The sequence below is a fragment of the Bos javanicus genome, chromosome 8 (genome assembly GCF_032452875.1).
Source record: "Bos javanicus breed banteng chromosome 8, ARS-OSU_banteng_1.0, whole genome shotgun sequence".
NCBI lineage: Eukaryota > Metazoa > Chordata > Mammalia > Artiodactyla > Bovidae > Bos > Bos javanicus.
In genome coordinates, this window is record NC_083875.1 from 3,985,296 (window position 1) to 4,129,474 (window position 144,179).

Here is a 144,179-nt window from a genome sequence, read left to right on the forward strand (position 1 = left end):
CAAATGAGTCAGTTCTTCACATCAGGTGGTCAAAGTTTTGGAGTTTCAGCTTCAGCGTCAGTCCTTCCAATGAACACTCAGGACTGATTTCCCTTAGGATGGACAGGTTGGATCTCCTTTCAGTCCAAAGGACTCTCAAGAGTCTCCTCCAACACCACAATTCAAAAGCATCAATTCTTCAGTGCTCAGTTTTCTTTATGGTCAACTCTCACATCCATACCAAGTTTATTGGTTTGTAGTTTTTTTTTTTTTTTTCCCTGTTTGAGTTTCTTGTGGTGTATTCATCTGGCTTTGGTATCATGGTAATGCTGGCTTCATAAAAGGAATTTGGACAAATTCTCTCTTCCATATTCTGGAACATTTTAAGAAAGATTGGTATTAATGTTTCTTTCAGTGTTAAGTAGAACTCATCAGTGAAGCTGTTGGTCTTGGGCTTTAGTGTTGTGATGTTTTTGATTACTGATTCAGTCTCCTTGTTTGTTGCTTGTCTATTCATACTTTTTCTTAATTAATTCAGTGATAGTAGATTCCATGCTTATATAAAGTTATCCTTTTTTTTCTAGTTTGCTTCATTTTTTGGTATATAATTGAGCATAATAATCTTTTTGATCCTTTTTATTTCTGTGTCATGTATTATAATGACTTCTCTTTCATTTTTTATTTTAATTATTTCAGTCTTCTCTTTTTTCCTAAATTAATTAATCTAGCTGTCTATCAGTTTTATCTTTTGGATAAACAACTTTTTATTTTGCTGATTTTTTGTTTGCTTTATTTTTCTGTATTCCTTTCTGCTCTAATCTTTATTGTTTTTTTCTTTCTGCTAACTTTGTTGTCCTTTTTATATTTCCTTGAGGTTTAAAATTAGTTTGTTTACTTGAGGTCTTATTTTTATTGAGATATAATCAATATAACCTTGTACTGGGTATGAAACATAGTGGTTTGATATATGTATATATTATGAAATGACCTTTCTTCTTTTTCAGATGTATGCATTTATCACTGTTAACTTTTGTTTTAACAATGTTTTGACTGCATTCCATAAATTTTGGAATTTTCTGTTTATATTTTTATCTGAAGTTATTTTTAAAATTCACTTTTGATTTCCTCTGACTCAGTGGTTGTTCAAGAGAATGTTGTTAAGTTTTCATGTATTTTATAATTTTCTGGTTTTCTTACTGTTAGTGGTTTCTAGTTTCCTTCACTGTGATTAGAAAGGATGCTTACAATGATGTTGATCTTCTTACATTTATTAAAATTTGTTTTGTGACTTAACATGTGATCTTTCTTGGAGATTGTTATGACCATGATTTAGATGAATGCATTTTTCTGTTGTTGTTGGAGAGTTCTACATATGTCTGTTAGGTCTGTTTGGTTGACGATGCTGTTCAGATCAGCTATTTCCTTATTGATTGTCTGGATTTTTGTCTCCATTATTCAGTGTAGGGTATGAACGTCTCCTTTAGTATTGCATTGATGTTAATTTCTCTTTGAGTATTTTACATGCCAAGTGACCATCCCTGGAGTATATACTCTTGATTAGAATACAACACATGTTAACAAATCACAGACATTAGCAAAGCTTTGAAGTTATGATTTTCTATGCTGTGGGTCTGGACTATTTCTCTTAGAATTCCCTCACTAGCCTACTCTTTATGAAATGAGAGAGGACTTAGAAAACTGGACATTTCCTTTATAATGTCAATTTCCAATTTTAGAAGGAAGGTCAGTATTCTTTGTTAACCTCCATTTAATTTGCTTATTATATAATAAAGGAGATACATTTATGTGCATAAACTATTAAAGGCCATTTTGAAGTATATAATTATCACAGTGGGGCTTGATAATACTGCCAAACAATGGATGATTCAGGCTGAAAAGTCACAAGATGTTAAGGAATCTAAAGGTTGTGAACTAAAACATTAAATTAATCAGATAGATAAATGTTGGAAGTTGAAAATTACAACTATAGTAAGAATAATTTAATAGTCAATATAATTTTGTATGCTCTATGCAATGAATACGATTCTGAGAGATTCAAATCATTTATTCTTTTATTTAAGTAAGTATTGTTCCAAGCCAACCAGCCAAAGGCCATTGAAAACCTAGCCATAGTCAAATAAGTTATTTATTTGAATTCCTGAAATGAAAGAAAACACATTCCAGAGGGGACCTTGGAAATGCTTTAGTAACAAGAGTGGAAAGAAACTCTTTAATATATATATATATAATTTGGGTTTGTGATTCTAAGGAAGTGGAGGAAAGTAAGAACCATTTCTGGATGCAGGCTGTCAAGTAGCCAACACATTTAGCCATTGGCTATCTCATAGTAATTGTTCCAGAGGTGAAAGGAAAGAAATTGGGTTGAGATGTCATAGGTAAAAGTATGTCAATAACTCCAAAGAAGTTATTTATTCTGCAACCATGATGTGACTCTTGGAGAAGCATTGTTTTTACAGTGATGTCAATATCACAATGTAAATGTCTCATTTTGTTAAAAATGCAACAATCTGCTTACCAACATAGATGACTTTTACTTTTAAATATATATTTAAATACTCCTTTCTGAGTATTCAGGATGGTTAATCATTTACTGAGTCTAAAGTTCTTTATTAGAATCCTATTATATAACAAGATCTGGATATGATATACAGCTTACCCCTCGAAGTGTGTTTAGGCCCCTTAAGTGTGTTCAGGTAAAGAGAAAGACATTGGTAGCAGTAATTGTAGTATATTGATGATGAGATCATTATTGTTGCAAACTGACCAAGGACAATTTGGTGGTTCAGAAAGTATCAAGTGCCTTTGGTGAATACTGTTAGCTGACAGCCAATAGATGTTTCTCAGGGCTAACTAATCCATGTTAGGTGGAAGGCCAATGGAAGATGTTGGGAGAGTTTGTAATTTCCTCGGTTCTGCCTTGCCACAGCAAAAATTTAAAGTGGCGGATGGACCAATGTTACAACTCAGTTTTACTTGGCAAGCAAAGGAAAATACATCCTCAAGGCGTGAGGGCTGCTGCTGCTGCTAAGTCCTTCAGTCATGTCTGACTCTGTGCGACCCCATAGACGGCAGCCCACCAGGCTCCCCCGTCCCTGGGATTCTCCAGGCAAGAACACTGGAGTGGGTTGCCATTTCCTTCTCCAATGCAGGAAAGTGAAAAGTGAAAGTGAAGTCGCTCAGTCGTGTCCGACTCTTAGCAACCCCATGGACTGCAGCCTACCAGGCTCCTCTGTCCATGGGATTCTCCAGGCAAGAGTACTGGAGTGAGGTGCCAGGGCAGGCCAACCCAAAAGACACAAAGAGAAGAGAGGAGAGACTCAATTTTGGCTCCTCCTTTTATTTGTTGTTTCTCCTCCCCCTGAACCCGCCCTGTGTAAAAAAATGGGAGGCTGTTTGCTTCACCTGAGGCACTGCCTCCAGTCCTCAACCTTCTTTTATTTTATTTTTGCAGGCTTTTCCCTTCTCTCTCTTTTGCTGCTGCTGCTGCTAAATCATGTCAGTCGTGTCTGACTCTGTGCGACCCCATAGATGGCAGCCCACCAGGCTCTGCCATCCCTGGGATTCTCCAGGCAATAACACTGGAGTGGGTTGCCATTTCCTTCTCCAATGCATGAAAGTGAAAAGTGAAGTCACTCAGTCATGTCTGACTCTTTGCAACCCTAGGGACTGCAGCATACCAGGCTCCTCTGTCCATAGGATTTTCCAGGCAAGAGTACTAGAGTGGGTTGCCGTTGCCTTCTCCTCTTTGTCTTTCAGCCACCACCATTATGGACTCCTTTTTCCTATCCTAATTACCTAAAAAATGTAAGTCTAAAGTCAAGTTTTTTCAAATGTACAAATGTTTCTAGGAATTGAAGAAAATGCTTACCATTTCTTATTCTTATAGAATTACCATATACTTACTCTGTACCTCCGGTAATTTATATTTGCTGGTGAAGGCGCTATAATTAGCACTTTGCATCAGATTTGATATAGAGTTTGAAGAATGGATATGCAGACAGAAGAACCAGTTTGGTTTGTGATTGATTCAAGTTACTGGTGCTTTGTGGAAAGGAGGGCTAAGGGGCCAACAGGACTCCTGACAGACTATTGCTATGGGGTCACCGGTGGGTTCAGATGCTGCATTTTTTTTTTTTTTTGCATAAAACTTGAAATACCTCTATGATTATTTCCTGCTGCATAAATCTTGAACATTCATTTTACCATAAAAACATATTTCTGATATCTTTTTCTGCTAATTACCAAACTTAATATTATTGACAAAGTTTAAATGACAGATTGTTGCTGCTGATTGCCTTGATTCTTGAAAGAAACACAGATGACACTGTAGGCAGCACTAATTCCTGATTCTGTGCTCTTACGTGCCACTAGTTAACTATTCTTGGGATCTAGATTAAACCAAACGTGTGCAAATATATATAACATGGTTTATCGTGAAGTATTTTCATGTAAATCACAGCAAAGGATACATATAAAGGGTATATCTTAGTATGATTTTGGACTTTGTACTTCCAAGACCTGTACTAGTTTCAAATTTAATTCAGAATAAACTAGTTGTCCTGAAAGAAGAAGTTGATGGATTGTACTTACCAAAAGTCTAACAGCAAAATAGACATACACATAAAATAGACCCTATAATTTAGGTTTCTCCTTACCTGTCTTAAATATATTTCTAAGTTTTCAAAGAGATGCTGACCCCAGTTTCAAGATACCAGAAAAATCCTCAACACTACTCCAGTCTCTAAGACCTCTTATTCTGTTGTCCACTGGATTTTCCATCCTTCCTTCCTTTGATGGTTCCTTCAATACAGTTTAAATGAGGACCAATTGTGTTATACACAGTATGTTAGCTTAGGTATAAAATGAATATAATGCCATCCTAGCTTCAAGGAACTCAGTCTCCTGTGAGAAGAAAATCCTGTATGGTCAGTTCTAACAGAAAAACATAAACAGATACGGTGAGACTCCTGAGATGTAACTCATTTTTGATGAATTGTCTTAATGTCATGATGGTTTTGTTTTAAGATACAGTTTTGCACATGCTGTATAGGTATTCTTGGAATAATTTATAGCACAAGGTGCATCAAAATTTTATTAAATAAATTAAGTCTACCTACTTTTCCTGTTCTTCGTGGAGTGGGGTGGTTATCATAACTTGTAGTTAAGTTGAGAACTGCCAGATGTACAGTATGTGTACAACCACTTTCTCACCTGTTCTCAATGTGAGCGGTTAATCATACTTCTCTCACTGAACTTGAATACAGTTCTCTTGGCAGTTTGTACCTATCAACTGCTGTTAGAAATTAAAATGTAAATCATTTGTAATCATTGGTAGAGCTGATATGATCTCATGACTATGTAACATGATAAAAATACTTAAAAAAGCAGTTCTTGGTGTTGTTCAATTTTATATATACATTTTATATATATAATGCAGTATAATATATATGTTATATTGTATTTGCATAGCCTGACATAAAATTTGCCTGTGTCAGTGTGTTAGGGAGTTTACAAAACTCATACCCCCTGATTCCTTTGAAAAAGCAAACCAAATGTGTTCCTTCCTAAAGGAGCTACATGGAAACATTTCTTATGCAATCTTTTAAATCAAAACCTTCCAAAGATGGTTTCCTTGAGTTTCTTTTGCTTTTGAGAGTTTCTGCTAACCTGTCGTGCATGACATACTTTCAAAGTGTTTGTGAAGTTGGGCTTTGAGGGGCTGTAGCTTCCACCTATTTAATCTCCCTTCAGGCTGCCTTTGCAGACAGCTGTGCTTCATCCTCCTTTCTTTTGTCCAGAGGATACTAAGTGGTACCCTGCTGTCAAGCTGCTTTCAGAGCAAATTAGGTGCCTGGGTTCCTGTGTAGTGTCCCAGTTACAGGGAAGGAGAGTGCTGACCATGCAGTGTTCACCTTGATGTGTGCAAGTCAATTTCCACTGGAAAATAGTTGTTCCCAGGAAAGACACTTGTGACCAATGGCTTGCATTGAATTTCCTTTCAAAATTGAAAAACAGAATTTTTTTGTAAGTGCCTAATTTTTTTATGTCTGTGCATTTGAGAGATTACCAGCTCCAGGCAAGAAGTTTGTGCAGTATTTTGGATTAATTTGACTGTGAATTGAAGCCTATATTTTACACGTGAGTCCTTCAATGTTTTCATGTTGTCCTTTTTGTACAGATACTCTTGTTTCTGTGCTCATGAGAGAAATTAGGAAATGTGTTTCTGCTCCTGAAGAAATTATCAATCAGTCAGTGATGACCTTCTCTTTTGGCTGTTTTTGTTTGTTTTCCTTTCATGGAGGAACAGAAGCTAACGTTCATGTAGCATGTGTGTGGACCTGTGCTGGGGACTTGTACCTATTCTTTCATTTTATTCTCTTGTGAGTCCCTGGAACATAATGAGTTCTGCCACATATTATGTGTCTTCATTTTCCAGATTTAAAAAAACAGGGAAAGAAAATCAGGTAACAGGTGTCAGATAGAGGGAAGTAACCAAGCCATAATTCTAGCAGCATGGTTCATCACCTTGGCTCTCTGTGTGCTGGCAATGTCCCCCTCACCTGCACCTGCAGAAATAGTGGCACGGGGACACCTCCTGACTCACCTGCCACCTGGTGATGCTGACAGGACAAGACAGCTTGGCCTTCCTCAACATCTGACTTCATGTTGTCTTCTCCCTCCTGCTGAATTTGGCTTTGTTCCTTGCTTTAGGTTGTCAACCTCCTCCACCCCTTATCTCAGCCTCTTCATATGAAAACTATCTTTTCTCTGAGTCAAATCTTCCCATATCAGCCCAACTACTGGACCTCACATGTGCCCAGATCCTCTGCTCTTCTTGTCTGAGCCACCCAACAAGCAGTTTGTGTAAAATCCATCTCTCCTTAAACATGCATCCCTCAGTTAAGGATTTTGCTATTTATGATATGTGGTTTTGAACTCAAAAGCATATCTCCTTTTCAGTGCAATAAATTACCCTTCTACTTTGTTACTCAGTATTTTGTGTGTGCGTGGTGTGTGTGTGTGTGTGTGTGTGTTTTGCCTCTTCATTTATACAGAAAGATTTTGTGAGCAAACTCTGTATCTTCCATGTCTGTTTTAGCCCCATAGAGTTTTACTCAACTTTAGCTCCACAAAACTTGTCCAAAAGTATTTGATTGAGCCAAATGCAGTATTCAGTGACCGGAGGGCCAGTCTCTTTCACAAGACACTAGATTGCCCTACTTGTTATGCCATGAAGATTGACATTAAACTTTGCAAGCATGTACATGAGCAGTTCAAACTAATTCCCAATATAACTCGAGCCTGATGACATTTGGTACTAATGCACTTTCCAGAAATTGATGGAAAATGTCAATTCTTTCCTCTGGCAGTTTTGCCAGTTTCAGCTAAAGTGAAAGTAGATGTTGCTGGGCAAACAAACCAGTTTTTTCTGGAAAAAACAAATGAGTTAATGAGCAAGGTGGTTTGCCTCCAAAATACATGCACCCTGGAAAGGATGTAGGGTACTACTGAAATTGGACTGAGCTTTGAAATATTATTACTAATTGATTAACAGATTGAGTTAATTTTTACCAATTTATAATTGATATAACTTCCCTGAGTGTCAGGAAAACTAGGTTTGTTTAAGGAAATATTCCTCAGTTAATTAATCCATCAAACAAATATCTTTAAGTGTAAGGACTTAAAAATTTTTCACAACCTAAAAGCTAAGGGTTATGTTTTATTCAGTGGGAATTTTTAGGATTTCAAGTCTGAGAGACAGCATCTTAAGTAATCCTGAGAGAATTGCTCCAAGGAGGTGAGGGTAGGAGCCAGGTTATACAGAAGTTTTGCAATGAAGGGCAGGTAGTCTGAACATCAAAAGATTATTGCTAATTAAAGGAAACCAGATATTCTAATTTAAGGAATTTGTTTCTTTTTTATGTATTGGAAGATGCAAGAGTCTGGGCTCACTGAAATAATTTCTTTGATATGCATCTCAGCTATCTGGGGCCAGTATCCAGTTTTCACATCCTGAGTTTCCTCAGGGCTCACCATAGGGAGTGGCTACAGTCGAATGACTGCTAGATGGTGGATATTTTTTATTTCCTGAGTTCCCTCAGGCTCACCAGCTCACCATCGGAAGCAGCTGCAATTGCTGTTGACTGTTACATCCTTTTTTTTTTTTTTTTTTTTTACAAATAGTGCAGGAAATGTTTCATTTCTCAGGTGCTTATTATGTGACAATCAGTTCCTATGCTGGGTCAGGGACAGGATTTGGCAATTTAATTAATAACTTGTCCCTGTTCATAAAAATATTAAAATATCATAGAGAGGGATAGTACACAGTTATTGGTGATTATTACCATAACAGGAGTGTTTACAAACTACACTGATGGCATAAAGCAAAAACTCTAAGTTTGATCTCAGAGTTGATAAAGATGGTTAAAGAATCTTGAGTTGAAGTTTGAAGGGTATATGGGGTTCACCAGGCAGGTGCAGACATGGGAAAATCAGCTAGTTTTAATACCAAAGTCTAATGTCCACAATATAGACTGTCCAAATACATAGCATATGAAGTGGAGGTGGGAAGGGGGTAGATCTTATAAGACCTAGAGGTCTGGAATGAATAGTTTAAACACCTTAGGTAAACATCTAAAGGTTTTATGCTGAAGAGTACAGGAATCCCCTCATCATTTAATCGACTCTCTCCCAGGGACATTGAGCCTGGGGGTCTCAGAGTACAGATCAGGGCAGTGAAACAGGAAGAAGCCTTCATCAGTGTCACATAGCCCAGTGGTCCTCAATCATTTTGGCATCAGGGACTGGTTTCATGGAAAGCAATTTTTCCACCAAGAGGGGTAGGATGATTCAGGGATGATTCAAGCACATTACATCTATTGTGCATTTTATTTCTATCCTTATTACATCAGCTCCATGTGAGATCATTGGGCATTAGGTCCCACAGATGGGGACTCCTGGCTTGATATAACCAGTTATAGGAAATGGATGCGAGATTAGATTGGTCAACACTGAGTGACCTCAAAGAATTCTAATGTCAGCCTCTCACTTTAAAAAATCTGAAACTTCAGTATTTATGCCAAATGTAAGAACTTGGGTAATTAAAGTATGGCTCATGAAAAGAGATGTAGTGTGTACCAGGATGTCATGTTATGACCTTTCAGTGGAAACTACCTTCTAGTGATGTGATTATGAAAAAATGACATTTTAAAATGTATTCACAGAAACCTTTATGTCTGTATTCAGTTCTGATCAGAGCCCTAGGACACTGATTAAGCTGATCTCCATTCCACACTGCCTGGAAGGATGCAGGCTTGCATTTAGATGTGAGCAAAATAAGCATTAACTGATAAACTCAGCTCCAGTTACCAGTGGAGAGGAATCCCTACAAGGAGAGAGTCAATCTAACTTAATTCAATTCTATATGTGAGAGCAATTCTACAGTGAGAGCAAGAAGCTGACTGTGAACTTGCCGCCCAGTCAGCCCCCCAGGCAACCCCTCCATCCAGCACTTGTTCTGGATGGAGTGTCAATCTATTCCTAGTTCTCAGCTCCTGTTTTGCAACTACCTTTTATAATATAAAAATGATTGCTAGTCACAGAAATAAAACCTTTTTAAGACAAGCGTCTGTTGATGAGCACTTGGATTGGTGCCATGTCTTGGCTGCTGTAAGTAGTACTGCTATGAACCTTGGGGTGAATGTATCTTTTCAAAGTAAACTGTTCATATTTCCTGGATATACACCCAAGGGTGGGATTGCTGGATCATATGGTAGCTCTATTTTTAGTTTTTAATGGAACCTCTTTACTGTTCTCCATAGTGGCTGTACCAATTTACCTTCCCACAAACTGTTGGAGTGTTCCCTTTTCTCCATCTCTCCAACGAGGTTTATTTTTAGGCTTTTTGACGATGGCCGTTCTGACTCCTATCATAGTTTTGGTTTGTATTTCTCTAGTATTTAATAATGTGTAGCATCTTTCATGTGTTTATTGGCCATCTCTATGTCTTCCTTGGAGAAACGTCCATTTCATTTTCCATCCATTATTTGGTTGGATTTTTTTTTAATAATTGAGCTTCATGATTTGTTTTTATATTTTGGAAATTAACCTCTCTTTTGTTGCATATTTTTTATTTTATTGGAGGATAATTGCCTTACAATATTGTGGTAGTTTCTGCCACACATCAACATGAAGCAGTTACAAGTATATGTATGTTCCCCTCTCTCTTGAGCTTTCCTCCCATTCTTTACAAAATCATCCAGAGTACCAATCCTAAACTCTTCTAAGTGCATTGCCTTGCTTTCCTCAGTATAGGCTCTGGTCTAGTGCTTATGCCTTACACCTGTCTTTTGCCTTCTGATCACAAACTGGGGCTTCCTATGAGACCGTGTGTGGTGTGACTTGCCTATCATTTCTACGGCCTGAGAGTATAATAAACTTTTGACTTCCTGAGTCTGTCCCCTGTCTCCTATAAGGGCCTCACTGACCATCACATAAAAACATATAAAATAGCATAGTTACTTTAGCTTTACCTTATTGGTAATTATTTTGACTCAGTTTTTTTTTTTTCCACATTTTTTTTCATTTTTTTAAATTTTATTTTATTTTTAAACTTTACATAATTGTATTAGTTTTGCCAAATATCAAAATGAATCCACCACAGGTATACATGTGTTCCCCATCCTGAACCCTCCTCCCTCCTCCCTCCTCCCTCCCCCTACCATCCCTTTGGGTCGTCCCAGTGCTCTAGCCCCAAGCATCCAGTATCGTGCATCGAACCTGGACTGGCTCAGTTTCTTAAACTCCTCTCTATGTCTCTAACTCTGTCACTGTTCATGTCAATAATCACATCTTGGTTCAATCAGGAGGGCCCCTTCTATTAATGGCCTAGATTACAGCTTATTTTTTGTGGTTTTGACTTCTACTCAAGATTTTACTGTAGGTCTGTTTATGTTGTGTGGGGCTGTCCTCAAATTAGGTTGAATTAACTGGTTCAGTTCATGAACTGCTTATTGCCAAATTCAGACTTAAATTGAGGAAAGTAGGGGAAACCACTAGACCATTCAGGTATGACCAAAATCAAATCCATTATGACTATACAGTGGAAGTGACAAATAGAGTCAAGGAATTAGATCAGATAGATACAGTGCCTGAAGAGCTATGGATGGAGGTTTGTGGCATTGTACAGGAGGCAGGGATCAAGATCATCCCCAAGAAAAAGAAACAAACAAAAAAAGGCAAAATGGTTGTGAGGAGGCTTTACAAATAGCTGTGAAAAGAAGAGAAGTGAAAGGCAAAGGATAAAAGGAAAGATATACCTGTTTGAATGCCGAGTTCTAAAGAAGAGCAAGGAGAGATAAGAAAGCCTTCCTCAGTGATCAATGCAAAGAAATAAAGAAAAACAATAGAATGGTAAAGACCAGTGACATCTTCAAGAAAATCAGAGATAACAAGGGAAATTTTCATGCAAAGATGGGGACAATAAAGGACAGAAATGGTATGGACCTGATAGAAGGGGAAGATATTAAGAAGAGGTGGCAAGAATACACAGAAGAACTATACAAAAAAGATCTTCAAGACCCAGATAATCATGATGGTGTGATCACTCACCTAGAGTCAGACATCCTGGAATGCAAAGTCAAGTGGGCCTTAGGAAGCATCACTATGAACAAAGCTAGTGGAGGTGATGGAATTCCAGTTGATCTATTTCAAATCCTAAAAGATGATGCAGTGAAAGTGTTGCACTCAATATGCCAGCAAATTTGGAAAACTCAGCAGTGGCCACAGGACTGGAAAAAGTCAGTTTTCATTCCAATAGTAAAGAAAGGCAATGCCAAAGAATGCTCAAACTACCACACAGTTGCACTAATCTCACACACTAGCTAAGTAATGCTCAAAATTCTCCAAGCCAGGCTTCAACTGTACATGAATAATGAACTTCCAGAAATTCAAGTTGGATTTATAAAAGGCAGAGGAACCAGAGACCAAATTGTCAACATCAGTTGGATCATTGAAAAAGCCAGAGAGTTCCAGAAAAGTATCTATTTCTACTTTAGTGACTATACCAAAGCCTTTGACTGTGTGGATCACAGCAGGCTGTGGGAAATTCTTCAAGAGAAGGGATGGGAATACCAGACCATCTGACCTGCCTCCTGAGAAATCTGTATACAGGTCAAGAAGCAACAGTGAGAACTGGACATGGAATAGCAGACTGGTTCCAAATATGGAATGAAGTACGTCAAGGCTGTATATTGACACCCTGCTTATTTAACTTATATGCAGAGTACATTATGAGAAACGCTGGACTGGATGAAGCACAAGCTGGAATTAAGATTGCCTGGATAAATATCAATAACCTCAGATATTCAGATGACACCACCTTTATGGCAGAAAGCAAAGAGGAACTGAAGAGCGTCTTGATGAAAGTGAAAGTGCAGAGTGAAAAAGCTGTCTTAAAACTCAGCTTTCAAAAAGCAAAGATCATGGCATCTTGTCCAATCACTTCATGGCAAATAGATGGGGAAACAGTGGAAACAGTGACAGACTTTATTTCTGGGGGCTCCAAAATCACTGCAGATGGTGACTACAGCCATGAAATTAAAAGACGCTTGCTCCTTGGAAGATAAGTTATGACCAACCTAGCCACTTTATTTAAAAGCAGATACATTACTTTGCCAACAAAGGTCTATCTAGTCAAAGCTATGGTTTTTCCAGTAGTCATGTATAGATGTGAGAGTTGAACTATAAAGAAAGCTGAGTGCTGAAGAACTGATGCTTTTAAACTGTGGTGTTGGAGAAGACTCTTGAGAGTCCCTTGGATTGCAAGGAGATCCAACCTGTCCATCCTAAAGGAAATCAGTCATTAATATTCATTGGAAGGACTGATTCTGAAGCTGAAACTCCAATACTTTGGACACCTGATGTGAAGAACTGACTCATTTGATAACATCCTGATTCTGGGAAAGTTTGAAGGCAGGAGGAGAAGGGGACAACAGAGGATGAGAAGGTTGGATGGCATCACTGACTCAATGGACATGAGTTTGAGTTAGCTCTGGGCGTTGGTGATGGACAGGGAGGACTGGTGTGCTGCAGTGCATGGGGTTGCAAAGAGTCAGACACAACTGAGCAACTGACGTGATCTGAGCTGAACAGAGACCTTTGTGGCTTATGGAATTAAATTACTCTGTTGACCAATAGATGACCAGATATTTCTTCAGCAAAGATAGGCTTATTTCAGATCAGCAGAGAATTGCAATTAGAGGTCTGAACCCATAGTGATACAGGTGAAAGTCTCCCCACATCAAGGGAAGGAAGACTTTCCTAGGTTGAAAAATGGACACTTGAAAGGGCATAGTAAACAGAGTCAATGGCTTTGAGTCTCTCTCCTTCTTGTTGGGCTGGACTATGTCACAGGGCATGAGAACCGCCCCCGCCCCCCCGCTGCTGGTCTCACAACTTATTTAATTGAGGTTTCTATTTATTTCCTTTACAACCCCTAAAAAATGCCAAGTTTCCTGGGTTGGATGTAGGCCCAATAATTTTTGGCTTTGAGATTTGGAATAATTTTATGTATAAATTTGGAATATTAGTTTTCTCATATGTATTGGCTTTATATTGCTATTTTAATGATTTATTGTAAATATAGTGGCTTTTATTATTTTATGGTTCAGGAGATCAAAAGTCCTAAAATCGAGGTGTCAAGAGGACTGCATTCAGGGGAGAATCTGTTTCCTTGCTTTTTCAGCTTCCAGAACTGCCAGTGTCCCCAGATTGCATCCCTTCTCCCATCACCCCAGCCTCTGTGTCCATCATGACTTCTCCTCCGTGGCTGTCACTGTCCTGCCTCCCTCTTTTAAGGACATTGAGATTATACTGGGACCGAGCAGTATCCATCACTTAATCACAAATGTGAAAGCCCCTTTTGTTTTGCAAAAAAACAGTCACAATTTCTAGGAATTGGGGTTTGAATTTCTTTGTTGGGGGGTTAGGAGGGCATTTCCCATCTTCCAGACAAGCTTCTAGAACTGGGAAAAAAATACCTTCCCGGCTTGTTTTCATAGTTGTCATTAGGCACAAATGATAAATACTGAGAAAGCTTAATATAGTCAATAAAGGCATCATTTACTAGAAATAACCCATCTTACTGGTCCTACTTCATGTATTTCTTTTTATGATATAAAGTGTTTTTCTCTTTACACTTGGAGTATTACATGAATTGATTTCACTGCTGTGATTCACAAGGTTTTTTATAGTATAACATGTTTTATCACAGAACTATGTTTTTTTTTTTTAATTTCCAGAAATCTCTATGAAGAATGTATTGATAAAGGATATGCATATTCCAAAATATGCAGATTTGCTTTAAAACAGCAAATACAGCAACCTAATCCAGGAAAGCAGAAAAAAAGAAAAATTGCCATTTGTCTTTTTTTTTTTTTTTTTTTGCCAGACATACTAGCTGTTAACTGGCTTCACACTATAATTGTCTTTGTTTTTCATAACTGCATTAGCAACCCCATACCTTGAGAATATGTGGACAAGTTTGAAGTGACATAAATTCTGATTTCAAGAGCAGCATGCTTGTCTGTTTGATATACAGACACATATATCTAAGTGCCTGGTGGAGAGACACAGATCCATCTGTGTAGATGGCATTGTGATTGTTTGCAGCTGTTTATGCTTAAGTTCAAAGACACACATGAGAGGAGTGTGATATTTTCATTGATTGGTTTCCTAGTACTATGTAGATAGTACTATGAAACAATGGTATCCACAATAGATAGACATAAAATTATTATATTTCTATGGATTGGCCAAAAAGTTTATTCAGGTTTTTCCATAACATCTTACAGAAAAACCCACACATATTTTTGACCCATCCAACATTCTTGTATACTAAAAATTGTCAGAGATGTTGACTGAAAAAAAAACAAAAACAAAAACAAAAAAACACACAAGCTAATAGTTGAGAATACTTTATCTGATGGATGAAACTGAAGATATAAGCCCAGGAAGCAGACCTTCAGATGGCTCCAAGGGACAGAACCCAAGAGGTGAAGGAGGAGCCAGGATCTATAGGAATTTTTGCAGATCATTGAAATGTCAAAGGCTTATTAAAGAAATCCAGATGTCTCAAGTTAAGGAATTTAATACTTCTAGCTCACTGAAATCATTCCTTTGATACATACCTCAGTCATTGGTCTTCCCTGGTGGCTCAGATGGTAAAGAATTTGCCTGCAATGCAGGAGACCCAGGTTTGATCCCTGAGCTGGGAAGATCCTCTGGAGAAGGGAATGGCAACTCATTTCAGTTTTCTTAGTGGGAGAATCCCATGGACAGACAGAGGAGCCTGGCAGGCTACAGTCCATGGGGTTGCAAAGAGTCGGACACGACTGAGGGACTAACACTCTTTTCAGCCATCTGGGGCTAAAATCCTGTGTATTCTCATCTTGAGTCTCTTCAGGGTGTACCATCAGGGAGGCTGTGGCAGGTGACTGAAGGCAGGCGCCCTGCTTCCACCCTGAATCCCCTCATGGCTCACCACTGTGACCACTGCAGTATGATGACTCGACCACTGCAGCATCCTTTCTTTACTAGTATGGCAGGCAATATTCTTTCAGAGAGACTGACAGAGAGAGTCAGTTTTGATTTTTAGTTTTTAAAATTAATTTGTTCTGCACATATAACTACATTCATGTACATTTCAATAAATTATACAATATAAATATATTTATACACATATAAATATAATATATACATTTTATATATATATATATATAATACAAAGAGTAATACTTGTACTGGTGTATAGTCCAATGAGTTTTAACACATTCATAGATTTGTTGTACTCGCACCATAGAACATAGAACAAGTCATCTCATCCAAAACTCTCACCCGCTAGCCTTCTGATTACCCTTACCCAATCTGACACCAGCTGGTCTATTCTTTCACCATTGTCTTCACTCCCTCCTAGTGGTAATTCAAAATGTAAACCAATCTGGGTGTCTTTTTGTTGTTGTTGTTGTTGTTGTTGTTGTTGTTTTTTATCAAGATGAATGTGAACTTAAATCTCCAACAATCCTACTCCTAAGTATTTACTCTGGAAAGATAAAAACTAAAGTTCACACAAAATGATTATAGTGATCAGTTCAGTTCAGTTCAATTGCTCAGTCGTGTCCGACTATTTGCAACCCCATGAATCGCAGCACGCCAGGCCTCCCTGTCCATCACCAACTCCCAGAGTTCACTCAGACTCACGTCCATTGAGTCAGTGATGTCATCCAGCCATCTCATCCTCTGTCGTCCCCTTCTCCTCCTGCCCGCAATCTCTCCCAGCATCAGAGTCTTTTCCAGTGAGTCAACTCTTTGCATGAGGTGGCCAAAGTACTGGAGTTTCAGCTTTACCATCATTCCCTCCAAAGAAATCCCAGGGCTGATCTCCTTCAGAATGGACTGGTTGGATCTCCTTGCAGTCCAAGGGACTCTCAAGAGTCTTCTCCAACACCACAGTTCAAAAGCATCAATTCTTCGGCACTCAGCCTTCTTCACAGTCCAACACTCACATCCATACATGACCACTGGAAAAAACATAGCCTTGACTAGATGGACCTTTGTTGGCAAAGAAATGTCTCTGCTTTTCAATATGTTATCCAGGTTGGTCATAACTTTTTTTTCCAAGGAGTAAGCGTCTTTTAATTTCATGGCTGCAGTCACCATCTGCAGTGATTTTGGAGCCCAGAAAAATAAAGTCTGACACTGTTTCCCCATCTATTTCCCATGAAGTGATGGGATCAGATGCCATGATCTTCGTTTTCTGAATATTGAGCTTTAAGCCAACTTTTTCACTTTCCTCTTTCACTTTCATCAAGAGGATTTTTAGTTCCTCTTCACTTTCTGCCATAAGGGTGGTGTCATCTGCATATCTGAGGTTATTGATATTTCTCCCGGCAATCCTGATTCCAGCTTGTGCTTCTTCCAGCCCAGTGTTTCTCATGATGTACTCTGCATACAAGTTAAATAAGCAAGGTGACAATATGCAGCCTTGACAGCTTCCTTTTCCTATTTGGAACCAGTCTGTTGTTCCATGTCCAGTTCTAACTGTTGCTTCCTGACCTGCATATAGGTTTCTCAAGAGGCAGGTCAGGTGTTCTAGTATTGCCATCTCTTTCGAATTTTCCACAGTTATTGTGATACACACAGTCAAAGGCTTTGGCATAGTCAATAAAGCAGAAATACATGTTTTTCTGGAACTCTCTTGCTTTTTCGATGATCCGCGGGACTTTTTGCGCTCTGCTCCCAGGAATGTCAGGCAGCCACCCCGGTGGGCAGAAGCCCAGGTGCTGTTCCTGTCCCACGCTCCCTCCTTCTGCCTTTACTTCTCAGCTGCCAAGATCTTGGAAGCTTTGAAGCTCAGCAAAGAAGGGAAATCCATTGAGAACAGTCTGTAAAGGTATTCCAGGACTGCCAACCTGCCGGCAGCCTTTGCAGAAACTCTGTGCACCCTTCTGTTGATCACTCTGAGGAAGTAACAGTCTTCAGACAGGGGGCAGCAGCCGGGAGGAACAACCCCACGTCCAAGGAGCTGTGGCTGTGTGGGCACTGGAGGGCCTAGAGGAGCTAGTCCTCGTTCAAGGTCGGGAGGGGCGGCAGTGAGGAGATATCCCTCATCCAAGGTAAGGAGCAGCAGCTGTGCTTTGCTGGAACAGCCGTGAAGAGATACCCCATGTCCAAGGTAAGAGAAACCCAAGTAAGACAGTAGGTGTTCCCAGAGGGCATAAGAGGGCAGACACACTGAAACCATAATCACAGAACACTAGTCAATCTAATCACACTAGGACCACATCCTTGTCTAACTCAATGAAATTAAGCCATGCCCTGTGGGGTCACCCAAGACAGGCGGGCATGGTGGAGAGGTCTGACACAATGTGGACCACTGGAGAAGGGATTATAGTGATAGTATACATAATTGTCCCAAACTGGAAAAAAGAAAAAACAAAAACAAAAACATGCATTTTGCAATAGGAAAGCAAAGACATACTCTGGTATGTCCATAACATGGAAGACAACTCAGAAACAGAAAGGGGTCAAGTGGGGTTTAAAAGTGTTGTGTTTCCTAACTTGATAAGGACAGGGTTCTCAATGTGTTTTGGGGCATTCCAAGATTTTCAACTAATCTTTTGCAACACCATGAACTGTATCCCACAAGCCTCCTCTGTCTATGAGATTTTCTAGGCAAGAATATTGGAGTAGGTAGCCATTTCGTTCTCCAGAGGATCTCTCTACAAAGTAAAATTGCTTTCTGTCATAATATAAAGGCATTTACCATTTTCGTTGTGTTGATACTTATACTGATGTTGCAAAAATGGCAGTGTCTTGGCGCACATCAATGTGATAGAAATGAACTATACCAGTAGATGTTGTATTTTTGACAACTGAGCACACACATTAAAGAAAAGAAAAAATAAGCCTGTTTTCCTTGTAAATGTCTTTAATTCTAGCATCCCTGAGCCTCTCAGTGCTCCAGCTATAGGACCCAGAGAATACTCTGATATCCTTCTGAAATTCTGAGAACCCAGTGACCAAGGCTGAAGGCAGCAGGGCTGTTAAAGTTCCTGGGTCAACAAGTCTCCTCTGGCAGGAAACCATGGCTGAAGGGCTTACAGGCGCACACAGCCCAGTAGTTTGGACTTTCTTAGAAAAGAACTTCAAGCTCAGGAGTTTCCACCAACTGTCTTTTCCTTCCTCTCTCTTACCTCCGGGCCAGACCTGCCTCGTGCTCTGACCTACGTGACTCACGTCATAGTTTCTTTCACACCCATTTCCCCCAGTTAATTTCTTGCAAGTCCTATTTCATCTTGATGCCCTTGTCTCTGTGGACCTTAAACAACCATTGATGAAGCAGTAATAGCTACTCATTTAATCAAATCTTGACCACTGAGTACACATTGGTTTAACATTGTGTATGAAAAGAGTGGAAGTGTATATCAAGAACTTCTACAACACACAGCTGGCATAATGGTTGTCTCAGTGAGAAAGTTTTTGAGACCACTTGAGTTAAGAGTTAACTAGTCATTTATTTTTTGGAACAATATTATTGCTTTAGGAATTACCAATGAATGAAGACGGTTGTCTGTTTGCTTTGCTGTCCAGGTGATTTGCCAGACATTTTCTCAGAATAAATGAAGGAAGCTTATTAAGTCAAGAGAAACTGGCAGTGTTTACTGGCAATTATGAAATTCAAGATTATAACTGAAAATTAGATTTTTTTAAAAAAAAACTTGTGTTTACTACAGTGGGCTTCAGAGTTTTTCAATTTCTAAAGAATGTCTTTTTTACCATTGGTAGCTTGATAGGGATTGCATTGAATCTATAGATTGCTTTGGGTAGTATATTCATTTTCACTATATTGATTTTTCTGATCCATGAACATGGTATATTTCTCCGTCTACTAGTGTCCTCTTTGATTTCTTTCATCAGTGTTTTATAGTTTTCTATATATAGGTCTTTAATTTCATTAGGTAGATATATTCCTAAGTATTTTATTCTTTTCGTTGCAATGGTGAATGGAATTGTTTCCTTAATTTCTCTTACTATTTTCTCATTATTAGTGTATAGGAATGCAAGGGATTGCTGTGTGTTGATTTTATACCCTGCAACTTTACTATATTCATTGATTAGCTGTAGTAATTTTCTGGTGGAGTTTTTAGGGTTTTCTATGTAGAGGATCTACCCCATGCACGGCCGAGAGGAGCTATCCCACGTCCAAGATCAGGGGCAGAAGCTGGGAGGATCCCATGCCCGAAGGGCTGCGGCCAAGAGGAGTTACCCCACGTCCGAGGTCAGGGAGAGCAGCCGAGAGTGCCAGACTGCAACGGCACAGGAATGGCTGAGAGGAGATACCCAGCATCTGAGGTCAGGGGCGGTGGCCGGGAGGAGCTACCCCACGCCCTTAAGCCCAAGGCCAGGGGCAGCAGCCAGGAGGACCAACTCCACACCATGGCTGCGCTGGCACAGGAGGGCCTAGAAGAGCTATCCCACGTTGAAGGTCAGGAAGGGCGGTGGTGAGGAGATAGCCCTCGTCCAAGGTAAGGAGCATCGGCTACGCTTTGCTGGAGCAGCCGTGAAGAGATACCCCATGCCCAAGGTAAGAGAAACCCAAGTATGACGATAGGTGTTGCAAAAGGGTCAGAGGGCAGACACACTGAAACCATACTCAACAGAACACTAGTCAATCTAATCACACTAGGACCACAGCCTTGTCTAACTCAATGAAACTAAGCCATGTCCCTGGGGCAACCCAAGATGGGCGGGTCATGGTGGAGAGATCTTATAGAACGTGGTCCACTGGAGAAGTGAATGGCAAACCACTTCAGTATTCTTGCCTTGAGAACCCCATGAACAGTATGAAATGGCAAAATGATAGGATACTGAAAGAGAAACTCCCCAGGTCAGTAGGTGCCCAATATGCTACTGGAGATCAGTGGAGAAATAACTCCAGAAAGAATGAAGGGATGGAGCCAAAGCAAAAAGAATACCCAGCTGTGGATGTGACTGGTGATAGAAGCAAGGTCTGATGCTGTAAAGAGCACTATTGCTCTTTACAGGAACCTGGAATGTCAGGTCCATGAATCAAGGCAAATTGGAAGTGGTCAAACAAGAGATGGCAAAAGTGAATGTCAACATTCAAGGAATCAGTGAACTGAAATGGACTGGAATGGGTGAATTTAACTCAGATGACCATTATATCTACTGCTGCGGACAGGAATCCCTCAGAAGAAATGGAGTAGCCATCATGGTCAACAAAAGAGTCCAAAATGCAGTATTTGGATGCAATCTCAAAAACGACAGAATGAACTCTGTTCGTTTCCAAGGCAAACCATTCAATATCTCAGTAATCCAAGTCCATGTCCCAACCAGTAATGCTGAAGAAGCTGAAGTTGAACAGTTCTATGAAGACCTACAAGACCTTTTAGAACTAAAACCCAAAAAAGATGTCCTTTTCATTATAGGGGACTGGAACGCAAAAGTAGGAAGTCAAGAAACACCTGGAGTAACAGGCAAATTTGACCTTGGAATAAGGAATGAAGCAGGGCAAAGACTAATAGAGTTTTGCCAAGAAAATGCACTGGTCATAACAAGCACCCTCTTCCAACAACACAAGAGACTCTATACATGGACATCACCAGATGGTCAACACCGAAATCAGATTGATTATATTATTTGCAGCCAAAGATGGAGAAGCTCTATACAGTCAGCAAAAACAAGACCAGGAGCTGACTGTGGCTCAGACCATGAACTCCTTATTGCCAAATTCAGACTTAAATTGAAGAAAGTAGGGAAAACCACTAGACCATTCAGGTATGACCTAAATCAAATCCCTTATGATTATACAGTGGAAGTGAGAAATAGATTTAAGGGCCTAGATCTGATAGATAGAGTGCCTGATGAACTATGGAATGAGGTTCATGACATTGTACAGGAGACAGGGATCAAGACCATCCCCATGGAAAAGAAATACAAAAAAGCAAAATGGCTATCTGGGGAGGCCTTACAAATAGCCGTGAAAAGAAGAGAAGCAAAAAGCAAAGGAGAAAAAGAAAGATATAAACATCTGAATGCAGAGTTCCAAAGAATAGCAAGGAAATAAGAAAGCCTTCTTCAGCGATCAATGCAAAAAAAATAGAGGAAAACAACAGAATGGGAAAGACTAGAGATCTCTTCAAGAAAATCAGAGATATCAAAGGAACATTTCATGCAAAGATGGGCTCGATAAAAGGACAGAAATGGTATGGACCTAACAGAAGCAGAAGATATTAAGAAGATGGCAAGAATACACAGAAGAACTATACAAAAAAGATCTTCAAGACCAGATAATCACAATGGTGTGATCACTCACCTAGAGCCAGATATCCTGGAATGTGAAGTCAAGTGGGCTTTAGAAAGCATCACTACGAACAAAGCTAGTGGAGGTGATAGAATTCCAGTTGAGCTTTTCCAAATCCTGAAGATGATGCTGTGAAAGTGCTGCACTCAATATGCCAGCAAATTTGGAAAACTCAGCAGTGGCCACAGGACTGGAAAAGGTCAGTTTTCATTCCAATCCTAAAGAAAGACAATGCCAAAGAATGCTCAAACTACCGCATAATTGCACTCATCTCACACACTAGTAAAGTAATGCTTAAAATTCTCCAAGCCAGGCTTCAGCAATATGTGAACAGTGAACTTCCTGATGTTCAAGCTGGTTTTAGAAAAGACAGAGAAACCAGAGATCAAATTGCCAACATCCGCTGGATCATGGAAAGAGCAAGAGAGCTCCAGAAAAACATCTATATCTGCTTTATTGACTATGCCAAAGCCTTTGACTGTGTGGATCACAATAAACTGTGGGAAATTCTGAAAGAGATGGCAATACCAGACTACCAGATCTGCCTCTTGAGAAATTTGTATGCAGATCAGGAAGCAACAGTTAGAACTGGACATGGAACAACAGACTGGTTCCAAATAGGAAAAGGAGTATGTCAAGTCTGTATATTGTCACTCTGTTTATTTAACTTATATGCAGAGTATATCATGAGAAACCCTGGACTGGAAGAAACACAAGCTGAAATCAAGATTGCCGGGAGAAATATCAATAACCTAAGATATGCAGATGACAGCACCCTTATGGCAGAAAGTGAAGAGGAACTCAAAAGCCTCTTGATGAAAGTGAAAGTGGGGAGTGAAAAAGTTGGCTTAAACCTCAACATTCAGAAAACTAAGATCATGGCATCTGGTCCCACCACTTCTTGGGAAATAGATGGGGAACAGTGGAAACAGTGTCAGACTTTCTTTTTCTGGACTCAAAAATCACTGCAGATGGTGACTGCAGCCATGAAATTAAAAGACGCTTACTCCTTGGAAGGAAAGTTATGACCAACCTAGATAGCATATTGAAAAGCAGAGACATTACTTTGTCAACAAAGTTTCGTCTAGTCAAGGCTATGGTTTTTCCTGTGGTCGTGTATGGATGTGAGAGTTGGACTGTGAAGAAGGCTGAGTGCCGAAGAATTGATGCTTTTGAACTGTGGTGTTGGAGAAGACTCTTGAGAGTCCCTTGGACTGCAAGGAGATCCAACCAGTCCATTCTGAAGGAGATCAGCCCTGGGATTTCTTTGGAAGGAATGATGCTAAAGCTGAATGTCCGGTACTTTGGCTACCTCATGCGAAGAATTAACTCATTGGAATTGACTCTGATGCTGGGAGGGATTGGGGCCGAGAGGAGAAGGCGACAACAGAGAATAAGATGGCTGGATGGCATCACTGACTCGATGGACATGAATTTGAGTGAACTCTGGGAGTTGGTGATGGACAGGGAGGTCTGACGTGCTGTGATTCATGGGGTGGCAAAGAGTGGGACACGACTGAGTGACTGATCTGATCCAGTCTGATCTGATGTAGAGGATCATTTCATCTGCACACAGTGAGAGTTTTACTTCTTCTTTTCCAATCTGGATTCCTTTTATTTTTTTTTTCTGCTCTGACTGCTGTGGTCAAAACTTCCAAAACTATGTTAATAGTAGTGGTGAGAGTGGGCACCCTTTTCTTGTTCCTGACTTTAGGGGAAGTGCTTTCAATTTTTCACCATTGAGGATAACGTTTGCTGTGAGTTTGTCATACATAGCTTTTATTATGTTGAGATATGTTTCTTCTATTCCTGCTGTCTGGAGAGTTTTTATATAAATGAATGTTGAATTTTGTCAAAGGCTTTTTCTGCTTCTATTGATATAATCATATGGCTTTTATTTTTCGTTGTTAATATGGTGTATTACATTAATTGATTTGCGGATATTGAAGAATCCTTGCATCCCTGTGATAAAGCTCATTTAGTCATGGTGTATGATCTTTTTAATGTGTTATTGGATTCTGATTGCTAGAATTTTGTTAAGGATTTTTGCATCTCTGTTCATCAGTGATATTGGCCTGTAGTTTTCTTTTTTTGTGACATCTTTGTCAGGTTTTGATATTAGGGTGATGGTGGCCTCATAGAATGAGTTTGGAAGTTTACCTTCCTCTTCAATTTTCTGGAAGAGTTTGAGTAGGATAGGTGTCAGCTCTTCTCTAAACTTTTGGTAGAATTCAGCTGTGAAGCCGTCTGGACCTGGGTCTTTATTTGCTGGAAGATTTTTGACTACAGTTTCAATTTCCGTGCTTGTGATGGGTCTGTTAAGATTTTCTATTTCTTCCTGGTCCAGTTTTGGAAAGTTGTACTTTTCTAAGAATTTGTCCATTTCTTCCACGTTGTCCATTTTTTTGGCATATAATTGTTGATAGTAGTCTCTTATGATCCTTTGTATTTCTGTGTTGTCTGTTGTGATCTCTCCATTTTCATTTCTAATTTTATTGATTTGATTTTTCTCCCTTTGTTTCTTGATGAGTCTGGCTAATTGTTTGTCAATTTTATTTATCCTTATAAAGAACCAGCTTTTGGCTTTGGTGATTTTTGCTATGGTCTCCTTTGTTTCTTTTGCATTTATTTATGCCCTAATTTTTAAGATTTATTTCCTTCTACTAACCCTGGGGTTCTTCATTTCTTCCTTTACACAGAGCTAGAACAAATAATTTCACAATTTGTATGGAAATACAAATAACCTCGAATAGCCAAAGCAATCTTGAGAAAGAAGAATGGAACTGGAGGAATAAATCTGCCTCACTTCAGGCTCTACTACAAAGCCACAGTCATCAAGACAGTATGGTACTGGCACAAAGACAGAAATATAGATCAATTGAACAAAACAGAAAGCCCAGAGATAAACCCACGCATATATGGACACCTTATCTTTGACAAAGGAGGCAAGAATATACAATGGTGAAAAGACAATCTCTTTAACAAGTGGTGCTGGAAAAAATGGTCAACCATGTGTAAAAGAATGAAACTAGAACACTTTCTAACACCATACACCAAAATAAACTCAAAATGGCTTAAAGATCTAAACATAAGACCAGAAACTATAAAACTCCTAGAAGAGAACACAGGAAAAACACTCTCTGACATACATCACAGCAGGATCCTCTATGACCCACCTCCCAGAATATCGGAAATAAAAGCAAAAATAAGCAAATGAGACCTAATTAAAATTAAAAGCTTCTGTACAACAAAAGAAACTATAAGCAAGGTGAAAAGACAGCCTTCAGAATGGGAGAAAATAATAGCAAATGAAGCAACTGACAAACAACTAATCTCAAAAATGTACAAGCAACTCCTACAGCTCAATTCCAGAAAAATAAATGACCCAATCAAAAAATGGGCCAAAGAACTAAATAGACATTTCTGCAAAGAAGACATACAGATCGCTGACAAACACATGAAAAGATGCTCAGCATCACTCATTATCAGAGAAATGCAAATCAAAACCACAATGAGGTACCATTTCACTCCAGTCAGAATGGCTGCCATCCAAAAGTCTACAAGCAATAAATGCTGGAGAGGATGTGGAGCAAAGGGAACCCTCTTACACTCTTGGTGGGGATGCAAAGTAGTACAGCCACTATGGAGAACAGTGTGGGGATTCCTTAAAAAACTGGAAATAGAACTGCCATATGACCCAGCAATCCCACTGCTGGGCATACACACCGAGGAAACCAGAATTGAAAGAGACATGTGTACCCCAATGTTCATCGCAGCACTGCTTATAATAGTCAGGACATGGAAGCAACCTAGATGTCCATCAGCAGGTGAATGGATAAGAAAGCTGTGGTACATATACACAATGGAGTATTACTCAGCCATTAAAAAGAATACATTTGAATCAGTTCTCATAAGATGGATGAAACTGGAGCCTATTATACAGAGTGAAGTAAGCCAGAAAGAAAAACACCAATACAGTATACTAACGCATATATATGGAATTTAGAAAGATGGTAACAACAACCCTGTATGCGAGACAGCAAAAGAGACACAGATGTATAGAACAGTCTTTTGGACTCTGTGGGGGGGCAGGGAATGATTTGGGAGAATGGCATTAAAACATGTATAGTATTAAAAATTAAAAAATGTCTTTTTTAAAAGTCATTATCAATTCTTTAAAAATCTCTGATTATCTGAGAATAGTTGTCTGCAGAGGGGCATGCAGAAATTGGAGGTTCTGTTAGAAAGTTTTATATCTTCACTATTGTTGTGGTTACACTATTGTGTGTGTGTATGCATGTATGTGTAAAGAGCTACAGATTAAAGAGTGAATTTTGCTCTACATAAATTATGCCTCAATAAACCTGACTCAAAAGTCCAGTTAGTATATTTCAATACATATACTCCCCTGTTGCTAAGACTCTCCTCACCAGCACCCTGAATTTGGATTCATTTTCCTCCAATCTTCAAAACTTCCTCCTTCTCCTTTATCAAGCTGACTACTGAAGTGTTTCTCAGGCAGCATAATTTACTCTGCTACAGAAGGCAACTTGAGCTTATGGCAGTCTTTATCAATGATGCCTCACACATTCCCCATTCATCAATATCAGCAAATATTGAACAACTCTTGAAAGTAATGTGATGTCATATAAAACAAGAAGCAAATAGCAACCCACAATGTTGTGGCTTTCATATGACGGCATGAAGGTGGGTAACAAGGTAATGACCTTGCACAGTGACACCCTTGAAGGTAAACCTGTGACAAGGTGCTGCGGGAATCTAGAAAAGAAGGTGAGATGAAGAATCCACTTCTGGTGTGGCAAGAAAGGTGAGCACTGTATGTCTTAGAGAACACATGCTTCAGGTCACTAAGACACATCATGGTCCCCATGTCTGTGTTAAACACACTCTTGTGTGACTGGGGCAAACTGGAAAGACAAGTTGCCTTCTTTTCCCCCTAATCTGAAGACTATTCCACAGACAACTTCCATTACAAACCATGTCATTTGTCTTCTCTATACCACTGCTAGTTTTTAATAAGCTATCGCTATTTTTCATTAATATAAACACTTAAGAGACCAGAAAATCTCTTCAAGTAAATATATTTTGCTCATCAATACCCACAAACTTGTATCCACTTATTTCAACTTCTTTTTCCTTATGTTTTTACCATTTGGAGATTCCTCATCATGTCACATGTTTCCATCAGAATGAATTGGTTTTGGTTGGAAAATGAGGGCCATCAAATGATATTTTGAACAATTTTGCTATCGCTTCATTTTCTCAAACTCACTCAAATTATACTTTTTAGTTTTCTTTAGAGAATTATGTCATTTTATTTCTTCACCTACCATTTATGGATCTTGTGCTGTGTACCAGACCAAGGTAAAGATCAAGCAATATAGTTCCTGTCTTCAAAGAATTCACAATTTAGTTGGGCAAACATGTTTTCACATCTTAATAAAATGATGTTTAAGTTGTAGTATTTTCTAATGTTCTGTGTGCACACAGGCTGAAGTGGTACAGGCAACTTTAAGGACTCCAGGGGGACTACAGAAAACTACATTTGACTATGTTAAAAAGTGTATAGGTGATTTACTAAACAAGGTAGATCTGTATTATAGACAGAAGCTGCATAAAAGCCTGAAAAGAGGAGACAGACAGAGTGCTACATGCCAGGGTATGACAGACCTTGTATCCCATTTTAAGGAATTTGATCTTTATTTTTAAGCCTCCAAACCTTAATTTTAAACATGAGAATAGCACAAACTACTTCGTATTTTAAAACATGTTTCTTGCATCACTGTAATGAATGGTTCCAGTAAAGTAACACTTTACTTGAAAGGTAAAAAAAAAAATAAAAATAAAAAAAATTCCAGTAATTTAATTTTGGCTTTACTTCAGTCAGTAATAGTGATAATTTAGAAATGAGGTATTAGAGAGAAATCAAAGGTGAAATAGTCTAAAACATGTGCTTATTCTATTTTGAGAGTTGGGAGGAGGCATTGACTGTGAATATCAAATTTGGAAATTTCATTTATGGGATAAATAGCCAAAACAGGGGACACAGGGAGAGATTATTTTATTTAAAAAATAGATATAAATTTTAAAACAGTTTTAGACTCACAGGAAAATAGAAGGAAAGTTACAGAAATGTCCCATATATTACTTCCCACCTCCACAGTCTCCCAAAAAATGATTCTTCTGTTGACAATTAATGAACCTACATTGACAATATCATATTTATGCAAAATCCAGTTTACCATAGGGTTCACTCTTGGTGGTGTACAGTATGGGATCGGACAGATTTATAATGACATGTATCCACCATAAATTATCACACACATTATCACACACACTGCTCTAAACATTCTCTCTGCTATACCATTTTGCATTCCTACCAGGGGTAAATGAGGGTTCCTGTTGCTCTACATCCTCACCAGGTGTTGTAATTGTTGCAAATTTTGGCCTTTCTGGTGGGTGTGTAGCAGTATCTCATTGTTGTTTCATTTCCTTGGTGACATGATGTGTGTTTTATCATTTGCTTATCTGACATCTGCATATCTTCTTTGGCGAGGTATTGGCTCTGGACTTCTATGCATTACCAAAATAGATTTTTTTTTTTCTGGTAACAGAGAAGCAATGAATTAATAAATATATTATTTAAAAAAAATTGAAACTAGGGAAATAAAATTGCTATATAAAGCTTTATGGGTTTTGTTAATGTAAGTGAAGATTTAAAACTAAAAATTTTAGTGTCTTTTTGAAAGGCGGTATTAACAAATAGAAATCTGTGTCTTTTTTGGTTGCTCCATCAGTAGCCAAAATTTATGTTGATATATTTACCCTGGAACTAAGCACTTACATCTAGGATATCAGCATAATTATCTGACAATAAGGCTTTATAAGTGTTAAAATATACTCTGGAGTTGAACAGTCAAAAAAAAAAGTAGGTTGTTTTTTTTTTCTTCTCTCCTAATTGTTGGATTATTGGAGTTCTTTTTATATTGTGGATATGGTTCTTTATAAGATATATCTTTTGCAAATATTTTCTCCCACTCTGTATCTCTTTTCATTCTTTTGATAATGTCTTTCTCAGATAAGAAAATATTAATTTTAATGAACTCCAGATTATCAATTCTTTCTTTCATGCATCATGCTGTTGGTGTTTATTCAAAATGTGATAGCCAAAGTCTAGGACTTCCCTCATGGCTCAGAAGATAAAGAATCTGTATGAAATGTATGAGACGCAGGTTTTATGTCTGAGTTGGGAAGCTCCCCTGGAGAAGGTAATGGCTACCCACTCCAGTAGTCTTGCCTGGAGAATCCCATGCACAGAGGAGCCTGATGGACTACAGTTCATGAGGTTACAAAGACGGACACAATTGAGCAATTGACACTTTCACATTCACTTTTCAAACCCAAGACCATTTAGTTTTTCTCCTATGTTATCTTTCAAGTGTTTTTTTGTTTGTTTGTTTGTTTTCTTTTGTTTGCTTATTTTACAATTAGTCTTGTGATTCATGTTGAGTTCATATTTGTAATAGATATAAGGCCTTCGTAAATTTTCATTATTCAATGCTGTTTGTATTTTTATTATTGTACTTGTTAAAGAGCTGTTAAATTTTATTAGGTGTTTAAATAGTGTCATGAGTTTGGAATTCAAGCCAGAGGCTTGTGTTATATGTAAACTTTTATGAATTATGAGCCTGTAGCTAAAGGCCTGGGATAGGTTGGCAATATGAAAGGAAAATTTATATAGCTGAAGAGAGGAGAGGAGAGGACTTGGGTGAAAGAATAATGGTGTTGGTAAAGGAAGAGGGGTAAGACAAGTGAAAAGGAAAGGTAATAGAAATAATGCTGAGTAGGAACGAGTACTTAAAAAGGTTAAGTAGACAGAGACTCAATGTGAAGTGTTTCTGGAATTCAGAGAAGTAAAATGCATCAAGAGTGTTAAAGATGCCTTTGCATCAGAAACTAGACTTTTAACAACAAAGTTTTGAGTGGATTGGTTATATAAAACTTTTGGAATGGATGAAGACTGAATAAATTAAACCTAAAAGCTTACAATTTTCTTGGTCTCTCCATGAGTTTAAACTGAAAACAAAAAACAAAAAACATACTTCTTGACAAGTAGACCTCCAAGTTGATGTATTACATTTCAGTGTGTCATCAGTCTTCAAAGGCATTAATTTGTTAAAGGCAGAACATCTGGAATTACTTATTTTTAGAAATCCCCAAATAAATCATTCAGTGAATATTTCAAGAAGTCTTAAAAATTCCTTTTCCAGGAAGAATCTGTAGTAGCTCAGACTCAGGCATTTTAAGAAACAAGAAGAGACATGAATTAGCTTTGGTCAAAACAGCAACTGGTATTTCAGTAGTAACAGAAGGTCACTGCCTCTTTTCCTTTTCCAAGAAGTTTGAAAGTAAAGCAATAATAAACTGATTGTCCTAAGAATCCAGTAACTATCACTAAATGTGTAGATAACTGGGGTAAAATAACCATTAGTGAATTAAAATTTGCTATACTTTCACTTTTCTGAGATGATTCATAGTCCTTGGCCATTATCTTCGGCTCTCAAAGAATTTTTGGCAGAGACTGCTGTTTTCTCTCACCTTTCAGTAATTTTGCAGATGATTTACTAGAGAATTCTCACTGATTTTGTTATTCTGGTATAATTTCTTTCTTCAAAAATACAAATTATTAGAGTTGGTAGTTGAATCCATAACATCTTCACTAATATTGAAACCTATTGATTCAGTGGGTAAAGAATCTGCCTGCAATGCAGGATGCATAGATTCAATTCCTGCACCAAGAAGATCCCCTGGAGGAGGAAATCAAAACCCACTCTAGTATTCATGTCTGGGCAATCCCATGGACAGAGGAGACTGGTGGGCTCCAGTTCATAGTGTGGCAAAGAGTCAGATATGACCAAAGTGACTGAGCATACATGCACAACATCATATAAGATGGAATTAGATTTCTCTTATTCACAGATGAGAGTAATAACATAGCCTGCTTGATCCTGAAAACAAAGGACTATATTTTGTAGTCTCATGTACATGTATAGTTAAAATTGGACATGAAACAACAGACTGGTTCCAAATAGGGAAAGAAGTACATCAAGGCTATATATTGTCACTCTGATTATTTAACTTATATGCAGAGTACATCATGGGAAATGCCAATGTGGATGAAGCACAAGCTGGAATCAAGATTGCCAGGAGAAATATCAATAACCTCAGATATGCAGATAACATCACCCTTATGGCAGAAAGCAAAGAAGAACTAAAGAGCCTCTTGATGCAAGAGAAATAGGAGAGTGAAAAAGTTGGTTTAAAATTCAACATTCAGAAAACTAAGATCATGGCATCTGGTCCCATCACTTCATGGAAAATAGATGGGGAAACAGTGGAAATAGTGACAGACCTTTTTTGGCGCTCCAAAATCACTGCAGATGGAGACTGCAGCCATGAAATTAAAAGACACTTGCTACTTGGAAGAAAAGTTATGACCAACCTAGACAGTTTATTTAAAAGCAGAGACATTACTTTGCCAACAAAGATCCATCTAGTTAAAACTATGGTTTTTCTAGCAGTCACATATGGATGTGAGAGTTGGACTGTGAAGAAGGCTGAGCGCCAAAGAATTGATGCTTTTGAACTGTGGTGTTGGAGAAGAATCTTGAGAGTTCCTTGAACTGCAAGGAGACCCAACCTGTCCATCCTAAAGGAAATCAGTCGTGAATATTCATTGGAAGGACTGATGCTGAAGCTGACTCCAGTACTTTGTCCACCTGATGCAAAGAACTGACTCGCTTGGAAACCCTAATGCTAGGAAAGATTGAAGGCAGGAAGAGAAGGGGAAGACAGAGGATGAGATGTTTGGATGGCATCACCAACTCAATGGACATGAGTTTGAGTAAGCTCTGGGAGTTGGTGATGGACAGGGAGGCCTGGCATGCTGCAGTCCATGGGGTCACAGAGTCAGACATGAGAGCGACTTAACTGAACTGTACAACTAATGACAAAATAGTATCAAATTATTCGGTAACTTGTAGAATGTTATATGACTGGATAAGTGATTTTCAGACATTTTAGCTTATTGAAGAAGTAATAAGAATATTTGTTTTCCTGTTTTGTTGATCAAATAATTTGGCCAATGAGATACAAGTTAATAGATTCTGTATTGCTATCTCCTGAGTTCCCATTACTGATATTGAATAATCTATTTTCTGAACCTACTCAATTTCCACCTTTAAAAAAAAAATCCTTGTTGTACACAATCAGGATAGGAAACTATGAGGGTGTGAAAATGTCCATAAATTGCAGCCCAATACTCACTTAGCCATATGGAAGAAATACACACTAATGTAGCTAATTTAAATGGTCACTGGGGATGCTGGCTTTGAGGTTTCAGATAATTTGATGACTTCACATCTTTAGTTGCATATTTATGGGCCATAAATTAATTATTTTGTAATCCTTATTTTATTACAGCTGCAAATGTGCAATGGCTGACCTTTCTCCAAACCATAGTTGAAACTGCTCTAAGCTGCCTCATTAACAAATATGCTTAGTAATGAAGTATCAGAGAGTTGTAAAAAGTCTCATCATTTCAAAATTGTCTCTGTAATGATGGCTCATTTGTTCATGTCAACATTTTAGTAGGGTCAAAAATCCCAGATAAGTTAAGTCAGGATCTTTGTATCTTCACTTTTTAGTGAATATTGAATTTAACTGTAGTTATGAAGAGGCTTTCCTGGTAGCTAGATAGTAAAGAATCTGCCTGCCAATGCAGGAGATGCAGGTTCGATCCCAGGGTCAGGAAGATCTCCTGGAGAAGGAAATGGTAACCCACTCCAGTAATCTTGCCTGGGAAATCCCATGGACAGAGGAGCCTGGCAGTCTACCATCATGGGGTAGCAAAGGAATCCACAACTTAGCAATTAAACGACAACAAATGAAGAGGCTACTTTACCTTAGTGTATTTAAAATTTGATTCTATAAATATTTGAGTATCTGTAATGTTCCAAAATCATAACATAAGCTACAATCATAAGAAAGATAATATGTTCCCTTTTCTTTATGAATTAAAGGACCTAGTGGAAGTGTGATGGAGAAGGCAAAGGCACCCCACTCCAGTACTCTTGCCTGGAGAATCCCATGGACGGAGAAGCCTGGTAGGCTGCAGTCCATGGGGTCGCTAAGAGTCGGACACGACTGAAGCAACTTAGCAGCAGCAGCAGCAGCAGCAGTGGAAGTGTGCAGTGGTAACTCAGGTCCTAGTTAATCTATTAAAATGTCTGTGGAGTCATCACTAGATATCAAATTTGTATTGCAGTTAAGAATGTTGTCACTTACATGTCACTTGCTGCTGCTAAGTCGCTTCAGTCGTGTCCGACTCTGTGCGACCCCATAGACAGCAGCCCACCAGGCTCCCCCGTCCCTGGGATCCTTCAGGCAAGAACACTGGAGTGGGTTGCCATTTCCTTCTCCAATGCATGAAAGTGAAAAGTGAAAGTGAAGTCGCTCAGTCGTGTCCGAATCCTTGCGACTCCATGGACTGCAGCCTACCAGGCTCCTCTGTCCATGGGATTTTCCAGGCAAGAGTACTGGAGTGGCACTTACTGTATGTAAATATAATAATGTGAACATTCAGTTTCAGAATATTGATGAGATGAAAATTTACATGAAATCTTTAGAATGTTTCTTGATAATATCTATTATCTTTTATATTTTCTTTCAATACAGTTTGATTAGGAACATCATACTGACATTTGGAGACATAAATTGTGTGAGAAGTCTATAGTGCTTCTTAGTCAGTTCATCATTGTTGCAGAAAAATATATTTAAATCCTTTAAGAGGCCAAAGAATGGCTGAAACTCTTGTTACGTAGAGGAATTTTCAATTTTTGAAAGGCCATATTCCACTCATTTCTATGAGATTACTTATTTTCAGTAAAAACTCAAGGTGATTGTTTGTGCTCAATGATCAGGATCCGTTCAATTCAGTTCAGTTGCTCAGTCATGTCCAACTCTTTAAAACCCCATGAATCCCAGCACAACAGGCCACCCTGTCCATCACCAACTCCCAAAGTCCACCCAAACCCATGTCCTTCAAGTCGGTGATGCCATCCAGCCATCTCATCCTCTGTCATCCCCTTCTCCTCCTGCCCCCAATACTTCCCAGTATCAGGGTCTTTTCCAATGAGTCAGCTCTTCGCATGAGATGGCCAAAGTACTGGAGTTTCAGCTTCAACATCAGTCCTTCCAATGAACACCCAGGACTGATCTCCTTTAGGATGGACTGGTTGGATCTTTTTTCAGTCCAAGGGACTCTCAGGAGTCTTCTCCAACACCACAGTTCAAAAGCATCAATTCTTCGGCACTCAGCTTTCTTCACCGCCCAACTCTTGCATCCATACATGACTACTGGAAAAACCATAGCCTTGACTAGACGGACCTTTGTTGGCAAAGCAATGTCTCTGCTTTTCAATATGCTATCTAGGTTGGTCATAACTTTCCTTCCAAGGAGTAAGCATCTTTTAATTTCATGGCTGCAATCACCATCTGCAGTGATTTTTGAGCCCCAAAATAAAATTGATATAATCTCTCTTTTCAAAGATTACATATTTGGTTCAAATAATATAGATTATTTTTTCAGGTATCTTGTAATAATCTATAATGTAAAATAATCTCATATATATATATAAAAGATTAAAACATTAATTAATCTGTAGTTAATTTATACATATATACATTCAGTTATATATATATATTTCAACTATATTATTAATGCAAGATATTGAGCATAGTTCCCTGTGTTATACAGTAGGTCCTTGTTGTATATTTATTTTGCATATAATATTGTGTATCTGTTAATCCCAAGCTCCTAATTTATCTCTCCCTCCTCACCTCTCCCTTTTGATAGCCATAAGTTTATTCTATATGTCTGTGAGTCTCTTCTGTTTTTTAAATAAGTTCATTTATATCATTCTTTTAGATTTCATATATAAACAATATCATACATATTTGTATTTCTCTATATGACATACTTCACTTCTTGTGATAATCTGTAGATCCATCCATGTTGCTGAAAATGGAATTATTCTTTTTTATGGCTGAGTAATATTCTATTATGTGTATGAAAGTAAAAATCACTCAGTCATGTCCAACTCTTTGTAACACTGTGGAGTGTACCAGTCCATGGAATTCTCCAGGCCATAATACTGGAGTGGGCAGCCATTACTTTCTCCAAGGGATCTTCCCAACCCAGGGATCAAATCCAGGTCTCCCACAATGCAGGTGGATTCTTTACCAGTAGAGCCACCAGGAAGCCCCTATTACATGTATCTATGTGTGTGTGTGTGTGTGTGTATGTATGTATATATATATATATATATATATGTCACATATTCTTTATCCATTGATCTGTCAATGGATACAGATTGATTATATGTCCTGGCTATTGCATATAGTGAGGCTATGAACATTGATGTGCACATATCTTTTTGAATTAGAGTTTTCATCTTTTCCAAATACATGCTCAGCAGTGACATTGCTGGATCATATGGCAGTTCTGTTGTTAATTTTTTAAGGAACCTTAGTACTGCTTTCCATAGCAACTGCACAAATTTGTTATACATTCCCACCTGCAGTGCAGACGCATTCCCTTTTCTCCAACCATCTCCAGCGTTTATTGTTTGTAGACTTTTTTTATTATGGTTGTAACAGGCAAGTTTGGCCTTGGAGTACAAAATGAAGCAGAGCAAAGGCTAACAAAGCTTTGCAAAGAGAATTCATTGGTCATAGCAAACATCTTCTTCCAACAACATGAACGACAACTCTACCTATGGATATCACTAGATGGTCGATACCAAAATCAGAATGATTATGTTCTTTGCAGCCAAAGATGGAGAAGCTCTATACATTCAGCAAAAATAAGACTGGGAGCTGACTGTGGCTCAGATCATGAACTCCTTATTATAAAATTCAGACTTAAATTGGATAAACTAGGAAAAACCACTAGATCATTCAGGTATAACCTAAATCAAATCCCTTATGATTATACGGTGGAAGTGACAAATGGATTCAAGTGATTATATCTGATAGACAAGAGTGCCTGAAGAAGTATGAGTGCAGGTTTGTAACATTATACAGGAGATGGTAACTAAACCCATCCCCAAGAAAAATAAATGCAAAAAGTAAAAATGGCTATCTGAGGAGACCTTACAAATAACTGAAAAAAGAAGGGAAGTGACAGGCAAAGGAGAAAAGGAAAGATATGTCCATTTGAATGCAGAGTTCTAGAGAACATCAAGGAGAGACAAGAAAACTTTTTTAAATAAAAAAGGCAAAGAAATAGAGTACAACAACAGAATGGGAAAGACTAGATCTCTTCAAGAAAATTAGAGATACTAAGGGAACTTTTTATGAAAAGATGGGCTCAATAAAGGACAGAAATGGTATGGACCTAACAGAAGCAGAAGATATTAAGAAGAGGTGGCAAGAAATCACAGAAGAACTATATAGAAAAGATCTTCACGACCCAGATAATCATGATGGTGTGATCACTCACCTAGAGCCAAACATCCTGGAATGAGAAGACAAGTGGGCCTTAGGAAGCACTAATATGAACAAAGCTAGTGGAGGTGATGGAATGCCACTTGAGCTATTTCAAATCCTAAAGGATGGTGCTGTTAAAATGCTGCACTCAATGTGCCAGCAAATTTGGAAAGCTTAGCAGTGGTCACAGGACTGAAAAAATGTCAGCTTTCATTCTACACAAAGAAGGGAAGTGCCAAAGAATGTTCAAACTACCACACAATTGCATTCATTTCACATGCTAGTAAAGTAATGCTCAAAATCCTTCAAGCTAAGATTTAGCAGTACATGAACTAAGAACTTCCAGATGTTCAAGATGGATTAAGAAAAGGCAGAATCCAGAGATCAAATTGCCAACATCCATTGAATCATAGAAAAAGCAAGATAATTCCAGAAAATTATCTACTTCATTGACTATGCTAAAGCCTTTGACTGTGTGGATCACCACAAGCTATGGAAAATTCTAAAAGTAATGGGAATACCAGACTATCTTATCTGCCTCCTGTGAAACCTGTAACCAGGTCAAGAACAACAATTAGAACCAGATATGGAACAATGGACTGGTTCAAAATTGTGAAAGGAGTATGTTAAGGCTGTATATTGTCACCCTGCTTATTTAACGTACATGCAGAGCACATGTGCAATGCTGGGCTGCATGTAGCACATGCTGGTATCAAGACTGAGGGGATAAATATCAATAACCTCAGATATGCAGAAGACTCCATATGCAGAAATTGAAGAGGAACAAAAGAGCCACCTGATGAAGGTGAAAGTGGAGAGTGAAAAAAGCTGGCTTAAAACTCAACATTCAAAAATAAAGATCATGACATCTGGTCCCTTTACTTCAAAGCAAATAGATGGGGGCAAATTGGAAATCGTGGCAAATTTTATTTTCTTGGGCTCCAAATTACTGATGATGGTGATTGCAGCCATGAAATTAAAAGACAATTGCTCCTTGGAATAAAAGCTATGACAAACCTAGATAGCATATTAAAAAGCAGAGATATCACTTTGCTGACAAAGGTCTGTATAATCAAATCTATGGTTTTTGCAGAGTTGGGCCATAAAGAAGGCTTTCCCTTTAGAACTGATGCTTCAAACTGTGGTGCTGGAGAAGACTCTTTTTTTTTGGGGGGGGACAGGCGCTGGCGTCTGGGACTGGAGAAGGTTGGGTTAGGATAGGAAAGGGCTGGGCTCCGGGCACCGGCGGCAGTGGAGGATTCTCCCGGCAGAGGGACCCCGTCTTCTCGACCCGGAGCTCCAGCGGCGAACACCCGGGACAACTTCCAGAGAGGCCTCGCACACCCTCACTTCCGGGTCCTACCTCTCTCAGAGCCCGTAGGAACATGGAGAAGACTCTTGAGAGTCCCTTGGACAGCAAGGAGATCAAGCCAGTCAATTCTGATGGAAATCAACTCAGAATATTCATTGGAAGGACTAATGCTGATGCTGAAGCTCCAGTACTTTGTCCACATGATGTGAATAGCCGACTTATTAGAAAAGACCCTTATTCTAGGAAGGATTGAAGGTATGAGAAGGATGTGACAGAGGATAAGATAGTCAGATGGCATCATGGACTCATTAAACATCAGTTTGAGCAAACTCCGGGAGACAGTTAAGGACAAGGAAGCCTGTTGTATTGTAGTCCATGGGGTTGCAAAGTGTCAGACCCGACTTAGTGACTGAACAAGAGCTGCCTCTTAAGAAATATTCAGTTTGACAGACAATACCTTGTTGAAAATGAGCTTTAATCAAGATAAATGATAAATGAGGCTGCTTAGTTTTTTTTTTTTTTTTCCATGATGAACTCTCAATCTTCAGAATAGTGCTAAAAGTAATGAAAAAAACCCCTTCTTACTGCAAACACAAATTAGAATGGATATCTTCCCAACCTGTACTATAACCATGCCCCTCTTAGAAGGCACTGATGCTGCAAATTCATTGTAGTTAGTGATCTCTCTACAAAATGGACCCTGCTAAGTACCAAACATCATAAAGGAAGCAGTCAGCAGAACTTGTTCCAGAAAAAAGAAACATGTTTTTTAAACAAGATTAAACCTAATATGTGCTGACATATTTTTCATTTATTTGACAACGCCATTATGTTGTTTTTTGTTAATCAATTCAGATTCCCCAAAGAAATTACACAGTACGTTAAACTTTGAGATTCACTGCTGTCACTTGATTGGAAGCTGCTTACTTTTCTTAGCATCTGTGTTAGTTTTCTGTTGCTATGTAACAAATTACTCCAGACTTAAGGTCTTTTTGTTTTTGGTAGTTGGTTTTAAATTGATTTATCTATTTTAATTGAAAAATAATTACTTTCCAATATTGTAGTGACTTTAGCCATATATCGACATGAATCAGCCACAGGTGCACATGTGTCCCCTCATACTGGACACCCCACGCACTTCCCTCCCCACCCCATCCCTCTGGGTTGGTCCAGAGCACCAGCTTCAAGTGCCCTACGTCATGCATTGAACTTAGACTGGTCATCTGCTATACATATGGTAATATACATGTTTAAATGCTATTCTATCATATCACCCCACCCTCACCATCTCTCACAGAGTCCAAAAGTCTGTTCTTTACATGTGTGTCTCTTTTGCTGCCTTGCATATTCAGTTCAGTTCAGTTCAGTCGCTCAGTTGTCGCTCAGTCTTTGCGACGCCATGAATCGAAGTACGCCAGGCTTCCCTGTGCATCACCAACTCCCGGAGTTCATTGACTCACGTCCATCGAGTCAGTGATGCCATCCAGCCATCTCATTCTCTGTCATCCCCTTCTCCTCCTGCCCCAATCCCTCCCAGCATCAGAGTTTTTTCCAATGAGTCAACTCTTCGCATGAGGTGGCCAAAGTACTGGAGTTTCAGCTTTAGCATCATTCCTTCCAAAGATATCCCAGGGCTGATCTCCTTCAGAATGGACTGGTTGGCTCTCCTTGCAGTCCAAGGGACTCTGAAGAGTCTTCTCCAACACCGCAGTTCAAAAGCATCAATTCTTCGGCACTCAGCTTTCTTCACAGTCCAACTCTCACATCCATACATGACCACAGGAAAAACCATAGCCTTGACTAGACGGACCTTTGTTGCATTTAGGTTCATCATTACCATCTTTTAAATTCCACATATATGCGTTAATATGCTGCATTGCTATTTCTCTTTCCGACTTACTTCTCTCTGTATAATAGACTCCAGTTTCATCCATCATTAGAAGTGACTCAAAGGCATTCTTTTTTATAGCTGAGTAATATTCCATTGTGTATATGTACCACAATCTCCTTATCCATTCATCTGCTAGTGCACATCTAGGTTCCTTTCATGTCCTAGCTATTGTAAACAGTGTTGCAATGAACTTTGGGGTACATGTGTCTCTTTCAATTCTGGTTTCCTTGGTGTGTATGTCCAGTAGTGGGATTTCTAGGTCATATGGCAGTTCTATTTCCAGTTTTTTAAGGACACTGTTCTCCATAGTGGCTGTACCAGTTTGCATTCCCACCAACAGGGTCTTAACACAGAGATAAAAATTGTTATCTCTGATTTTCAATGGGTCAGAATTTCAATGAAGGCTCACTAAAACCAGGGTCAGTGTCTGTCCATGCTGAAGCCTACATGCCAGTTGGGTTGTTATCTAATGTGTCACGGGGTCTTCTTCCCAATTCATTAAGGTTATTGACATAATTCAGTTTTTGCAAATAAAGTACTAACCTGTTCTTGCTGGCTCTCAGTCAAAGGTTGCTGTCAATTCCTAAAGGATCATTTCCATAGTCATTTTATCTATGAAAGAAAGGTGTACAAGCTATGGTTTCATTCCTACAAAATGCAGAGAACATATTTAAAATTTCGAATCCACCTTTTAGAAAACTTCACCTTTAACAGCATACACTTTATGACAGAATCTTATATTTCAGGGGTAGATAATTTGGGCATTGTGCAGTGTGTCTTATTACATTATGGGTAGTATCTTTTCCTGAGTGTTTTTATTTATTTATTTTTAAAAAATGTTATGTATTTTTTGACTGTGGGGCATGTGGGATTTTAATTCCTTGACCAGGAATTGAACCTGCACCCACTGCAGTGGAAGCACTAAGTACTGTTTTTAATAAGACCTTAATATTTTTAAAATGTATTTATTTGTTTTAATTGGAGGATAATTGCTTTATATTATTGTGATGGTTTGGGCCATGCATCAGCATGAATTGGCCACAGGTATACATGTGATTCCTTCCACTTGAATCCCTTCCCCACTCCACCCCTCCAGGATGTCACAGAGCACCGGTTTTGGGTGATGACTCATACATCAAACTCCCACTGGCTATCTATTTTACGTGTACTAATATGTATGCTTCAATGCTATTCTCTCAAATCATCCCACCCTTTCCTTCTCCCATTGAGTCCAAAAGTCCGTTCTTCACGTCTGTGTCTCCTTTGCTGCCCTTCAGGCAGGATCGTCAGTACCATCTTTCTAGACTCCATATATATGCATATTCCATATATTTGTCTTTCCACTGGACCACCAATCATATGCCCATTGATGTGATTTTCATCATTGTCTTAAATAGGGGGGAAAAGGTGAAAGCAGAGAACTTTTAAGGAACAAGATCTTGGAATTCTGACACTTTGAAGGAACACAAGTCCTAATATTCAGAAATGATCCTAGAGATGGCAAGACTTCAGATGGGAAAAACACACAGAGTGGCCAAATCCAAAGAATAAGGGCTGTGGCTTGCATGAACCAAGGGTTTCATAAAACTCCCCAACTGAAGACACTGTTACAGTCACCTTCACTGACTAATCAGTGAGGGTAACTGCTGATTCCGTCATTCAGTGTGATGGATGGAATCGTCCAGGCAGGTCTGATGGCAGGCTACACAACCAGCAGAGAGAGAGTCTCAGGAATGACTGAGTTCAACGTGAACAGGTATCAACCAAACTTCAACTGATCTAAATGAACAGTTTGTCTGTCTGTGCTCAGTCACTCAGTCACGTCTGACTCTTTTGTGACCCCGTGGACTATATAGCCTGCGAGTCTTCTTTGTCTATGGGATTCTCCAGGTAAGAATACTGGAGTGCGTTGCCATTTCCTCCTACAGGGGACCTTCTTGACCCATGAATCAAACCCATGTCTCTTATGTCTCCTGCATTGCAGGTGGATTCTTTACTGCTGAGCCATTGGGAAAACCCAAAACAATAAAGATGCAGTTATTTATGCACATGAGTGTGGACTTAAATTCACATGTTCCGTATTCAGTGTCTTCTGGCACACAATTTTAAAAGATACTCTTTGAAATACTCACCTTTCACATCTCACATGTCTTCCATTTTTCTTTATATTGGAAAATCCTTTTCTGATATCTATTTAGTCATATAAACTCGAGTGTGAATTCAGGTAAGTGTTAAGTTTGAGTTGGCTAGAAAGAAATCAGTTGACTTCCTTTGCCCAAAGAGCTTGGGATAAAAGCCATAATTAAAGCCTATTTAATAAATTGGGGAAGGCATTTTATTACTGTAAAAAATAACCAGCTTTTATAATTCCAGATGCTTAATAGGGGGGCTTACCAGGTGGCACTAATGGTAGAGAATTAGCATGCCAGTGCAGGAGATGCAAGAAATGAAGGTTTGATCCCTGGGCCTGAAAGATCTCCTGAAGTAGGAAATGGCAACCTGCTCCAGTGTTCTTGTCTGGAAAATTCCCTGGACAGAGACGACTGACAGGCTATAGCCCATCAAGTCACAAAGCACTGGATACAACTGAGCAACTGATCACACACACACACACACTGCTTAATAGGGTCTTCAAATGTTATTTACAATGTAAACTTTTTATTGAGGTATAATTGACATCCAATACTATATTAGTTTCAGGTATAACAGTTAAGTATTTTAGGAGCTTCCCCGGGGGTCCAGTGATTAAGAGTTCACCTTCCAGTGCAGGTTTGATCCCTGGTTGGGAAATTAAGATCCCACATGCCTCATGGCCAAAAAACTAAACATAAAACAAAAGTAATATTGCAATAAATCTAGTAAAGACTTTAAAAATGGTCCACATCAAAAATATTTTTTTTTTAATTCATGATTTTACATTTGTGTGTGCTCAGTTGCTATAGTTGCATCCCACTCTTTGTGACCCTGTGGACTATAGCCTGCCAGACTCATCTGTCCTTGGGATTCTTCAGGCATGAATACTGGAGTAGGTTCCATGCCCTCCTCCAGAGGATCTTCCTGACTCAGAGATCAAACCCATATCTCCTGCATTGTCAGGTGGATTCTTTACGACTAGCACCACCTGGGAAGCACTTTATATTTGTATATATTGTGAAATGATCATCACAATAAGTCTACTGAAAGTTCATCACCTCACATAGTTACAGAAATTTTATTGTAATAAGAATTCTTAAGACTTATTCTTAGCAACTTTCAAATATGCAATACAGTGTTATTAACTATAGTCATCATGCTGTGCATGCTATCTAGATGAATTATTTTAAAACTGGAAGTTTGTCATTTTTGATCCCCTCCATTCATTTGGCCCACTAATTGCCTCCCACCTCTGGAAACCATGGACTTTGTATTAATGTTTTTCTTTCAAAGATTTGACATATAAGTGATATCATATAATATTTATTTTTCTCTAACTCCTTTTACTTAGCATAATGCCTTCAAAATCTATCCATGATGTAACAAATGACAAGAATTTCTTCTTTTATATGGCTGAATTATAGTCCACTCTGTGTGTGTGTGTTTGTGTGCATGTACTCTTTTTTTAGTCTACTTACCAGTAGATGGAGACAATTTGTTTCCTTATCATGACTATTGAGAATAATACTACAGTGAACATGGGACTGCATACATATTTTCAAATTATTGTCTTAGTTTTCTTTGTATAAATACCCAGAAGTAGAATTATTGAATCATATGGGAGTTGTATTTTTAATTTCTGAGGAACTCTGCACTGTTTTCCATTGGGGCTGTAACACTTTCATGCTCACCAACACTGCACAAAGGATTCCTTTTCTCCACATCCTCCCCAGCATTTGTGGCTTCTTGATTTTTTGATAATAATTGTTATGATTGGCTTTTGATTTCATTTCATTCTGGTTTTGATTTGTATTCTTCTGATGAAGAATGATGTTGAACATCATTTCATGTACCTGTTGGCCATCTATTGATTTTTTTGTGGGGGGTAAATGTCTACTCAGAACCTCTGCCCATTGATTAATTAGATTTTTTTTTTTTTTTGCTACAGAGTTTTCTGAGTTCTTTATCAATTTTGAATGGTACCCTCTTATCAAACATTTGATTTATGTTTTCTCCCCAGTGGCTCAGTGATATAGAGTCTGCCTGCAATAATGGAGAAAGAGAGATACGGGTTCAGTCTTCCTGGGTCAGGAAGATCCCCTGGAGGAGGAAATGGTAACCCACTCCAGTAATCTTTCCCAGAAAATCCCAAGGACTGAGGAGCCTGGCAGGCCATAGTCTGTAGGGACAGATTACAGTCCATAGGTTCGCAAAAGAGTTGGACATGACTGAGAGACTAAACAATAAGCAACAACCACTCCCATTCAGTAGGTTGCCTTTTTATTCTGTTGATGGGTTTCCTTTGCCATGCTAAAGCTTTTTAGTTTGATGTGGTTCCACCTGCCTATTTTTGCTTCTTTACCTTTGCTTTTCGTATCAAATCCAAAACTTCCTTGCCAGGACTGATATTAAGGAGCATACTGTCTATGTTTTCTTCTAATTATTTTATAGTTTCAGGTCCTACATAATAGTCTTTATTCCATATTGAGTTACTTTTTTGGGTGGTATAAGATGGTGACATGGTTTTATTCTTTTGTATGTAGCTGTCCAGTTTTCCAAACACCAGTTATTGAAAAGACTGCCCTTTCCACTCTGTAAATCCTTGCCTCTTTTGTTACAGGTTAATTGACAGTATGTGTGTGGGTTTATTTCTGGGCTGTTTATTCTGTTTATTTTGTTCCATTGAACCACATGATTTCTTTTATGCCAGCACCATACTATTTTTGTTACTATAGTTTTGCAGTGTAGTTTGAAATCAGGGAGTGATGCCTCCAGCTTTACTCTTCTTTCTTAAGATTGTTTGGCTCTTTGGGGTCTTTTGTGTTTCTGTGCAAAAGGATCACAACAAAGACTCACAACTACCCTTAACAGCAAATTGACTACTCCTTTCCTCTCTCTCTTTCTAGGAAACCAAACTATAAGCAATTCCTCATTATTCTACCATGAAAACATTTTTTCACATATGTCTAGTTCAACGGTTATTTATGGCTTCTACTCAAATTTAGGTTACTAGCTTTTTGCGTGTGTGTGTGTGTGGTGGGGGGTGGAGGGGGAGTCTAATGAACTTCCTGCTGGATTCTCTTTCTTGTGCTGTTGCTGCTGCTGCTAAGTTGCTTCAGTCGTGTCCAAATCTTTGCGAGCCCATGGACTGTAGCCCACCAGGCTCCTCTGTCCCTGGGATTCTTCCTTTCCTTCTCCAATGCATGCATGCATGCTAAGTCACTTCAGTCATGTCTGACTCTGTGTGACCCCATAGATGGCAGCCCACCAGGCGCCTCTGTCCACAGGATTCTCTAGGTAAGAATATTGGAGTGGGTTGCCATTTCCTTCTCCATTCTTTCTTGTGAATGATCCTTAAAAATTACATTCACCATGCCACTCCATTGAAGATACAGATGCTATTCCCTTTTTAATTGAAAAGTTAAACTCTTAAAGCTATATGTCTTCATAAGTCTTTTGTTATTTGGCCCCTGTACACCATCTAACCCTCATGCCTTAAAATTCCCTCACTCAGTCAAGATCTAGTCACACAGTTATTTCTAGATTACTAAGACATTGTATTGTCTCTTTTCCTTATGACCTGTCACTTATAATCCATAGACTTTCCTCCCGAATCCTCCCCATTCCTCATTCCTTTTTCCTCATTAATGTGATCAACATTAATCATTCTTCAGCTCTAATTCTAAATCAGTTTCTCAGGGAGGTCTGTGTTAAACTCCATGTTTAATTAGCAAAATACTACTTTGACATCTGTGATTTCATAGTCTCAGCATGATTCTACTACACATTTGTTTAAGCTCTAGTTTAATTGTCTACCTTCTCTTCTCTACCATAAGAGAGGAGCAGACCATGTCTTTCTTATCTGATTTCTTTCCAAGAATATACTGTGTGAGACAGGAAAGGAAGTAATGAACAATTCTGAAAGGAAAGAAGGAAGAAAGCAGAAGAGAGCAGAAAATGTATTTTTCAAAACCCTCATTTTGGAAAAGAACAGAGTATGTTTAATAAGCCAATAATTAGGCAAAAGGACTCATTGAAGACTTTGAGTAGGAAAGTGATAATATCAGATGTGACCTTTAGCAAGTTTAATCAATAACATTGGAAAAGTAGATTTAGAGCCTGAGAGAGGAGGAGATCTATCTTCTAGAGCCTGTGGGGAGAAATTGAATCTGAATTAAGATAGTAACATCAAAATGTAAAGATAGAGATTTATGTTGGAGCTACTCTGATCTTTATGATTGAAGGAATTGGAAAAATAATTCAATGGAAAGAAGTTGAGATTTAAGTATCTCCGAGAAAAAAAGCCAAATTGGCTTTAAGCCTTTGATTTCAAATATTTAAGGAAATGCTGCTGCTGAGTCGCTTCAGTCGTGTCCAACTCTGTTGGACCCCAGAGACGGCAGCCCACCAGGCTCCTCCGTCCCTGGGATTCTCCAGGCAAAAACACTGAAGTGGCTTGCCATTCCCTTCTCCAATGCATGAGTGAAAAGTGAAAGTGAAGTCGCTCAGGTCGTCTACTTGAAAGTTATACAGTCGTGTCTAACTCCTAGTGATCCCATGGACTGCAGCCTACCAGGCTCCTCCGTCCGTGGGATTTTCCAGGCAAGAGTACTGGAGTGGGGTGCCATTGCCTTCTCCAATTAAGGAAATAGTGTTGACCTATTTCCTATCTAGATTTCCCTAGCTAAAAAAAAAAAAAAAAAAAAAATCTAGGGCAGAAATCACAAATCTGTAGTATTGGTAAAACATACCTGAGTAGATTTTTTGTTCATAAAAGGAACTTAGGTTAAAGATAAAGATATGCACATAATTTGAAGTTCTCAGCAGTCTGGTGAAATATCTAAATATATTTTTTCTGTAGAAAAACAGATGCAAAGAACATACCTAATACTCTTACTGACAAAAAATGACCTTTATTGTTTTACCAGCTCGACTAAACTTTAATGGGCTTCTTTCCACCCTTGACATCTCTTTTCTTAATGTGTTTACTTCAGAAAATGTATACATTCTTCCAGGTCTTCCCTTTTGTGATATAATTCTTCTCCCAGAAGCCTTTCTCAGAAATCAGGACCCCTCCTTTGAAATATAATCATCAGGAAAGTTAGGGACCCCATCTTGTAGTCTCTGTGGAAAATAGGAGCCCAATCAGAATACACCAGTTAGTACGTTTAGGTGGCCTTATCACATTGACCAATGACCCTGAACCCCTGTGTCCACCAGTACTTTTCCACCAGTTCAATCCAAGGATCCTTGATGGCTCAGATGGTAGAGAATTCACCTACAATGCAGGAGACCCTGGTTTGATTCCTGGGTTGAGAAGATCCACTGAAGAAGGGATAGGCTACCCACTCCAGTGTTCTTGGTCTTTCTTTGTGGTTCATCTGATAAAGAATTACCTGCAATGTGGGAGACCTGGGTTTGATCCCTGGGTTGGGAAGATCTCCTGGAGAAGGGAAAGGCTACCCACTGCAGTATTCTGGCCTAGAGAATTCCATGGACTGTATAGTCTATGGGGTAACAAAGAGTCGGACACAACTGAATGACTTTCACTTCACTCACTGCTTTCATTTCCATGCATTTGAATCCAGCCTCTCTCCCCTATCACAATAGCCTTGACCTCTGTTGCATAGATTTAAAGAAGTCTTAGGCTTGGAAACTGCCTGAGTTTTCACAGCCAATGGCAGTCAAACTGCAGGATAAATTTAGCAGGCTGAGGAATCAAAGTCTGTTTGCCTTTGTAATTGGCAACCCATTGTGACGCAAACAGGAAACACCCTGTGATATGTGTGTCTGTAAGCAGTCACCTTTGGTTTGTCTTTTCTCTAAGTCTGCATCAGGTTTCTTCCCTTGGAAAATGTCCTTTCAAGGCACATGAAACAAATAAATAATGCACTGCTTTTGATTGAGAGGAGTCATCTTCACACCCCCAGCCCCTTGCAGTGCCTGAAATGGTCACTCAGAAAATTGTGCATTACATTGCTTTTATCCTTTAATATATTTGGAGTGTGAGAAAATAGTAAGGAACATATAATGCAAAGGAGTTTCACTTGAAAGTGTATGATATTTGCAAGCAAATCTCTATTTGGCCATTTGCTCTTTCAGAATATGCTAAAAATAAGCAGTAATGAAAAAATGTGTTTAAAATGTCCCATTTAGTGGCTGAACACATAAACTCTAATTCCTTAGTGAAAATGCATTAAAAAGGCAAATGTTACTCCAAGTAGCATCACCATTTTGGGCGAAGAAATCATCAGGTCTATAATCCTACAAGGGCTAGTATAAATGTCATCAAGACTCAGTTCTTCCTGTAGCTGGAAAGCTATGAAACCAAATGTGGAATTTAAATGGTATGATATTACATGTGTCTCAGGACCACACATTACCAACCCTTCAGTCATTCCTGAAGGAAATCAATCCTGAAAATTCACTGGAAGGACTAATGCTGAAGCTGAAACTTCAATACTTTGGCCACCAGATGTGAAGAACTGACTCATTGGAAAAGACCCTGATGCTGGGAAAGATTGAAGGCAGGAGGAGAAGGGGATGACAGAGGATGAGATGGTTGGATGGCATCACCAACTCAATGAAGATGAGTTTGAGCAAACTCTGGGAGATGGTAAAGGACAGAGGAGACTGACATGGTGCAGTCCATGAGGTGGCATACAGTTGGACACAACTTAGTGTCTAAACAACAACAATGATCTAGAAGGTTTATTAGACTAGACTCAGAATATTGTTGAGTGTATCACTTCTTTTTCTACATCTATTCTCAAAGACTCTTAATTGTTAGGAAAATTTGGGTACATATAGGTTATAAATAAGTTGCCTCTGAATATTTTAATTATATATGGTTTTATTCAGTTTATTTTACTGTGTTTTTTTTTTTTTTTAATGCTCACTTCACTAATCTTTTCTTTTCAGTCATTTTTTTTCTTACTGCAGAGACTTTATTCTTTTAAGAACATCTCATTTAACAAAATATTTGAAAAAATCTGCCTTCCAAGCTTTTCCCCCCTCATTTTGGGAATATATATTTAAATTTTAAATTTATGGGACATTTTATCCACAAAATTTAATGGTTGTGTCTTTACTTCTGAATTCTTCTCAGAAATAAAAGTCTTAAAATTCTGGAATCTGAGCTGATTCTTGGCCAACTTGGACAAGCCAGTGCAGCTGAGTCTCCAGCCAAATGTGGCTTCATGGGTGAGCCCAGGAAATGGCTTGCTCTCCCTGATAACTAATAATAATTTTAACCTTGAGGGAGAATCACTTCCATTAGCACTGAATTTTGGAGTAGTTTAGCAATAAGTGACTGGTGGAAGAATTAGTGTGCTTCACAGCAGAAATCTGAGCTGGTATCCTTGGCTTTGAGGCAGTGCTTCAGGCAGAGCTGGAAGGGCTCCCAGGACACTAGAGGGGAAGCCAAGAAGAGCAGAGGGGTAACTGTTCTTGGAAGTTGGAGCAAAGGTGCCTCACATCACACAACTGGAGAGCAGCTGGCAAAAACTTCAGTAAGAAAACCCAGAAAAATAGAAAGTGCACTTAACCCACTTGTAGGTTTGGTTTAAGGGATTTTTATGCTGAATAATAAAATGTCACATTACAATTTTATATCTCCATGTGCTAAAACACAGGAAGGGAGATAAATGTGTAGAGTGGCAAGCAAAATTTAGAGGAAAATTTGGAGGATTTCAAGGATCAAAAATAAAAATACTATTCATCTCTAGTCTTTGATGGGGAAAATATTCTCAATGTGAAACCAGACCTGGGGCTAAAGATTAGATCAAGGGTGTGACTTTAATACAGTTTGTTATGATTTTTGAAAGATTTCAGATTGTATCTAGGAAAATTTTCTGACAAGAGAAAATGGGACTCAAAGAATTGTTAGGAAGCTGACACCTGCCATATCTTACAGATATACACGTTTTTAAGGAAATTGTGTCAGTAAAAATACTATCAGGTTGTATTAAAAAAGAAATGACAGCTCAAAATTAAAGGAACTCCCAGCTTTATACAAGAAGAAAAGAAAATGAAAATTGTTTGCAGATCTGAACATTGGTCATTTACCGTGGGTCAGTTATACCTCCTGAAAAGGAAACTGACTTTAAGGGGCAGTGCCAAAAGCTCCAAAGGGGAGCCAAGTGTTGAGGAGAAATGTGCATTAGTAAACCCTGTGCTTAGTCGCTCAGTCATGTCCTACTCTTTGGGACCCCATGGACTGTAGGCTGCCAGGCTTCTCTGTGCATGGGATTCTCCAGGTGAGAATACTGGAGTGGGTTGCCATGCCCTCCTCCAGGGGATCTTCCCAACCCAGGGATCTAACCCAGGTCTCTCTCATTGCAGGCGGATCCTTCTTTACTGTCTGAGCCACCAGGGAAGCCTTAGTGAGTAATGAGCAGATATAAGTCTTGTTCCAAATATGTTCCTGGCCCTGGAGGAATCCATAGGATTCTCCAGGCAAGATCTGGAGTGGTTTGCCACTGCCTGCTTCAACCTGAAGAATGATTATGGACTAACCACTGCTGTGTGCTTTTCTTTCTTCCTATTTTTGATTAATTTGATCCTCTAAATTTTGCTATCATACTATCCCCATCTCACAAATGTGTTTTATGTCTCTGTGTCCCTCGCTATTGAAAGGAGGTTCTTTGATGCTCACAGCTCTTTATTTAACCAAAATAATAGATTATTTGGATCAATATAGGGCTACTTGCCTATATGGAAAGATGCTCCTAAGATGCTAGAGTCTGGCTTTGATCCCATAAATGAGATCGAATGGGTTTGGTGAACATATTTTCTCCTGGGAGCAATGGAAGCAATTGTGGCTGAAGGATGCACTGTTGTAGTTTAACTACAAACTCTTAACTCTTTTGAGACCCCATGAATTGTAGCCCACCATGCTCTTCTGTCCATGTGATTCTCCAGGCAAGAAGAATGAAGTGGGTTGCCACGTTCTTCTTCAGGGCATCTTCCCAACCCAGGGATTGAACCTGAGTCTCCTGCATTGCAAGCAGATTCTGCCCCAGGGAAGCTGTGCTGCAAGGAAGCCCAATTTAAGCATAGCCATACACTAATTTTGTGTCCTCCCATCTTTCATCCCACCTTCTGTTGAATTTGAGGTAGCATTCTCCATTCACTAACAGTATGCAGCAGAAATGATGTTTTACAGCTTCTAGGGTCTCAGCTTCAAAGGGCCTTACAACATCCACTTTTGCTGACCTGACAAGAACTAAGTAAAACAGCAGGCACTCCTTCTTGTGGATGAGAGACCACATGGAGAATAGTTTTGTCACTTTAGCCAGTAGCCAACATCTGCAGCCTGGCTTGAAAGTTACACCACCTTGGCCTCCCAGTCTAGCTGAAAGAGAAAGTGAACATCCAGCTAATCAATGAGACATAAGTGAGTCTAGCTGAAATTAGCAAAGGAATAGCTGAAAGTAGCAAAGGAATAGCCACACACCTCGTACTTTTGGGGAAGTCATAATCTATAGATGCTTTAAAGCCACTTAGCTTTAGACAGCAGTAAGTAACTGATACAGTTGGTGTTTGAAAAGAAAAACATTCCCCTCCCCTCCATGGAAACACTGTCCCCTAACACACAGGCCACACATGGCACATAAAGAGTAGATGCCCAAAAGAGTCTAAAATTCTCACAGCAAAAAATTAGACTTGGTCTGGAAGTATCCATCTCAGTTTTCTTTTTTTCTTTACTAGTACATCAACTTATATTTATTCTGTTCTGCTTATGTCTGCTTTGTTTCTCTCAGCTTGCAGCATACTTTTGTGTGACCTGTGTACCATGTTCACAGTTAATGGGGTATAGTAGATAATATATATGGACTGAGTAAATAAATTATGTGTGTTTATGCTCTACAGGCAGCTTAACAAGGAACTAAGTATGTAATTTACATCCACATAATATTTTACCATTGTCTAAATTCTCTCATGTGAAGCATCATTCAAAGAGGAAAAAATAAGAAAAAGCGATATGTTAGTTACATTTTTTCAAGTGCATGGTGAGATGAATTTCAAGTGTTTGTCTACTATGGTTTAGAAAATGAGTCCAGGGGCTCATAGAATAATAAGAATTTTCTCCAACATATTTTACATAGTAAGCTATGTCACTTGTTTATTATTGTATTATTAATACATTTTTCAATTAAGAAATTCAGGTTAGGGAGTGACTGAGATCAATAAAAAATCTTTATTAAATTAAACATATTCCACAATGAGCAAAACCATGCACCATATCATGCATAGTATTCAAAAACAAGAGTGATGTACCTGTGATTATTCTCCATCTGTTACTACCAAGACTGAGATCTGTGATAATTTAATTGATCATGCTTCATTTTTATCATGTTAAAGTGGTCATAAATATAATACCCACCTCCTGAGATTTTTAAAAGGATAAAGTATGAAAATGCATAAGAGCTAAAAATTACACATATGCAGCAATTAGAGTTGGGGATTCAATGTAGAGAAAGGAAATAGAGCTTGTATCCTTATGAAGCTTAATTTTTTTTGAAGCTTCATTTATTTGGCCACACCATGTGATCTGTGGGATCTTAGTTCCCTGATCAGGGATCGAACCCATGTCCTTAGCAGTGGAAGCATGGAGTCTTCCCTAGAGCTTCACATTATTTTTATTGTATAACACTGACCAATATAACAAACTTTAAAAAGTAATTGTAGAATGGCAGAACAGCTTTTTTTTTCAGACTTTCAGATAGCATTTAAAATTCTGGAAAATATTAAAAATTTATTTTTGAACAAGAAATAAAAATTATCAAAAGACAGTTGAGGAGCCGGTCCTTGATGAGAGGAATTGAACTTGAGGATTATGATGCTTTTCTTTTGAGAATCAAGAGAGTAGCATGGAAACATATATACTACCACATGAAAATAGATAGCCAGAGGGAATTTGCTGTATGACACAGGGGAGCTCAAACCTGGTGCTCTCTGACACGCGAGAGGAGTGGGACAGGGTGGGAGGTGGGAGGGAGGTTCAAGAGGGAGGGGACATGTGTATACCTATGGCTGATTCATGTTGATATATGGCAGAAACTAACACAGTGGTTAGTAGAGAAACTATCCTCCAATTATAAAATGATTAATTAATATATATATTACTCCCCATCATGGGGGGTACAAAATTCTGGAGGAAAATAACAGAACTCAATATCTGAAAAAATGTATCACCCAAAATATATATCCAAAATATTCAGTATATATAATTGCTAAATGTCCATAGAAATAGTAAGATGGGCCCCATATTAAAGAGCAAATCAATATAAACCAACCCACATATAGTGAAGAATTTGGAACCAGCATTTATGGATACTTAAGAAACTTTTGTGAAAAGTTTCAGAGAATGAAAAAAATAAAATAAAATCTCAGCAGAGAAACGGTGGCATTGAGCACCTAAGATGAGAGAGAATTTTACTTATAATGAAGGAGTATTGCCAACAGTCAGTCATGGTGACAAGTAGAGAAACATAAATGTCCTGATTATTTAAAGGCCCACAGGATATGACCAACCTAAACAACATATTAAAAAGCGGAGACATTACTTTGCCAACAAAGGTTGTCTAATCAAAGCTATGTTTTTTTCAGTAGTCATGTATGGATGTGAGAGTTGGACTATAAAGAAAGCTGAGAACTGAAGAATTGATGCTTTTGAACTTTGGTGTTGGAGAAGACTCTTGAGAGTCCCTTGGACTGCAAAGGAGATCCAATCAGTCCATTCTAAAGGAAATAAGTCGTGAATATTCACTGGAAGGACTGATGCCAAAGCTGAAGCTCCAATACTTTGGCCACTTGCTAGGAAACAGTGAGGGCAGGAGGAGAAGGGGATGACAGAGGATGAGATGGTTGGATGGCATCACTGACTCGATGGACATGAGTTTGAGCAAGCTCCGAGTATTGGTGGTGGACAGGGAAGCCTGGCGAACTGCAGTCCATGGGGTGGCAAATAGTCGGACATGACTGAGCGACTGAACTGAACTGAGGATATGCCATCGGAATGTCAATGTGACCTCTACAAGGTCGGTCAATAGGTGAGGGCTGAAAACCAAAATCAGTTCAGAAAACTAAACCTATAGTTATGCTTCTAGAGTAAAGGAACATGTAGATGATTCATTGTTTACAACTACTGTAAGTTACTAATTTAAAAGAAAAGTCCCATTTTCTCTCCATTTAACAATTCTTTTGTTTTCTTTTTTGTTTCTAAGATAATATTTCAAAGGATAGCAAGTTTTAAAACAGAGGAAAATTAATGGTTCTTAGATCATAATATGCCCTTGACACAGTTATTGAGAAGTTAATTATTATGGGAGAAAAAAATTAGCTAAAGTCATCATGTTGAAAATTAGACATTTTTTAATGATATGTTATTCATTTAGTTTTAAGGCAAGAAAATAGAACAAAACATTATGTTAATTTATATAATTTAACATAAGACTGTACTCCCTTTAGGTATTCCTGTGAGTAAGATCTGATACTCCTTTAGAAAAGTATGACAGGTATCTAAATAAAATGTATGTTGTAAAAGGATTTTTTAAAAAGCTTTATCTTAAACTTATTTCAGATTTTTTTGTCTAAGTGTCCAAAATATGTCCAGAACATGAAACTGAAATTTTGTTAGTTACTAAATAAGCTAGCTTGTGACTATTTTTACTTTGAATAATTTAAATGTGTATGGTGTGTGTGCTAAGCTGCTTCAGTTGTGTCTGATTCTGTGCAGCCCTACGGACTGTACTTCCCTGGTGGCTCAGACAGTGAAGAATCCTCCTGCAATGCGGGAGACCTAGGTCCAGTCTCTGGGTTGGGAAGATCCCCTGGAGAAAGGAATGGCTACCCACTCCAATATTTTCCCTGGAGAAATCCATGGACAGAGCAGCATATCAGGCTACAGTCCATGGGGTCGCAAAGAGTCGGAAACGACTAACTTTTACTTTTGCTGTGGACTGCAGCCTGCAGGCTTGGCTCCTCTGTCCATGGGATTCTCCAGGCAAGAATACTGGAGTGGGCTGCTGTGCCCTCCTCCAGTGGATCTTCCTAACCCAGGTATCAAACCTGGAATAATTTAAAGATTATTAAAATATTAAAATTATCTTATAAATGAATATGGGCATTCTTAAATTAGGAATGCCCATAAGGGGAAAAAAAATTGAGGTAAAATGTCAACAAATGAGTGGATGGCAGCTCTCTTTCCATATTACAATCTCTAGCTATAACTGCATCATCCAAATTGAGAAAATATCCCCAACCTAAGTTAAGTGATGAAGTACAGCTGTGAGAACTGTATAGAAATAGAGAAAAACCCTGCAGGCTGTGTTCACAGTGAGTTAAGTGAAGCTCCACAGGTGGGCAGTTCATATTCATGCACTCAAGTGACCTTGAGCCTTGTGATGCTGCCTACTCTGGTGGGTCAGTGACCCGGTGGTAATGAACGGTAGCAGAATGCGTCTCCACAAGGTACGCCCACTTGGTGTATGGACTATTTTGAGCTAAAAGCACTTGAAGAACAGCAGATACAAAAGGGATACTGACATAGCAAAGGAAAGCAGTGACTATTCCCTGGAGCAATTTCCAGTGGAGACCCAGAAGCAAATTCACAGTCTCAATCCAAAGAACTAATGCTTACAAATGTTTTTCTTCTGCTGACTGAATTTGGAAAGGAATGGCGGAGAATCCTTACCTTCCTCTGTGCCCCAGACACAGATAGACATCCAGAGGCTGAGGTGAGAGGACTGCTGCCTCTTGCTGGCTTTCTGTCAGTGGCCTCAGATCTCAGCTAATGTCTCTAGGATGAGTGGGGTCTCCCAGCCCAGGACAGCCTGTCCTCCAAGCCAGACACACCGGGAGGCAAAGCTTTACAGGGACCTCCTCAGGGTCTTGGGCTGGGTTCAGAGTCTTTAAGCTGATGTAAAAGAGATTAACAGGAGAAAAGTCTTTATAAAGAAGGCTAAGGGCCGAAGTATTGATGCTTTCAAACTGTGATGTTGAGAAGACTGTTGAGAGTCCCTTGGACAGCAAAGATAATCAAACCAGTTAATCCTAAAGAAAATCAACCCTGAATATGCATTGGAAGGACTGATGCTCCAATATGTTAACCACCTGATGCAAAGAGCTGGCTTATTGGAAAAGACACTGATGCTGGGAAAGATTGAAGGCATGAGGAGAAGGGGTGCAAAGGAAGGCATCACTGACTCAATGGACATGAATTTGAGAAAAATCTAGGAGATAGGGAAGGGCATGGGAGCCTGGGGTGCTTCAGTCCATGGGGTCCCAAAAGATCAGCATAACTTAGTGCCTGAACAACAAAGAACAACAGATTGCCCTCACAGCAAAATGAAAACCCAAAGCCTGGATATATCTGACTGCTTACATATTGGGTTAACCAAAAGGGCAGGGACTGTGGAAAAGTAACTAAAAGGCACAGGGTGACCAAGGCAGGATGAGATTGTGTTAACAAGGTCTATCTATGCGGGTTTGTCTCTGCTTGATTCCTTGCCTCTGATTATAAGGCTCTTTCCTCTTGGTTTAAGGAAAGCATCTTCCACGTGGGAGTTTCATCTCCTGAAAAGGGGATATCTGAGTGTTCTTTTTTTTTTTGTAAAAATTGGAGGCTAATTACTTTAGAATATTGTGGTAGTTTTGCCATGAATCACAGTCACATGAATCAGCCATGGGTGTACATGTGTCCCCCATCCTGAACCCCCCTCCCACCTCCCTCCCCATCCCATCCCTCAGGGTCATCCCAGTGCACCAGCCCTGAACACCCTGTCTCATGCATCAAACCTGGACTGGTGATCTATTTCACATATGATACTATACATATTTCAACGCTATGTCTCAAATCATCCTTCCCTCACCTTCTCCCACAGAGTCCAAAAGTCTGTTCTTTACATCTGTGTCTCTTTTGCTGTCTCGCATACGGGGTTATCATTACCATCTTTCTAAATTCCATATATATGTGTTAATATACTGTATTGGTGTTTTCTTTCTGACTTTCTTCACTCTGTATAATAGGCTCCAGTTTCATCCACCTCATTAGAACTGATTCAAAGGCATTATTTTTAATAGCTGATTAATATTCCATTGTGTATATGTACCACAGCTTTCTTATCCATTCATCTGCCGATGGACATCTAGGTTGCTTCTGTGTCCCAGCTATTGGAAACAATGAGTGTTCCTTTTGTACCTACTGTTTTCAAGTTCCTTTAGCTCAAAATAATCAATATGCCAAACCAGCATATTTTAGAGAATGTTCTGTTAACCTTTCAGTACAAAACTGTGCACATAGGTCTTACACTTGCCTTCAATGTGGAAAGTCTGGTATTTACTTTTACGAAACTCAAGGGTATAATGATCCTGAATTCCTGAATTCAGTCTACATGATGATGGATAATTTTAGATGGAATTTGGGCTAATTGTTGGTAGAAATGATGCAATACTCGACTCATGCTAGCAATACCATACACAGAGGCTCTTTTTGAAACACACAAATTCAATTAAATTATAAAATAATTCAGTTCAGTTCAGTTCAGTCATGTCCGACTCTTTGCGACCCCATGAATTGCATCAAACAATTAGCTTGTCATTAAGATTTGTATTGAAGTAACAGCAGAAGAGTTTTAAAATTAAGACATAAGGTGACAGGACGCAAGCGTAAAGGTCAGGGAGTTATAATAGCACATGTAAGGTGTCTCTAAAAAGTCATCAGTTCAATTCAGTTCAGTCACTCAATTGTGTCCAACTCTTTGTGACCCTATGGAATGCAGTACACCAGGCTTCCCTGTCCATCACCAGCTCCTGGAACTGGCTCAAATTCATGTGCATTTAGTTAGTGATCTATCCAACCATTTCATCCTCTGTTATACCCTTTCCTGCTGCCTTCAATCTTTCCCAGCGTCAGAATCTTTTCCAATGAGTCACTTTTTCGCATCAGGTGGCCAAAGTATTGGAACTTCAGTTTCTGCATCAGTACTGCCAATGAATATTTAGGACTGATTTCCTTTAGGATTGACTGGTTTGATCTCCTTGCAGTCCAAGGGACACTCAACAGTCTTCTCAAACACCATAGTTCCAAAGCAGCTTTCTTGATGGTCCAACTCTCACATCTACACATGAGTACTAGAAAAACCATAGCTTTGATTATATGGACCTTTATCAGCAAAGTATTGTCTCTACTTTTTAATATGCTGTCTGGGTTGGTCATAATTTTTCTTCCAAGGAGCAAGCATCTTTTACTTTCAAGGCTGCAGTAACCATCTGCAGTGAATTTGGAGCCCAAGAAAAAGTGTATGTTTCTGTTTCTATTGTTTCCCCATCTATTTACCAAGAAGGCATAGACATTGTAGTAATATTGAACCAATAATCCAATGACTCACAAGCTGGAGAAGGAAAAGGCAACCTACTTCATTATTCTTGCCTGGAGAATCCTATGGACAGAGGAGCCTGGCAGGCTACAGTCCATGGGGTCCCAAGAATCGGACATGACTTAGCGACTAAACCACCACTACCACAAGCTGGAATCAAGACTTCCAGGGGAAACACCAACAACCTTAGATATGCAGATGCCACCACTCTAATGGCAGAAACTGAAGAGGAACTAAAGAGCCTCTTGATAAAGGTAAAAGAGGAAAGTGAGAAAGCTGATTGAAAAGTCAACATTCAATAAACGAAGATATTAGCATCCAGCCCCACCACTTCATTGCAAATAGGGAAAAAGTGGACACAGTGACAGATTTCATTTTCTTAGGCTCCAAAACCACTGTGAATGTTCACTGCAACCATGAAATTAAAAGACACTTGTTCCTTAGAAGAAAAGCTATGACCACCTACACAGCATATGAAAGAGCTGAGACATCACTTTGCTGACAAAGATCCATATAGACAAAGCTATGGTTTTCCCAGTGGTCATGCACAGATGTGAAGGTTGGACTATAAAGAAGGCTGAACACTGAAGGATTGATGCTTTCAAACTGTGGTGCTGGAGAAAACTCTTGAGAGTCCCTTGGACAGCAGGGAGATCAAACCAGTCAAGCCTAAAGGATATCAACCGCAAATATTCATTGGAAGGACTGATGCTGAAGCTGCGGCTCCAATACTTTGGCCTCCTAATGGGAAGAGTTGACTCATTGGAAAAGACTTTGATGATGGGAAAATTTGAGGGTAGCAGAAGAAGAGGGAAAAAGAAGATGAGATGGTTGGGTGGTATCACTGACTCAGTGGACACTCAGCAAACTCTGGGAGGTGGTGAAGGACAGAGGAGCCTGATGACGGGGTCACAGAGAGTCAGATATGGCGGCATCTGAACAGGAACCACAATAATCCAAATATCCAGTCTTTCTATATCAAGTCTGAAGCTTCCAGCTTTCGAGCTCTTATGTGATTTGCTCTTAATGGTACACTTGTTACTCCTCATATTTTAGGTAACATAAAGGAGCCATTTTTACACTTTGCACATTATCTAATTTAGCCTTGTTGTCCATAGCCAAGTCCTGGTTTCCCAGCAATTTTTTTTTCTCATGTAATTATTTCATATTCACACAAAGCATTCTCTTTATAGAAGGATTTGTAATTGAATCATATACAAATTGTATCTGATGTTTTGCATAAAAAGTTTTACTTCAGTTAAAACACTTATTCTTCTAAATACAATGACTCTAAAAATATCTTGCTTTATTTAAGGAAGGAAAAGATGTTTCATATACGTAGACTCTTAAAATTGCTCAGCTTTGTAAACCAGCTGCAGTTGTTCATTGCCTTGGCTGTAGGTTTTTGGAACCTTATGTCAGTTAAAAGTCAACAAACATCACACTAATTTATTCCATTTGTTTAGGCCAATGGCTGATAATGATGACACCCATTAAAAATCTACATATATGTTGTCTCTCTAAAACTGTGGATTCTTTTTCAGATTAGATTCCCAGCTAGAATATTGTACAGTTCACTGTCCTTTTGCTCTAAAATTAGACTGGCAGCAAACATTTCTGTGAGTTACTGAGCCTGACATCCAATTAACACAGTCTTTACAGGTTTAATGAGCAGTGATAAATTTCTATCTTTTCTTTGGCACATTTTAATTAGTAGTAATTATGAGTAGAGTGACCTGAAAAGATTGTTGTCCCACAGAATCAAAATAAATTTGTATAATTTATGTTTGCAGAGACAGAATGTGTTTTTATGACTTGGAGAATCAAAAGGTTATTCAAGCCATTTCAGTAGCCTTGTAAAATTGTCTGTGAAGCGTAGGTAAGTAAAAGGTTGGACATTCATATTTTGATAACATTGGATGAGATACTTCATAAATCTTGTTTATCACAGATCATTTCCCCAGAGTCAAAATTTGCAATTTATGTACAAACTGAACTCAAACATATATGTTTAAAATACATATAAAGTGTACATTAACTGTATATCTATACTGATTTTTATTTTATTAATAATGCTGCTGCTGCTGCTGCTGCTGCTAGGTCGCTTCAGTCGTGTCTGACTCTGTACGACCCCATAAACGGTGGCCCACCAGGCTCCCCCATCCCTGGGATTCTCCAGGCAAGAACACTGGAGTGGGTTGCAATATCCTTCTCCAATGCATGAAAGGGAAAAGTGAAAGTGAAGTCGCTCAGTCGTGTCCGACTCTTCGCGACCCCATGGTCTGCAGCCTACCAGGCTCCTCCGTCCATGGGATTTTCCAGGCAAGAGTACTGGAGTGGGGTGCCATTGCCTTCTCCAATTAATAATAATAGTGATATTAATTTAGTATAATTCCTAGTGTTAATTTAGAACATAATTATTCATGCCTTAAGGAATAGAAAAAGATACATACTTTGCACTAAGATGTTTGGGAGAAGAATGATCAGTTGCTCGTTGTATCTGACACTTTGTGGCCCCACAGACTGTAGTTTGCCAGGCTCCTCTGTCCATGGAGTTCTTCAGGCAAGAATGGAGCAAGTTGCTGTTTCCTACTCCAAGAGATCTTCCCGACCCAGGAATGGAACCCACATCTCTTGTATCTCCTGCATAGGCAGGCGGAGTCTTTACCTCTAGTGCCATCATATATCCATTAGAAATAAAATTATGGACAGGGCAGATGTAGGCCTTACAATTCTCAGTGCTGACATTTTGAGGACATGAAGTGCTGGTACTGAAAAGACCTATATCACAACTGAAGTTTGCAAGGAGTGAGGAAGACTGTGATGAGGGTAAGAAAATAATAGCCAACACTAACTTTGTATTTACTAATTGCTAGGTCCTATTTTAATAATTTTTCATAATTCCTAAATCAGTAGAGATTTTTAGGAATAAGAGGACTAGTCAGTAGAATTTTCCCATTTATGAGAAATTTGCAGAGTTCAAGGAAAATCTAAACATATAGCAGATTATACTCAGAAATTCATATCCAGTAGAATATCCCATAAATATACATTCTAACACCTAGATAAAGGAGGGGGGGTCTGATTTTTCCTTCCTTACCCCTCTCTGCATTTCAAACATACCTATACAAAAAACCACTTTATTGGGGCATAGTTGCTTTACAATGTTGTATTATTTCTTACTGTACAGAAAAGCTAATCAGTCATACATATACATATATCCCGTCTTTTTTTGAATTTCCTTCCCATTTAGGTCATCACAGAGCTTTGAGTAGGGTTCCCTGTGCTATATAGTAAGTTTTCATTAGTTATCTCTTTTATGAGTGCTGCGTTCTAAGTCACTTCAGTCGAGTCCATCCCTATGGACTGTAGCCTGCCAGGCTCCTCTGTCCATTGGATACTCCAGGCAAGAATGCTGGAGTGGGTTGCCATGCTCTCTTCCAGAGGATCTTTCCTATCCGGGGATTGAACCCGTGTCTTCCTCAGCTCCTGCATTGCAGTCAGATTCTTTACTGCTGAACCACCAGGGAAGCCCCTATCTATTTAATACATAGTATCAATAGTGTATGGGCTTCCCAGATGGCACTGGTGGTAAAACCCTGCCCGCCAGTGCAGGAGACGTAAGAGTCTTGAGTTCAGTCCCTGGGTCGGGAAGATCCTCTGAAGCAGGGCATGGCAACTTATTCCTATATTCTTGCCTGGAGAATCCCATGAACAGAGGAGGCTGGTGGGCTACCATCCATAGGGTCTCATAGAGTCAAATACACTGGAGTTACTTACCACACGTGGACACACATCAGTAGTACATATGTGTCAACCCAATCTCCCCATTCATTCCACTCCACTTTCTCCCTTTGGTATCCATATATTTGTTCTCTAAGTCTGTGTCTCTATTTATGCTTTGTAAATAGCTTCATCTGTATCATTTTTCTAGTTTCCACAGTGTCGAGTAAGTGTCCTCAACACCAGCCTACAATAACAAGCCATTTTCTATAACTGTCAACTCCTTTTCCTCTTTCTCATTATGTTTCCCTTTGGACAATCATCCACCACAAAGGCATCTATATCCCTTTCATCTCAGGGCTCTTGCATGGAGTTCCTGTCCTTGTAAACTTTCTTCAGAGTGAGAGCAAGACCTTGCAGTTATGTCTGCCCCAGTCAGTGGACATGAGTGTAGTGTACCCATGAAACCTCTTCCTCAGTCCTTTTTATAATCCTTTACAAAAGATTCTGGCTTTTCTGTAAGATGTTGCAGTGGATTTTATTTTACACATATGGTTGCAACCTCTCTCTTGTTCTGCAGATTCTTCTGCAGTATGACCTGACATTGCTCTCATCAACCTTCCTGTACGTGCCTCCGTGTGAATGGAGGTGAGGATGCAGAGTGAGTTGTGACTCGTCATAACCGATAGGAAGCAGCAGAAATGATGTTTCATGACCTCTGAGGGTCAGTTAGAAAAGGCATTGCAGCTTCCGCTTGCTAAAGCACTTTCCATGTAGTCCCGGGCTTCCGTGTCAGAAAACTTAATACACTGGGGCCAACATATGGGAGTCCACGTGGAAGACCTCATGGAGAGGCCCTGAGACCCACCACACAAAGTGACAGGTGCCTGCCAGCTCTTGGCTTTCCCAGCCACCATATAAATGTGAGTGCAGGCGTGACCCTAACCAACCAATTCATCCTAGTTCATCTTGAATTGCTAGCACACACAAAATGCAAGAGATTTTAACACATCAGTTATCTTTAGCCAGTAAGTGTTGTCATGATTGGTTGTATGGCATTAGATAATTAGAAAGGAGTTATTGTATAACATTGAGTGTCAAACTGTGTCCTCCTCATGTGCCTGGGATACATTGTGTTGCAGGGGAAGTGTTTCTTTGAGGTATATTCCACTCTTCTGTCTCCCTTTACTTCTCAGTGTTATTGCCTAATAGAAATCTTCTGAGAAACTCATCATTAAATGTTAACACATAAAGGAAGATATTATAGCTATGCAACTGTTTTCCTGCCTCAACTGCAGGCACATCCTGTCGGCTTAAAAAATACACAGCCTGAAAGTTGTGAGTTGAGTTTTATTGGCGGGGGAGGGGGGTAATATGAGGACTGCACACCAGGAGACAGAACCTCAGACAGCTCTGAGAAACTGTTTCAAAGAGATAGAGGGAAAGGACTCTATATATTTGTATTTACATATATATGTGATTCTTATAAAGGGGGAGTACATGTAATCAAGCATGTTTATTTTTCATAAAGTTTCTGCTGGTCTTGTGAAGCTTCTGCTAGTCACAAGGAACAGTCATCACCATGAAGGATTTTAGTGCTTTTCTAGATATGAGGATATACAAGAATTGGGTTCATAAAATCAGCTTCTGAGAATATCTTAACTGACTGAAGACCTGTCCTGCCAATGTTCCTGAAGCATAGAGTGGCTCATGTCTGCTCCCCATCCTGAACTCCTTCAGGGGGTGTTGAAGGTCAGCAGTGGTAGCAGCACACAATTTCATCCTTGTAAGGGTAGATGGCAGGTGCCCATGGCAAGTACGAGTTTGTGGTTGACAATTCTGAGCACATTCTGTGATCCAAAGGCTTCCCTGGGTCCATCCCAACTTCCAGCTATGGTGTACTTGGCTGCTGGTAGGTCACTTGACATCTGTGACCATCTTTTTCCTCTGTAAAGAGACAATGATACTTAATTGTATCACAGAAGTGTTGTAGGGTTTAGATAGAGCTGCACTCTGCAAATGTAGAATATTGTAATTTCAAGGTAGCATTACCTACATTCTCACCCATTTTCATTTATGACCATATGGAGTGGATGCTCAGAGGACCTGACTTCCAATCTAGAGTTTTCAGTATTTAAATTGTCATCATACAACCCGCCTCCTCTGATACATACCAGGTGAACCCTGCCAAGATTGAGCAGATCCAGGCCTCATCTAGAAATGTGTGCTGTTTCAGGCTGCATTTCTCTGAATTTTCAGAAAATTTGCAAAATTGTATGAGGCTTTAATAACACCAATTTATCTTAGATCTGCAAGAGAATTTTTATTTTTTTGGACCCCTAAGCAGCCATGTCAGGGAACAATAAGCTATGGAAACATTGCAGGAAGGGGGCCCTCTTCCAGGGCCAGAAAGTGAGCTCTTGTCTAACACTCAGAAATGAATTGTCCGAGGAGACATGTGCTGACAAAGCAAGAGATTTTACTGGGAAGGGGTGCCCAGGTGGAGAGCAGTAGGGTAAGGGAACCCCCCCCAGAGGTCTGCTCTGCCACGTGGCTTGCAGTCTCAGGTTTTATGGTAATGGAATTAGTTTCTGGGTTGTGTTTGGCCAATCATTCTGACAGAAGTCTTTCTGGCAGCACATGAATTGCTCATTCAAGATTGATTGCAGAGAGAAGGATTCTGGGAGGTGGTCAGACATGTGATGTCTCCTTTTGACCTTTCCCAAAATCTTCCAGTTGGTGGTAGCTTATTAGTTCTGTGTTCCTTACCAGAAAATCATGTCATAAAACAATTCGTGTAAATGGTTACTCTGGTGCCTGGCCAGGAAGAGCGATTGCAGTCAGTGTGTGTCTCCTAACAGAAATAAAATGTTCTGGTTAAGTCTTAGTCAAATTGTTCTAATAAGAACACACTAAGGATTCTTGTTCCCTTGGTTATTGATATAAATCTCTTGGCTACAGAATGTGAATTATCTATACAGAAAATAATTTTTTTATTAGATAAAGACAATAATTAGCTGAATTAGTCCCCACTTAATTTCAGTATAGTACCCTTATGGCAGAAAGTGAAGAGGAACTCAAAAGCCTCTTGATGAAAGTGAAAGTGGAGAGTGAAAAAGTTGGCTTAAAGCTCAACATTCAGAAAACGAAGATCATGGCACCCGGTCCCATCACTTCATGGGAAATAGATGGGGAAACAGTGTCAGACTTTATTTTTCTGGGCTCCAAAATCACTGCAGATGGTAACTGCAGCCATGAAATTAAAATACACTTACTCCTTGGAAGGAAAGTTATGACCAACCTAGATAGCATGTTCAAAAGCAGAGACATTACTTTGCCAACAAAGGTCCATCTAGTCAAGGCTATGGTTTTTCCTGTGGTCATGTATGGATGTGAGAGTTGGACTGTGAAGAAGGCTGAGCGCCGAAGAATTGATGCTTTTCAACTGTGGTGTTGGAAAAGACTCTTGAGAGTCCCTTGGACTGCAAGGAGAGCCAACCAGTCCATTCTGAAGGAGATCAGCCCTGGGATTTCTTTGGAAGGAATGATGCTAAGGCTGAAACTCCAATACTTTGGCCACCTCATGTGAAGAGTTAACTCATTGGAAAAGACCTTGATGCTGGGAGGGATTGGGGGCAGGAGGAGAAGGGGACGACAGAGGATGAGATGGCTGGATGGCATCACTGACTCGATGGACGTGAGTCTCAGTGAACTCCAGGAGTTGGTGATGGACAGGGAGGCCTGGCGTGCTGCGATTCATGGGGTTGCAAAGAGTCGGACATGACTGAGCAACTGATCTGATCTGATCTTATCTGACACCTGGGTTGAACACGTTAGAAATATTAGTAATAATCATTTAATATAATTTAATCAAGTGATATTTAGCATAATTTTTCCAATATTAATGAAGAATTAATGCATATTTTTATTGTACTTCAAATCTGTAATCAATTTAAACAGCAATATAAGACCAAACTTAGCAGTGTTTAAATTGGACTGACTGCTCCCTACCTCTATACCCATTTGGGAGCTTAAAATAAGACAGAAATATGAATTATCTTTTAAGTGAGAAGTGTAATCTCCTTTAAATGAGAAGTGTAGTTTTAAATATTTACAGTTGCAAAGAATGAGTCTTTTGTTCTTTATTCCTAATTTGAATGCTCAATGTATCCCTAGACTATGGAATTTATAAGAAATTACACCAATTATGTTTCACCTATTGGGCATTTGAGTGCCATTAATTGTAATGTCATGCTTGTTTAAATACCAGATACAAACTCTACATAAGAGTTATCAGGATACATAATAAATTCATTATCTAATAAACTACCAAATGAAACATATTCTCCTGTCCTATTTTTTGAAGGGGTAGTTTTAAAGACTTAATGTCTTTCGTTATTGTTAAGATAAAATATTCTGGCTATATCTGGACACTGCCCGACACTCTGGGGCCCTCAGGGGCAGCTGCAGGGGCCACCAACATTTATCTTTAAGAATAAAGGTAGGAATGCAGTTATCTGAAATGAACATTGTGTTTTAGGAGACTTGCACAGCTGGAGGAGTCAGGCCATGAGAGACAGCGCAGTGTAACACTCTCAGATGGGAGAGAGAAACCATATGCAGAGGAAAATAGAATGGGTTGCCTAAACCCCAGGCCCTTCGCTTTGTACAGACCATACACATTTCAGTTTCTTATAATACAAATAAATATTCACTGTTATGTGCATAGGAATCCTAATGTGTATAGAAAACACACACACACAGACACACACAGACACACACACACATCCTTCAGTTACCATTACTATCTGATCTAGAACTTCCTAAACAAGTAACCAAAATTCCACGGCAACTTTCAGGAAAATTAGATCCTGAAGACGAAGTTGGGGGTGGGGTTCAGGGGAAAGAAGACAAAGCCAAGGGACACTTACTTTGTTATGGGGTACCTGTTATGGGGCAACATTACTTTGCCGACAAAGGTCAGTCTAGTCAAAATTATGTTTTTTTTCCAGTAGTCATGTATGGATGTGAGAGTTGGACCACAAAGAAAGCTGAGCACTGAAGAACTGATGCTTTTGAACTGTGGTGTTGGAGAAGACTTGAGATCCCTTGGACTGCAAGGCTATCAAACCAGTCAAATCCTAAAGGAAATCAGTCCTGAATGTTCATTGGAAGAACTGATACTGAAGCTGAAGTTTCAATACTTTGGCCACCTGATGCGAGGAGCTGACTCATTGGAAAAGACCCTGATGCTGGGTAAGATTGAGGGCAAGAGAAGGGGACAATGGAGGATGAGATGGTTGGATGACATCATCAACTCAAAGGACATGAGTTTGAGCAAGCCTTTGGAGTTGGTGATGGACAGGGAAAACTGGAATGCTGCAGTCCATGGGGTAGCAAAGAGTCGGACACAACTGAATGACTGAACTGAACTGAATTGGAATCTACATTAGTTTCTCTGAGATTTTCTCATTATTTTTAGTGAAGAGAATAACCTGAAGCTAAGTACTGAATGAGATATAAAAGTTTAATGGTTTCAATGTTACAAAGTAAGATAACTGAGGAGGTAATGCATATAAAAACATTAAGTAAATAAATAAAACTATATTTTAATGGGATTCATCTACCAATGGAAGGGTTTAAATTTAAGCATTTTGATTAAATTTTGGATCTGAGGGTAAACAGAGTAGGTATGACCCCCAACATTTTACATCTTAAGCAACCCTCACTATTATCACTTGCATAATCATAAATCATTCAAGTATTTGTACTATAAATGTAAAGTCATAGCCATATGTTCCTAAGTCCTTTGGCTATGCCCTTGTAAGACCAAATTCCACAATACTGGAAAATGAAATATGTGAAAACAATATTAACAAACATCATATATTTTCATGTGGAATAGTTTCATGATATATGTTACAAAAGATAGAACGTGAAGTAATTCAATAGTGATTCGAAAATAGAATTAGGACTTCCTGACTGCCAGTTTAATCATTATATTTTTGGAAAACTTGGCCTTCGTGAATCTTTAATGCCTATAACATTAATCTTTTATATTTTTATTGCTTTCAATCAGGACATTAATTTGAAGATATACATCTCCTTTGATTTTCTGTTTTGACTTCCCAGAATAAAACCTATATTTTATTTTAGAAACTTTAAATTTCATATGCTTAATGCTTTCCCTAATATTTTGACTTTGCTGTTGAAAATATGCAAGTTCTTTGGTTATTATAAATTTCATACAAGTAATTGAAAAACAATTTTTACTTATATTTGATTTTAGATTTTGGAAAATCAATTATTTACCCAATATTTGATAATTAAAAAGAGAGGAAAAACTGAATTTCATGTTTACCTTATGTTTTATAAATACAAAAATATTTAAAATGTATATTTCAAAGTATTATTACTGGTTTCACAGTCAGGAATGCCTATTGGGGATAGCAAATGAAATTCTTAGTGTGCTATCAGTTCAGTTCAGCAGCTCAGTCATGTCCGACTCTTTGCAACCCCATGGACTGCAGCACGCTAGGCCTCCCTGTCCATCACCAAATCCCAGAGTTTACTCAAACTCATGTCCATTGAATCAGTGATGCTATCCAACCATCTCATCCTCTGTCATCCCCTTCTCCTCCCACCTTCAAATTTTCCCAGCATCAGGGTCTTTTCAAACGTCAGCTGTTCACATCAGGTGGCCAAACTTGGAATTTCAGCTTCAACATCAGTCCTTGCAACGAGTATTCAGGACTGATTTCCTTTAGGATTGACTGGTTTGATCTCCTTGCAGTCTGAGGGACTCTCAAGAGTCTTCTCCAACACCATAGTTCAAAAGCATCAATTCTTCAGTGCTCAGCTTTCTTTATAATCCAACTATCCATACATGACTACTGGAAAAAAACATAGCCTTGACTAGAGAGACCTTTGTTGGGCAAAGTAACATCTCTGCTTTTTAATATAGTGTCTAGGTTGGTCACAACTCTTCTGTCAAGGAGTAAGTGTCTTTTAATTTTATGGGTGCAGTCAACATCTGCAGTGATTTTGGAGCCCAAGAAACAAAGTCTGGCACTGTTTCCACTGTTTCCCCATCTATTTGTCATTAAGTGATGGGACCAGATGCCATTATCTTAGTTTTCTGAATGTGGAGCATTAAGCCAACTTTTTCACTCTCCTCTTTCACTTTCATCAAGAGGCTCTTTAGTTCCTCTTCACTTTCTGCCATAAGGGTGGTGTCATCTGCATATCTGAGATTATTGATATTTCTGCCAGCAATCTTGATTCCAGCTTGTGCTTCATCCAGCCCAGTGTTTCTTATGATGTACTCTGCATATAAGTTAAATAAGCACGGTGACAATATACAGCCTTGATGCACTCCTTTTGCTATTTGGAACCAGTCTTTTGTTCCATGTTCAGTTCTAACTTTTGCTTCCTGACCTGCATACAGGTATATTGGGTTCAGTTCAGTTCAGTCACTCAGTCGTGTCTGACTCTTTGCGACCCCATGAATTGAAGCACGCCAGGCCTCCCTGTCCATCACCAACTCCCGGAGTTCACACAAACTCTTGTCCATCAAGTCGGTGATGCCATCCAGCCGTCTCATCCTCTGTCGTTCCCTTCTCTTCCTGCCCCCAAACCCTCCCAGCATCAGAGTCTTTTCCAATGAGTCAACTCTTCGCATGAGGTAGCCAAAGTATTGGAGTTTCAACTTTAGCATTAGTCCTCCCAAAGAACCCCCAGGACTGATCTCCTTTAGAATGGATTGGTTGGATCTCCTTGCAGTCCAAGGGACTCTCAAGAGTCTTCTCCAACACCACAGTTCAAAAGCATCAATTCTTCGGTGTTCAGCTTTCTTCACAGTCCAACTTTCACATCCATACTTGACCACTGGAAAAACCATAGCCTTGACTAGACGGACCTTTGTTGACAAAATAATGTCTCTGCTTTTCAATATGCCATCTAGGTTGGTCATAGCTTTCCTTCCAAGGAGTTACTGTCTTTTAATTTCATGGCTGCAATCACCATCTGCAGTGATTTTGGAGCCCAAAAAATAAAGTCTGACACTGTTTCCACTGTTTTCCCATCTATTTCCCATAAAGTGATGGGACCAGATGCCATTATCTTAGTTTTCTGAATGTTGAGGTTTAAGCCAACTTTTTCACTCTCCTCTTTCACTTTCATCAAGAGGCTTTTTAGTTCCTCTTCACTTTCTGCCATGAGGGTGGTATCATCTGCATATCTGAGGTTATTGATATATCTCCTGGCAATTGTGTTAGCAAATTGTATCTGGTGGATGTCACCTTCCCCAGGGACTTACAAAGGTGGTAGTATAAAGATATGCCTACCAATTCAGGAGACTCAAGTTTGATCCCTGGAATGGGAATATCACCTGGAGATGGAAATGGCAACCCACTTCAGTGTTCTTGCCTGGGAAATCCCATGCACAGAGGAGCATGGCAGGCTACAGTCTATGGGGTTACAATAGAATTGTCCACAAAAGAGCACACATACACTCAGATGTGTCCCATATTACAAGATAAGTCATTAGATTTTTGTAGATCTGGACACTTGATTTTGTTAGTCTCCCAGATGTAATCCATATGTTAGCAAACAGTTTTTCAGTTTAGGCACTTTTAAATGCTCGATATTATCACTTAACTGGTTGGATAAAGGAAAAGGCTAGTATAAGATGTTTTCTTAGGTCAAAGAAAATATCTGAACACAGATTATTTTGATTATTCAGCTGTTTCCAGTTTTCACATATTTATAAGTGATTTTGAGGTATCATCCTTTCTACAGATGAAAGATCCCGTGTACTTAATTCTTATTCCCATTTACTTATTAGGAAATTCTAGTCATTAACATTGGGGTGGAATAAGGTAGCTTCTTGGTTTCCATGGGGTGAAATTACAGTGGAGATGAGAGTCCCAAAATGGAAGCAAAATGAAATACTTCAAGTGGAAAGTGAGAATGATCTAAACTAACAAAGCATTCACGCTAAAAGTCGTACATGGAGAGAAATTGACAAACACAAAATAAAAAGGTATGTGGTTTCATACCTGAAGCTTTTGAGTTGATACTACAGACAAGCTGAACAATTACATAAATGAAATAAGAGGTCTGATATTGTAGCAACATGGTCTCCCAGGTGTGTGTGTGTGTTCATGTGCATGCACATGCTCAGTCATGTCCAAATCTTTGTGATCCCACAGTGGGGCAAGCTGTATTATTAATATGTAAAGCTCACTTACCTGTATGCTTTAGTTTTATTTCATTTATGAAAAGTGTGTTAGTCACTCAGTCGCATCTGACTCTTTGGAAACCCATGGTCAGTAGCCCATCAGGCTCCTCTGGCCATGGAATTCTCAAGACAAGAATACTGGAGTGGGTTGCCATTTCCTTCCTCAGGGGATCTTCCTGACCCAGAGATTGATTCCTTATCTCCTGCATCTCCTGCATTGGTAGCTAGATTCTTTACAACTGAGCCACCAGGGAAACCCCAAGGATTGGAGTGATTACAACAAATGCCAGTCTCTGACAAAGTAGAGAAGAGACATATTAAAACAAGGCCATGTGACAAGTGTTTGTAATTCTAATCACTGTGCTCTGTGGTTTCAAAGTAGGAATTTAACATGTCCTGATTCTACATTGTGGATACCAAAAAATTTTAAATAGTTGAAGTTAAGAACATCACATAATCGTATGTAGTCTTGTTCTCCTTTTCCTTTTAATATATATTTTTAAAGTGGAGCTTTATGAAAAATGAAATGCCCAAGTTACTTGAATTTTACCTAGTTTGTAAAGAAATATTCTTTGCATTTAACACTATCACTGCACTAATTAAAGATTTTGTTTCTGTGAGAAGACTAGGTAATGGAAAATATATGTTTTTCTGGGTTGGTCTTGTTCTAATAAGTGAGAAAAAGCACTTACACTGACAAGTTATTTCACCTGAGTGCTCTTAGCAACAATATGATTTCAATTCCTTAAATAAGCTCTCTTACCTAATGGTTAATGACTGATCTAAATGAATCTTAGCTCTGGGTTTTAAAGTGCATTTTGCATTTTCTCACACGTATAATTTGATACTGTGTTTTGTTTTACAAGTTTGGTAAAAAAAAAAAAATAAACATTGCTTGATATATAGTATAAAGTGATAGATAACTTGAAACCAAAGCACAGTGTTAAAAGGTAACATTTAATTTGCTGAAAATAGGATTTTTAACTAGAACAAGCAAAAACTAAAGAGAAATTTGTAATAATTTAATTGCTTTTATACCTTCAAAGGATTGTAGTTGGGATTAAAGATACCATAGCATAAAACATTCAAAGCATAACTTTCCATTAAGATACTATCTCTGGATACATTTAAAATAATTTCAATCTAGAGGAAAACATCACTTACTGAATTCCATGGTTTTATTCAATAGTGATTCAGTTTTCATAACTATATAGGCTGTCTATTGCTGCTGTAACAAATAATCACAAATATATCATTTAAATCAAACAAATGTATAATTTTATAGTTTTATGGGCTAGAAGTCTTAGCTACATCAAGGATTGTTGTCAATTATCACTATTTTTTCCTGGTGTTTTTATTTTTCTACTTTATTTGGATTGGGTTGGCCAACAAATTCATTCAGGTGTTTCATAACATGTTATGGAAACACCCAAATGAATATTTTAGCCAATCCAACGTAGAGAGGTGATGCATGGATATTCAACTAGTGACATACTTCACAGTGGAAAAAAGAAGACTAAGTGTACAGTTATTGTAGCACTTAGATAATTTCTCTGTCTTCTCCCTTTTGATGAATATAGCAATTAATTTTGCAAATATTTAACAGTGGTCAATTATACAGTGGAAGTGAGAAATAGATTTAAGGGACTAGATCTAATAGATAGAGTGCCTGATGGACTATAGATGGAGGTTTGTGACATTGTACAGGAGACAGGGATCAAGAACATCCCCATGGAAAAGAAATGCAAAAAAGCAAAATGGCTGTTTGGGGAGGCCTTACAAATGGCTGTGAAGAGAAGAGAAGCAAAAAGCAAAGGAGAAAAGAAAAGATATAAGCATCTGAATGCAGAGGTCTAAAGAATAGCAAGGAGAGATAAGAAAGCCTACCTCAGCGATCAATGCAAAGAAATAGAGGAAAACAACAGAATGGGAAAGACTAGAGATCTCTTCAAGAAAATCAGAGATATCAAGGGAACATTTCATGCAAAGATGGGCTCGATAAAGGACAGAAATGGTATGGACCTAACAGAAGCAGAAGATATTAAGAAGAGGTGGCAAGAAAACACAGAAGAACTGTACAAAAAAGATCTTCACGACCAAGATAATCACGATGGTGTGATCACTGACCTAGAGCCAGATATCCTGGAATGTGAAGTCAAGTGGGCCTTAGAAAGTATCACTATGCACAAAGCTAGTGGAGGTGATGGAATTCCAGTTGAGCTATTTCAAATCCTGGAAGATGATGCTGTGAAAGTGCTGCAGTCAATATGCCAGCAAATTTGGAAAACTCAGCAGTGGCCATAGGACTGGAAAAGTTCAGTTTTTATTCCAATACTAAAGAAAGGCAATGCCAAAGAATGCTCAAACCTACCACACAATTGCACTCATCTCAAACGCCAGTAAAGTAATGCTCAAAATTCTCCAAGCCAGGCTTCAGCAATACATGAACCATGAACTTCTAGATGTTCAAGCTGGTTTTAGAAAAGGCAGAGGAACCAGAGATCAAATTGCCAACATCTGCTGGATCATCCAAAAAGCAAGGGAGTTCCAGAAAAACATCTATTTCTGTGTTATTGACTATGCCAAAGCCTTTGACTGTGTGGATCACAATAAACTGTGAAAAATTCTGAAAGAGATGGGAATACCAGACCACCTGATCTGCCTCTTGAGAAGCCTATATGTAAGTCAGGAAGCAACAGTTAGAACTGGACATGGAACAACAGACTGGTTCCAAATAGGAAAAGGAGGCTGTCAAGGCTGTATACTGTCACCCTGTTTATTTAACTTCTATGCAGAGTACATCATGAGAAATGCTGGGCTGGAAGAAGCACAAGCTGGAATCAAGATTGCCAGGAGAAATATCAATAACCTCAGACATGCAGATGACCCACCCTTATGGCAGAAAGTGAAGAGGAACTAAAAAGCCTCTTGATGAAAGTGAAAGAGGAGAGTGAAAAAGTTGGCTTAAACCTCAACATTCAGAAAACGAAGATAATGGCATCTGGTCCCATCATTTCATGGGAAATAGATGGGTAAACAGTGGAAAAAGTGTCAGACTTTATTTTTGGGGCTCCAAAATCACTGCAGATGGTGATTGCAGCCATGAAATTAAAAGACGCTTACTCCTTGGAAGGAAAGTTATGACCAACCTAGAAAGCATATTGAAAAACAGAGACATTACTTTGCCAACAAAGGTCCATCTAGTCAAGGCTATGGTTTTTCCAGTCGTCATGTATGGATGTGAAAGTTGGACTGTGAAGAAAGCTGAGTGCTGAAGAATTGATGCTTTTGAACTGTGGTGTTAGAAAAGACTCTTGAGAGTCCCTTGGACTGCAAGGAGATCCAACCAGTCCATTCTAAAGGAAATCAGTCCTGGGTGTTCTTTGGAAGGAATGTAGCTAAAGCTGAAACTCCAATACCTTGGCCACCTCATGTGAAGAGTTGACTCATTGGAAAAGACTCTGATGCTGGGAGGGATTGGGGGCATGAGGTGAAGGGATGACAGAGGATGAGATGGCTGGATGACATCACTGACTCGATGGAAGTGAGTCTGAGTGAACTCCGGGAGTTGGTGATGGACAGGGAGGCCCGGCGTGCTGCAATTCATGGGGTCGCAAAGAGTCGGACACGACAGAGCAACTGATCTGAACTGAACTGAACTGCACAGTGGTCAATACACATACATAAGGAGTATTTCACAGGAGATGTACCTTACTGGAGAAGGATTGAAGATGAATACAGAACAAGTGGGCTAAGATGGCTCTATGGGAAACATGTAGATATGGGCTAGTTTTTAAAAGTACAAAAAAAAATGCATTTTAGAAAACTAAAACCTTATAATTACATGATAATTGATCTGTCAATGTTGTTTAAATTGAACTGATTAGCTCATTACCTTTGTAATCAAAAGAGAGAATTTATAGCCAAATTTACTATCATATGAAGCCCCTGGTGGCTCAGGTTTTAACGAATCCACCGGCAATACAGAAGTCCTGGTTTTAATCCCCAGGTCAGGAAGATCCTCTGAAGAATGGAATGGCAACCCACTCCAGTATTTTTGCCTGGAGAATCCCATGGACAGAGGAGCCTGGTGCGCTACAGTCCGTGCAGTCACAAGGAGTCGGACATGACTAAAATGACTAAGCACACAGCACCCACTGTCATATAAGTAGCCAATATACAGCTTTAACCACCCCCAAATATTTGGAAAAAACTCAGAAATGCCCCACAAAACTCTGAGAACTTATGTGAACTGGCAAGCACACATGCAAATGTGCCTTATAAAACATGGAATATGGTCCATTTGTTCACAGTTTATCTTGTGTGGCCCATCCACCCTCCAATAGACCTATTGTCCCTTTATTGTAGATTATCTTGTCACCACAAAGTTTTCCCATTGCCCTCTCCATGTGGAGGGATATATTGGCTGCCTATGAAGCCATAACAAGTCAGAATTTGTCTACAAGTCTAAGCCACAGTGGATGCCAGTATATCAGGTAACTTGTGAAGAAAAGCTTTTCCTTAGAATTCCAGCTGCTGTGTATCCTTAAGCCTGTCCTGTTTTGGATGAATGCTCTCAGGTGTGCCTCATATCAGGGTCTTATCACAGAGCCTGCTCTGATGGGACTGTTGCTTTCTGCAATTGACACCTTCCTCTGACCTGATTAAGTCTGGTGTGACCTGGAACACTGAACATTAGACATCCCTGAAGTCCACTTACATATGCAGGTCAAACAGACAGCCGAGCAGCACACTCCACTGATACCTGGCTTGCTTAATAGGCAGGCCTTCTAGTAACAAATCTGTTCAGAGCATAAATCCAGGTGATAGTAGCCCTCAGATTGCAAAACCCTCTTGAAATTAAGGAGATCCTTTAGGAATACCATCTTCGATGGGGACATTTGCCCACAAGACTCAGATGCCAAGCAAATATGCCCTGGGAAAACGATGCCACTTTAACAGCATAAAGACAATTTTGAAAACTCTGGGCTGCCAGGCAAACAAATGGAAAAAAAAAATCAATATTCTAAGGAAGCACCACAAAAGCAAAATCACACTGATACCATGCTTTTCAGCAAGGTTCACTAAAATGAAACAGGGAATCAATATCTCAGGAATTCTTGAGGAAAGAAAGTGTGCAGCAGGCTTCTGTTTATCAAGACTTCTAAATGAATTAAATAGGTTAGAACTCAGTAATATTCTACCACTGAGTTCTTCCATAAAAGGCATAAAGTTGTCAAAGGTCTCCTCAAAATAGAATCAGTCATACACAGTTTTAAAGGAGAACTCAGTAAAATATTAAGGTTCTGATCATCTCAGTCTATTTAAAAAAATATATAAATGCATTACAAATTTATTGTCCTGATACATTAAAGACAATTATTCATCTCCATAAATACTAAAAAGTCATCTTGAAAATTCATTTTGTATTAAAACTAAAATCACTCTATAAGATTGAATAGACACTTTCTTAATCTGATGTATATGATGTGAGAGTGTTTGTGTTATCGCATATGTTAGCCCTAAAGAATAGCATCTTTCTTAATGGGCAAAATGGAGCATTCCCCCCAAACAGGAAATAGCAAGAATGTCAAGTATTACCATGAATATTTTAATGTTATTTTGAAAAAATTTCCCAAGGTAGTTATAGAAGAAAACAAAATTAAAGATAACTTCCTGGTAAAATAATATTTAAAACTATTTCTATCAAAGGGGATATGAGAGTATACCTTAAGAATCCAGGAAAAACAGTAAAAAATACGATAAACAATTAGAAAATCTAGTAAGTTAGCTTTATATTTAAAATCCTATAACAATCAGTAGTATTCATATATGTATATATAAGTCATAACCAGTAAGATATTTAGCAGGAGATGAGGCCTGTATAAAATACAAATTAAAATGTAAAATAATAGAAAAATACCTTAACAAGGAATGGGAAAACCTGTATAAGAAAGTTCTTAAACTTTGATGTGAGCTGTAACTGTATACTGAAAAAAAAAATTGGAAATTATAGCCTGCTCTTGGTTAGAAGAGCTCAACATCATAAGATGTTTATTCTAAGTAATTAAAAGCTTTATTGTCTTATTCAGGAATCCAGTAAAAATACCAACAAATATTTTCCCACTCCCCAACTAGATAAGTTGCTTTTAAAAATATGAGAAAGCCAAACAGAGTAATAAGGAAATCCTAAAAAGGGTACACAAAAGGTTATAGTCCTGCCAGATATTGAAATGTATTCTATAAAAAATCTCTTAAATTCAAGCAGTGTGGTGCTGGTCCATTTACATAAAACTAGTAAAAATAGTTCAAGCTTACAATTATGTCTGAGATTTTTCATTATTTTTATAGAATTAAACGTGGATTCCTGCTACATTTTTAAAGATGCTGACAGAAGATTCATCAGAGATCATTATCATTACCTGTGTCTGCTACCCAAGTTCCAGTGATCACAGGGGTATGTGAAATAGATGTGGTGCCCTAGGAGAGAGGGACCCTGAGTTAGAACCCAAATTTTTCATTATAAGCAGTGAGCATGCCAATTCATTGCTCCAGAGATGATATCTCTGTCATCCAAAGCTGTTTGCTGTGCAAAAGTTCAGAAGACAAAAGGTTGTTAGCGTCTCACTCCTAAGATATGCAGACATTCAGAGTGCTGCATCTAAACAAATACATGAGAATTAAGTTGATCATAAATACCATGTCTCAAGTCACCGGGAAACAATGGTTTTTAAACTGATGTTGGAGCAAGTATATAACCATCACTTAATGCAACTGGTTCTTTACCTTACACAAGATCAATTCTCAGTGAACTAAAAATCTGAATGTAACATTGAAACCATTTATGTATCTGAAGCGGGGGGGGGGGGGGGGTGAAGGCCACAAAATTTCTTTGGGATGAAGAAAGTCTTTCTCTGTTCAAAATCTGGAATAAAGGGGAAAAAAGTAGATAAATTTGCATGAGTCTAAAACTTTTTATGACAGAACATGACAACAGTGGTCATAATTGCCACAACATAGAGCAGGGGTTTTGCTCAAGCACCTGGCAGAAGCAGAGTAGCTGTTAACTACAGTTACTGGTATTAGTGTGATTTATCTGACTATTTATTTTTAATGTTTTAATAAATAATTTCAGTGTTTGAATTTGAAACTTGTATTTTAAGTGATTTATAGATTTTTTTTCCATTGGACTCTGTATGCAATTTTCAAAAAAGTTTTAAAAGATTTTTTTTTGTTGTTCGTTTGTTTTCCCTGTTGATGGGACCATTTTTAAAGGCTTTGTGAAATTTCTTACAATATTTTTCTGTTTTATGTTTTGATTTTTTTTGGCCACACAGCATGTAGGACTTAGCTCCTGGATCAGGGACTGAACCCACACCTCTAACATTCAAAGGCAAAGTCTTAATCACTGGATTACCAGGGTAGTCCTGCACACTGTATGCAATTTAAAACTATTAAACCTTAAGCTAAATTGAAAATATCAATAAACATATGTTATTTTCAAAATTCTAACTTTACCTACTGAGGGAACATAGCAACGATTATATTCTAGCCCCAATATCATTTTGGGGGCCACAGTTTTTATCTCTAAGTAACATATTCCACCATAAGTCACAAGGGTTCCTTGGAGAAGTGACTGGTTCTGATCTGTATCAGGGAATGATCATAGTGACCCTGGGAAATAACTGGTGTAACAGAAAACAAAGGGAGGTAAATATGTAATTGCTGCTGCTGCGTTGCTTCAGTCGTGTCTGACTCTGTGCGACCCCATGGACTGCAGCCTACCAGGTTTCTCCATCCATAGGGCCCCACAAAAAGGGCTTGAGAGTGGCTTGTATCAGCAAGGCACAAAGGTGGAAATATAATTTGCTAAAATATTTTTAGTTTGAGAAAAAATATTTGATGAGATTTATCATTAAGAGTCTTTGAAACAAACATGCATAAATGTTCAAACTTGTTTCTTATAAATTAACTGTAGCTCACATTCATTGATAATATTGTGTTATTTCATCATTGCAGTTTAGCCCAGAGAAAGAAAGAAGGAAGGGAGGAGGGGAGGAAGGATGAAGGGGAAGACTGATTGGAAGAAAGTTCATAGGAAGTTCTGTGAACTATTCAATGCTTTGTAGGGAGAAAGAGCTGCCATTTACATACTGCCAAAAAAAATTAAACTGTTAGGTCTAGATAGATTAAAATTAATTTTCATAGACTTTAATAGACATGCCTGTCTATCCAAAAAGTCATAAAGAGTAAAGACATATTTAATCTGTATTTGTTCACCAAATCTAGAGTACTAATAAACTTGAGAGAGATAATTTAGAATGTTTCAAAAGAACATGTCCTATTAAGTACACTTTGAGCAGAGATGGTTGAGATTAAGGCTATAAATAGCATAAGAATTGAAGTTGGGCTTGAGAATGCAGTCACTGTATCAGGCAAATAAAAATAGTATTAGGCTGAGATAAACCAAATTCTGCAATAAAACAAACTAACAAAAAAAAGTAATTTCTTTCTCTTTGACTCAAAGAATATTGGTTATTTAGTTTATAATCTTGGAGAAGGCAATGGCACTCCACTCCAGTATTCTTGCCTGGAAAATCCCATGGATGGAGGAGCCTGGTAGGCTGCAGTCCATGGGGTCGCTACGAGTCAGACACGACTGAGTGACTTCACTTTCACTTTTCACTTTCACGTGTTGGAGAAGGAAATGGCAACCCACTCCAGTGTTCTTGCCTGGAGAATCCCAGGGACTGGAAAGCCTGGTGGGCTGCCACCTATGGGTTCGCACAGAGTCGGACACAACTGAAGTGACTTAGCAGCAGTAGCAGTTTATAATCTGGATCAGATGAAAAAGAAGAGAAAAGTGAAACTAACATAGAGAATGTTTCTTAAAACCTAAATGGAGATAATAGTTGAAAACGTCCCTAAAATGGGGGAAGAAATAGTCACCCAAGGCCAAAAAACCCAGAGAGTCCCAAACAGGATAAACACAAGAAGAAATACCCCAACACACATATTATTCAAATTAATGAAGATAAAACACAAAGAGCAAACATTAAAACAGCAAGGGAAAATCAACAAATAGCACACAAATGAATTCCCACAAGGATAACAGCTGATCTTTCCATAGCAACAACTCTTCAGGCCAGAAGGGAATAGCAGGACATACTTAAAGTGATGAAGGAGAAAAAACAAAATAATAATACAAACTAGATTACTATGCCCAGCAAGGATCTCATTAAAATATGAAGGCTAAATCAAAAGCTTTACAGATAAGCAAAAGCTCAGAGAATTCAGTACCACCAAACCAGCTCTCCAACAAATGCTAAAGGATCTTCTCTAGACAGGAAAGACAAAAAAAGGTTTATAAACACGAACCCAAAACAACAAAGTAAAGGGCAAGAGGATCATCTTTATCAATAATTACCTTAGATGTAAATAGGTTGAATGCCCCAACTAAAAGACAAAGACTGGCTGAATGAATACAAAAACAAGAATGAATACAAAAATAAGAATGAATACAAAATGCTGTTTACAAAGACCTACTTCAAAACAAGGGACACATACAGACTGAAAGTGAAGGGCTGGAAAAAGATATTTCATGCAAATGGAGACCAAAAGAAAGCAGGAGTAGCAATACTTATATCAGATAAAATTGACTTTGAAATAAAGGCCATAAACATACAAAGAAGGACACTACATAATGATCAAAGGATCAATCCAAGAAGAAGATATAACAATTATAAATATATATGCACCCAACATAGGAGCACCACAACATGTAAGGCAAATGCTAACAAATATGAAAGGGGAGGCAAATGCTAACACATATGAAAGGGGAAACTAACAATAACACAATAATAGTGGGAGACTTTAATACCCCACTCACATCTATGGATAGATCAACTAAACAAAAAAATAGCATGGGAAAACAAACTTTAAACTATACAATAGACCTTCACCCCAAAACAATGAATTTCGCCTTTTTCTCAAGTGCACACGGAACATTCTCCAGGACAGATCACATCCTAGGCCATAAATCAAGCCTTGGTAAATTAAAAAAAAAAAAAAAATGAAATCATCTCAAACATCTTTTCTGATCACAATGCACCAAGATTAGATGTCAACTACAGGAAAAAAAAAATAATAACACATTAAAAATGCAAACATATGGAGGCTAAACAACACACTTCTCAATAACTAATAAATCACAGAAGAAATAAAAAGGAAATCAAAATATGCATAGAAACAAATGAAAATGAAAACACAACAATCCAAAACCTATGGGATTCAGTAAAAGCAGTGCTAAGAGGAAGGTTCATAGCAATACAACTTACCACAAGAAATCAAATAAGAGAGAAATCAAATAAATACCCTAACTTTACACTTAAAGCAACTAGAAAAAGAAAAAATGAAGAACCCCAGGGTTAGTAGAAGGAAAGAAATCATAAAAATTAGGGCAGAACTAAATGAGAATGAAACAAAGGAGACTATAGCAAAAATCAACAAAACTAAAAGCTGGTTCTTTGAGAAGATAAGTAAAATAGACAAACCATTAGCCAGACTCATCAAGAAAAAAAGGAGGAAGAATCAAATCAACAAAATTATAAATAAAAATGGAGAAATCACAACAGACAACACAGAAATACAAAGGATCATAAGAGACTACTATCAGCAATTATATGCCAAAAAAATGGCAACTTGTAAGAAATGGACGAATTCTTAGAAAAGTACAAACTTCAAAAACTAAACCAGGAGGAAATAGAAAATCTTCACAGACTCATCCCAAGCATGGAAATTGAAACTGTAATCAAAACACTTCCAACAAATAAAAGCCCAGGACCAGATGGCTTCACAGGTGAATTCTACCAAAAATTTAGACAAGAGCAAACAGCTTTCCTATTCAAACTCTTCCAGAAAATTGCAGAGGAAGGTAAACTGTCAAACTCATTCTCTGAGGCCACCATCATCTTAATACCAAAACCAGACAAAGATGCCACAAAAAAAGAATACTACAGGTCAATATCACTGATGAACACAAATGCAAAAATCCTCAACAAAATTCTAGCAAATAGAATCCAAGAACATATTAAAAAGATCATACATATTGACCAAGTGGGCTTCATTCCAGGCACTCAACGTTTCTTCAATATTCACAAATCAATCAATGTGATACACCACATTAACAAATTGAAAGATAAAAACCACACAATTATCTCAATAGATGCAGAGAAAACCTTTGACAAAATTCAGCATCCATTTATGATAAAAACCCACTAGAAAGCAGGCACAGAAGGAACATATCTCAACATAATAAAAGTCATATATGATAAACCCACAGCAAACATTATTCTCAATGGTGAAAAATTGAAAGAATTTCCTCTAAAGTCAGGAACAAGACAAGTGTGCCCACTCTCACTACTACTATTCATCATAGTTTTGGAAGTTTTAGCCACAGCAATCAGAGAAGAAAAAGAAATACTGCTACTGCTGCTAAGTCACTTCAGTCGTGTCTGACTCTGTGCGACCCCATAGATGTCAGCCCACGAGCCTCCCCTGTCCCTGGGATTCTCCAGGCAAGGGCACTGGAGTGGGTTGCCATTTCCTTCTCCAATGCAGGAAAGTGAAAAGTGAGAGTGAAGTCACTCAGTCGTGTCTGACTCTTCGCGACCCCATGGACTGCAGCCCACCAGGCTTCTCCATCCATGGGATTTTCCAGGCAAGAATACTGGAGTGGGTTGCCATTGCCTTTTCCGAAAAAGAAATAAAAGGAGTCCAAAATGGAGAAACAAAGCAAAACTCTCACTGTTTGCAGATGACATGATCCTTTATATAGAAAACCCTAAATACATCACCAGAAAATTACTAGGGTTAAACAATGAATATAGTGAAGTTGCAGGATATAAAAATAACACATAGAAATCCCTTGCATTTTATATACTAACAATGAGAAAACAGAGAAATTAAGGAAACAATTCTAATCACCATTGCAACGAAAAGAATAAATACTGTAGAATAAATATACTGAAAGAAACAAACAAAAAAAAAACATATATAGAAAACTATAAAACACTGATGAAAGAAATCAAAGATGACAAAAATAGATGGAGAAATATACCATGTGCATGGATTGGAAGAATCAATATAGTGCAAATGAGTGTATTACACAAAGCAATCTATAGATTCAATGCAATCCCTATCAAGCTACCAATGGTATTTTTCAGAGAACTAGAACAAATAATTTCCCAATTTGTATGGAAATACAAATAACCTCTAATAACTAAAGCAATCTTGAGAAAGAAGAAAGGAACTGGAGGAATAAACCTACCTGACTTCAGACTATTCTACAAAGCCACAGTCATCAAGACCGTATGGTTCTGGCACAAAGACAGAAATATGGAACAAAATAGAAATCCCAGAGATAAATCCACACACCTATGGACAACTTACCTTTGACAGAGGTGGCAAGAATATACAATGGATTAAAGGCAATCTGTTTAACAAGTGGTGCTGGAAAAACTGTTCAACCACTTGTAAAAGAATGAAATTTTAACACTTTCTAACACCATACACAAAAATAAACTCAAAATGGATTAAAGATCCAAGTGTAAGACCAGAAACTATAAAACTGCTAGAGGAAAACATAGGCAAAACACTCTCTGATGTAAATCATAACAGGATCCTCTATGACCCACCTCCCAGAGTAATGGAAATAAAAGCAAAAATAAACAATTGGGACTTAATTAAACTTAAAAGCTTTTGCACAACCATGAAACTATAAGCAAGGTGAGAAGACAGCCTTCAGAATTGGAGAAAATAATAGCAAATGAAGCAACTGACAAAGAATTAATCTCAAAAATATACAAGCAGCTCATGCTGCTCAATACCAGAATAACAGATGACCCAATAAAAAAATAGGCCAAAGAACTAAACAGACATTTCTCCAAAGAAGACATACAGATGGCTAAGAAACACTAGAAAAGATGCTCAACATCACTCATTATCAGAGAAATGCAAATCAAAACCACAGTGAGGTACCATCTCATGCAGGTCAGAATGGCTGCTATCCAAAAGCCTACATACAATAAATGCTGGAGAGGGTGTGGAGAAAAGGGAACCCTCTTACACTGTTGGTGGGAATGCAAACTAGTACAGCCACTATGGAGAACAGTGTGGAGATTCCTTAAAAAGCTGGAAATATCCAGCAATCCCACTGCTGGGAATAAACACTGAGGAAACCAGAATTGAAAGAGACACGTGTACCCCAATGTTCATCGCAGCACTGTTTATAATAGCCAGGACATGGAAGCAATCTAGATGTCCATCAGCAGATGAATGGAGAAGAAAGCCGCAGTGCATAGACACAATGGAGTATTACTCAGCCATTAAAATGGATGCACTTGAATCAGTTCTAATGAGGTGGATCAAACTGGAGCCTATTATACAGAGTGAAGTAAGCTAGAAGGAAAAACACCAATATACTATATTAATACATATATACGGAATTTAGAAAGATGGTAGTGATGACCCTATATGTGAGACAGGAAAAGAGACACAGATGTATACAACAGTCTTTTGGACTCTGTGGGAGAAGGCAAAGATGGGATGATCTGAGAGCAAAGCATTGAAACATGTATATTATCATATGTGAAACAGATCGCCAGTCCAGGCTCAATGCAAGAGGCAGGGCATTCAGGGCTGGTGCGCTGGGATGACCCTGAGGGATGGGATGGGGAGGGAGGTGGGAAGAGGGTTCAGGATGGGGAACACATGTATACCTGTGGCGGATTCATTTTGATATATGGCAAAACCAATACAATATTGTAAAGTTAAAAAACAAACAAACAAAAAATAAATGGTCTCGCAAAGATACAATAAGGCAGAGTAGCTACATAAAAGAGAATTCCAATTTCAAATTTTTAACTTGTCAACTTTCAGCAATTTTCTTAACCTCACTGAGCTTCAGTTTTTTCATGTAAAAAATGAAAGTGAAACCAATGCATGCATGGGATAGGGTGAAGATAAAAAGATGCCTAGATGAAGCACTTAACACATGGTGACTTGTTAACCAAGTGGAGCATCACAACATAGCAGTGGACCATTTTCTACTGAAAGAAGTATCACAAAATCATCTTGAACCCTATAGAGAATAGAGATTCCTAGGATACATGCAAATCACTTAGTGCTTTTTGTGCCAAGCTCTTAATACTCTCTTTCTTATTCATATTTTAAGGACTATTTAGGATGTAGGCCAGATCTTCAATTCTTATCCTTGTTTTTACAAATGATTAAAATTTAGACAATTATGCCCAAAGTTGCAGAGTGGTTAAGTGGAGCTCAGATGTGGTCTTTAGACTTACAATTCTTCCTATTTAAATGTCCAGTGACTGCATAGTGGATTGTTTTTCATTTTCTTTTTTCCCATAATGTAAAATGCATAGTAATAATTAAAAGCCAGAATAAACATGAGAATTAGAAAAAGACAACTATGAAGAAGGACAAAATATTTTCATTGAGTGAAACTTCTCTCCTTAATAACAGGTAAGGCAAAATGTTATTTCTAAAAGCAATACTTGTTCTTTTATTGAACAGCTATTGGTGGGTTTAAAACAAGAGTTTAGGATTGACTGAACAAAGAATTAACTTCTTCCTGTGATTCCTGAGTTAAAATAGTCTATCAAGGTTAGAAAAAATTCTGAAAAAAAGCTATTGACTTGACAAATAAATAAACAAACAACTACACAACCAGAAAATAAAACAGAATTCTTAAGCCCTTTCATTTTTTCAAGGAGAGAGAAAAAAGATAAAACCTAATAATTGGTGCTCATTCTCCTGTTCAGCTACATGTAACTCATCAATTTTTCTACATTTCTCTCAGTGTTAGTAGACTTACTGTCTTTTTCTCATGTAAAGAAAAATCAGTTACAATATATGATATTTAATATGCATCAAATATAAAGCTTCATACAAAACAATAAAACCTATGTTAAAACACTTGGAAAAATATTGAGGAAGTACTTGTTAAGATTTTATGTACTTCATCATAGTTTAATAATATAGTTATGTTACTAAAATATAACTTTATATAATCTAAATCTATAGGTAGTTACAGTAAACAAATTTTAAATGTTTCTAAAAAACCTCAGAATTTTATTGGCACAACATTGGCACAAGGATAGTTGGGAAATAAGTATCAATTAAATTTAATTATTAAATATGATATATCTGCTTCTTAAGTGGAATGTACAGGAGAATGATGGACACTGTAAAATAGAACAACTCATGCATTTAAAGAAAGATCTGAAATATTTTCATATATACAAAGTTAATTAAATATTCATTTATTGATATGTATACTCTAGAAATACAGATAGTCCCAGACACAGATATGTGTGTGTATATTTGATCATAGTTTTTTCCCCAGTAACCAGTGTTCCCTTACCACTTGTTAAGAGAGTCACAGGATCATAAAAACATCAGTGTTTATACCTGTCAGGTGTCACTTCATGTTCCCCATATGTGTAAGAACCAAGATGAAATCATATGTTCAACTTTATGTGAATAATTAGGACACCGGACTGTGAATTCCCAAGCCTATATTTTTTATTAAGAGACATTCAATATAAAAATGTGAGATAGAATTTAAGAAGTTATTTTCATCAATGCTCTTACAATTAGAAAGCTTAAAGTGTTAACATTCTAATTAAAGTTATATGCATTTAAGAGTCAAATTAAACTGTAACATTTGAAAAGAAAAGCTCATAATGACTAGTCAGTTTAAAGTATCTTGCCTATATGGGAAAATAATCTAAAAAGAGAGTGCCTATAAATATATGTGTAACTGATTCATTTTGCTGTACAACTGAAACTAACACAGCTTTGTGGATTAACTAACCACGCCCCCCCCCAAAAAAATTTAAGAATGTTGAAACCTCAGGAGTGTTCAATTTTGTCAGATGATAAATGCTGTATTAAATTGTGAATATTAATAAAAAGAATTTTAGTCACAATGGTCACCTGGATATCTTATCTAATAGATTCTTTAAAGTCAAGTCTTATATTTGCTTAGATTAAGTTGAAAAACGTTTATTATTAAACATGAGATATGTTGTATTTCAGACTTATTTCTGAAAGTTGTGTGTGTGTTTGCCTTTTAAGAGTTTTTTCCCTCTGATTTTTACCCTTTTTTCCAGTTTTTTCCCCCCAAGGATCTTTAAAAAGCACATATTAGTTTCATAACAGAAAACTTAATATGTGACACTAACAGATGGAGAAATATACCATGTTCATGGATTGGAAGAATCAATATAGTGAAAATGAGTATACTACCCAAAGCAATTTATAGATTCAATGCAATCCCTATCAAGCTACCAACGGTATTCTTCACAGAGCTAGAACAAATAATTTCACAATTTGTATGGAAATACAAAAAACCTCGAATAGCCAAAGCAATCTTGAGAAAGAAGAATGGAACTGGAGGAATCAATCTACCTGACTTCAGGCTCTACTACAAAGCCACAGTTATCAAGACAGTATGGTACTGGCACAAAGACAGAAATATAGATCAATAGAACAAAATAGAAAGCCAAGAGATAAATCCATGCACCTAGGGACACCTTATCTTTGACAAAGGAGGCAAGAATATACAATGGATTAAAGACAATCTCTTTAACAAGTGGTGCTGGGAAATCTGGTCAACCACTTGTAAAAGAATGAAACTAGAACACTTTCTAACACCATACACAAAAATAAACTCAAAATGGATTAAACATCTAAATGTAAGACCAGAAACTATAAAACTCCTAGAGGAGAACATAGGCAAAACACTCTCCGACATATATCACAGCAGGATCCTCTATGACCCACCTCCCAGAATATTGGAAATAAAAGCAAAAATAAACAAATGGGACCTAATTAAACTTAAAAGCTTCTGCACAACAAAGGAAACTATTAGCAAGGTGAAAAGGCAGCCTTCAGAATGGAAGAAAATAATAACAAATGAAGCAACTGACAAACAACTAATCTCAAAAATGTACAAGCAACTCCTATAGCTCAACTCCAGAAAAATAAACGACCCAATCAAAAAATGGGCCAAAGAACTAAATAGACATTTCTCCAAAGAAGACATACAGATGGCTAACAAACACATGAAAAGATGCTCAACATCACTCATTATCAGAGAAATGCAAATCAAAACCACAGTGAGGTACAATTTCACGCCAGTCAGAATGGCTGCGATCCAAAAGTCTACAAGCAGTAAATGCTGGAGAGGGTGTGGAGAAAAGGGAACCCTCTTACACTGTTGGTGGGAATGCAAAGTAGTACAACCACTATGGAGAACAGTGTGGAGATTCCTTAAGAAACTGGAAATAAAACTGCCTTATTATCCAGCAATCCCACTGCTGGGCATACACACTGAGGAAACCAGAAGGGAAAGATACACGTGTACCCCGATGTTCATCGCAGCACTGTTTATAATAGCCAGGACATGGAAGCAACCTAGATGTCCATCAGCAGATGAATGGAGTAGAAAGCTGTGGTACATATACACAATGGAGTATTACTCAGCCATTAAAAAGAATACATTTGAATCAGTTCTAATGAGGTGGATGAAACTGGAGCCTATTATACAGAGTGAAGTAAGCCAGAAAGAAAAACACCAATACAGTATACTAACACATATATATGGAATTTAGAAAGATGGTAACAATAACCCTGTGTACAAGACAGTAAAAGAGACACTGATGTATAGAACAGTCTTATGGATTCTGTGGGAGAGGGAGAGGGTGGGATGATTTGGGAGAATGTCATTGAAGCATGTATAATATCATGTATGAAATGAGTCGCCAGTCCAGGTTCAATGCACAATACTGGATTCTTGGGGCTGGTGCACTGGGACGACCCAGAGGGATGGTATGGGGAGGGAGGAGGGAGGAGGGTTCAGGATGGGGAACACATGTATACCTGTGGTGGATTCATTTCGGTATTTGGCAAAACTAACACAATATTGTAAAGTTTAAAAATAAAATAAAAAAAAAAGTTTTAAGTAGAAGCCTTCTGAAAGGTGGAATTTTCTGGTGTTCTGGACAAAGCTAAATGTAGATGTTAGGGAAACCTTATATCTTAAAGTTGCATGAAGCCAGTTGCATGAAGATTATTATTAACCTAGATGTTTGGACATGTAAACTATTTAGGCATTTATGTGTAAATCTTTGCATGGAAATCTGTTGTTACACCTGTGAAGATAGTCAGAGGTGGAATGGCTCCATTTTCCCTGATTTGGTTACATTTTAAAAGAACTGACAAGTTGTTCTGAAAATGGTTGTTAGTGAGTAGGAATGCAGTGTGTTTTTCTATGTTGATGTTATGTTCTGCAGCCTTCTTAAACTCATCTATTAGTTTCACTAGCTTTTCTAGTAGATTCAAGAGGATTTTCTATGTTGATGATCATGTTATATGCAAATAAAGACATTTTTATTTCTTCTTGTTCAGTCTGGTGACTTCATTTCTCCCAGGGCCTTATTGTAGCAACTAGAACCTAGTGTAGAATGTCAGATACAAGTGGTTAAGTAGATGTCCTTGTCTCATTTCTGATTGTAAGTTAAAAGTGTCTATTATTTCAATATTCTGTTCTTAACTGTGGGGTTTCATACTTTTTCTTTATCACTTTATCAGGTTCAGAAATGTCTCACTATCCAATATTACAGAATATATTTAATCAGGAATGGATTTAGGATTTTCTCAAGTTCATTTACTGGACTATTGACTTGATCATATGATTTCACTCTTTTCGGTATTATATTCTGAATTATACTGATTTCCAAGTAATAATTCCTTGTATTTCTGGGATAAACCCAACTTGGGCATGATGCATTATCCTTTTTGTGCATTACTTGTTACCACAGAATTTTTACATCAGTGTTCATAAGAATGTAACACTGTAGTTAACTTTTCTTGTAAAGACCTTAGTTTTATTATCAGAAAAGCTGACATCATCAAATGACTTGGGAAGTATTCCCTCTTCTTCAATTTTCTGGGGGAAAAAATATTTATAGAGTTACCAAGTGTATGTGCATGCACTCAGTCATGTTCAACTTTTTGTGGCCCCATTGGCTGTAACCTACCAGACTCCCCTATTCATGGGATCTCCCAGGCAATAATCTGGAGTGGGTTGCCATTTTCTTCACCAAGGGATCTTCCTGACCACATTATCAAATCTGTGTCTCCTGCATTGGAAGGTGGATTCTTACCACTGAGTCACTGGGGAAGCTCTACTTCTTTATCAATTATATTTAATTATTCTGAGCTAAATATTAGTCAGATTTAACTGACTTACCTAGAGCCAGATAGCCTGGAGTTTGAAGTCCAGTGGTCCTTATGAAGCATCACTACAAACAAAGCTAGTGGAGGTGATGGAATTCCAGCTGAGTTATTTCAAATCCCAAAAGATGGTGCTGTTAAAGTGCTGAACTCTATATGCTGGAAAATTTGGAAAAGTCAGCAGTGGCCATAGGATTGGAAAAGTCAGTATTCACTCCAATCCCAAAAAAGGGCCATGCCAAAGAATGGTTAAACTACCACACAAAGTAATATTCAAAATCCTTCAAGGTAGGCTTCAACAGTATGTGAATTGAGAACTTCCAGATATACAAGCTGGATTTAGAAAAGACAGAGGAACCAGAAATCAAATCGCCAACATCCATTGGATCATAGAAAAAGCAAGAGAATTTCAGAAAACTGTCTACTTCTGCTTCATTGACTACACTAAAGCCTTTGACCATGCAAATCACAATAAACTGCGGACAAGTCTTAAAGAGGTGGGAATATCAGACCACCTTACCTGCCTCCTGTGAAACTTATATGCAGGTCAGGAAGCAATAGTTAGAACCGGACTTGGAAAAACAGACTGGTTCAAAATTGGGAAAGGAGTACATCAAGGCTGTAATTGTCACCCTACTTATTTAACTTACATCCAGTGTGCATCATGTGAAATGCCAGGCTGGATGAAGAACATGTTGGAATTAAGGTTGTGGGGAGAAATATCAATAACCTCAGATATGCAGATGACACCACCCTCACAGCAGAAAGTTAAGAGGAACTAAAGAGCCTTTTGATAAAGCTGAAAGTGGAGAGTGAAAAATCTGGCTTAAAACTCAACAGTCAAAAAATGAAAGGTCATGGCATCAGGTCCCTTCACTTCCTGGCAAATAGATGGGGAAACAATGGAAACAGTCATAAATTTTATTATCTTGGGCTCCAAAATCACTGTGGATGGTGAAATTAAAGCTCCTTGGAAGAAAAACAATGACAAACCTAGACAGTGTATCAAAAAGCAGAGACATTACTTTGCCTATAAAGGTTCATATAGTCAAAGCTATGGTTTTTCCAATAGTCATGTATAGATATTAGAGTTGGACCCTAAAGAGAGCTGAGCACTGAATAATTGATGCTTTTGAACTGTGGTGGTAGAGAAGACTCTTGGAGTCCCTTGGACAGTAAGGAGTTCAAACCAGTCAATCCTAAATGAAATCAGTCCTACGTCGTCATTGGAAGGACTGATGCTGAAGTTGAAGCTCCAATACTTTGGCCACCTGATTTGAAGAATAGACTCATTGGAAAAGATGTTGATACTGGGAAATATTGAAGGCAGGAGGAGAAGGGGATGACATAGGATGAGATGGTTGGATGGTATCACTGACTCAAAAGACATGAGTTTGAGCAAACTCTAGGAGATAGTGGAGGACAGGGAAGCCTGATATGCTGCAGTTCATGGGGTCATAGAGTCGGATACAAATGAATGAGAGAACAGCAAAAACTGACTTATATTTACTTATTCATTTCTGCTGTTTAAGCCTTTTGAATTTCAATTGGTTGACAGGCATTTCACATGTTAGAGTCCCGTGTTGCTCTATTTCTCTTTCTAATTCTTTATGGTTTGTTCCTTTTCCATCATAGAAGCATTTTGTCATACATTTATGACAAGTGCTTGATTCTATATGTGAGCATAAAGAATCTGAACATAATTGTAGTTTCTCTTTGCAGTTCTCCTTTTTGCTATTCTTCCCAGAAATTTCCAACCATCTAGACTCTCCCAGAAGCCCAACCAATATATCCTACCAGTTTGGGGATTCTCTCCTTGTATTTTACCCTGAAAACTTTTCTAAGCAAAAGCAATGTTTCCTCATGTCAAATGTCTTACGAGTCATTTTTTCATAACTTTTTACTGATTTCCTAGTTATTTTAGGTAGGATGGTAAATTCAGTTCTCTTTATTCTATCTTGGCTATAAATATACATTCCTTTAACATATTCTACCTATCTCTAGATAGACACAGAAATATAGATATAAATATTTACTGTATTTTTTCAGCTAAAATATATAATATACATTGATTTAATAGTCATAATTAATCATATGCCTATTTAAATTACTGTTAAAAATAAATGAATATATAAGATGTTAGACTGAAAGCCAGCTATAATATATAAAAATATATGAAATATGTATATACACACTACAACTAGCTTGTGATTTACCATCTTATCAATCTGTTTCTTTTCTTATTATTGCATTGAGTGGTGTCTTATTTATACAGAAGTTTGGTTTGAGGGGAACAATCATTAATCCGAAGAAATGCTTCTCAATTTTGCTTCTGCCACATCTTTTCTATTCTTGTACTCCTTGTTTATAGGTAACCATAGTTGCTCATTTAATAAGCCCTTACTATATACTATTAATAGGAACTAAATTTTTGATAGGTCTGACACTTTTATTTTTTAAAGCCCCTGTGTATTAGAATACATATCTGTCATGGAAAGTCACCATTCTACATACTGGATGATGATTTATAAAATAAACTTAAAAAATATATAGGTGATTGTCTGGAGATCCCGAGTGTCATTGACTCCATTCTTTGAAGTTCTCCTTTACCAAGACATTATAATCAAGTTATAATTAATTTAATTACCACCTCTACAAGCTTTCAAAGTCTTTACTACTAACTCCTTTGGAGTCTAAACAGGCCAAACTCATGTTTTACCTAAGAACATAAAGGAAATCACTGGCTGTAAACTTTCTAGTAATTAGCAAGATCATAGCCTGTCAATCCTTAGAGGTAATTTCTTTTTAGACATGCATTCACTTTGTATTTCTGAATAAAATAACAATAAAAGTCTAATTATATGGATACAGATGTGGAAGTAAAATTAAAAATAAAATATAAGTAAAAATAAGGTCAATCTTTCAGACAGGTTAAATATAGAAAGATGATGTGATGAGCCTAAAGCCTTAATTCTTCTTTGATTGTCTGTATCACTCAATTGAGACTTTATTTGTATATGTCATTTAGCTGTGTTTATCCTTATAAATATTCCCTGGTGGTTCAGTGGTAAAGTATCATGCAGGTGACACAGGTTTGATCTCTTAATCAGAAAGATCCCCTGGAAAAGGGAATGACAACCTACTCCAGTATTCTAACCTGGAAAATTACATGGACAGAGGAACCTGGAGGGCTATAGTCCATGGGGTTGCAAAGAGGCAGACATGACTTAGCAACTAACACACACAAACACACACACACACACACCCCTACAAATAGGCTGTGTTCCTAAGTCTTTTCCTTGGACTATAATCTACTAACAGAATTTCCTTTATTCTTCCATTGTTGCTGGTAAGCACAGGGTACATTGTTTCCTCTCTTATTCCCACTAACAATCTGTGTACATAGTCTATAAGACTCATTACCCTTCACACCTGATGAGAAGAACTGACTGATTGGAAAAGATCCTGATTTGGGGAAAGATTGAAGGCAGGAGAAGGGAATGACAGTGGATGAGATGGTTGGATGGCATCACTGATTTGATGGACATGAGTTTGAGCAAGCTTCCGGAGTTGGTGATGGACAGGGAAGCCTGGCCTGCAGCAGTCCATGGGGTTGCAAAGAGTCGGACACAACTAAGCGACTGAATTGAGCTGATGCTGCCCTCAGCACTTTTGTAGACTTAGTAGCATGTGATTCGGAGAAGGCAATGACAACCCACTCAAGTACTCTTGCCTGGAATATCCCATAGATGAAGGAGCCTGGTAGGCTGCAGTCCATGGGGTCGGGAAGAGTCGGACATGACTGAGTGACTTCACTTTCACTTTTCACTTTCCACTTTCATGCATTGGAGAAGGAAATGGCAACCCACTCCAGTATTCTTGCCTGGAGAATCCCAGGGACGTGGGAGTCTGATGGGCTGCCGTCTATGGGACCGCACAGAGTCGGACACGACTGAAATGACTTAGCAGCAGCAGCAGCAGCATAAGTGATTATTTGCTTGTGCTTATGCTTGATTTTCATGCCTCTCTGCCATTGGCTTACTGAAACAAAAATACCTATTATTTTCTTAAACTGTTATGTACATTCTATCTAAGGAGGTAAGCAGTTATTCTACGTGACTGCATGTACAACCTCTACCTCTAAAAGGTATTTATATCAAAATCATTTCTTAAAATGGTATTTATTTATTAATTTTGGCCTGTGCCGGGTCTTACTAGCTATGAGGGTTTTCTCTAATTGTGGTGACCAGGGGCTACTCTCTAGTTGCAGCGTGAAGACCTCTCATTGCAGTGGCTTCTCTTGCTGCAGAGCACAGGCTCTAGCTCGCGGGTTTTGGTATGTGTGGCTGGCTGGAGCTAGAGCACAGGCTCAGTCGTTGTGGTGCACAGGCTTAGCTGCCCTGTGACATGCAGAATCTTCCAGGATCAGGGATTAGACCTATGTCTCCCACATTGGCAGATGGATTCTTAACCACTGGACTACAAGGAAAGTCCCCAAATCATCCTTAAGACATAGTTAGAATAATGCCCTTCACTTGTTCAAAAATAAAAGGGGGAGGGAGTGACAAGTACTAATAGATGCATGCTGGAAAAACTTTGTGTATTTTCACCCATATTTAATGCCAATTTTCTCCTTTGCACCCATGTGTTCCCCAATTAGCTGAATGCAAGCATATTGAATATTCTTTCAGTAGCATCATCTTGCCTGCTAACTCATGACTTAAAATATTCTCAGTCTTCTAGCTTGCCTATCCACTAGTTCAGATGTTATCTTAGTCAAAAACTTCATGATCAGAAAGAGGAATTTATCTCTTTTTGATGTCACCACAAAGACTTTTCTTATGTATTTATCAGTGTGCACACATGATACTGATTCCTTCACTAAATATTAAGCCCTCTTGAATTTAAGCCCAGAATCTTTCACTACTCATCTTTCAGTTTTAACATAGTTTATTATATCAGAAGTTATCTTTAAGCTGTATTGCTTAAGTATATATCAAATATGTGTCTGATATGCTGAGCTATGCTCAGTCATGTCCGAATCTTTTGCAACCCCATGGGCTGAGCCCACCAAGCTTCCTTGTCCATGGGATTTTCCAGGAAAGAATACTGGAATGAATTGCCATTTCCTACTCCAGGGGATCTTCCTGGCCCAGGGATTGAACCCAAGTCTCTTGTCTCTCCCACATTGGCTGACAGATTCTTTATTTTTGAGCCACCTGGGAAAATATTACTGTAATTAAAATTGTGTTCAGTTGCTTCAATTGTGTCCAACTCTTTTGTGACCCCATGGTCTCTAGTCCACAAGGCCCCTCTGCCCATGGGATTTCCCAGGCAAGAATACTGGAGTGGGTTTCTCTTTCCTTCTCCATGGGATCTTCCTGGCCAGGGATTGAACCAGTGCCTCAGTGTCTTCTGCACTGCAGGCAGATTCTTTAAGACTGAGCCACTTTGGAAGCCAGTACCCTCTATGATATAGTGGTATATTGATATTAAAATCTTTTCATGCATAAATTAATGGTGAGCCTCTATAAAACAAGATGTTTATTTTTGTGTGGTATATAATACCTGTCTATTTTAGTTTCGGTTCATTTGTTAATTATACTTTGACTTTTAACATAAAATCATATAGCAAATATGGAAAACTCAGAAGTGATCACAGGACTGTAAAAAATTAGTTTTCATTCCAATCCCAAAGAAAGGCAATGCCAAAGAATGTTGAAACTAGTGCACAGTTGCACTCATCTCACACACTAGCAAAGTAATGATCACAGTTCTCCAAGCCAGGCTTCAACATTACATGAACCAAGAACTTCCAGATGTCCAAGATGGATTTAGAAAAGGCAGAGGAACCAGAGATAAAATTGCCATTGGATCAAAGAAAAAGCAAGAGAGTTCTAGAAAAACCTCTACTTCTGTGTTATCAATTACGCCAAAGCCTTTGAGTGTGTGGATCACAACAAACTGTGGAAAATTCTTCAAGAGATAGGAATACCAGATCACCTTACCTGATTACTGAGAAATCTGTATGTGGGTCAAGATGCAACAGTTAGAATCAGACATGGAACAAGGGACTGGTTCCAAACTGGGAAAGGAGTAAATCAAGGTTGTATATTGTCACCCTGCTTATTTAATATATATTTCATGAGAAATGCTGGGCTGGATGAAGCACAAACTGGAATCAAGATTGTTTGGAGAAATATCCATAAACTCAGTTTCGCAGATGACACCACCCTTATGGCAGAAAGTGAAGAATTAAAGAGCCTCTTGATGAAAGTGAAGGAGGAGAGTGAAAAAGTTGGAGTAAAACTCAACATTCAAAAAATAAAGGTCATAGGATTTGGTCCCACCACTTCATGAGAAATAGATGGGGAAACAATGGAAACAGTGACAGGCTTTCTTTTCTTGGGCTCCAAAATCACTGCAGATGGTGACTGGAGTCATGAAATTAAGTAACTCTTGCTCCTTCGAGAAAAGCTATGACCAACCTAGTTCAGTTCAGTTCAGTCACACAGTCGTGTCCGATTCTTTGCAACCCCATGAACTACAGTATACCAGGCCTACCTGTCCATCATCAACTGCTGGAGTTTACCCAAACCCATGTCCATTGAGTCAGTGATGCCATCCAACCATCTCATCCTCTGTCGTCCCCTTCTCCTCATGCCCTCAGTCCTTCCCAGCATCAGGGTCTTTTCAAATGAGTCAGCTCTTTGCATCAGGTGGCCAAAGTATTGGAGATTCAGTTTCAACATCAGAACTTCCAATGAACAGCCAGGACTGATCTCCTTTAGGATGGACTGGTTGGATGTCCTTGCAGTCCAAGGGACTCTTAAGAGTCTTCTCCAACACCACAGTTCAAAAGCATCAATTCTTCAGCACACAGCTTTCTTTAGAGTCCAACTTTCACATCCATACATGACTACTGAAAAAAACATAGCCTCGACTAGATGGGCCTTTGTTGGCAAAGTAATGTCTCTGCTTTTTAATATGCTGTCTAGGTTGGGAATAACTTTCCTTCCACGGAGTAAGTGCCTTTTAATTTCATGGCTGTAATCACCATCTGCACTGATTTTGGAGCCCAGAAAAATAAAGTCTGACACTGTTTCCCCATCTATTTCCCATGAAGTGATGGGACCAGATGCCATGATCTTCGTTTTCTGAATGCTGAGGTTTAAGCCAACTTTTTCACTCTCCTCTTTCACTTTTATCAAGAGGCTCTTTAGTTCCTCTTCACTTTCTGCCATAAGGGTGGTGTCATCTGCATATCTGAGGTTATTGATATTTCTCCCAGCAATCTTAATTCCAGCTTGTGCTTCTTCCAGCCCAGCGTTTCTCATGATGTACTCTGCATATAAGTTAAATAAGCAGGGTGACAATATACAGCCTTGATGTACCCCTTTTTCTATTTGGAACCAGTCTGTTGTTCCATGTCCAGTTCTAACTGTTGCTTCCTGAGCTGCATATAGGTTTCTCAAGAGGCATGTCAGGTGGTCTGGTATTCCCATCTCTTTCAGAATTTTCCAGTTTATTGTGATCCACACACTCAAAAGCTTTGGCATAGTCAATAAAGCAGAGATAGATGTTTTTTCTGGAACTCTTTTGCTTTTACGATGATCCAAAGGATGTTGACAATATGATATCTGGTTCCTCTGACTTTTCTAAAACCAGTTTGAACATCTGGAATTTCATGGTTCATGTATTGCTGAAGCCTGGCTTGGAGAATTTTGACCATTACTTTACTAGCTTGTGAGATGAGGGCAATTATGCTGTAGTTTGAGCATTTTTTAGCATTGCCTTCCTTTGGGATTGGAATGAAAACTGATCTTTTCCAGTCCTGTGACGGCTGCTGAATTTTCCAAATTTGCTGCCATATTGAGTGCAGCACTTTCACAGCATCGTCTTTCAGGATTTGAAATAGCTCAATTGGGATTCCATCACCTCCACTAGCTTTGTCCGTAGTGATGCTTCCTAAGGCCCATTTGACTTCACATTCCAGGATGCCTGGTTCTAGGTGATTATCTAGGTAGTGAAGATTATCTGGGTAGTATTCTAGGATGCCTGGTTCACCATCGTGATTATCTGGGTAGTGAAGATCTCTTTTGTACAGTTCTTCTGTGTATTCTTGCCACCTCTTCTTAATATCTTCTGCTTCTGTCAGGTCCATACAATTTCTGTTCTTTATTGAGCCCATGTTTGAGTGAAATGTTCCCTTGATATCTCTAATTTTCTTGAAGAGATATCTAGTCTTTCCCATTCTATTATTTCCTCTATTTATTTGCATTGATCACTGAGGAAGGCTTTCTTATCTCTCCTTGCTCTTCTTTGGAACTCTGCATTCAAATGGGTATATCTTTCCTTTTCTCCTTTGTTTTTCACTTTCCTTCTTTTCACAGCTATTTGTAAGGTCTCCTCAGACAGCTATTTTGGTTTTTTGCATTTCTTTTTCTTCGGGATGTTCTTAATCCCTGTCTTCTGTACAATGTCACGAACCTGTGTCCATAGTTCATCAGACACTCTGTATATCAGATGTAGTCCTTTAAATCTATTTCTTACTTCCATTGTATATTCATAAGGGATTTGATTTAGGTCATACCTGAATGGTCTAGTGGTTTTCCCCACTTTCTTCAACATATTAAAAAGCAGAGATGTTACTTTGGCTACAAAGATCCATCTAGTCAAAGCTATGAGTTTCCAGTTGTCACATATGGGTGTGAGAATTGGACTAGAAAGAAAGCTGAGCACCAAAGCATTGATGCTTTTGAACAGTGGTGTTGAAGAAGATTCTTAAGAGTCCCTAGGACTGAAAGCAGATCAAACCAGTCAATTCTAAAGGAAATAACTCCTGAATATTCATTGGAAGGGGTGATGCTGAAGCTGAAACTCCAGTACTTTGACCACCTGATGTGATGAAACTACTCATTGGAAAAGACTACTTCTGGGAAAGATTAAGGCAGGAAGAGAAGGGGATGACAGAGGATAAGAAGAGGATGAAAGCAGAGGATGATTGGATGGCATCACCGACTCGATGGACATGATTTTGAGCAAGCTCTGGGAGTTGATGATGAACAGGGAAGCCTCATGTGCTGCATTCCATGGTGTATCAAAGATTTGGATACAACTGAGTGCCTGAACTGATCTGATCTAAAGGAGGGTTTCCAAAGTGGTGCTAGTAATAAAGAATCTGACTGCCAATGCAAGAGATGCAGTATATAAACAACACTTTTTTTTTTTTAATCTCAAGCATAGATTGAAGTATCTATTTTATGAATTTTAGAAATGAATGTTATCATTGTTCACTTGCTAGGTCATATCTGACTCTTTGTGACCCCATGGACTGCAGCATGCCAGGCCTCTCTGTTCTTCACTCTCTCCTAGATAAATAAGGATGCTTTCAGCTAAAACAATAGGTAAACCTGAAATTAAACATCAAAGTGACAACTTTTGCTATATGAAAATTGATAAAATAATTACTATTTTATTGACATGTTGAAATTGGTAAATGCAAAACTATAAAAAGGATTTATTTAAAAAGGCATTTTTGTAAACCTTTGTGCATGAAGAGGAATAAGGTGTTCCTGACAATAATTTCTTTTGTGTTACCAAGTAGATTGTGTTTCCCTGAAGCACTGTAGTCAAGGAAAGCAGACACGGTACTAAATGACTAATGGTATAGACAGTTTTATCTTACAAAACAGAAAACATTCTGATTAGAAAACATATAAATTTAAAATGTCCTCTCTCCCTATGGAAATTTGAGAGTTGAGAATGATTTTTTCTTTGTGGAGAATTTCTCTATATCCAGTGGCAGTACATATTTATATTGATGATCTTAAAAATGGAAACATCTATTCATACCCAGATATGTGCTTTTTAGAATCTCTCCAGAATATTTTTGGAAAAAAATATATTTGTTGACAGAGTAATGTATATCCAAGAATAGCATCAGTCGTTTTACATTGATTTTATCTTCCGTATTGACCAAGAGTGCGTGATGCTGAGTCTATCAAAAGTGAAAACAGCGAATGGGTGCCTCTGTAGTCTGCACCAACTTCTAATGGGTTCATATTTAATGGACTGCCTGAAGCATCCATCTTTTCTGACGCTGCAGCAAAGGCAAACTGATAATCTAACAGTCTAAGGAGAAATTTGCAAGGATTAAAAGTGATCAGGTGTATGACCAACCTAGATAGCATATTCAAAAGCAGAGACATTACTTTGCCAACAAAGGTTCGTCTAGTCAAGGCTATGGTTTTTCCTGTGGTCATGTATGGATGTGAGAGTTGGACTGTGAAGAAGGCTGAGTGCGGAAGAATTGATGCTTTTGAACTGTGGTGTTGGAGAAGACTCTTGAGAGTCCCTTGGACTGCAAGGAGATCCAACCAGTCCATTCTGAAGGAGATCAGCCCTGGGATTTCTTTGGAAGGAATGATGCTAAAGCTGAAACTCCAGTATTTTGGCCACCTCATGCGAAGAGTTGACTCCTTGGAAAAGACACTGATGCTGGGAGGGATTGGGGGCAAGAGGAGAAGGGGATGACTGAAGATGAGATGGCTGGATGGCATCACTGACTCAATGGACGTGAGTCTCAGTGAACTCTGGGGGTTGGTGATGGACAGGGGGCCTGGCGTGCTGCGATTCATGGGGTTGCAAAGAGTCAGACATGACTGAGTGACTGATCTGATCTGATATAGTTTAGTTACTAAATTACCTGGGAGATTATAAGAGCAATGTACATCTTAGCTTCTTCTGTCATTTCTGTTTTCATTTTCATCAGTGTTCCTCTAAAATGTATGGTGGGAGAAGGGCCCCAGGAAACAGTCTCATTCGCACTAACTCCTAAGCCTTGTAACACGTGAGACAAGAGGATGATTAAACATGACTTTATTAAATGGCGTCTGATGTGTGATGAGTGTTGACACTGCTGAGTGACACGTGGGTTCCCAGCATGACCACTATGAAGGAAATGGCTTCATGAAGTGACAGTGTGTCAGTTACCTCTACAGTTTAAATAATAATGGTTAATAATAATCATCAACAATATCAATGGCCAATACTAATAATATATAATGATATAATAATTAATATGCATGTGTGCTCAGTCAGTCACTTGTATCTGACTCTTTGCGACCCCATGGATTGTAGCCCACCAGTCTCCTCTGCCCGTGGGATTTCCAGGCAGTAAATACTGGAGTGGATTGCCGTTTCCTTCTCTAGGGGATCTTCCTGACTCAGGAATCGAAGATGTATCTCTTGTGTCTCCTGCATTGTCAGGTGGATTCTTTACGACTGTACCACCTGGGAAGTCGATATATTATTTTTTGGCTGTTTAGTTGCTAAGTTGTGTCTGACCCATGTGACCCAATGGACTGTAACCCTCCAGGTTCCTCTGTTCATGGGATTCTCCAGAAAAGAATATTGGAGTGGGTTGCCATTTCCTTTTCTAATACATTAATACAGATTATATTAATTATTAACTAGTAAATATATAATAATAATTTATATACACACATATCCAGAATAGTTCTACTTGTCTCTGTGATATAGATGGTATATTCAACACAAATTGTACTTAAGCATGCCAGTGTGTGTGCTTTCTCTTTGCTGATCATCATTGACTTACTTTAATGAGGGTTTTTTAAAATGTTTACATTGAAGTATACTTTATTTACAATGTTGGGTTAGTTTCAGGTATACAAGGAAATGATTAAGTTTTATATATATATATATATATATATATATATATATATATATTCTCAGATTCTTTTTATGTATAGGTTATTACAAAATATTGAGTACAGTTCCCTGTTAATCCCAAACCCCTAATTTATCCATCCCCAGCCTTTCCCCTTTGATAACCATGTTTGTTTTCTATGTTTGTGGTTCTATTTATGTTTTGTATATAAGTTCATCTGTATCATTTTTTTAATTCCACATGTAAGTGATATCATATGATATTTGTCTTTCTCTGACTAACTTCACTTAGTAAGACAATCTCTGGATCCATCCATATTGCTGAAATGACATTACTTTATTTGTTTTTGTGGCTGACTAATCACAACCCACCTTTCTTCCTTAGAACAGATTACATACTTTGCTTTTACTCCCATAATGAAAATAAATTGTAAAGCTTGTAATTTTTATACTTCATGATATTCAGAGCTCTGTACTGATAATTACTGACAATGTCACCTTGATTGTTTTTAAAGTGGAATGATAATGTCAGTGACTAAAGACATTCTTTGCCCACAGCAATGTTAATCATTTTACCAAGTTTACATCAAACATAAAATCATTATAGGAACGTTATACACATCTGACTTCAGAGTTCCAAAGTATAGCAAAGAGAGATAGAAAACCTTCTTAAGTGAACAATGCAAAGAAATATAGGTCAACTATAGAAATGGAAAGGCTAAAAATCCCTTCAAGAAAATTAGAGATACCAATGGAACATTTCATGCAAAGATGGACAAATAAAGGATAGAAATGGTATGGACCTAACAGAAGCAGAAGATGTTAAGAATAAACAGAAGAACTATACAAAGAAGATCTTAACCATCCAGATAACCAGGATAATGTGATCACTCACCAAGAGCCAGACATCCTGGAGTCTGAAGTCAAGTGGGCCTTAGGAAGCATCACTATGAACAAAGTTAGTGAGATTTCCAGAAAAATATGTACTTTTGCTTCATTGACTATGCTAAAGCCTTTGATTGTGTGGATCACAACAAACTGTGGAAAATTCTTAAAGAGATGAGAATAACAGACCACCTTACCTGCTTCCTGTGAAACCTGTATGTAGCTCAAGAAGCAAGAGTTATAACTGAACATGGACCAAAAGACTGGTTCCAAACTGCGAAAGGAGTATATCAAGGCTGTAATTGTCACCCTACTTATTTAACTTATATGCAGAGTATATTGGATGAAATGTCAGGCTGGATGAAGCACATGCTAGAATTAAGGTTGTAGGGAGAAATATCAATAACCTCAGATATGCAGATGACACCACCCTTACAGCAGAAAGTTAAGAGGAACTAAAGAGCCTCTTGATGAAGCTGAAAGAGGAGAGTGAACCACCTGGCTTAAAACTCAATATTGAAAAAATGAAGATCATGGCATTGTGTCCCATCCCTTCATGGCAAATAGATGGGGAAACAGTGAGAGACTTTATTTTCTTTGGCTCCAAAATCACTGTGGATGGTAAACTGCAACCATAAAATTAAGATGCTTGCTCCTTAGGTTTACACATAGCTCCTCCCTTTTGAACCTCCCTCCCATCTCCCTCCCATCCCACCCTACTAGGTTGATACAGAGCCCCTGTTTGAGTTTCCTGAAACATACAGAAAATTTTCATTGGTAAATTTGGCATTCCCATACAGCAAATTCTGTTTTACATATGTTAATGTAGGTTTCCATGTTACTCTTCCATACATCTCACCCTCTCCTCCCCTCTTCCCTTGTCCATAAGTCTATTCTCTATGTCTGTTTCTCCACTGCTGCCGTATAAATACCTATGGCTGATTCATGTGGAAGTTTGACAGAAAACAGCAAAATTCTGTAAAGCATTATCCTTCAATAAAAAAATAAATTAAAAAAAGAAGCTTGCTCCTTGAAAGAAAAACAATGATAAACTTAGACAGTGTATTAAAAAGCAGAGACATTACTGACAAAGCTCTATATAGTCAAAGCTATGGTTTTTCCAGTAGTCATGTATGAATGTGAGAGTTAGACCATAAAGAAGGCTGAGAGCTGAAAAATTAATGCTTTGAACAGTGGTGTTGGAGAAGACTCTTGTGAGTCCCTTGGACAGGAAGGAGATCAAACCAGTCAAACTAAAGGAATTCAACCCTGAACATTTATTGGAAGGACTGATGCTGAAGCTGAAGCTCCAATACTTTGATCACCTGATGAGAAGCACAGACTCATTGGAAAAAACCCTGATGCTGGGACAGATTGAGGCAGGAGAAGAAGGGGATGACAGAGTGTAAGATGATTGGATGGCATCATTGAAGTGGACATGAGTTTGAACAAGTTATTGGAGATGGTGAAGGACAGGGAAGCCTAGCGAGCTGCATTCCATGGGATTGCAAAGAGTCGAATGTGACAGAGCAACTTAATTGAACTGATAGGAATGTTTAAGATTATGAGTCACTTCCAAAATAGAGTTCTTATAAATAAGCTTACTCTAAAATTATCTTCTATATATATCAAATTACATCTAACTCAAATATTGTGTGCAATGCTCATACTATATCATTTTTATCTGCTTTTAATGCATATGCACTAAAACATGTCTGATTACTTCCCCTAAACCATCTTGTAAACAGATACATTTGCAAATCCTCTACTAATATAGAGCTGGAAAATGGAATAGGGTAAAAGAAGTCAAAATTTAAAATTTTTGAGGTCCTTTGTATTGCTCTGCAGGGTTACTCCAGATTTCCAAGGCTCCTCTCTGCACCCATCCATCCACTGAGGGAAATACACAAGACCAGTCACACAGTAAATGTGTATATTATTAGGAGGAACCACCCAATATAGTCACATGTTATGACTCTCACTTCCATTAACATCTACCCTCCCTGACAGTACCCAGAACAGCCTTTTAATATAGTTCAGCCTAACTTCTTGATCTTGAGTTAAAACCTGAGATGGCTTATATGACATTACAGGACAGAGTCTAATTTGTAGTGTCCGTGCCGTATGTTTCAGTGTCTAATGAGACAAATGTTCTTTTCATTCCTTAAAAGATAAAATAATCTACCACTAATTTTTTATTTGCCTAGATTTCTACTGAACCTATATAAGGAATTTAAAAAATTCCATCAGATACGTTTTTCACAGAAAGAAAAAAAGAAAAAACAACACATGGATGTTAAAGTATTTACTGAACTCTGGAGAGGGTTTATAAGTAATGTTTCAGCATTCCTCCAAAAACTGAAAAATCAAATAAAAAGTTTAAGCCTGGATTCTCAATTTAATCCAGCATATAAAGTTTCACACACACTAAAGCAAGGTTAAGTATTATTGAAAAATTTTGAGATCCTTGTATTTCTCTGCAGAGTTACACCAGATTTCCAAGAATCTTCTCTGCACCAATCCACTAAGGAAAATATACAAGAACAGTGCAATTTTCTATAGTGATTTTCTAAATTGTCAATATATTAGCAGTTTGTAAGGTCCTTAGTAATTAGAAGCAATTTTTAATTCTCATTCAGACTTCTATTTGCTATTACCAATGATCTCAACTCTAAAGATTGATTTCTGAAGTTTGTCACTGTGCTAAGTCACTTCAGTCATGTCCAACTCTTTGTAACCCCATGGACCATAGCCTGTCAGGCTCCTCCATCCATGGGATTCTCCAAGCAAGAATACTGGAATGGGCTGTCATGCTCTCTTTCAGGCAATCTTCTCAACCCAGAGTTCGAAGTTTGCCACTAAACAAATACAGTAACTCCAGCTTAATTTAACAAATGTGTCAGTTAAGTTGATGTGCTGTGTGTGCTCAGTCCTGTCCGGCAGTTTGTGGCCCCATGCACTGTAGCTCACCAGGCTCCTCTGTCCATGGGATTTTTCAGGCAACAATATTGGAGTGGGTTGCCATTTCCTCCTGCACAGGATCTTTCCAATCCAGGGAGGGAACTTGTGTCTCTTGTGTCTACTGTACTGCAATAGGATTCTTAACTACTGCACTACCTGGAAAGGGTTAAAAATGATACAAAAAACAAACAAACAAAAAATAGTAAAAAATATCTGACAAGGGAAAACACAGAACTTAACTAAAATAAATGCTTGACATCACATTTTATTCTTTAAATTACAACATTTTGAATAGTTTTAACAGCTTTAGTTTATGTTTATTTAATTTAATTTACTTTAATTGGAGGCTAATTACTTTACAATATTGTGGTGATTTTTGCTATGCATTCACATGAATCAGCCATGGGTGTACATGTGTTCCCCATCCCAACCCTCCCTCCCACCTCCCTCCCCATCCCATCCCTCAGGATCATCCCAGTGCACCAGCCCTAAGCACCCTGTCTCATGCATCGAACCTGGACTGGCGATCTATTTCACATATGATAATATAAATGTTTCAATGCTATTCTCTCAAATTATTCCACCCTCACCTTCCACCACAGACTCCAAAAGTCTGTTCTTTATATCTGTGTCTCTTTTGCTGTCACACATATAGGGTCATCATTACCATCGTTATAAATTCCGAATATATATATATTTATATATATATTCCATATATATATTCCATATATATATATATAAATTCCATATATATATATATTAACATATATATATGTTAATATACTGTATTGGTATTTTTCTTTCTGGCTTACTTCACTCTGTATAATAGGCTCCAGTTTCATCCACCTCATTAAAACTGATTCAAATGCATTCTTTTTAACAGCTGAGTAACAGTCCATTGTGTATATGTAACACAGCTTTCTTATCCATTCGTCTACCAAAGGACATCTAGGTTGCTTCCATGTTGTGCCTATTGTAAACAGTGCTGTGATGAACATTGGGGTACATGTGCCTCTTTCAATTCTGCTTTCCTCTGTGTGTATGCACAGCACTGGGATTGCTAGGTCATATGTCAGTTCTATTTCTAGCTTTTTAAGGAATCTCCATACTGTTCTCCATAGTGGTTGTACTAGTTTGCATTCCCACCAGCAGTGTAAGAGGGTTCCCTTTTCTCCACACCCTCTTCAGAATTTATTGCTTGTAGACTTCTGGATCACAGCCATTCTGACTGGTGTGAAATGGTACCTCATTGTGGTTTTGATTTGCATTTCTCTGATAATGAGTGATGTTGAGCATCTTTTCATGTGTTTGTTAGCCATCTGTATGTCTTCTTTGGAGAAATGTCTGTTTAGTTCTTTGGCACATTTTTTTGATTGGGTTGCTTATTTTTCTGGAATTGAACTGCAGGAGTTGCTTGTATACTTTTGAGATTAATTCTTTGTCAATTGCTTCATTTGCTATTATTTTCTCCCTTTCTGAAGTCTGTCTTCTCACCTTGCTTATAGTTTTATAGTTGTGCAAAAGCTTTTAAGTTTAATTAGGTCTCATTTTTTTTATTTTTGCTTTTATTTCCAATATTCTGGGAGGTGGGTCATAGAGGATCCTGCTGTGATTTAAGTCAGAGAGTGTTTTGCCTATGTTTTCCTCTAGGAGTTTTATAGTTTCTGGTCTTGCTTTTATATCTTTAATTCATTTTGAGTTTGGTTTTGTGTATGGTGTTAGAAAGTGCTCGAGTTTCATTCTTTTACAAGTGGTTGACCAGTTTTCCAAGCACCACTTGTTAAGGAGATTATATTTTCTCCATTGTATATTCTTGCCTCCTTTGTCAAAGATAAGGTGTCCAAAGGTGCATGGATTTATCTCTGGGCTTTCTATTTTGTTCCACTGATCTATGTTTCTGTCTTTCTGCCAGTACCATACTGTCTTGATGACTGTAACTTTGTAGTATAGTCAAAAGTCAAGCAGGTTGGTTCTTCCATTTACATTCTTTCTCAAGATTTCTTTGGCTATTCGAGGTTATTTGTATTTTCATACAAATTGGGAAATTATTTATTCTAGTTCTCTGAAAAATACCATTGGTAACTTGATAGTGATTGCATTGAATCTATGGATTGCTTTGGGTAGTATTCTCATTTTCAGTATATTTATTCTTCCAATCCATGAACATGGTATATTTCTCCATCTATTTGTGTGATCTTTAATTTCTTTCATCAGTGTTTTATAGTTTTCTGTATATAGGTCTTTTGTTTCTTTAGGTAGATTTATTCCTAAGTATTTTATTCTTTTCGTTGCAATGGTGAATGGAATTGTTTCCTTAATTTCTCTTTCTGTTTTCTTATTGAAATTGTGTGGGAATGCAAGGGATTTCTGTATGTTATTTTTATATCCTGCAACTTCACTCTATTCATTGATTAGCTCTAGTAACTTTCTAGTGGAGTCTTTAGTGTTTTCTATGTAGAGGATCAAGTCATCTTCAAACAGTGAGAGTTTTACTTCTTTTCCAATCTGGATTCCTTTCATTTCTTCTCTGATTGCAGTGGCTAAAATTCCCAAAACTATGTTCAATAGTAGTGGTGAGAGTGGGCACTCTTGTCTTATTCTTGACTTTAGGGGGAATGATTATAATTTTTCACCATTGAGGATAATGTTTGCTGTGGGTTTATCATATATGGCTTTTATTATGTTGAGGTATATTCCTTCTATGCCTGCTTTCTGGAGGGTTTTTATCATAAATGGATGTTGAATTTTGTCAGTGGCTTTCCCTTTATAATCTAAGGAGATTATAATATAGTTTTTATCTTTCAATTTGTTAATGTGTGTATCACACTTATTGATTTCTGAATATTGAAGAAACCTTGCATCCCTGGGATAAAGCCCATTTAGTCATGAAGTACGATCTTTTTAATATGTTGTTGGATTCTGTTTGCTAGAATTTTGTTGACGATATTTGCTTCTATGTTCATCAGTGATATTGGCCTGTAGTTTTCTTTTTTTGTGGCATCTTTTTCTGGTTTTGGTATTAAGGTGATGGTGGCCTCATAGAATGAGTTTGGAAGTTTGCCTTCTTCTGCAATTTTCTGGAACAGTTTGAGTAGAATAAGTGTTAGCTCTTCTCTAAATTTTTGGTAGAATTCAGCTGTGAAGCTGTCTGCTCCTGGGCTTTTGTTTGCTGGAAGATTTCTGATTACAGTTTCAATTTCCGTGTTTGTGATGGGTCTGTTAAGATTTTCTGTTTCTTTCTGGTTCAGTTTCGAAAGGTTATACTTTTCTAAGAATTCATCCATTTCTTCCAAGTTGTCCATTTTATTATCATATAGTTGCTGATAGTAGTCTTTTATGATCCTTTGTATTTCTGTGTTGTCTGTTGTGATTTCTCCACTTTCATTTCTAATTTTGTTGATTTGATTCTTCAATGGTTTGTCTGTTTTATTTATCTTCTCAAAGAAGTAGCTTTTAGCTTTGTTGATTTTTGCTATGATCTCCTTTGTTTGTTTTTCCTTTATTTCTGCCTTAATTTTTATGATTTCTTTCGTTCTACTAATTCTTTTTTTTTATTTTATTTTTAAACTTAATAATATTGTATTAGTTTTGCCAAATATCGAAATGAATCCACCACAGGTATACCTACTAATTCTGGGGTACTCCATTTCTTCTTTTTCTAGTTTCTGTAGGTGTAGAGTTAGGTTATTTATTTGATTTCTCTCATGTTTCTTGAGGTAGGCTTGTATTGCTATGAACCTTCCCCTTAGCACTGCTTTTACTGAATCCCATAGAGTTTAGGTTCTTGTGTTTTCATTTTCATTCGTTGCTATGCATATTTTGATTTCTTTATTTCTTCTGAGATTTGTTGGTTATTGAGAAGTGTGTTGTTTAGCCTCCATATGTTTGTATTTTTAATACATTTTTTTCCCTTTAGTTGACATCTAATCTTACTGCATTATGACCAGAAAAGATGCTTGATATGATTTCAATTTTTTTAATTCACCAAGGGTAGATTTATGGCCCAGGATGTGATCTATCCTAGGGAAGGTTCTGTATGCACTTGAGAAAAAGGTGAAATTCATTGTTTTAGGGTAAATTTTCCTATAGATATCATTAGGTCTAACTGGTCTATTGTATCATTTAAAGTTTGTGTTTCCTTACTAATTTTCTGTTTAGTTGATCTATCCATAGGTGTGAGTGGGGTATTAAAGTCTCCCACTATTGTTATGTTACTGTTAATTTCCCCTTTCATACTTGTTAGCATTTGTCTTAACATATTGTGGTGCTCCTATGTTGGGTGCATATATATTTCTAATTGTTATATCTTCTTCCAGGGTTGATCCTTTGATCATTATGTAGTGTCCTTCTTTATCTCTTCACAGCCTTTATTTCAAAGTCTATTTTATCTGATATGAGCATTGCTACTCCTGTTTTCTTTTCGTCTCCATTTGCATGGAATATATGTTTCTAGCCCTTCACTTCCAGTCTGTATGTGTCTTTTGTTTTGAGGTGGGTCTCTTGTAGACAGCATATATAAGAGTCTTGTTTTTTCATCTATTCAGCTAGTCTTTGTCTGTTGATTGGAGCATTCAACCCGTTTACATTTAAGGTAACTATTGATAAGTATGATCCTGTTCCCATTTACTTTTTGTTTTAGGATCGAGTTTATACACCTTTTCTGTGTTTCTTGTCTAGAGAAGATCCTTTAGCATTTGTTGAAAAGCTGGTTTAGTAGTGCTGAATTCTCTCAGCTTTTGCTTGTCTGTAAAACTTTTGATTTCTCCTTCATATTTGAATGAGATCCTTGCTGGGTACAGTAATCTGGGTTGTAGGTTTTTCTCTTTCATCACTTTAGGTATGTTCTGCCATTCCCTTCCGGCCTGAAGAGTTTCTATTGAAAGATCAGTTGTTATCCTTATGGGGATCCCCTTGTGAGTTATTTGTTGTTTTTTCCATTGCTGCCTTTAATATTTGTTGTTTGTGTTTGATCTTCGTTAATTTGGTTAATATGTGTCTTGGGGTGTTTTGCCTTGGCCTTATCCTGTTTGGGACTCTCTGGGTTTCTTGGACTTGGGTGGCTATTTCCTTCCCCATTTTAGGAAAGTTTTCAACTATTATCTCCTCATCCTCATGGCCTTCCCGTTTGTCTTCTTCTTCTGGGACTCCTATGATTGGAACGTTGGGGCATTTACCATTGTCCCAGAGGTCTCTGAGGTTGTCCTCATTTCTTTTAATTGTTTTTTTTTTTTTTTCCTCTCTGCTTCATTTATTTTCATCATTCTATCTTCCACCTCACTTATTCTATCTTCTGCCTCAGTTATTCTACTGTTGGTTCACTCCAGAGTGCTTTTGATTTCAGATATTGCATTATTCTTTATTGATTGACTCTTTTTTATTTCTTATAGGTCCTTGTTAACCTTTTCTTGCATCTTCTCAATTCTTGTCTCCAGACTATTTATCTATAACTCCATTTTGTTTTCAAGATTTTGGATCATTTTTACCATCATTATTTTGAATTTATTTTCAGGTAGACTCCTTATCTCCTCCTCTTTTGTTTGGTTTGATGGGCTTTTATCATGTTCCTTTACCTGTTGATTATTTCTCTGCTTTTCATCTTGTTTAGGTTGCTGTGTTTGGGGTGGCCTTTCTGTATGCTGGAAGTTTGTGATTCCTCCTTATTGTGGAGGTTCCTCCCTGTGGGTGGGGTTGGATGAGTGGCTTGTCAAGGTTTCCTGGTTAGTGAAGCTTGCATTGGTGTTCTGGTGGGTGAAGGTGGATCTCTTTACTCTAGAGTGCAGTGAAGTGTCCAGTAGTGAGTTTTCAGGTGTCTATGGATTTGGTGTGACTTTTGGCCACCTGTATTTTTGTGCTCAGGGTTATGTTCCTATGTTGCTAGAGAATTAGCTTGGTATGTCTTGCTCTGAAACTTTTTGGCTCTTGGGTGGAGCTTGGTGTCAGTGTAGGAATGGAGGCTTTTTGATGAGCTCTTGTTGATTACTGTTACCTGGAGCCAAGAGTTTTCTGGTGTTCTCAAGTTTTGGATTTAAGCCTCCTGCCTCTGGCTTTCAGTCTTATGCTTACAGTAGCCTCAAGACTTCTCCAACCATACAGCACAGATGATAAAACACCTAGATTAATTATGAAAAGATTCTCCACAGTGAGGGACACCAAGAGAGGTTCACAGAGTTACATGGGGAAGAGAAGAGGGAGGATGGAGACAGAGGTGGCCAGGAGGAAAAGAGGGGGAATCAAAAGGGGAGAGAAAAATCTAGCCAGTAATCAGTTCCCTAAGTGTTATCCACAATCCAGAACACCCAAAGAGATTCACAGAGTTGAGTAGAGAAGAGAAGGGGGAGGGAGGAGATAGAGGTGACCTGGGGGAGAAAAAGGAGAGTCAAAAGGGGAGAGAGCAATCAAGCCAATAATCACACTCCTAAGTAAAAATGGGTATTGAAGATTGGATTCTTAAAGTTACAGAATTGATAACAAATACAAAAAAAGCAAAGATTAAAAATCTAGAGTAGACGTTAGACTCTCAAAAATACAATATTAAAAAAACAATACAAAATTATGAAAGTTATTAAAAATATGAAATTAGCTTTAAAAATATAGTCTTTTTTTGCAAGGTAATAGGTTTTAAAAATGAAAATTAAAGGAGTAATAAAGAACTTAAAAATAAAAAAAAGTAAAAAATGATAATATTAAAATATATCTAGAAATTTCTCTGGAGCTGCTGAGGGCAGTGTGGGGTCAGTTCAGTTTCAGATAGTTCCTTTTTCCAGCTTATACTTCCTCTCAAGGTCTATAGGCCCCTTCCAATGTAGTTGGTGCTAACTACAGGGTTTTGATCTGTTGCACCTGTCACTTCCAAAGCGATTCCCTCTTCTTTTTCTATTTTGGCTTCCTCTGTTTGCAAGACTCTTCAGTGTCTAACTTCTGCCCTGACACAAGGGGGCGAAGGTGGTCATTTATTTAGGTTCACTTGTTCAGTTGTGCTCGGGGAGGGAGGAACACTGCAAACAAATATCACTGGCATGTGTGGGGAGTGCTCACCATGTTTGGGCCACACTGGGTTTGCACCTGCTCATGGCATGTGTGCTTTCCTGGTCTACACTGCTCAGGCTCCAGGTTGCTCTGCAAGGGAACTGTGTAAGGTGGGCCCTGGGTTGCTTGAACCTCCCAGGACTAAGCTGTTCAGGTTCAGGTTCTCGGGTAATCCACAAAGGCACAGAATTGGGTGGGCCTGCGTTTTGTGCCCTTCCCAGGTCTGATCAGCTCAGGCGACCAGGTGCTTGGCGAGCGCACTCTCCCCAGGTAGGGCGGTGCATCTTATCACCTCCCCGGTTCCAGATGCTCTGTTTCCTGGGTGCGCAGTGGGAGCACTGTCTCAGCTGTGCTATGTGTCTCCTCTGGGGAGCTGATCTCTGGCTGTGACCCTCCTGGCGGTTGTCAACCATCCAGGATCCCAGGAAGACTTGGTTAGCAACTGGGAATCTGCTCATAGTTTAGTAGAGCATGCCATCTTTGGGGCCTAGTTTGCCCCTTGCTTTCCTGCTCTGGCTGTTGCCTGCCTGCCTCTCTGCCTCCAGCAGGGGGTGGGGTGGAGGGGCCGGTCTGCAGCTGGCTGGCTCTCCTCTGGTGATCGCTCAGTTCTTTGATCTGTGAGCAGGCAGGGCAGTGTCTTAGGTTAGAGCTTTTCACAGGAAAGTTCTCTCTCTCTTTCCTTTTTTTTTTTTTTTCCCTCTCTTTCTGGCTATCCCGTGGTTTGGGTTGCTATCTCATGTTAATGCCCTCAGATTGCCCTCAGGGCATTCAGGCCTGGTCCTTACCACAAGGAATGCAGCCCGTGCCTCCCTGTTCAGCCCCAGCTTGCTGGTGGTGGACGCAAGCGTCTGGGCTACTTCTCCACTAGGAGTTGCAGTTAGGCACGTAATCTGTGGGTTTTATTTATTTATTTTTTCCTCCAGGTTATGTTGCCTTCTGAGATTCCAAAACTCCCCACAGACCTGCTGGTGAGAGAGTTTCCTGGTGTTTGGAAACTTCTCCTCTTTTAAGACTCCCTCCTCGGATGGGTCTCCATCCCTAACTCTTTTGTCTCTCTTTTTATCTTTTATATTTTATCCTACCTCCTTTTGAAGATAATGGGCTGCCTTTCTGGGTGCCTGGTGTCTTCCACCAGCATTCAGAAGTTGTTTTGTGGTATTTGCTCAGTGTTTAAATGATCTTTTGATGAATTTGTAGGGAAGAAAGTGGTCTCCCCGCCCTATTCCTCTGCCATCTTAGGATCCCTCCCCTCTTATATTTATTGTTATGGCATTATATATTTTATTTCATTACTGCTTACCTAAAAATAATGGATAAATTAATAAAGTCATAGAACTTTGAAAATATGTCAGAAATGTTTAGGGAAAACTCAGAATCATAAATGAAGGAGCTCTCTGATTGTAAAGGATGGGAAAAAGTCCGTTTGGTTTTCTTATTTTTATCATTTTTTCACATAGATAATAGAAAATATATTTGTCACAATTAATATTTGCACATTTTATTCTATCATCTAGTTCAGAACACTAAACAAACACTAGAGAAGTGAAAATTAGAGCAGTGATAAATGAAATACTGATGGTTACATTTATTCTAAAACATAAAACAAAACAAACTTGGTTGAAAGCAACATAAACTGAGCCTGAGATGTTCACAAGAACAATTTACTTAAATTATGATAGCTCCCCAAGTTCTTCCTGCATGCTGCACCCTCTCCTGGCCCTTTTATGTCTTATTTAAGAGCTTTATTGAGATTCAGTTCACATACCATACAATTCACCTTCTTAAAGTGTGCAATTCAGTGATTTTTAGTATATTCACACATCTTTTCATATTTTTATCTTTTCTTTCTCCTGCTTTTTTATTGGACTTCCTCTGACCTACTACTCAACTAAAAAGTCATTTTATTAGAAAGCTAAAGATATGAAATGACCTGGTACTGTTGTTGGTAAAGTACCAAAAAGAACCAGTCCTAACTGAGGTGTATTGTATTACACTGGGTGCCTGTTATCACTTCACTTTATTAAAACTCATATAGTCTAAGGAATAGGAGTAATAAAAAGATGTCTTGGGGATAATAAGAAAATATGAGTGGATACTTTTCCTCCAGTAGAGATGGCATCCAAATTAAAAGTACTAAAGGGAAGTCCAGGGTGTCCCTTTATACTGTCAGTAGCAGCAGTTCTCGTGAAACCGAAATCCATAAATGACTGCCTTGAATTTACCTACCATAGTAGTTTATGAATCAGATAGTACTAATGTTATAAAAGTTCCACCTTTTATGCATTCCTGATCACCACATGGAAGTGGATATAATATGGGGGCATAAATTATGTTTCCTGTTATTGAAACCACAGGCCCCTGGTCTGTGAAACAAATGTAACCTGTCTCATGTGGATTCATAATTTATAGGTTGTTGACAATTTCTCATACATTTAGTAAGTGATGCTTAACCTGCACTTCAAGGTAAACAAGTGCTAAAATCTCGCTAAGTGTTCCGTAGCCTAAACATTCATTTGATTCTATTTTGCATTGTCTCCAAAACTAATATGAAGTGTTAAATAAATTAAAATCATCTTAATCTCTACTGAATGCCAGTTATTCCCTGTATAAAGAAGAAAGTCACAGAGAGATATACTTCAGTGTTTAGAAGCTGAATATGTTATGGTTTTGCATGTAATCATCTAAAACTGAATCTTAATTATAGAGTTACCCTACTTCTGATTGGATGTTGTTATTCACTAAAATAATAGAGAAGCAAGTTGATAGATTATAGTTAACACACATATTAATGACACATTTTATTCTTATCTGTCACAGAAGGTTTCTCCAACAGTAGAATGTGTAATTTAACTATTGGGTATTAAGCCAATTTGTGAATGTGTTTCCTATGGGATGGAAAAAACAAATATAGTAAGCATCACTATTAGAAATTGAAATATTCCTGTGAAAAAGAAAAAAAATCTATTAAATTACATCTTAAAATGTATGGAAATAATTCTATGGGGAAAAGTAAATCAACTATACAGTATTAGAATACTTTTCAACCATATAATAGCATGTTTACTGAACTAATGATAAATATTCATAGATTGTCTCTGCAGACTCTAACTTCTTGAAGGAAGCAGTAGACCTAACTTAAGACATCAGAATAAATCAATATCTGGTCTGAATCTTGATGTGTCTAGCCCTTCTATGAAATTTTACCTAGAATTCTGGGATAGAGTAACCCTCATTTTGTTGATGCTCAGTTGACTGAGTGACTTCATTTTCACTTTCTTTCATTTTGTTAATAGTACCCTAGACAGTAAATACACAAATCCCATCTGATGCACTAGCTTTCCTCTGACCTGCTTCTCCTCTGACCTAATTTTAGAAAGCATACCTGGTATTTGAAAAAAGTAGCTTTACCCTTCAAAGCTGTGCATGAGGAATAAAAAGGAATGAAGCATTTGGGTTGAAATACCCACATGAACATTCACATACACACTCACACAGAGGCAAGCACCATCTATTATTCCTTTTATATAGTCCCTTTTCTTCTCATCTTGATAAAAATCCTCAATGTCAGGGCATGTTGCTGTCTTGCTGTTATTATATTGTTTTTGCTATTATCTTGTTACACTGCATTGAGTAGAGCATTCTAGTATGTGTTAACAGATAGCCACAAGTTACTGCACCACTGGATAACCAAAACTGTGTTCTTCTACTGCTTATATCTTGGAATATAGGGGTAAAATTTTTGCAGGTAATTATTTTAAGGCCATTTCTCTAAGTAATCCAATAAGTTGTTTTTGAATGGGTATATGTTGGAGAGGGGAAGGTAAATGAATCCTGTTTCTTGGTAACTCATCCCTTTAAAGTCGATGATCCAGGGGGATGGTATGGGGAGGGAGGATGGAGGGTTCAGGATGGGGAACACATGTATACCTGTGGCAGATTCATTTCAATATTTGGCAAAACCAATACAATATTGTAAAGTTTAAAAATAAAATAAAATAAAAAAAATAAAGTCGATGAGTCCTTTGTAGTTATAAAAGAAGAAGGGGAATAGGGAAATTAAGTTTATGATAATCTAGATCCATACTAATAGACCCTGGTGCATAACACAAGTGACTTAGAAATGACTCTGGAGAGAATTCCATTGTCTAATCAGTTATAATAAAGTAAAATCAATGCTTCTGGCAGCTCTGTTTGTATTTTCCTGTCCTTCCAGAGAGCCTAAATGACATCTTATGTATAAACCATGTGAAGACAAATTGTAGCATTTACATTCACAGAAAGGGGAAACAGAGAAGGTAGATCAGCCCTAATGACTGGGTAGTCAAGGAAGGGAGAAGAGACTCCTCCCTAATATGGTCCATGGTCCACATCCGTCTTATGCAGGCTCTTGATGTCCTGTCAGGAATAGAACATCCAGAACAGAAATGGGACAGTCATCATGCATCATAACCTCTTCACTATTTCAATAACCCTTCAAAAAATACCCTTAACCTGAGCAGCCCAGAGCAATGTTCCTCCTTCTTTGCAGTGATACCTGACATTGGGTCAATTAACTTTTCTGATTGACTGAACTGATACTGGTCTCAGTTTGCACATGAGAATCCTTGCTGACTTGAATCCCTGGGAAGCTCTACCTCTGACACCTTCTCTTACTAGATCCTGCAGGTGGCTTATCCTCCTCTCTACCTGTGAGTTTCTCAATGTCAGGTCAGGATATCTTCCTCACTGACGGTTGTAACTCTCATTGTACCTGAGTACAGTACCACAACCTGAAAATCCTCATCACGAACATTTAAGCATTTCTCCAGTACCAAAATGGGCTGAGTGTGAGCAGGGTTTGCAAACTTACTTAATAACCACTCTCATTTGCTATCCAGATCTTTGACAGTGAAAAGTTATGATTAGTAAATGATTCTTTACTACCATTCCTCTCCATCAGTGTTTAAGGAAATTTTGTTGCTAGAATCATCCTTAGGCTGCTCAGTCATTTTATGGATTTTTCTGTGGAAGGTCACCAAACTTATTTTTTTTTTCTTTTTTATGCTTTAGATATTAGAAACAGTAAAGCTCGTGTTAAAAAGGCAAGGGAGGCAGATGTAGAGAATAAATGTATAGATGTCAAGGGAGAAGGTGACGGTGGGATGAATTGGGAGACTGGGATTGACATGAATGCACTTATTGATACTACGCATAAAATAGATAACTAATGAAAACCTACTGAATAGCACATGGAGCTCTATTGAATGCTCTGTGGTGACCTAAATGACCTAAAAGAAGGAAATTCAAAAAGGAGGAGATACATTTACACATATAGCTGATTCCATTGTTGTAGAGTAGAGACTAACACAGCATTGTGAAGCAACTATACTCCAATAACTTTTTTTTTTAATGCAATGGAGAGCTTAGCAAATCAAACTTCTTGTGACAGTTGAAAGTGTCTCTTTTTTATAAAATGAAGAGGAAAACTATTTGAGGAGAAATGTTTCAGTTAACATTAGCATTAAGGAGGAAGAATGTGCAAAAAATAAGAGCATTTCATAGAAACAGCACCAGGTCTGAATTACTTATGCTCCGTGTAGTTACACACACGCGCATAACATTCCCTAAGAGAACAGGATCTTGACATTTTTATGCATATTTTCAAAGATCTGGACTACCTTGAGATAAAAGGAAAACACGTATTGCCAGAAAGTAGCACATTTGCTGGCAGCTAGCATTAGCAGCTTGGCGTAACCTGAAGACACCAGTTCTGTTAAGTAGTGCAGTGAAGCTGAGCATGTTTCTTCCAAACGGAGTTGAAATGCTCCTAGCTAGCAAGTTGTTTAATGGCATATTGTGTCCATATGTTTGTTAAAAAGCAAGAAATTATTTAAAAGAGTGCTAAGCTATAATTATCTTTCCTGTTACTAGCCAGAACATGGAAAATCATCTTCTCGAGGATATATGTTCTCCACACACCATACTTCAAACCTTAGCTTCTCTTCTTATTTTGATGAAGACAAACCTGAAATAATTCACTCTGATGTTCTAATACAATGCTTCTTTGATCAGTTATGACATCAGACCTTTGGATGTTTGTTAAAGTGAAGATTCCTGGACCAATTTCAGACCCAGAAAACCAAAATCTCTTGAGTATCTAAGAATAGATCCATGTATGTATAACTGGACCACTTTGCTCGACACCTGTGAAATTATCACAACATTGTAAGTCAACTGTACTCCTTACCAGAGGGGTTGGACAGGTGGAAGGGAGAGAGGCTCAAGAGGGAAGGGATATATGTATAGTTATGGCTGTATGGTGGAAACCAAGACAACATTGTAAAAATAAAAATATGAAATAAATAAACTTGACTGCAAATAAGACAGCTAGTACTTACTGGAGTTTACACAAAGACCTGTTTTACTCACACCCCTCAAAATGATATAAGACAAAATGAAACAATAAACTCAAAAGATGTAAATATGTATCTCTTTACCCTTATTACAAGGAGGATGTAAGGATCAGTGGGCTTCCCTGGTGACTCAGTGGTAGAGTATCTACCTGCCAGTGCAGGAGATGCAGGTTCAATCCCTAGGCTGGAAAGATCCCCTGGAGAAGGAAATGGCAACCCATTCCAGTATTTTTGCCTGGGAAATCCCATAGACAGAGGAGCCTGGTGGGCTACAGTCCATGGGGTCACAAAAGAGTCAGACAGGTCTTAGCCACTCTGCATTGCAGACACTATCTTTACCCACTGAAACCACCTGGGAAGCCCCCCAGTAAATTTGAGTACTATTGTTTGCAGAGCACAGTACAGATGGTCACCTGCACAAAAGGCTTGGCAGAGTTGGGTTAAATTGCTGTCTAGTAGAATTCCATGTGAACAGGCTCAAATTAATTAAAAATAAATCTCTCCTGCTATTAAATTGATTGTGCTTTTGTTCTCAAAGGGAATAGCAGGCAAGCCTTCCCCCTCCTTTCCTTGTAAGACTGCTTTTACTGTGGTATGAAGGGAACAAGGAGGACTGGGGCAGCTCCAGTTTAGAATCCTGGCTTTTCCCCAGTTTTGCACAGTAGAGACTTAACTGGCTCTTTCTGACTATTTTATTTTAGCTTGGGGCTCTTAAGATGCAAGTAACACTGAGATGCAGATAATAAGAGTTTACTAAAAAAAAAAAATGCAGTGAAAGGAAATACAGGAAAACTCTTCATTAGCCATGGAGTCAGACCTCTTGGAATTAAAACCATGCTCCTTGTCTTCTCAGGTCAAACAATTCATCCGTACCAGTAGCTCTAGTAACACAATAGCAGTTGCAGGGGTTCAATTTTCTATAGATTTCCACTCTGTTAGGGAACAGCTGACAGGCAGAAGGGACCCCCATTTCCTACCCTAGAAATTTAAGAATTCTGTTTCAGTTTCACTCTTTGGGCTTGCTTTATCTGCTACTTTCTCTGCTTCCCAGATGGCTCAGTAAAGAACCCACCTGCCAAACAGGAGACATGTGTTTGATCCCTAGGTCATGAAGATCCCCTGGAGTAGGAAATGGTAACCCACTCCAGAATTCTTGCCTAGGAAATCCAGATGGCTCAGTGAGTAAAGAATCTGCCTGCAATGCAGGAGACACAGTAGAAGCAGAGTTCAATTCCTGGGTTGGGAAGATCCTTTGGAGTAGCAAATAGCAACCCATTCCAGTATTTTACCTGGGAAATCCCATGGACAGAGGAGCCTGGTAGGCTAGAGTCCATGGGATCACAAAAAGTCAGACATGACTGAGTAGCTAAGCACATATAGAAGAAGAAAGAACTTTTCCTTTGTTTTTTTTGTCATATCCCCTTAAGGACAAAGGCTACATTTTTTAGGGGTTCTTCGTCATATGTTTTAATGTCAATCACAGTGCCCTTCGCATAATAGGGCCATAGGATACTCATTCACAAAGTAGATAGTTCAGTGAATGGATGGTGTAATGGTTGAACTGGAGGACATTTAAGCATTTTTTTTTCTCTCTGTCACAAAGTAGCTTACCAAAGGCTTCTCAAAGTCAAAAGCCCATGTGAATCGCCTAGATATGTGGGTAAAACTCATCATCTGATCTGTAGCCCTGAAGTAGAGCCTGAAACTCCCAATTTCAAACCTAAATGATGCCAATGCTTTTGATGTGTGAAACTCAACTGGAGAAGCAATATTGAAAGCATTATTGCAAGCAACAGATTCCCTAGTTCTGGATATTTTGAACTTTTTTTTTTTTTCAAGAACTAAGGAGTCTGTTAAACTAGGGAATATTCTCTAGTTCTGATAAAGTGAACAACTTGGACAAGTTAACATGAATGCCATGATGTACTACATGACAACATTTTAAAATTTTATATCTGTTAATTAAAAAATATAGTATAGATTTTGTGTTGTTGTTGGTGAGTTGTTAAATCACATCTGACTCTTTTTGACCTCATGGATTATAGCCCGCCAGGTTCCTCTGTCTATGGGATTTTCCAGGCAAGAATACTGGAGTGGTTTGCCATTTCCTTCTCCAGGGGATCTTCCCAGACTCAGAGATCAAACCTGTGTCTCCTGCATTGGCAGGCAGATCCTTTACTACTGAGCCACTATAGCTCCCTTGTAATCAGGTTACACTTTCAAATGCATTTACATTTTATTTTTCCAAGCAGCCGAATAGTCCATATAGCAATGCCACATAATATTTATTGATCTGAATGGAATTTACTTAGAACTTTAAGTCCTGTTAGGCAGTTGTCCTCAAAGTGCATCTGGGGGACCCTGAGGATCCTCCCACAAAACAGATTCATGAGGTCAAAACTATTTACATGGTAAAATTAAGATGTTATTTGCTTTGTTCACTGCCTTGACATTTGTACAATGGTGCAAAAGCAAAAACTCCTTAGCATGAATCAAAGCAGTGAGTCATTTTTTTTTTAACACCCTATACTCAGAGTAAAAGCATACCAGTTTTGCTGAAGAATGTACAGTGTGTCTATTCAGATTATATTTTATTAAGTCTTGACCTCAGGTGTATGTACTGTTAATGTTCTGTATGCTGAAGGAGGAGGTAAGCCTATAGGGTTTTTCCTGATGAAACAATGCTTCTCCCAAGAAAAGCACTTGCGTGACTGTCAGTTGTGAACGAACCCAGCTGCTGTTTTCACAGAACACGATGGACTCAGAGAGTGCCAAACTGTAATGTTTCTGATTTGGGTGTATGGCATACTTTTTCTTGGAAATGAGTTAAGTTAGCCTATCATGTCAAGATAAACACTTGACAGTATTTGTTGCCAGGGATAGAATTTGAGCTTTAAAAGGAAATCAGATTTTGTAAAAATTGTATCTGCCGATGTGAGTTGGACAGCTTGTCGGTAACGAACACTTTTCTGATGGGAAGAGTAGTGATATTTAAAGATGTGATATTTTGATATTGGATAATGAAAGTTGTCAATGTTTGTAAGATATGAAGAACACATCAAACCAATATTTTCAAAATGACCAGCGCATTATATCAGAAAACCATACATACCATAACAGTCTTTCACAAGCAAAAACTACCAATGGCTTTTAATGGAACAGAGTACAGAAATTTTGTTGATTCAGTTTGAGATTCCACATTGCAGCTAACATTTTTTAAAGTACCATTTGTCAAGAGATTTGCTATAGTATCAAAAATACAGATAGAGCAATCTCTATTACATGAATGCAGTTTCAGTCTGATGCTTATGATTCATGAAATAAAATGATCAATTCATTTATTGCTTCTCTGTTCTTCACTAAATTATTTTCTTTGAACTATATCTTGACATAGTGAGATGCTGGCATTTTCTAAGGCAGACCTGCATTTCTACTAACTGATATGTATATCACTTAATCAGTAAATATATATCTATCAGTCAAGATAATAATGCATACTCATATAATAGATGGACTTCCCAGGTCACTCATTAGGTAAAGAATCTGCTTGTAATGCGGGAGACACAAGAGACGTGGATTTGACCCCTGGGTCAGGAAGATCCCCTGGAGGAGGGCTTGGCAACCCACTCCAGTGTTCTTGCCTGGAGAATCCTGTGGACAGAGGAGCCTGGCAGGTTACAGTCCATAGGGTGGCAAAGACTCAGACACAACTGAGCACCTGGTACACACCACACACAATTATAAAATGTCTAGAGTTGGTTAACTTCTAAATAATTATATTTATTTAATTTTCAGTCACTGAAAATTTATCTGAAAATATGTGAAGGGGTGTTTATGTGTTTTGTTTTATGCTTATTACAATCACAGGCATATAGATGGAGTCTGTACAAATTATAAACATATATCTGAACCTGTGATGAAAAAGAGCAGTTTATAAGAATTATTTCAACACTAAATCAATATTCCCACTAATTAAGACTCTAATTTGCTTGTTGATCTCACCATAGAAAGTGAAAGGTGAAGTCGCTCAGTCGTGTCTGACTCTGCGACCCCGCGGACTGTAGCCTACCAGGCTCCTCCATCCCTGGGATTCTCCAGGCAAGAATACTGGAGTGGGTTGCCATTTCCTTCTCCAGGGGATCTTCCCAACCCGGGGATTGAACCCAGGTCTCCCACATTGGAGGTAGATGCTTTAACCTCTGAGCCACCAGGGAAGCCCTGATCTCACCATACATTATTTTTTAAGAGATCTTTTAAAATCCATGCATATTTTGCACCTGATTATATTTAACAATGGCAACAACCAATAATTGACTGTTTTTGATATTCATTTTTTTAAATTTTATTTAATTTAACTTTACAAAACATCTCACCATACTATGTTTTTAAATATTAAAAAGAGTCAAGTATTGGTTGTTGCCATTGTTAAATTTAGTCAGGTGCAAAATATGCATGGATTTTAAAAGATCTCTCAAAAAATAATGATTTTCTTTTCATTATTTCCATGGGCCAGATATTTTAGAATAAAAATAAAATACTGGCATACAATTTGCCAGTCATAATGTCTGAAGAGTGAATAATTTGTGAGTGACTTAATCTCTTTGAGTGTGAATTATGTATAAGGATATTGAATTATAATTTTTTTATGTTTTGAAGATTATTATCATCTAAATGGTTATAGATGAGTTGTTCAGTTCAGTTCAGTGGCTCAGTCATGTCTGACTCTTTGCGACCCCGTGAATGGAAGCACATCAGGCCTCCCTGTCCATCACAAAGCCTAAGGGTTTGGATCCATGATTGTCCAGGCAAATGGAATGCAGTTTTATGTAATTTACTTTGCAGTCACAAATGTCTATAATAGATTCACCAGTGTAAGAATGAAGTGACATATAGGACTCTTTTCCTCTTTGTTTTACTCTACAACAGAGGTCAGCAAACTTTTCTGTAAAAGGTAAATAGGAAAATGTATTTGGCTTTGTGGGCCCTATGGTCCATGTTGCAACTACCAAATTGTTCCCGAATGAAAAAAAAAAAAAAAGTCAAATAAAATGTCAATAAATGTGTGAGGCTCTGTCTCAACACAACTTTATTTACAAAAATAGCCAGCAGGCAGATGTGATCCAAGAACTTATGGTTTCCCAATGCCAGCTCTAGGAAGATGGTCAACTTTGTCACTGGGTCCCTGGCACAGATATCTAAGAAGTTTGTTTGTTTTTTTTTTTTGATGTGGACCATTAAAAAGTGTTTTATTGAATTTGTTATAATATTATTTCTGTTGTTTCTGCTTTGTTTTTTTGTTCATGAGACATGTGAGATCTTATCTCCTCAAGCAGAAATTTAACCCTCTATTGGAAGATGAAGTCTTAATCACTGGACCCCTAGAGAAGTTCTACTATTTGTAGCATTCTTACTGTTCTAGAAGGAGAATGTCAGGCACTGCCCCACTGCACAGAAAGGGAATCAATGATTTCAATTCAAGTCAAGGATATCAACACATCCTTCACCAAGAATAGCAGATTTGATGGAGGGGGTGTGTGATATAAAGGTCCATATAGTCAAAGGTATGGTTTTTCCAGTAGTTATGTACAGATGTGAGAGTTGGACCATAAAGAAGGCTGAATGCCAAAGAATAGATGCTTTCAAAAAGTGGTGCTGGAGAAGACTCTTGAGAGTCCCTTGGACAGCAAGCAGATCAAACTAGTCAATCCTAAAGAAAATCAACCCTAAATATACATTGGAAAGACTGATCCTGAAACTGAAGCTCCAATACTTTGGCCATCTGATGCTAAGAGTAGACTCACTGGAAAAGACCCTGATGCTGGAGAAGACTGAAGGCAGGAGAAGGGAGTGACAGAGGGTAAGATGGTTGGATGGCATCACCGACTCATCGGACATGAGTCTGAGCAAACTCTGGGACATAGTGAAGGATGGGGAGTCTGGAATGTTGCAGTCCATAGGGGCACAAACAGTTTGACATGACTTAGCTACTGAACAATAATATGCAGACACGTTCACAGAGACCCTAGAAAGGAACACAATGAAGCCATAGTGATGAGGCGCTGCCAGCTGAATTTTAAAAGGTAAGCTTTACTTGAATCAGATTTGAAAGTCATACAAATAGCAGGGTATTTGCCCCTGTTATTTTCTGAAGGTGAGGCACTTCCTGTTTGTGACAGGTGTCAGGATTTTGCGTGTACCGGATGTCTGCCTTTTGTTTTTGTACCTTTCCTAGGAAGTCACTCCATGAGGGCAGCCAGCGGTTCTTGCTTATTGGTGCATGACTGCTTAGTCACTGCTGTGGGGGCTTTGATCTCAGAGGATGGGTTCAGGGTCACTCCGTGAGTTCACCTCTCCTCAAATGGAGCTCTCTTCTGTATGTGTCTCTGTCTTTGTTCATATGCCCTGCTGGTCACTATAAAGAAGGACCTTGTTGTCTATCCATCCTGTGTATAATAGTTTACGTGTCTAACCCTAAAGCCTGGGTCCTTTCATGGGGTTGCTGTGAGGGCTGAATGAGATGATACCTTCATAACAATTAGAGCAGTGTATTCTACCCATTCATTAGAAGTGACCTGTTATGACTAACAAGCTCTAATTATACTTTTAACAAACACTAATTAAATTAATGTGGACTATCTCTCATGGTGGTTTTAATTACTGTAATTTATATACATGATAATATTTAAAATAAAAAAATAACACAGGCTCTTACTGTGTTAATAGTAAATTTAATTCTACTTGATTAAAATTATAAAAGGAACCTGGATTTATCCTTCTTTAGCAAAAAAAAAAATGTTGGCTTTTTCCTCTTCAGATCTCTTACTGTGATACTGTAACAGCTTTAAAGTTCCACTTAAATAAATTTTAATTACTATTCTCCTGTTCACCGTAATACTTAAAATGAATGATAAAACCTACAAATGTGGGTTCATACCCTCTTAATGGGAAATTCAAGTCTACTTATGTGTGATTATAAGTTAATTCTGGATTTATCAGTATAATCGTGTATGTTTGTTATAGTACTGAAATAGCTTTAAATTTTTTATTTTATTTTTTATTGAAACTATAGTTGATTTACAATGTACTGACAATTTCCGCTGTACAGCAAAGTGACTGAGTTAAAGTCATATATATATTATATTTTTACATCCTTTTCCCTTATAGTTTATCACTGGTTATTGAATATAATTCTCTGTGCTACACAGTAGGAGCTGTGGCTTATCGTCCTATATATTATAGCTTGCATCTGCTAAGCTCAAACTCCCAGTCCTTTGCTCCCTTACCCTGATTCCCCCTTGGCAACCTCACGTCTGTTCTGTATGTTTTTCAGCCTGTTTCTGTTTTGTACATAAGCTCATTTGTGCCGTATTTTCGATTCCACAAGTAAGTGATACCGTATGGTATTTATCTTTCTCTGACTTACTTCACTGATTATGATAATATCTAGATCCATCCATGTTGCTGCAAGTGTCACTATTTCATTCATTTTATGACTGAATCAGTATTCCATTGTCCATATATACCACATCTTTATCTGTTCCTCTGTTGATGAACATTGTATTGTTTCCATATGTTGGCTATTGTAAACAGCGTTGCTATGAACATACTGGTACATGTATCTATTTGAATTATGGTTTGTCTGTGTATATGCCCAGGAGTGGGATTGCTGGATTATATGTTCACTCTATTTTTAGTTTTCTGAGAAACTTCCACATCATTTTCCATAATGGCTGCACCAATTTACAGTCCCATCAACAGTGTAGGAGGGTTCCCTTTTCTCCATTCCCTCTTCAGCATTTATTATTTGTAGACTTTTTAAGCATGACAAGTCTGATCAGTGTGAGGTGGTACCTCTATTGTGGAAGACAGTATCCTTTGTGTTAGCTTTTGCAAGCCCTCTGCATTATGTAGATTCATTTTGCTCCAACTGGCTTATCTCCTATCCCTACCCACCCACCCTCAGCAATCCCCTCCTCTCTGCTGTCAAATCTGGGCCAGGGTAGACCCATGAACTTGATCCCTTGTCTAAAGGCAAGAGCTACTTGGAAGATCAGAGGAAAGGGTAAGAGTGAGGTTGTGGTATTGATTCCCCTGTACACCCTCCAGGGTGTCCCTGGGTGATTTCAGCGCTGGACGTGAAGCCACAGACCAAGGCAGGCACCTCTCCGCACTCAGCTGTTCCCTCATCCAAGCTCAGGTTTGTGTTTCCTGCACTGCCCTCCTCAGGCCTGGGGCCAGTGACTGTTCCCCACTTGTATGACTGCAGCATACTGCCTTATCCCATGCTTGTAAATAATGATCTTTTTGTTAAGTTCTCCTTAAATTGTCTGAATTTGAATGACACATTTTGTTTTCTTCTCAGAACATTGATGACACACTTCATTTACAATTAAGAGGAGAAAGATGCTGAGAATATTTGTCTTTACCCAGAAGCAGATCACTTCAGTTCAGCCACTCAGTTGTGTCCAACTACAGCACGCCATGGACCCCAAGGACTGCAGAAGCAGATGGGGCTTCTTAAATGACTCAGTAGTAAAGAATACTTCTGCAATACAGGACATGAAGGAAATGTGGGTTCTATCCTTGGTTCAAGAAGATCCCCCAAAAGAGGAAATGGCAACCCACTCCAGTATTCTTGCCTTGGAAACCCCTGGACAGAGGAGCCTGGCAGGCTGCAGTCCACGGGGTCACAGAGAGTCAGACACGGCTGAGCACATACACACAGAGAACCAGATCGGGCCTAGAAGTGAGGTTTGTGATTTTATAGTAAGTATGCATTACCAAGATCTTAACTGCTTCATTAGGAGCACTGAAAAAAAATGAAAAGAGCAGTGCCTCTGTGTTTCACACACAGGTACACACAGAGTGCACTGCCTGGGGTCATTGGAGGATAGGGATTAACTGAGGGACTCTAGCATCTGGACGGAGGAGGCTGGTAGGCTACAGTCCAAGGGGTCACGAAGAGTCGGACACGACTGAGCAAGTGCTTTGCTTTGCTACCATCTGTTTGCCTTGATTTAAATCCAACCTTCACCACTTGCCGGCTCTTTAAGATTGAATAAGTAAACTTCCAATTTCTTATGGAGATAATAAGATGACCTGCCATTAATCATTTTTCCTAATAGTATTGGTAAGTAACAATAAAATCATAAAGTGAATTGAAGTAGAATCACCGGGATGTGTTTTGTTACCTTTGCTTCCATTTTATTGAATTAGTTCATTTGGGCTGAGAGAATTAAATTCTTCTAATGTGTATTGTTAAACTTGAGCCCTTTAATGTATTCAGGTTTCTTAGAACACTCAACATCTTACACAGATTATATTTGAAAATCCCATTAGCTTGTAACAGAATCATTTTGGTTTTGATTAGAAGCCATTTGATACTTTGGGAATTTGTATATTTTCTGAGTCTACTGTGAAATTTAGACTATAAATGTTGATTTTGTAGTCACAAAGATTTATGCAGTTAAAGAAAATGGCAGTTTTGCATGTTAACACACACACACACACACACATGTAAGTTTGATTCTGAGTACCTTTTTTGTCTTAATAATTTTTTTTTTTTTCTTTTGGGTCAGGCTCTGTGGCATTTGGGATCTTAGTTCCCTGACCAGGGGTCAAACTCATGCCCTCTGCAACCACCAGGGAAGTCCCACCTGTTAACATACTTAAGGCAAACTTACAAAATGGTTCTATTACTGCTTTAGAAAAATTCCTCTCAGATGAAACCTGTATTTTCACATACATAGGTGATAATTCAAAGGCAGACACTCTCCTACAAATTACTTTCTCCAAATATTAAATCAAAAGGGACATTTTAACTAGGAAAACTGTAGATATGAATAATGATCTGAAAAGTTTCTCAAATAGATTTTAAAATTCCTATATTTGGTTAAACAATCCCTTTAAAAATACATTCACATTAAAACATATTTCCCTGATGAAGCTATTCAGACAAATGTGAGTTGTTATCTCGTTGTGGATTTGGTCTGCATTTCCATGATGATTACGGACGTTGAACATCTTTTCATGTACCGTTTGGCCGTTTGGATGTCTTATCTGGAAAAGCATCTATTAACTTCCTTATCTTGTGTTTATTTTCAGTTGGATTGTTTGGGCTGTGGTTTTGAGTTGTATGAGCTCTTTATATATTTTGGATATTAAATCCTTATCTTGTATGTGGTTTACAGATACTGTAGGTTGACTTTTTGATGATCACCTCTTTTGGTGTGGGGGTTTTGGTTGTTTACTTTGATGAAATTCCATTTTCTTATTTTTGCTTTGTTACCTGTGCTTTTGGTGTTATATCAGAAAGCCATTCCCAAAACTTGTGCCAGTAAGCTTGTTCCCTACATTTTCTGCTGGGAGATAACAATGGTTGGCAAGGGTTTGGAGAAAAGGGCTCCCGTGTGCACCATTGGTGGAAATGTTAATAGATTCAGCAACTACAGAAAACAGTATGGAATTTATTTGAAAAACTAAAAATAGGATTACCATATGATGTAATTATCTCACTTCTTGAATATTTCCAAAGGGGGAAAAAAAAAACAAAAACAGGATATTAGAAAGATGCCTGCACTTCCATGTCATTGCAGCATTATTCATAATAACCAAGATTTGGGAAAAAAAACCTAAGTGTCCATCAGTGGATGAATGGGGAAGGAAAATGTCACACACACACACACACACACACACACACACACTGGACTATTATTCAACCATAAGAAAGAAGGACATCCTGTCATCTACAACAACATCGATGGAACTTGAGAATATTATGCTAAGTGGGATAAATCAAAATGAGAAAGAAAAATACTTTATGAAACCACTTATATGTGAAATCTAGAAAAGCCAAACTCAGTACAGTGGTTGTTACCAGGGACTGGGAGTAGGAGAATTGGGAAGGTATTTTTAAAGAGCTCTAACTCTCAACTAAGAGATGAACAAGTTTTGGTGATCAATTGTACAGCAGAGTGATTATGGTCAATGATACTCTATTAAAGGCAGCAAAGTTACTAAGAAGCTAGTTTGTACAGTTTCCCACTACAAAACAGTGCAGTGATAATTATGTGAAATATTGGTGCTAGCAAATGCTAAGGTGGTAATCATATTGCAATACATAAATTTATCAAATCAAAATATTGTATACCTTAAACCCACATCATATATGTCAAATATAAAATGGGGCTTCCCTGGTGGCTCAGCACTAAAGAATTCACTTGTAATGCAGAAACTGCAGAAGACACAAGGTCGATCCCCTGGGTTGGGAGAATTCCCTAGAGGACATCATTACAACCCACTCCAGTATTCTTGCCTGGAGAATCCCATGGACAGAGGATCCTGATGGGCTATACAGCCCATGGGTTCACAAAGAGTTGTACATGACTGAAACTTAGCAAGCATGCAGATATATCTCAATAACAACATATTTTCTCTTGAAAAATAATTCCACTAATTAACTTGAGCAAAGAAAAATAGAAAATAGAAGAGAAACAAAGAAATTAAAAGAGAAATAACATTTATGATATCAGTCAGTCAGTCAGTTCAGTGACTCAGTCGTGTCTGACTCTTTGTGACCCCATGAATAGCAGCATGCCAGGCCTCCCTGTCCATCACCAACTCCCGGAGCTCACCCAAACTCATGTCCATCGAGTCGGTGATGCCATCCAGCCATCTCATCCTCTGTCGTCCCCTTCTCTTCCTGCCCCCAATCCCTCCCAGCATCGGGGTCTTTTCCAATGAGTCAACTCTTCGCATGAGGTGGCCAAAGTATTGGAGTTTCAGCTTTAGCATCAGTCCTTCCAAAGAACACCCAGGACTAATCTCCTTTAGAATGGACTGGTTGGATCTCCTTGCAGTCCAAGGGACTCTCAAGAATCTTCTCCAACACCACAGTTCAAAAGCATCAATTCTTTTTTTTTTTTTTTTAACTTTACAATATTGTATTGGTTTTGCCATAAATCAACATGAATCTGCCACAGGTATATACGTGTTCCCCATCCTGAACCCTCCTCCCTCCAATTCTTCAGTGCTCAGCTTTCAAGAGCCTATAATTATCCAAGGTCAAACCTTCTTTTCAATAAGAGATGATAGAATGTTTGTTTTAATCATAACCCTGAACATTAGAAAGACTAACCATATGAATCTTCTCATTCACCGGAGTGTATCAGGCAAAGCAGATGGTACTTTTTAGAATTGAAATTGTGGTACAAGAAAAATCTCTTGATATTAAATATGTTTTGTAATTCTTGTTCCCTCTGGTATATTTACTGGTAATTTTCTTAATCTTTGCATAACTTCTGGATGAAGTATAAATGACTCTGTCTGTATACCTGTTGGAAATTATGCCACAACAAATGTTAACTATACAACATTTAATGTGCATGAGAACCAAAGAAACACAGTTATTTGGAATGTGAATATATGTATTCACCTTTTGCAAAATCCACATCCAGTCTTAGCTTTAATTTACTACAGTGGCAAATTTCTGTTGTTCATTGAGAAGCTTTGCAGGGTGAAGAGGAGATGATCATTGTGTTGAGGAGAATGGAAGCATTCAAATGGGAAATGACAGAGAGTTCAACATCCTCCTGGCTTTCATCATTTCCCCACTTTCTTTCAACAGCCATGTACTAACATCTCTGGTCCCACTGATGCCCACAGACACTTGAGAGATGAAGCCTTAATGCTTCTCTTGTGCAGCAGAAAGAGAGGGTTATGTCACCCCAGTAGAATCAAAGGCCTTCATGTTTGGTCTGAGTTTTTTTTTTTTCAGTGTCCATTTCTTACTTTCCTTTTCTTTTTTATTTTTTTTTACTTTCCTTTTCATAGTGTGCACCACTTCACTTGAAGTGGTGTGAGCTTGGGTCACAGACACACAGGATGGGAATATTAACATGTTGTTCGACATCATTAATGATGCTTACATCTTAAACACGGAATGTGTGGCTGCAGCCTCCTGTCCTCAGGGCCAACTTTGCTGTCGTTTCTAGGCTCTTATTCTGCTCATCAGAGCTGAAGACTTATTTGATTTCATAAAGCAGCTGTTGTGCAGGGCTGGCAGCTGTTGTGCATAATGCTTATTTACATTACCATCATGCAGCTTTAGAAGCCATTATGATCAATTTTTAGAAGGCTAATTACTTTACAATATTGTAGTGGTTTTTACCATACATTGACATAAATTAGCCATGGGTGTACATGTGTCCCCTGTCCTGAACCCCGCTCCCATTTCCCTCCCCATCCCATCCCATTTTTAAAGCTAATCCCATATTCCATTATAGATTTTATGGGCAGTCAACTTCTGTCTTTGTCGGAGCCAGAAGTGACAAAGTATACCAAGTGAAACCATGATACCCTTTTCTGACTTTGCATTTTATGAGTTGTGTATACAGAAGCATATAACTTGTTCTCCACTTAGTATGGACTTCTGAAAACCTGTGTGGGGAATTACACAATGTTTGGTACGATACTACAAGTAAGCATTTAGACACAGTTTGTGTGCTTCCTCAGAACTCCCTCTGCTCTTTCCCTCTTTTGTTTGTTACTTTTCCCTCTTTTGTTTGTCTTTGTTTGTTTGCTTTTTCTTTCTCCTTGTTTGACATGCCTTTTTAAAAATTAATTTTTACTTGAAAAGAACTATCTACAATGTTGTGTATTTCTGCTATCCAGCAAAGTGAGTCATTTATACATATACATATATCCACTCTTTTTTAGATTCTTTTCCCATATAGGCTGTTACAGAGTATTGAGTAGAGTGTCTTGTGGTATACAGTAGGTCCTCTTTAATTATCTAGTTTATATTCAGAAGTGTGTACATATCAATCTCAACCTTCTAATTTATTCCTCCCCTCTTTTCCCCACTGGTAACCATAAACTTGTTTTCTAAATCAGTGACTTTATTTCTGTTTTTTAATAAGCTTATTTGTATCATTTTTGAGATTTTGCATATAAGCAATATGATATAATATTTCTCTTTCTCTGCCTTACTAAATTATGGCAATCTCCAGGTTCATCCATGTTGGTGCAAATGGCATTGTTTCATTCTTTTTAATGGCTGAGTAACATTCCATTGTATGTGGGCTTTCCTGGTGGCTCTACTGGTAAAGAATCCACCTGCAGTGTGGGAGACCTGGGTTCGATCCCTGAGTTGGGAAGATCCTCTGGATAAGGGAATGGCTATCCACTCCAGTATTCTGGACTGGAGAATTCTATGGACTATATAGTCCATGGTGTTGCAAAGAGTTGGATGCAACTGAGGGACTTTGTGGCATGCCCCCAACTTTCAGATTTGATTGAAAAACACAACTTGATGTCTGAGAAGTTACTGATGGAGTAACTGAGTCTCTTGTAATTAGGAGCAAGTTAGTCCTTTGGGGATAAACCTTCACCTCAGTGAGAAAGAGGATATGAGCACAATCTCTGCTCCCCTTTCCCTTTTCCCTTGACTTCTTCATAGTCTGTGTGGTCCAGCCCATCCTTCCTCACTCTAAAGAGGAAGATGCTTTGTCAGGAGTCATACTGTGGACATCTTCAAGTAGCCACTACTTGTGAGCACCTGTATCCTTCCACAGTGAGGTGAACCAGTGAGCCCACTCAGCAGTCAGCCTCTCCCCAGCTGAGGCTTGCTTGAGGTGACTTCCCTGAAGCAGAGAAGTTAACTAATGCATAGCCTGGTTCCTGACCTACCAAAACTGTGGGAGATATATGTCTTAATTTTAGGCTGCTCGGGGCTGGGGTGATATGGTACACACAGTATTTACCAATAACAATTTTAGTTTAGTGCTATGATTCCCTTCTACAGACAGCATTCTGCAGCCTTCTGGATTTCTAGCACAGCCTTTGTCAAAAGAAATTTTCTGCAACTGCAGAAGCACGCAGACCACAGAGCTGTGCAGTGTTATGCGGCTTAGCTTCATTGGGCGTGCTATAAGCATTTGTGATGAGAGGGTCTCTTTCCATGGACCCCAGTTGGAGAGTCCTCACCTAACTATAGGTCTCTGGGCAACAGTATGCTCTGTGCTATATTTCTGTGCAGGGGTGTTATCTAATAATGAAATTTTATGTTTACACTGTTCAGGCCTGTTTGTGTGTGGGCTTAATGTTCATCATATCCAGTGTGAAGGTTAATATGATATGTCTAATCCACCTAGAAAAGTTTTTGATTATTATTTTTATTTGTAAAGATACTCCTATTTTATGTGCATGCTAAGTTCCTTCAGTCATGTCTGATTCTTTGTGACTCTATTTACTGTAGCCCTACAGGCTTCTCTGTCCATGAGATTCTCCAGGCAAGAATACTGGAGTGGTAGCCATTCTCTCCTTCAGGGAATCTTTCCAACCCAGGGATCAAACCCATGTCTCTTATGTCTCCTATGTATTGGCAGGTGAGTTCTTTACCACTAGCACCACTTGGGCCCACTTCTATCTTTGGGCTTTCCTGGTGGCTAAGATGGTAAAGAATCTGCCTGTAGTGCAGGAGACCTGGGTTCAGTCCCTAGGTCAGGAAGATGCCCTGGAGAAGGGAGTAGCAACCCACTCCAATATTCTTGCCTGGAGAATCCCATGGACAGAGGAGCCTGGTAGACTGAGTGACTTTTGTCTTGCATTCCTGTTTAATTGTGTGTACCGATTTGCAGGATTGATAATTCTATACCACTGATATATTTGTATCTCCCTGTGAAATTCAAACCATCTTAATTATTATATATTTGTTTTAGGTGCATCCAATTATTATTTTTTATGGAAATATGTTTGAGCAGTTGTTTTTTTGGTATGAAACATGCAGTTGCTTTTTGTGTATGATCTAGATCTAGCCACCTTGCTAATGTTGAGAGACACATCTCCATAGCTCTCACCTGCCTGTACAACTTCTTGGCAGATAGTATCAATGAACCTATCTTTAGGGCGGCAATGAGGAGATAGACAGAGAACAGACTTGCAGATACAGTGGGGGATGAGATGGAGGTCGAATTGATAGAGTAGCAATGAAACACATACATTACCATATGTAAAATAGATATCCAGTGGGAATTTGATGTATGACTTAGGGAGCTCAAATCTAGTGCTCTGTTATAACTAGAGGAATGGGGTGGAGTGGGAGGTGGGAGGGAGGCTCAGCAGTCACTGGGGGCATGTATATACCTATGGCTGATTCATGTTGATGTATGGCAAAAACTAACACTATTGTAAAGCAATTATCTTCTAAAAAAAAAAAGCAATAGATCTGTCTCTCACATGTCTGTACATTTTCTTGGCAGTGAGCCTGATGATTTTATTCTGAAATATCTTCTTAAGGACTTCTGGGTGGTGAAAAGACCTGCAAAATGGAGCCAGTGTCTTCTGCTTGGGCATTGAGTAGAATTTGCTGTCCAAGATCATGAAACTAATGACCCCTTCCTAAGCAGAGCAAGTGTGCTCCCAGCCTGTTGAAAGTGGAGGGTCTCTGAGTCTGGGCTTTCTCAGATATGACACAGACCCACTGGGTGCACAGCACACACCTGGGTGTCTCTGCATAGTCTCCTGGGACTGAAGAACACGGGTAAGGCCAGGATGCCATGTATTCTCATCCTGCAGCTTGAAGTCTTGTTAGCAGTGGCCTGAATGAAGTATTGTAGGAAGCATGTGGAACGGAGTTGATCCCAAGCCCTGTGGGTATGTTAAATGGAGTGGTTAGTAGCCTAAGATATTTGAGGGAAAATTTGCCAAAAACTAAGATGGTATAGAAAAGAGAAATGGGTGTTGTTGGGAGACATTCTCCATGGTCTCTTGTTAATAGATATGAGAGTAGGGGGACCACCTCTCCCACCACTTAGCTAAGACTATGGAGTGAAGGGACTATGGTGTGATGTATATGTAGAGTCCATGTTTATATATTTGTTTTAATCAGTTAGAATACTTTTCAATTTCCATTACAAGTTTCACTCATGTTAAGTTGTAGTGCATATTTAAAAATATGAGTATATGTGTTTAGTAGGTGCCTTGATGCTGACTTTTTTCATTAAATATTTTATTTTCTTCCTTTTAAATAATTCCTTATTTTATTTTGGCTATGCTGGTTCTTCATTGCTGTATAAGACTTTCTCTAGATGTAGTGAGTGGAGGATACTTTCTAGTTATGGTGTGCGGGCTTCTCATTTCAGTGATCTCTCTTGTTGCAGAGCATGGGTTGTAGGGCCTGTGGGCTTCAGTAGCTGTGGTTCACAGGTTTAGTTGCCCCAAGACATGTGGGATCCTCCCAGACCAGAAATCAAACCCACGTCACCTTCACTGGCAGGCAGATTCGCAAACACCAGACCACCGAGGAAATCCAATATCTTCTTCTTCTTTTTTTTTAAATTGACTTTTAACTTCAGTGCAGATAATATTCCCTGTATAATTTTAATTTTTAAGATATTGAGATGAGCTTTATGGCCCAGGGTCTGTTCAGTTTTGGTAATGATTCCATATATAGAAAAATAATGCATTTTTGGACTTCTTGCAGATGTCATTTATATATGTCCCTTGGGTTAGGTATTTTACCCACTCCAGTATTAGTAGGTTTCCCTGGTGGCTCAGCTGGTTAAGAATCCACCTGCAGTGTGGGAGACCTGGGTTTGATCCCTGGGTTGGGAAGATCCCCTGGAGAAGGGAAAGGCTACCCACTCCAGTATTCTTGCCTGGAGAATTCCATGGACTGTATAGTTCATGGGGTCGCGAACAGCTGCACACGACTGAGTGACTTTCACTTTCACTTAGGTTAGATAAAGTTTGTAATTTGTTACCAACTTTTCAATGACCTTAATGATTTGATTTTAGAATCTGATCTATCAATTGTGGGAAATGATATATAGAAAGGCTTCACATCATTGTGAATGTGCCTTTTCACAATTTAATCTAGCAACATTTGCTGTTTATATAATGAAGCTATATTAGTAAATTGAACAATATATCATCATGAAGTGTCCCAGAAATTCTATTTGATTATTAATAAAGCTACACAGCTTCCTCTTTGATATGTTTCTATGATTTATTTTTCTTCATTATTTCATTGCATTGTTTTTAATTTTGTGGTGCATTTAGCTCTGCTTCTTTTAAGCAGCATATTGTTGTTTTTCTTATATTGTCTATCCAGTATTCCTTTTTTCATCTGGAGAACTTATTCTATTTTTATTTTGTATGAATTTTGGTAGAAAGTGAAAGTTGCTCAGTCATGCCCTCCTTTTTGCAAGCCCATGGACTGTAGCCCGCCAGGCTCCTCTGTCCATGGGATTTCCTAGGCAAGAATACTGGAGTAGATTGACATTCCCTTCTCCAGGGAATCTTCCCAACCCAGGGATCAAAACCACGTCTCCTCTATTGCAGGCAAATTCTTTACTGTCTAAGCCACCAGAGAACCCCATAGGCTAGGTTTAAATATACAGTCTTATTTTATTTTTGACAGTTATTCTGCTTATATTATTTTTCTTTTCCTCTTCTTTCTTGCCTGAGTATTTTTAAATTAATTTTTTAATTTGTTCTTTGATCTTTTACCTTGGTTGCTTCAAAAATATTTTACAAAAAGCTTAAGTAAACTACATTGTGGGTAATATCTGGACCAAATTAAAAGAGCCTTCAATTCAGTTCAGTTCAGTTCAGTCACTCAGTCGTGTCCGACTTCTCTCGACCCCATGAATCCCAGCATGCCAGGCCTCCCTGTCCATCACCAACTCCTGGAGTTCACTCAAACTCATGTCCGTCAAGTCGGTGATGCCATTCAGCCATTTCATCCTCTGTTGTCCCCTTCTCCTCCTGCCCCCAATCCCTCCCAGCATCAGAGTCTTTTCCAATGAGTCAACTCTTCGCATGAGGTGGCCAAAGTACTGGAGTTTCAGCTTTAGCATCAGTCCTTCCAAAGAACACCCAGGACTAATCTCCTTTAGAATGGACTGGTTGGATCTCCTTGCAGTCCAAGGGACTCTCAAGAGTCTCTCCAACACCACAGTTCAAAAGCATCAATTCTTTGGCGCTCAGCTGTCTTCACAGTACAACTCTCACATCCATACATGACTACTGGAAAAACCATAGACTTGACTAGATGGACCTTTGTTGGCAAAGTAATGTCTCTGCTTTTCAATATGCTATCTAGGTTTTTCACAACTTTCCTTCCAAGGAGTAAGCGTCTTTTAATTTCATGGCTGCAGTCACCATCTGCCGTGATTTTGGAGCCCAAAAAGATAAAGTCTGACACTGTGTCCACTGTTTCCCCATCTATTTCCCATGAAGTGATGGGACCAGATGCCATGATCTTAGCTTTCTGAATGTTGAGCTTTAAGCCAACTTTTTCACTCTCCTCTTTCACTTTCATCAAGAGGCTTTTCATTTCCTCTTCACCTTCTGCCATAAGGGTGGTATCATCTGCATATCTGAGGTTATTAATATTTCTCCCAGCAATCTTGATTCCATCTTGTGCTTCTTCCAGCCCAGCATTTCTCATGATGTACTCTGCATATAAGTTAAATAAGCAGGGTGACAATATACAGCCTTGATGGCCTCCTTTTCCTATTTGGAACCAGTCTGTTGTTCCATGTCCGGTTCCAACTGTTGCTTCCTGACCTGCATACAGGTATCTCAAGAGGCAGATCAGGTGGTCTGGTATTCCTATCTCTTTCAGAATTTTCCACAGTTTATTGTGATCCACACAGTCAAAGGCTTTGGCATAGTCAATAAAGCAGAAATAGATGTTTTTCTGGAACTCTCTTGTCTATGGTAATTAATTTTTATCTTTATGTATTAAATGTTTCCCAATTGTTTATTAATATAATGAGTGACAGAGGGGTGGCAAATACAATTACATGGAAATACAGTTACGTGAAGAAAGGGAAATAGAATGACTTACACTTAACAGACTAGTCAGAATTAGAATTCAGAAAGCTTTCTTTCATCTCAAAGTAAGATTGTGTTTCTCTGAGTTATCCCACAGTGGAATTGAGTTCCTTTTCATAAACTGAGTTCTGCTAGATGACCTGCTTTAGATGTGGAGAAGGCCCTCAAGGAACGTGTGAGATGCAGGGAATTTCTCCTTTCTCTGATCCTCCTCTACATAGAGTCCAAACCAGACAGTGAACATTTGCATTTGAAAGTAAAGGAAGTATGTGGCCTCATTGGGCCTGGTGGAATAGTCCTTTAAGGGAGTTATTAACCACTTTGAAGTAGGAAAGTTTTGTTTAAAAGTCCCCCAGTGTTGATGAATTGCTGTTTGGCTGAGGATATATTTTTACTTTCCCTAAGGTTTTCAGCACTTACCTTCCCTCCAGCTTCCCTAACTTCTTCCTCTTTCATGTTACAATATTATCCTTCATAATGAGTGGTAAACTGGTTACCTATTCATTGTTGTTCAGTCACTAAGTGGTATCCGACTATTTGCAACCACGCAGACTGCAGCATACCAGCCTCGCCTGTTCTTCACTGTCTCCCAGAGTTTGCTCAAATTCATGTTTATTGAGTTCTTGATGCTCTCCAACCATCTCATCCTCTGTTGCCCCCTTCTCCTTTTGGTTACCAGTATGCTCTGATAAATTTCTTATACCTGAGTCTGTGATGATATTAACTAGAACTTTAAAAATATATGTTTTTAAATAAATAGAAGTTTAATTTTTAAGTGTCATGCCATGGCACAACTCTTGGTCTTCAATGGATGAGAATATGAGTGAAAAGGAATTGTTTCTATTCATCAAAGATAGAATTAAGTTTTGGGGCATTAATGTTAATTACATAATAGTAAATCCTTTGAAAATATGTTAGACTGTATTTCACTTGGATATCAGCAAAATAATTTTTATTTTAAATGTCCCCAATCTAGATTAAAAGCAGATTAAATGTAATCTATCTTTCTAAACTTCTATATTTTTAGTTTAAGTGTATTAATTGACCCTCTTAGTTTCATACAGTTGATCATCAATCAAGAATCTCAACTAAATTAAATATCTGAAACTGCTAGCAAACTGTCCTTCCTACCAATTCTGTTTTGTTTTAAAAGAAAAAAAAGAATCAAAGCCCTATAATTTTCGGCTAACAGTAACCACTTAATGTTAATTGTGACTTTAAACCAACCTCTACTCTTGAGAAACCTGTATGCAGGTCAGGAAGCAACAGTTAGCACTGGACATGGAACAACAGACTGGTTTCAAATAGGAAAAGGAGGCCGTCAAGGCTGTATATTGTCATCCTGCTTATTTAACTTATATGCAGAGTATATCATGAGAAACGCTGGGCTGGAAGAAGCACAAGATGGAATCAAGATTGCCGGGAGAAATATCAATAACCTCAGATATGCAGATGACACCACCCTTATGGCAGAAAGTGAAGAGGAACTAAAAAGCCTCTTGATGAAAGTGAAAGTGGAGAGTGAAAAAGTTGGCTTAAAGCTCAACATTGAGAAAACGAATATCATGGCATCTGGTCCCATCACTTCATGGGAAATAGATGGGAAAACAGTGGAAACAATGTCAGACTTTATTTTTGGGGCTCCAAAATCACAGCAGATGGTGACTGCAGCCATGAAATTAAAAGACGCTTACTCCTTGGAAGGAAAGTTATGACCAACCTAGATAGCATATTGAAAAGCAGACACATTACTTTGCCAACAAAGGTCTGTCTAGACAAGGCTATGGTTTTTCCAGTAGTCATGTATGCATGCGAGAGTTGGACTGTGAAGAAAGCTGAGCACTGAAGAATTGATGCTTTTGAACTGTGATGTTGGAGAAGACTCTTGAGAGTCCCTTGGACTGCAAGGAGATCCAACCAGTCCATTCTAAAGGAGATTAGTCCTGGGTATTCTTTGGAAGGAATGATGCTAAAGCTGAAACTCCAGTACTTTGGCTGCCTCATGCGAAGAGTTGACTCATTGGAAAAGACTCTGATGCTGGGAGGGATTGGGGGCAGGAGGAGAAGGGGATGACAGAGGATGAGATGGCTCGTTGGCATCACGAACTCGATGGACATGAGTTTGTGTGAACTCCAGGAGTTGGTGATGGACAGGAAGGCCTGGCGTGCTGCAATTCACATGATTGCAAAAAGTTGGACATGACTGAGCCTCTGAACTGAACTGAACTGAACTACATATGTAAACAAAAATTGTACTCTGTTGTGTAAAATTCTGTAGCCATCTTTTAAGACTAAATAGCAAACTCTTCAGATATTTCTTCCCAAAGATTTGATTATCTTTAAAGGTAACAGGATACTACTAATAATTTTTTCCAAAAAAATATATTCAGCTCTATTTGAGGTAGTGTGTGACCATATATATTTAAATGTTTGATTATTTTTTAAAGAAGTTTTAAAAAAATTGATTTTATTGTGTGCTTCTGTTATATATATATGTTCATAATACATCATAATAGTATAATATAAACTAACTCTGTATAAAAGTTATCTAAAATTATAGTAATAATAAAGGAGTAATTCTACCCATACAAGAAGAAAATTTGAGAATGGTGACATCCGTATTAGATTTACATCAGTTTTATAGGTGCTTTGTCACTGTGAAGTATTTATGAGGCTGTTAATTTTTAAGTGCCTGGGGGTTATAACATACTTACCATGACCCTTACATTCTAAGTCAAAACCATTAAAAGTTATAGTAATTATATGCCATTCAGGAATAAGACTAAAATTTAGTTTCTTACGCTTTAATGAAAGTCTATGAAAAAGAAAGACCATTTAATGTCTTAGGGAAAAAGGTCTTAAATAAAATATGTAATTGAATAATATATGTGAAATGCCAAATTTAATATTATCACAGGTGTACAAATAATAGCACATCATTAGAGTTATTTTAAAACATTAATTTTGCATTCAATAGAGTAAAATTTTCCCCAAAGATATGTTTTGCTTTTAATTTGTAACACATAAAAATTAATGGAAACTCAAGTCAAAGCTCAACCTTTTATATTGTCTTGATCACCACCAAAAAATACTGCTAAAAGAAACATATTGATATAGGAGAGTATTATGGTAATGCCCTAGGGTTTTGATATTACTTAGACAATGGGGTATTTATTTAATTGAGCTTTTGTGTATTAATTTATCTTGCAGTTGATGATTGTTGCAAAAAAGCTTATCTTTTGCATTAGATAATAAAACAGCTATATTTTTTAAACGTACTTAATAATTTCTGATCTGAGCAAGTCATTAACTTTAAAACTTATTTCTGATATTTTTCCAAAAAAGGGATGTTATCATCTCTTGCTTAAGTAACCATTGTAAGGCTAAGGCTCTCCTTGTTCTTCTTTTCTTGCCGTCTGTCTATCTGTCTCTTTCTTTCCTGGACTGATACATTTGGAAGAAAAGAAATATGATACTTTATGTGGTAAATAGATTTTCAATTGTAAATGCAAATAAAAATTATAATTTTATTGAATCCCCCTACTGCCTTTGAATCATATCTATGCAAGTTTATAAGACATTTTAGAGAAGGGAAAGAGAGAAAATGTTGATGAAAATCAGTTTTGAATGTGTATATTAAAGGTTCTCCAGCTTTAGGACACATTGACATCACTTGTATCCTAAAGTTTGAGAACCTTTACTCTATACATTCAAAATTGTATACATTCAAAACTGATACATTCAAAACTTTGGGATACATTGCCATCATTTGTGGGGCTTCTCTGTTGGCTCAGAGGGTAAAGAATCTACCTGCAATGCAGGAGACACATGTTTGATCCCTGGGTCGGGAAGGTCCCCTGGAATAGGAAATGGAAACCCACTCAAGTATTCTTTCCTGAAGAATTCTGTGGACAGAGGACACTCAAGAATTCCATGGACAGAGAAGCCTGGTGATATACAGTCCATGGGTGTCACAAAGAGTCAGACATGACTTAGCAATGAAACAACAACAACCTGGTTGGAATTTTCTTATATTCTCTTTATTTATTTATTTATTTTCTGTTCAAGCATCTGGTGTGGTTTTGCTTTGGGACAGGACCTTGACAGTAACATAAATTGGTGCCAGGTGCCATCCTAGGAATCAGACTCTAAGATACAGCATCTTGAGTTTATTTGGATTTGCCCTTGTGCTTGCCTGATAGCTAAGTCAGTAAAGAATTTGCCTGCAATGCAGGAGACCCCAGTTTGATTCCTGGGTCAGGAAGATCCACTGAAGAAGGAGTAGGCTGCCCACCCTAGTATTCTTGGGCTTCCCCTGTGGCTCAGCTAGTAAAGAATCCAACTGCAATGTAGGAGATCTGGGTTAGATCCCTGGGTTGGGAAGATCCCCTGGAGAACGGAAAGGCTACCCACTCCAATATTCTGGCCTGGAGAATTCCAAGGACTGTATAGCCCATGGAGTCGCAAAGAGTGGGACACGACTTAGCGACTTTCACTTTGTGTTGGAACACAATACTGATCCCTTTGCAAATTTTAAAGAGGATGCTAGTGACCCATGAAACACAATGCAATCTGATGAATCATATTTCATGACTTGCCAACACTGAGATAAAGTCTCTACTGAAACAAGTGCCTGGGGAATGAGGTAGCCTGAGTGACAGTTGAATGGCAGGGACTACAAAGATGACCGTGTGTGATGCATTACATCCAGGGCACTGAAGATGTTCCTGGAGGAACATGTCAAGCATGAGTTCTTTAAAATCTCACCTCAAGCTGCAGTCAGAGACTCAGAGTGCATCTGTGGTGTTTATGAAATCTTTCTTTATTTCTTGTAGCCACTGGATCTAATCCTGCTGACCATTTTCTTTTTCTTTTAATGTAATTTTACATGTTGCAGACTTAAAACATAGGTTTTAAAAATTGATT